Source organism: Dendrobates tinctorius, unplaced genomic scaffold (assembly GCF_039654945.1).
Source record: "Dendrobates tinctorius isolate UK_male_01 unplaced genomic scaffold, ASM3965494v1 ptg000152l, whole genome shotgun sequence".
NCBI lineage: Eukaryota > Metazoa > Chordata > Amphibia > Anura > Dendrobatidae > Dendrobates > Dendrobates tinctorius.
Window position 1 is genome coordinate 5,535,134 of NW_027361819.1, and position 135,479 is coordinate 5,670,612.

At 44.2% G+C, this 135,479-nt stretch overlaps 5 protein-coding genes and 1 long non-coding RNA gene across 8 annotated transcripts; 4 read left to right on the forward strand and 2 right to left on the reverse strand.

The window, feature by feature from the left end:
* Positions 1 to 14,376: 14,376 nt before the first annotated feature.
* On the reverse strand, positions 14,377 to 26,511 carry FUS (FUS RNA binding protein). Of its 2 annotated transcripts, XM_073547486.1 has the most exons (15): positions 26,370 to 26,511; positions 21,459 to 21,483; positions 20,816 to 20,973; positions 20,567 to 20,729; positions 20,219 to 20,487; positions 19,956 to 20,136; positions 18,996 to 19,030; positions 18,209 to 18,244; positions 18,014 to 18,120; positions 17,150 to 17,279; positions 16,962 to 17,066; positions 15,177 to 15,330; positions 15,000 to 15,097; positions 14,762 to 14,918; positions 14,377 to 14,582 (listed from the first exon to the last, which is right to left on the reverse strand). In XM_073547486.1, exons 1-15 carry the CDS (start codon positions 26,380 to 26,382, stop codon positions 14,543 to 14,545), a joined length of 1,671 nt encoding a protein of 556 aa, XP_073403587.1. In that variant the 5' UTR covers positions 26,383 to 26,511; the 3' UTR covers positions 14,377 to 14,542. The 2 variants fall into 2 exon arrangements, with proteins under 2 accessions (XP_073403587.1, XP_073403588.1); XM_073547487.1 differs by lacking the exons at positions 18,996 to 19,030; positions 20,816 to 20,973; positions 21,459 to 21,483; positions 26,370 to 26,511.
* On the reverse strand, positions 15,487 to 16,955 carry LOC141050819 (uncharacterized). The gene is made up of 2 exons (XR_012220532.1): positions 15,863 to 16,955; positions 15,487 to 15,562 (listed from the first exon to the last, which is right to left on the reverse strand). It is a non-coding gene; the product is annotated as an uncharacterized lncRNA (long non-coding RNA).
* Position 26,512: 1 nt separating the features above from the next.
* LOC141050818 (uncharacterized) lies at positions 26,513 to 31,144 on the forward strand. The gene is made up of 6 exons (XM_073547488.1): positions 26,513 to 26,697; positions 29,348 to 29,541; positions 29,640 to 29,723; positions 29,806 to 30,016; positions 30,093 to 30,249; positions 30,373 to 31,144. Exons 2-6 carry the CDS (start codon positions 29,518 to 29,520, stop codon positions 30,758 to 30,760), a joined length of 864 nt encoding a protein of 287 aa, XP_073403589.1. The 5' UTR covers positions 26,513 to 26,697; positions 29,348 to 29,517; the 3' UTR covers positions 30,761 to 31,144.
* Positions 31,145 to 47,120: 15,976 nt separating this feature from the next.
* Positions 47,121 to 72,656, forward strand: LOC141050820 (up-regulator of cell proliferation-like). 2 transcript variants are annotated; one of them, XM_073547489.1, is made up of 3 exons: positions 47,152 to 47,225; positions 61,086 to 61,163; positions 62,681 to 72,656. In XM_073547489.1, the coding sequence occupies exon 3, from the start codon at positions 62,694 to 62,696 to the stop codon at positions 67,389 to 67,391; it is 4,698 nt and encodes a 1,565-aa protein (XP_073403590.1). In that variant the 5' UTR covers positions 47,152 to 47,225; positions 61,086 to 61,163; positions 62,681 to 62,693; the 3' UTR covers positions 67,392 to 72,656. The 2 variants fall into 2 exon arrangements, with proteins under 2 accessions (XP_073403591.1, XP_073403590.1); XM_073547490.1 differs by lacking the exon at positions 61,086 to 61,163 and having other exon boundaries at positions 47,121 to 47,225.
* A 757-nt stretch (positions 72,657 to 73,413) lies between these two features.
* Positions 73,414 to 83,285, forward strand: LOC141050821 (up-regulator of cell proliferation-like). Its single transcript, XM_073547491.1, has 2 exons — positions 73,414 to 73,494; positions 75,012 to 83,285. Exon 2 carries the CDS (start codon positions 75,025 to 75,027, stop codon positions 79,720 to 79,722), a length of 4,698 nt encoding a protein of 1,565 aa, XP_073403592.1. The 5' UTR covers positions 73,414 to 73,494; positions 75,012 to 75,024; the 3' UTR covers positions 79,723 to 83,285.
* A 2,452-nt stretch (positions 83,286 to 85,737) lies between these two features.
* LOC141050823 (up-regulator of cell proliferation-like) lies at positions 85,738 to 94,445 on the forward strand. Its single transcript, XM_073547493.1, has 2 exons — positions 85,738 to 85,818; positions 87,336 to 94,445. Exon 2 carries the CDS (start codon positions 87,349 to 87,351, stop codon positions 92,044 to 92,046), a length of 4,698 nt encoding a protein of 1,565 aa, XP_073403594.1. The 5' UTR covers positions 85,738 to 85,818; positions 87,336 to 87,348; the 3' UTR covers positions 92,047 to 94,445.
* The last annotated feature ends 41,034 nt before the right edge of the window (positions 94,446 to 135,479 follow it).

A 135,479-nucleotide genomic window follows, 5' to 3' on the forward strand; every position in this document is an offset into this window, starting at 1 on the left:
CACATAGATCACCGACCAGCCACATAGATCACTGACCAGCCACATAGATCACCGACCAGCCACATAGATCACCGACCAGCCAAAGAGACTACCGACCAACCAGAGATCACCGACCAGCCAAAGAGATCACCGACCAGCCAAAGAGACCACCGACCAACCACAGAGATCACTGACTAGCCAGAGATCACGACCTACCACAGAGATCACCGACCAGCCACGTATATCACCGACCAGCCAAAGAGATCACCGACCAGCCACATAGATCACCGTCCAGCCAAAGAGACCACCGACCAACCACAGAGATCACTGACTAGCCAGAGATCACCGACCAGCCAAAGAGATCACTGACCAGCAACATAGATCACCGACCAGCCATAGATCACCGACCAGCCAAAGAGATCACCGACCAGCCACATAGATCACCGACCAGCCAAAGAGACCACCAACCAACCACAGAGATCACTGATTAGCCAGAGATCACTGACCAGCCACATAGATCACTGACCAGCCAAAGAGACCATCGACCAACCAGAGATCACTGACTAGCCAGAGATCACGACCTACCACAGAGATCACCGACCAGCCACGTATATCACCGACCAGCCAAAGAGATCACCGACCAGCCACATAGATCACCGTCCAGCCAAAGAGACCACCGACCAACCACAGAGATCACTGACTAGCCAGAGATCACCGACCAGCCAAAGAGATCACTGACCAGCAACATAGATCACCGACCAGCCATAGATCACCGACCAGCCAAAGAGATCACCGACCAGCCACATAGATCACCGACCAGCCAAAGAGACCACCAACCAACCACAGAGATCACTGACTAGCCAGAGATCACTGACCAGCCACATAGATCACCGACCAGCCAAAGAGATCACCGACCAACCACGTCATCTAAATGTTATCATCTGGAATCAAAAACGCTGCTGATGCAACTTCCATCTAATTACCGAAAAAAGTCCAATTTAATATTACGTGTCCCACAATGCACTGCTGCAGCCTCTGATCTGTAGAACTGTTCATTCTGAGCCTCCTGGTTCATGAAGAGAAAACCTAAACGCCAGTGAAGCCTGACAGCGATACAGAAAAATGCATGAGCATCAAGAGGTTTTGCAGATTTTCTTGCCATTTTGTACGTGTGGCAGTGAGACCCTCTGTAGACGATGTACTTGGTGGTTGTTATCCAGCGTCACATAGCAGACCAGTATAACCCATGCATCACTCATGGGCTCCTGGATGTTGTGACATTGGTTTCGCCAACATCACATAGTAGACCAGGATCACTCATGGAGGCTTCAGGAGCTGTTGTGACATTAGTTTGTCCCAGACAGAATGAGACCATCTGTAGGTGATGCACTTGGTGGTTATATTCCAGCATCACATAGAAAACTTGTAGAATTATCTCGGGGGCTTCTGGTTGTCTTACACCTGGTTGGTTTGTTCCAGGCAGTGTGAGACCATCTGTGGATTATGTACTTGGTGGTTGTTTTCCAGAATCACACAGCAGACTGGTATCACTCTAGGAAGATTCCAGGGGCTACTGGATGTTGTGGCATTGGTTTTCCCCAGGCAGGGTGAGACCCTTTGCGGGCAACATACTTGGTAGTTGTTTTCCAGCATCACATAGCAGACCAATATAACTCATGGATAACTTAGGGGCTGTTTTAACATCGGTTTGAACCAGACATTGGTTTGACCCTTCTGTGGGCGATGTACTTGATGGTTGTTTTCTCGCATCACGTAGCACACCAGTATAACTCATGCACAACATGGGGGTTGCTGGATGTTGTGACACTAGTTTGTTCCAGGCTGGTAGTTGGGGCACCCGCTGATGCATGCATCCAGGGCCCATCCCATGTCATTGGAGAAGTATCACCATCATCCAAGTACGACTTTTCCATGTCATTTCAACAGTCAGAGTTGTCAGGCCAGAAACCGCCACACCTAGGTTACACAACAGCTGGCAGCTAAGTAGATTCCTGAGATCTGACAAATTCTGGGAAAGGAGGTGACCTGATGACATCACTGATCCAGAATCCCGTCTTCTGCGTCCATCACCAGCAGAGTCATAGACGTTTCTGTAGTATGTGTATAAGTGGTGACATAATAACTGAGACATGACATAGTTTGCCTTCAATGGATACAAACTCGATATCCTATAACCAAAATCGGCCCCCAAAGAGCCAACAGGAGCAAACGGAAGTGATACAAGACTTTCCCTGTTTCTTATGATCTCAGATGAAGGAAGTCCTGTGCCCACCATCTCCGTTCCAAGGTATCGCCCACATGGCTGTCTAGTTTTTATGGCCGTGCCACTAGTGACGAAATACTGTGAAAAGCACTGATGTCAATGTGTCAGATCATGCGAAACCTTCTTGCCAGTTCCAACCATTTTCTAGGTGACTTGTCTTTGTTGATGTGTCTTTAGGATTCGTGCTTTAGAAGACGATGCCATAAGTTAAAATGACAAATTGCAGATTGATTGTTCCCCGTTCTGGTCTGAGCGTCTACTGATGGGATGCAGACGTTTGTACTCAAATGCAAATCCAACATCATGGATGGACCTTTCGACAGATCTACTGTTAACAACCATCACACTTGCTGGTGTCACAGAAAAGTGCCGAATGTTGGCAGAAAATGGTCAAAATTGGACATTCAAAATCTGTAGTGCACGGGCAGGTTTAGACCACGCTGATGTCCATCTGGTGAGATCTACGGACGCGTCACTTGCAGTCTCACTGGATACAGGTCTTACAGTAGAATAGCAGCCGCTGTTTGAGGGCTATGATTAAATACACCATCTTTTCACCCTCCTGGATTTTTGTTTTCCTAGGAGTAAGTGGAGGAGCAGCCACATCCCTATTCACGCACGAGCTACACGCTTACTGTAGAACTGTGCCTGATCCCATGCATAACCTCATTCGGTGACCATCCGTCTATCCTGTGGGATGTACGGTTACTTGCAGTCCTCCACCATGGAGCGCTTTTCCTTGGTGGAACACGATGGCGGTGTGAGGGTAATCTTCTCCTAGGGAAATGAGGCGCCCATTACCTGTGAAGAGATGGATATAGCATTTCACTCTCCACATCATGACATTTAGATATGATAGGTGGTCACTGGGGTTGAATATTTTGGCCTCCGTAAGGCTGGGGCTGTCACGTTGTTTTGGTATCCTATGGCGTAGTGTTGTAAGACAGAGCGACAAACGTATCCAGATTTGCTCCAGTCAAAAATAGCTGCGCATCAGCAGTTTGCACAAATGTTTCTGGTCGTGTGAGTAATCTGGTAATTGCTGTCGCGTGACAAGTGTAGACCTAGCCTAAACGTCGAGAACAATAGGTCCTAGTTCTTGGTGAACACTGAAAATAATTGCGTAATATTGAAACAGCTAAATGTCCTCATAAGCGGCCCCTTATATCCACCATGAGCAGGGGTCAGGATCACCATAAAAGGTGTTTACATGGACAACCTACCAGTAAGTGATATGTGGGTTTAGTCTACTGAGCAGAACGAGACTCATCACATATCAGTGACGATCTGCAGGGTTATCGGAACACGATCCTCTTTTGAATGGGAATGTCCTCAAAATGTCTTCATTCTGTCTCTTTTTCAGCTGCAATCCATTAGCTTGATAAAAAAAAAACGTAGTCTGCTCGACTAAAAAAACCCCGAATAATCTCTAACCTCTAATCTTATTAATATTCCCTGCCTGCCATCTGTCTCTCTTAATTGTGCCCTTTGGAATTCTCGCTCAGTGTGTAACAAACTCTCCTTCACTCATGACTTCTTCCTTTCTAATTCTCTTAACCTCCTGGCTCTTACTGAAACCTGGATCCAGCAGACACTACCGCTGATGCTGCTCTTTCATACGGGGGACTACACTTCTCTCATACCCCAAGATCAGACAATAGAGCAGGTGGAGGAGACGTTGGTCTGCTCCTATCACCAAAATGAACCTTTCAGGTTATCCCTCAACTACCCTCACTAGTCTTCCCTTCTTTTGAGGTCCATGCCGTCAGACTCTACACCCCCTCCATGCGAGTGGTGGTGGTGTATCGTCCTCCCATCAGTTCCTGGATCATTTTGCCACTTGGCTTCCACATTTTTCTCTCCTGACATCCCTACCCTCATCATGGGAGATTTCAACATCCCCATTGCTCTTCCCCTCTCCCCATCTGCTACTCACCTTTTATCTCTAACCTCCTCGTTTGGCCTTTCGCAGCTTACTAATTCTCCAACGCATGAAGGCGGAAACTCCCTCGACTTCGTCTTCTCTCGGCTTTGTACAGTGGATGATTTTGCAAACTCCCCTCTCCCGCTCTCTGACCACAACCTTCTTTCATTCTCTATCAAGAACTGCCAGGCTGCTCAGGTCACCCCCACTGTCCAGACTTATAGAAACATACAGGCCATTAACACCCAGAAACTTACAAAGAACTTGCAGTCTTCAATGGCCCCTATCTCCTCCCTCTCATGTCCTGATTCTGCATTGAATCAACCCGAGTACAGGCCCCAACCACGGAGCTCCGAGTTGACAATCTGGCCAATTACTTAAAAAAAAAAAAATGACCAGATCTGACAGGAAATTATCTCCCAATCCCCTCATACCATGCACTGTCCTCCCTCCCCACTGCATCTAGCTCACCCTCTGATTTTGAACCAGTCACAGAAGTGATCAGGCTCCTTGCATCTTCTCGCCCAACCACTTGCACCAGTGACCCATTTCTGTCACATCTCCTCCAGTCCCTTTCCCCTGCTGTCACCCCTCACCTAACTAAAATATTTAACCTCTCTCTCTCTTCTGGTATCTTTCCCTCCTCATTTAAGCATGCCATCATACATCCACTACTTAAAAAACCATCCCTCGACCAAAACTGTGCCGCTAACTATAGACCTGTCTGTAATCTTCTCTTCATCTCTAAACTCCTGGAACGCCTGGTCCACTCCCGTCTTATCCGCTATCTCTCAGATAATTCTCTTCTCGACCCTCTCCAATCCGGTTTCCGCTCTTTACACTCTACTGAAACTGCACTCGCTAAAGTCTCTAATGATCTACTAACAGCTAAATCTAATGGTCATTACTCCATGCTAATTCTCTTGGATCTCTCTGCAGCATTCGACACTGTGGATCATCAGCTCCTCCTCACTATGCTCCGTTCCATTGGCCTCAAGGACACCGTTCTCTCCTGGTTCTCCTCCAATCTGACCGCTCCTTTACTGTATCTTTTACTGTTCCTCCTCCGCTCACCTTCCCCTTACTATTGGGGTTCCTCAAGGATCGGTTCTAGGCCCCCTGCTCTTCTCCTTGTACACTGCCCCTATTGGTCAAACAATCAGTAGATTTGGTTTCCAGTACCATCTCTATGCTGATGACACCCAACTATACGCTTCTTCTCCTGACATCACGCCAGCCTTTCTAGAAAACACCGGCGATTGTCTAAACGCTGTGTCTAATATCATGTCCTCACTATATCTGAAACTGAACCTCTCAAAGACTGAACTCCTGGTGTTTCCTCCCTCTACTAATGTACCTATACCCGACATTGCCATTTCCGTGTGTGGTTCCACTATTACTCCCCAGCAACAGGCCCGCTGTCTTGGGGTCATACTTGACTCTGAGCTTTCCTTTGCCCCCCACATTCGATCACTGGCTCGCTCTTGTTATCTGCGCCTCAAAAACATTTCTAGAATTCGACCTTTTCTTACTTTTGACTCCGCAAAAACTCTTACTGTTTCTCTTATTCATTCTCGTCTCGACTATTGTAACTCTCTTCTAATCGGTCTCCCTCTTACCAAACTCTCCCCCCTCCAATCTGTCTTGAATGCTGCAGCCAGGATCATATTCCTCACCAATCGTTACACCGATGCCTCTACCTTGTGCCAGTCATTACACTGGCTACCCATCCACTCCAGAATTCAGTATAAACTTATTACCCTCACCCACAAAGCCCTCCATGGCTCAGCACCACCCTACATCTCCTCCCTTGTTTCAGTATACCACCCTACCCGTGCCCTCCGTTCTGCTGATGACCTGAGGTTAACATCCTCAATAATCAGAACCTCCCGTCTCCAAGACTTTACACATGCTGCGCCAATTCTTTGGAATGCACTTCCCAGGTCAATACGATTAGTCCCCAATCCCCACAGTTTTATAAGTGCCCTGAAAACTTTATTCAGACTGGCCTACCGCCTAAACACATTAACCTAACTATCCCGGTGTGGCACAGCCAAAAGTTTTACCATAACCAGGTTCCCCGTATCATGTTCCCACATGCTTTATGCATCCATTAGTTCTCTGCGTCTGTACTGTTACACACTTAACATTATGGCTGGTCCATACAATCAGGGCCACTGTTACCACCCACCTTTCGTGTCTCCCTCTTTCCTCATAGATTGTAAGCTTGCGAGCAGGGCCCTCAATCCTCTTGGTATCTGTAATGATCTATGTGATTATTGTTATGCTGTAATGTCTATTGTCTGTACAAATCCCCTCTGAAATGTAAAGTGCTGCGGAATATGTCAGCGCTATAGAAATAAAATTTATTATTTATTATTAGCATTATGGATGACCATCAGATGTCATTCATTAATGGGTCTTTTCAGCACTGCACACGCCTAGAATAATAGAGGTGACAGAGACACATCTGGTAAAAACAAAACCGTTACAGAGAGAACAAAAATGTTTGCTTTCTGTCTTGTGTGGACTCAGACAATTGATTTGCTTGGCCGCATGACTTACTGTCGTTTTAATTTTTAAATGTTTATTTTACCTTTTGCGGCACTTGAACGCTTTCACTTTTTGGTTTCCTGTGCGCAGCACAGTTAGCATTCCTCCTTTCTTGGGGAAGAAATAAGTGTTTGCTCTGGGAAGAAAGTATCTGACACTTTGTGCTTGAAGTGAAGCTTCGCCTCTTCTTGGTTTTGGTCCTCACCACGCAGCCTGGGATTAATGCCGCTCTCCCTCTTTGTGCTCAGTTTTTTATTATTTACTTGGTTTCAGTTTCGAGATCATGTTTTTCTTTCTAACTATTTAGCAGGTTTCAGCCGAAGAGGTTCAGGAGGAAGGAACAACCTCAGTCATAGAGAAAAATTAAAATCCAAAAAGACATCTCCAGAGACGGGACATATCACCCTGACATAGAACATATAGGATTAATTATAGCTGGGAAAGAAACTAATAACTAGGGAAGTGAGAAAGAACCAACACTTCAACCTCAGCTGAAGTAGGTGCCTTCTGCAGTGAACAGGTAACGGAGACAGATTTGCTCTGGGAAAGAGACACCCAGACTGAGAATAGTTTACGCAGAGGTGGGGAAGTACGCTTAACCAGACACAAGCTTCCTCTGATCAAAGCATGGCTCTGAGACTTTTTGGAGCCAGTGATGAATATTGGGGTTTGCATCGATCCAATATTTATGGGAGATATAATTTCGGCACCAAGGGATGAACATAACGCATTCACTGCCATCACCCCTTCAACTTGATATTAGTCCAATGGATGATGTATCCATGCCATATTTCATCCCTATAGACAGGTAAAATCATAAGAAACATGACAAGAACATCTACCGTCTGGGACCTCATAAAGTTCTAACTGACCCCTAGCACATCCCACATGTAGACGTAACCTTGATCTAATAAAAAGAAGAAATTGGGTATTTGTATTTTGACAGTCCTGTAAGGTACAGCTTGATGTGAGTTCTGTCCTTTTTCCCAACAAGTACCTCCCTCTGCTAAGCATTGAGCCATTGTTGTGACATCAGGTTTAGTCATTTTCTTTGATGATCCCTTTTATTTTATGTAATTGTACATGCTGTATTGTTTTGTTCCCATTTTGTATCATCTTTTTATATTTTTTATAAACACTGCCTACTTTTCAGATTAAATAAAATATAATAGCTCTGTTCCTCTTGTTCTGCAAACCGCACCCCTGAAGCCATATGCTGCCTGTAACGGGTGTTCAATTGGCCTGTATAAATAATCGGTGGTGGCAGCGAGTAGTTCTTTTGTTATTGTGGAGTTGGTTATGACCGTACCGAGATATATATATTGCTCAAAAAAATAAAGGGAACACATCCTAGTACATTGTGTTGGTTAAGTGTTCCCTTTATTTTTTTGAGCAGTATATATTCCATATGTTGGAATCGGAGGTGTATATACCATAATAGGAAAAAAAAAAAAAGTTCCAGCGCCAGGAATGGAAAATTAAAAATCCATTTTATTGTGCCATTGCATATTAAAATTCCAGCAGGTACAGCATATCTGTCGGATGACTACAGAACAACGCGTTTCATGTCTTGAACATGATTAAGACCTGAGGCGTCGAAACGCGTTGTTCTGTAGTCATCCGACAGATATGCTGTACCTGCTGGAATTTTAATATGCAATGGCACAATAAAATGGATTTTTAATTTTCCATTCCTGGCGCTGGAACTTTTTTTTTTTTTTTTCCTATTATTGATTGACTGCCTAGTCAAATCCGTGCGCAGGATCTGGATCCTACCAGCAAGGCAGTGCGGTGAGCTGGATTAATTTCTCTTTTTTTATGTATATACCATACGCTCACTGTGAGGTTCCCAATAACCGGCCTTGTAGTGGAAGCAGCTGCAGCCTCATCCATCATTCGTCAAGTCAATTGCGTACTTGTCCTGACGATTGGAGGCAGCGAAATTGCATCATCTAACAAACTGGTGGGCTCTGCGTGCCCCCCGGCCGTTCTCCTTGACAACCACCATATAACCTGCAGGGATTATGGTAAACCCGTCTGACAGCTATGTATACCTAAGTGCCAAGACTGCCACCCTCATAAACTTGCTGATAATCTTTGGGTTTCTTCTACCAAAAAAGTCTGAGCATTGCCGGGGGAAAATTCCATTATTATTTCTTCTGAGGATTTAAGATTTTGGAGAACCTCCAGTCATAACATCACAATCACAAAGCAACACCCACAAGGCAAACACTGATTGCACCATGGCTGCAGCCGTTGTCCAGTTCTATTCTTCCACATCCAGAATCAAAACACAAGGAAGACAACCTAGAGACTTCTAATCTCTGCATATACTTTATTAGGCAATTGCTATCATTAACCCCTTGCTGACATACAGTGAGGAGTCCTGTCTGCAGTCCATCTTTACTTCTGGCCTAGATGGCAGTTGTGTCCTCCTTGCATCGATGTTGATTGATCCTATCATTTTGTCACAGGTCTCACCAAAATCACCGAGCCCTGAGGGGTAGATTATGAGGGTCCGACCTCTGCAGTCCATTAATCTGATACAGACAGCGGTGATTGCTCTGTGGCTGATCTTGCCTACATCCGTGCAGGGGATGTCGCCCTGGTATCCGATCGCTGCCGGTGTCACCGAGAGATACTTTGGCCATGGAGCTTTTCCTTGCCATTCTTATGCTATTATAAACAGACTCCGGAACCTTCTGATTAACTCCTTCTGCGCTGCTCTGTAGTAATGCCTCCTAGCCATGAGATTTCCAGGGGTCCGACATATAGTGCAGTTATGACCGAGCTCCATTTCTGGACCCTGCCTCTCTGCTAACGCCTTGGATTTGTCTGTGACCTGCGATTCTACATCTTGGCAAACTCCTGATTTGCCCCTGGGTACCATGCCTGGGACCTGTAGTTCTACTTTCTCAGCTTTGACTCCTGACTCTGACCACGCTCCTGCCCCATGTGCTGTCATCACTGCATTGATGGTGGTGACCGTGGGCAGCGGACGTTTAGGTTCGACCATAGCAGAATTAGCTGTACATAGTGCAATTTTTCCAGTTTTAGAGCACCGTCAGTCATTTTTTACATTCCAGGTTTTCTTGTAATAAAGTGCCAGATGATGTTTGTTGGCGTCAGTCAGGTAGAGACGTTCTGCTCTTTTATTGCCGTTTGTTTAGGGACAAAAAAAAACCCTTTATAGTTTTTATTGGTGTAAAGTTCATCCAGTAAATGTTAGATACAGTAATCACAGGTGGATTTATTACAGGACACAGTCCAGTACATTTATTGTATTCCTTTATTGTAATTCTGAATGTTCTTTATTTCTACACTATATACACACATAAAAGTAATGCAGATTATCATGATTGATTATTAGTAGTAATGCTCCTTTCCTGATAACCTCGCAGAGGAAAATAAAAGCTGCCAATCACTCGATGAATGAGCAAAACATTTGCTTAAAAATCACTGCTCTTGGCAGAACAAAGTCCTATGTAAACAGGGCAAGTGCTGCAGAGGATAAGGCCATCCAACGCACACAAAATAATCTATAGCCTGCATAGCAAGTATGTTCGGCCTGTTTACACAGGCTATTACACAGCCGCTGACAGGCTTCAAAGTGTATCGGAGGTCTTTTACAGCCTGGGGCCGCAGAGTGTAAACAAGTCTCCACACCTGTGCAAAAAAACCCCCCCAAAGTTATGTTGATCCCAGGAGACGTACGCCCTCGACAGATCCATTTGCTTTTCACCACCTGAGATTCCTGATTTTTTGGGAGGTAGATGAGGAATACTTTGAGACTGACTTCCTTAAGGTTTGCAGACAGTATGAGGATACTTTGAGCTATAAAACCGGATTCTTGCAGCACGGTTATGACTTCGACGAGTTTTGAAGCACTTCTGACGTTTTTAGGCGGGAGACCACAAGCCGTGAGTAGATGATGGGAGGTACCATCTGGGCGGCTTCTTGTGATGAAGCTTTTAGGGATTGTCTCTTCGGCCCAGTCAGTTGTTACACTTGATCGCCTGTGTGTTCTTGGACTCTGCCCATTTACTAGGAACATGGATTTGTCTCTGACCTGCAATTCTACATCTGACGTTCCTCCTGCATTGCCCTATGGATATCACTTCTGGAACTTGTAGTGCTCCTCTACTGGAACTGCCCTTTCAGTCTGACCACACTCTGTTCCTGTCAGCGATGGTGCATGATGGTTTGCATTTTTGCTGGTTTTGTGTCGGTCAGGTTGTCTGATGTTTGTTCAATGAAAAATAAACGTTCTAGTTTTTATTGGTGTCAAGTTTATTCAGTAAATCTTATGGACTTTTTGTAGTTTGATTACAGAACAGTATTATAGGCAGTGGCGTCCTTATACTGACCACAACACGGCAACGACTGCCCCCCATCCCATGCACAGGAGGATCAGGTCTTTTGGATCCAGGGCTGAAGCTGCCCAGTGCCGAGCAGAAAATACATCATCAGGTCGGCGCTGGACAGGAACAGACCTTCATTTGTAAGAGGTGGAGAACGAGGAGAGGAGGTAAAGATGTCCGTATTGTACTGAACAACAATTTCCTAGTGATGTCCCCAAAAAAGTTGTAGATAGGGTTCCAAATAAGGGAGAAACAGTGATCAGCAAGATGTCACAAAATACTTGAACCATACATATGGGATTTCTTTAAGCGATAACACAATACATTTACAACATGGATTAACATTTAGGACCCCCGCACATTACTCTACAGGTTTATTCACCTCCCATTTTAATTCCCCCTCATTACAGATATAACGGTTGTCGTTCTGGGAAGGATTTCTACAAGAATTTTTGCCCCTTCATCCAGAAGAGCATTTATGAAGGCAGACTCATGTTGGGGGAGGCCGGGCTCAGTCTCTGTTCTCGTTCATTCCCATGGTGGTGGATGATGAGACACCCCTCCATGTCTGTATGGACCTCGTGCACTGGGCAGTCATGGAGGACAGATAAGGGTCTTCTCCAAACTGTTCGCAAAAAGATGAAGCTACAATTGTCCACAAGGTCTTGTGCTGAACATTAAGATCACTGGAGATGAGGGTCCAAGGTCACCCCGATAACAGCCCATAGCATTATCCCCCTCCACCACCTGTACAAGCGAGCACAATGCCATCAGGGGGCAACGTCTTCCTGCAATCACCAAACCCAGACTCCTCCATCAGACGCCGATAGATTAGTGCCATCCGCCTCTGCACAGAACACGTCTCCTCCAGAATCCAGTGGTGGCGGCTTTACACCACTCCATCCGACACTCAGCATTGTGCTGGGTGATGTACGGCTGCATGCAGCTGCTCAGCCATGATGCTTCTGGCACAGTTTTTGTATTGATGCTATAACCAGGTGGTCTAAACTCTACAGTTATGGGGGTCAACAGAGTGGTGACTTTTCTGCCCCCCCCTCTAAAAAACCATAACAGGGTCTCTACTTTGCGGCAGAGTTGCTGTGGTTCCTTCTACTTCTCAGTAATGTCACTCGCAGGTGATGGGGGAAGATAGCTCATGGATGATCTTGTTACTCTACTGGCTATTACAGGACCACGCTGGTATCAGGAGCTCTGCACTACCAGCTGATCACATGGTAGTAATGACAGACAGCATGGCGGGGGGCCGGAGGTTACACACTGGGGTGGGGGTATTGCTGAGGACCTGGAGGTTATACACTAAGGGCAGAAGTAACACAGCAAGGTGAGGAGTCAGAGTTTGCAAATTGGGTGATAATGGGGCTGGAAATTATAAACTGCCTCAAAAAAAAAAAAATGCAACGATTAAACGGAAGTAACGCTAAAAAAAACCCCAGTCTCGTTTCTCATCATTTTTACATAGTGACTGTAAAGTTGTATTGATAAATTTGGTGTAACAAGGCATTGTCATTGTAGGAGCATTGATACACGATCTATGCTTTTCCTTCCCATCTCCACAATGACTTCGGCTGACCTGTGATCAGGTGCAGATCGCGGACATCACATTCATGCACTTGGCTTTGTATTCTTTACCAAATTAGATCATTTGTCCCATGTTGTAGCCATCTACAACCCAAACCTCTGTAGGATAGGGGGGGGCAATCTGTCAGATGACTGATTTCTCCAGAATAAAGCCACACCAATAGAGCAGAACAATCTGGCTGCTTTGCCAGTGAGTTGGCCAACATTTACTCTCTATACTAATTAGGGACATAGGACGGGGTCATTACATGTGCAGACGCAGGATCAGCCGCCGAGGAAGCAATAGATCCTGGGTCTGGGCGTGAAGCCTGAACGGCACTGGTTATGTCCTGGTAGAGCGCCATCTCCAGTTCACATTCAGATTTGCACTTACTGACGTCCACAATTAATCCTTCATTGCTGAGGCCGTGTTGGGAGGTAAAGATTACGCCTGAGTTGTGTTATTCCATACTTACTCGCTGGGTTACAGACATTAACTAATGTGAGCCAAGCTTTTAGAAGAAAAGTTCATATTTTCAAAAATGCCAATTTAGCTTTTTCCTCTGGTAAAATGATTAATGGTTTACAATTTACAACCAAATACAATGTGTCAGGAAAACAACAAGTGAATCAGTCAGATGAGTAATTTCATTACTGAAGTTCTTCCCACGTAATGGGACACGTCACATTTGTCCCAATGGTCCCAGATCCGTCACATTCTCACTACCGCACCTGAATGCTTCACACTGCTGCAAGTCATCACTGGGTGCCATCGTCCTGACCCTGCCTGACTGGTAACTCCGGCTATACAATCCTTCCTGCCGCTGCTCATCTACTGGCAGAAAATAGAGAAAATAGCATTAACTCACACACAGGACAGGGGTGCCGAGTACCAACAATTCAGAGCCATTGATCGGCCAGTCCTATCCTCAGCACTCCCAGCTCCATTTGTTTGCATAGTTAGCAGACAACCTGAATGAAGTTTAACAGTGGACCTCTGCTCTCCACAGCCGACCGCTGGCCCCATGTACACCCCCCTCCCACAGCCTGTGTACACACCCTTTCCCACGACCGACCGCAGGCCACCATGTACACCCCACCTCCCACAGCTGACCATGGACCCCATGTACACCCCCCCACAGCCAACCATGGACCCCATGTACACACACCCCCTTTCCCACAGCCAGTCCTATCCTCAGCACCCCCAGATTCATTGCTCGTCTGCAGTTAACGCACAACCTGAATGAAGTGTAACCATGGGCCCCTGTATGTGCACCCCACAGCCGACCGCAGGCCCCATGTACGTACACATTCTCCCCCCCACATGGCTGACTGTGGGCCCCATATATGCACCCTTCCTCCCCACTGCAGGTTTTATGAACACTCCCCCCCCCCCCCCCCAGCAGGTCTGATGTACGCACCCCCATGCTTTATATTCCCACTACCCCCTCCATGGCCGACCACGCAACGCCCTACCCCACTGCAGATCCCATGTACACACCCCCCACGGCCAACTGCAGGTCCCTGTATTGAGGTACCCTTACATCAAAATAAAGGCCCCTATAGCCACCCCACAGCCAACTATAGACCCTTGTACCCAGGTACATAGCTTACATCCATCCAACAGGCCCCATGTACGCACCTCCTGTTGACCATGGGCTACACAACTGCTGAATACAACTTATTCAGAGACGAGATGCTTACACACAAGTTTAATGGGTGAGGACTTTACAAAGACTGATAAAATACACTGCGGGGGTCATACAAAGTATACAGAAATTTTGAACTGTTCAGCAAGAATCCATAGGATACATCATATGTATAAAATAAAAACAGTAGAACGGTAGAAATGGAGCGTCACTGTCAGTATGGCCGATCACGTCTGTCTTGTCTGTGATCCCCCCTGAAACACAAGAACATCGTGGTTACTGGATCTGACCGTACAGCTTAGGTGACCATCAGTCACCGTCCACCTGTGGCAGTCATATGGCGACTTTCATAAACCTAAACGCACAAAAACGCAACTGCAGAAAGTGAACGATCATAAAGTGCTTCTGTCACTAATACTCCTCTTCGACTCACCTGGAGTCCATTTTGCCTGGTCCGTATCCACCACGATCTCCACCTCTTCCACCCCGGAAACCTCCCCTGTCACCACCTCTCCCTCTGAAGCCACCACGGTCGAAGCCACCACGGCCTCCACCTCTTCGCTCCTCACCAAAACCACCACCTCCTCCACCTGAAAGTACCAGAAAGTTCAGTGCAGTAGTCTGAAGTAACAGGACTTCATTACCGGACAGGGTTAAATACAAATCCTTACCCATGTGGGCACCGCCCGGCCCTCCGGGTCCGTCAGGCTTTGGAGCCTTGCACTGATTGCACTCATTTCTCCAGGAGAAGTTCATGTTCTCACACGTCCTAGAAGAAGGAATCAGAACATGAGGGAACGAGCTGCCGGGGGTTCACAAGGTGGCAGGGTCAAGGCTCCTCCACTTACGGGTTTGGACACTTCCAGTCTCCAGCTCTCTGCTGTCCTCCTCCTCCTCCTCCACCACCACCACTGGGGTATCCACCGCCGCCACCACCACCTCCACCTCCTCCTCCCCGGCCATTATTGCTGGGACCACCAAATCCTCCACGCCCCATAGATACTGAAGGAAAATCAATAAAGTAGCAACTGAGCAAAGCAGCACAAAGCAAGGAAATCTGCAGCCAATCTAGAGGCTCAACCAGTGCCACTCACTAAATGGTGAGATCATCAGCTAAACCAGGGGTCTCAAACTCGGCAGAGTAAATGGGCTGCACACAAAAAAAAAAACAAAAAAAAAAAACAAACAAAACAATTTGAGCTGGGGGGCCGCATTCCTCTCAAACTTAATACACCTCTTACACACGCGGCTCCGCTCCATACACCTCTTACACACGCGGCTCCGCTCCATACACCTCTTACACACGCGGCTCCGCTCCATACACCTCTTACACACGCGGCTCCGCTCCATACACCTCTTACACACGCGGCTCCGCTCCATACACCTCTTACACACGCGGCTCCGCTCCATACACCTCTTACACACGCGGCTCCGCTCCATACACCTCTTACACACGCGGCTCCGCTCCATACACCTCTTACACACGCGGCTCCGCTCCATACACCTCTTACACACGCGGCTCCGCTCCATACACCTCTTACACACGCGGCTCCGCTCCATACACCTCTTACACACGCGGCTCCGCTCCATACACCTCTTACACACAGGGCTCCGCTCCATACACCTCTTACACACAGGGCTCCGCTCCATACACCTCTTACACACAGGGCTCCGCTCCATACACCTCTTACACACAGGGCTCCGCTCCATACACCTCTTACACACAGGGCTCCGCTCCATACACCTCTTACACACAGGGCTCCGCTCCATACACCTCTTACACACAGGGCTCCGCTCCATACACCTCTTACACACAGGGCTCCGCTCCATACACCTCTTACACACAGGGCTCCGCTCCATACACCTCTTACACACAGGGCTCCGCTCCATACACCTCTTACACACAGGGCTCCGCTCCATACACCTCTTACACACAGGGCTCCGCTCCATACACCTCTTACACACAGGGCTCCGCTCCATACACCTCTTACACACAGGGCTCCGCTCCATACACCTCTTACACACAGGGCTCCGCTCCATACACCTCTTACACACAGGGCTCCGCTCCATACACCTCTTACACACAGGGCTCCGCTCCATACACCTCTTACACACAGGGCTCCGCTCCATACACCTCTTACACACACGGCTCTTCTCCATCCACCCCGTAACCTCTCCTGACCACACAAACTTCCCTTCATCCAGCACCATGAAAACACGCACAGACAGCAGCGTCCAGCACACACCGAGGCCCCTGATCATGTGACCCCTGACTCCTCCCCTCCTGTGACCTCATCACAGGTCCTGTGTGCACACAGAACAGCCAATGCCATCGCTGCTCCTGAATGCGTGCCTTCCCCCTGCCTCAGGGAGTCGACATGTGGTGCACTGCAGGCGTGTTGACCTCTGAGCTAAACCAAAGGCTCATCCAGTGCCGCTCACTAAACAGGGAGATCAGCAGCCAAACTAGACACTCCTCCAATGCTGCTCACATGTACAGAGCCCCTGGGGGAACATGTGTGACATCGGCCGCTCATCATGGCAGCCAAGACGCTTATCAGCAGCACTCTACTCTAGATTAAGAATTGGGAGAAGCTGGACAATCCCTTGAACACCTCACACCATGCACTCACCTCCTCCACGCCCTCTCCCTCGCCCATTTCCACCTCCGCGGCTGTTGAAGTCTGCTCTCCGTGTGGCAAAGGAGACTTTAATCTGGTTACCAGAGAATTCTTTCCCTGTGGAGAAAGATCACAGAGATTTATCAGATCACAGGTCATAGGGGAAACGAGGACAACGCGCTAATCCTACAGCCACTCACCATCAAACCAGTCAATGGCGGCCTTTGCAGAGGGGGGATCATCGAAGGACACGGTGGCCTCTCCCTTCAGCTTGCCAGTCTCACGGTCGGTGTACAGATTGATCATGGGCTGTCCAGTCTTTTTGTTTGTCTGTGGAGGAAACGCAACATTTAGGGCTACAAGCTTTAAAACGCATTTTCCCCTGCCTTGGATGCGTGCTCACACACTGAGCCTGCATCTTTCCCTGCACCTGATGGCTTATTTAATCAGCCATTGGTGCCCCACAATCACATGACGGGTGTCAATGGGTTGTCACGACGCCCGGTGGTCTGCTGAAAAACCTCCCCACACTGCCCTTCATTACAATCATCCTGTGAGACCTGCTGTCCATAGCAGGAAACCCGACAATACGTCAAGTCTTCAGGGGATTATTAGAGTAAAAAAAAACATGGAAAATACAAAAGTGCAACTCCCCCTCTTGTCCCAATGAAAATAAAGTTAAAAGATATTTATTTGGTATTGCAGCAATCCCTGCATGTGTTGCAGTTGTTGCAAGGCACACACATTGACCCAAGATTATTTTTCTAGCGTGCCGAAATATTCGATCAGGACACGATCACACTCACTCATCACTAGTAGGGAGTGAAGGGCTTGTATTAAGCTTCTACATTCTCCTTTGAGGGGTAACCTTGATCTCAGGGCCCTGGCGCCGCTGTGCTTTTTCACTGGCATAAGGAATGAGTGGGGCGGAGGTTGGGTGTGCACCTCTCGTGCCCCACGTACAGACCCTTTATGACGAAGATGGCACCACCAGTATATAGGAGACAGATGCAGAAGGTAATCTAACCAGGTGGTCACATCATCTGACTACTCCATGCACTCACCTTGATAATTCCAATCTGCTTGAAGTAGTCAGCGACTGACTCCACGGTCACGTCCTCTCCAAGGCCTTGAACAAAGATGGTGTTGTTGTCTGAGTTATCCTGCTCCGCTGTGAGGAGGAAAGCAGCGGTTAGCGATCGGTCGTACATGGCGAGGGCAGTATGTTATCAGGGTATATTGAGGGGGTAGGCACTCACGCATCTCGTGTCTGGGGGGTCCGCCTTCACGTGGTCCTTTGAAGAGCAGAGAACAGGAGGTATTACAGGTCTGGCGGCAGATGGCGGTCACATCCCCCCCACCACACACAGAGCAGCGGTATATGATCGCTCAGACTAGCCATTCTTAGATCTTTACACACCAGTCTATCCTGGGGTTACGCCGGGACCCCATGTCTGACACAGACGTCCAATATTACACTTAGTGTTGTACCCTTCTAAATGCACAATATGGGATCCATCATGAATGAGCACCTTCCTATTACACCAGATTTTTCCACTTTTGCTGTGGTTTTATGACCAATAAACCTTTATTTTACGTGTTTTTTTAATACCTCTGTTAGTAAACCTTAATTATTGCATGTTACCAGCACCGTATTTTTTTTATCACACCTTTAACCATTTCATCACTGGAGGTCATTTAGCCTATAACCATTTTTACACTTGTAATACTTGATTTTTTTTTTTTTTTTAACAGGTTTCTAGGGTTAATGGATCCTTGACCTCTTGACACATGCATTGACCAATTTCCTGCCTCCCAGACATTAACCAGACGCCCCAAGCAGCTTCTGCTGCGACTGAACAAACATCACCTTGCAAAATGTGTTCAACTAAACCAAAATATTATAATATAGACTGAACATAAAAATAAAGTGCACTGGCACCGACACGTGGGATGAGCCCTCCCCGACCTGCTCATGAATGAACCCAAAGAAAATGAACAGTAACAAGAATTCGTGTTGCAGATTTGACAACTCTTTTCACTTACCACCAAATTTACTGAATCCTCCCCGTTCACCACCGCTGAGAAGACAATTAGGAGACATTGAGGTGTTTGTACCGAGATTCCCACGGCTACAGAAGTCCTGCTCCGGCACGCACACGCCTAGGCGTGCACACTCACTAACACACTTGCGTCTTGTTGCTCTACATCTAGTGACCATTAGCGTTTAGCAGCGCAGACACCATTATTTGTTTTTCTATGAGATCTGTGGTTTTTAGACCAAAGGTTTTGCTTAGAAATTCACCATAAGCCGGTGCTTTGTGCACTCGGGCAGTGACCGTCCTGTAATGCTAGGCTTATATACGGCTATACTCTGCTGATATAAAGCTAGTGTGAAAGCTGACGACACCTTGAAAACCTGTAGCACATAAAATGCAGAATGTGTTAACAAAGCAGAGCAACACAGCAAACATGGCAGTTGTATTCCTGACCCTGCACCGGGCGCCTCCATACTCACCTCGTGTGCCCCCGTCCAGTGTCCCAGCTCAGCCCCCCAACCCCACCAATGGCAGTGAATCCCCCATGTAACCATCACACAATCCCAGCACATTGGCTGTAGACATAGACACACAGACCTAGGGTGACGCTTCTTACGTCTAGGACACTTGTACCGTGAAGTAAGACCTGATACCCGGGTATCATGTAAACACATCTAGATGTTTTATAACCAATCATTGACCATTTTGCATATTTTTTTTTTGCTTAGCTTGGTACACATGGAGCTGTCCCCCTGCCTGCACCGTGCTCTGACCAGTTTGTGGTACATTTACACCCTTTCCTGTGATAATTTGACACCAGATTCAGAGTTGTCAGTACTTGGTTGTCCGTTCACAAGTGGTAAACGCATCTGTAACACCACCCTGGTTAACGCCTCACAACGACAGCCAATCAGCATCCAGACATCCATGCTCCGCCCACACACACTGCCCATGGTCAGATACCTACCCCATGCCGCCTCTTCCGCCACGGCTTCCTCTGCCGCCCCGGTCGAAGCCTCCACGCCCACCGAAGCCTCCGCGGCCCCGGCCTCTGCTATCAGGTCCGCCAAAGCCTCCCTGGTCAGAGCCACCGTAGCCTCCGCCTCCACCTCCACCCATGGATGGAGAGTCCTGGTTGTATCCACCAGCTAAGAAAAAGAAAACACATCAGATTTCCAAACCGAGTGGGGAATATAGAAGCACATGTCCAGTCTGATCGTTTCCACGTACACCCGCTGCTGTACTGGGACTGCTGCTGGCCATAGCCCTGAGGAGGCGTGTAGCTCGACTGTTGCCCATAGGAGCTGGGCTGCTGACTGCCATAGCTGCTGCTGCTCTGCTGGCCTCCATAGCTGGACTGGTGCTGTCCTCCTCCATAGCTGCCCTGCTGGCTGCTGTAGCCACTGCCGCCGCCACCACCACCACCGCTCTGCTGACCATAGCTGCTGCCCCCCTGTGGTGGCTGCTGGTAGGAAGAGGACTGGGAGTTGCTGCCATAGCTGTGAGTAAAGCAGAAGGGCATGTTACACACTAGGGACAACAACCTCAGATCACACAGCGAGCAGAGCCATCACCCACCTTCCAGAATTGCTGCTGGCCGGCTGCTGGGAGTAGCTGGAGTACGATGACTGAGAAGACTGCTGCTGCTGCTGCCCCCCGCTATAAGGAGTCTGTGAGGTCTGCGAGCTGCCGTAGTTACCTGCCCCATATCCTTGTGGAGCAGACTGCGAGCTGTATCCGGCTGTATACAGAAAGCCGCGTATCAATGGGATAAGAACAATGAGCGACGGACAGAAAACACAAGACAGACTGATGAAGAGTACTCACAGCTCTGCTCCTGGCTGTAGGACGAGCCGTATCCTCCACCCTGACCGTAGGAAGAAGACCCGGCCGCCTGGCCGTAGCTGCCATAACCCTGCTGGCTGTACGACTGGCTGCCCTGCTGGGAATAGCTCTGTGCCGGCTGCGAGGGGTAGGCCCCATAGCTAGACGGGGAAAGCAAGAAAACCAGTCACAATGTGCAAGAGACCAGGAGCCTGAGCGATTCCTACAGGGCCGTGTGGCCGAGTCTGGATGTGCGATCCCTGCAGCCATTATCTGTCTACAGCGGGGGATCCGTCACTACAACGCTGAGAGGGGGCCTGACATTTAGAGAAGACCCAGTATGATGACCAGCATTTATGTATGGGGCAGTCTAATATCACAGGTCAGTACAGAGGTCACTACCATCATTGAATTCTACAGCATCTATAACATGGTCTCTACAGTGAGGGGGATTCTTTACTGTACGAGCATTGAAACGGCAGCCTTCTGCCAGGGGGAAAGCACTACAAGTGTTCAGACCGGTGATTATTGGAGGTGGTCTTATTCTGGGGATGAACAGACCAGATAGTACGCAGCCTGTCAGATCTGAGGGGTCTGCAGAGAGATCCCCCATAAGCGCCCCCGTCTGACCCCGGAGACATCTTACCCTTGGCTTGCTTGTTGGGTGTAATCTGCAAAGAAAGAAAAGCAGTAGATTAGTGACACTGCCGCACATCACCGTACACCAACGTCCCACAATGGTGACACCGAAACTGTATAACACCGCTCCGGGAGCGTACGAGAGGCTGCACACCCAATAACTGACAGCAGACCTCTGAATCCTGACAGTGAGCAGTGCACACGCCATCAGGACAGCATGGTATTACTGGTGAGAGCGGGCGGTCACATGACCACGTGCAGGCAGGTTGTCTAGTTGGCATGTGACTGCCAACTTACCAGCGATACTGGAGACTCCTGACAGTGTGCACACAGCATGGGAGTCAGGACACAAGTCCGCAGTCACGGGGAGCCTGTATGCTAATCTCTAGCTGTCCAAATCCCTCTAAGGCTCTGTGCACACGCTGCGGATTCGGCCCTACGTATACGCAGCAGAACTGCAGGTGATGTACAGTAGCATTAAAGCCTATGTGAAACAGAATCTGCTGTGCACATGCGGCTTTTTATTCCGTGCGGATTTTTGGCACAGAATGAAAAGTGCAGCATCTCACTTGTGCGCTTTGGGTGCAGTTTTCCACCTTCTCCATTCTAGAAATCCACAGGTGGAAAACCGCACAAGACATGCACTAAATCCGCAGGAAAAACGCAGGTCATTTGGCCGGTGGATTTAGTGAATTCTGTGCGGAAAATTCCTAAGCAGACTACGCACTGTGTGCACAGTGTCAATAATCTCTTGTGATACTTATCAATAGCAGCCATCTGATTACACTGGTTATGTGGCCTGAGAATCCCCATTATCAGCACCGTGTGCTCCCAACAGTGTACACCGGCTGTACAGGAGAGAGCAGTCACACACGTGATCGATTTGACAAAGTCTCTCATACAATCCTTATTGAAAAAATGACTAAGTATGGAATGGACAAGGCAACTGTTAGGTGGATTCATAACTGGCTTAGTGATCGGACCCAAAGAGTGGTCGTAAATGGCTGCACATCCAGTTGGAAGAATGTCTCAAGTGGGGTACCACAGGGCTCTGTCCTGGGCCCTGTATTGTTCAACATCTTTATCAACGATTTAGATGAAGGAATTGAGGGTAAACTGATTAAATTTGCTGATGACACAAAGCTAGGAGGGATAGCTAATACTAGAGAAGAGAGAGAGAGGATTCAAAAAGATTTAAATAAACTGGAGAAGTGGGCAGCAACTAACAGAATGGTTTTTAACAGGGAAAAATGCAAAGTACTACATCTGGGCAATAAAAATGAAAAAAGCATATACAGAATGGGAGGAATAGGGCTAAGCAACAGCACATGTGAAAAAGACTTGGGTATACTAATAGATCACAGACTGAATATGAGTCAACAGTGTGATGCAGCAGCAAAAAAGGCAAATGCAATTCTAGGATGTATTAACAGAAGCATACAGTCTAGATCACGTGAAGTCATTATTTCCCTCTACTCCTCTTTGGTCAGACCTCATCTGGAATATTGTGTCCAGTTTTGGGCACCACATTTTAAAAAAGACATCAACAAACTGGAGCAAGTTCAGAAAAGAGCGACCAGAATGGTGACCGGTCTGCAAACCCTGTCTTATGAGGAAAGGTTGCAGGATTTGGGAATGTTTAGTTTGCAAAAGAGAAGACTGAGAGGAGACTTAATAGCTGTCTACAAATATCTAAAGGGCTGTCACATTGTAGAAGGATCAACTTTATTCTCATTTGCACAAGGAAAGACTAGAAGCAATGGGATGAAACTGAATGGGAAGAGACACAGATTAGATATTAGAAAAAACTTTTTGACAGTTAGAGTGATCAATGAGTGGAACAGGCTGCCACGAGAAGTGGTGAGTTCTCCTTCAATGGAAGTCTTCAAACAGAGGCTGGACAGACATCTGACTGGGATGATTTAGCGAATCCTGCTTTGAGCAGGGGGTTGGACCAGATGGCCCAGGAGGTCCCTTCCAACTCTACGATTCTATGATTTCTCATTACGCAGGTTGTAGCGGCAGCGTAAGGGGCTGTCTGGGCTCAGGATACGGATGGCCTGTCCTCAGGACGGCTCATCACAGGCTGTAGCGGCCGTGTAAGGGGCTGTCTGGGCTCCGGATACGGATGGCCTGTCCTCAGGACGGCTCATCACGCAGGTTGTAGCGGCCGTGTAGGGGGCTGTCTGGGCTCAGGATACGGATGGCCTGTCCTCAGGACGGCTCATCACGCAGGCTGTAGCGGCCGTGTAGGGGGCTGTCTGGGCTCAGGATACGGATGGCCTGTCCTCAGGACGGCTCATCACGCAGGCTGTAGCGGCCGTGTAAGGGGCTGTCTGGGCTCAGGATACGGATGGCCTGTCCTCAGGACGGCTCATCACGCAGGCTGTAGCGGCAGTGTAAGGGGCTGTCTGGGCTCCAGATACGGATGGCCTGTCCTCAGGACGGCTCATCACACAGGCTGTAGCAGCCGTGTAAGGGGCTGTCTGGGCTCAGGATACGGATGGCCTGTTCTCAGGACGGCTCATCACGCAGGCTGTAGCGGCCGTGTAAGGGGCTGTCTGGGCTCCGGATACGGATGGCCTGTCCTCAGGACGGCTCATCACAGGCTGTAGCGGCCGTGTAGGGGGCTGTCTGGGCTCAGGATACGGATGGCCTGTCCTCAGGACGGCTCATCACGCAGGCTGTAGCGGCCGTGTAGGGGGCTGTCTGGGCTCAGGATACGGATGGCCTGTCCTCAGGACGGCTCATCACGCAGGCTGTAGCGGCCGTGTAGGGGGCTGTCTGGGCTCAGGATACGGATGGCCTGTCCTCAGGACGGCTCATCACGCAGGCTGTAGCGGCCGTGTAAGGGGCTGTCTGGGCTCAGGATACGGATGGCCTGTCCTCAGGACGGCTCATCACAGGCTGTAGCGGCCGTGTAAAGGGCTGTCTGGGCTCAGGATACGGATGGCCTGTCCTCAGGACGGCTCATCACACAGGCTGTAGCAGCCGTGTAAGGGGCTGTCTGGGCTCAGGATACGGATGGCCTGTCCTCAGGACGGCTCATCACACAGGCTGTAGCAGCCGTGTAAGGGGCTGTCTGGGCTCCGGATACGGATGGCCTGTCCTCAGGACGGCTCATCACGCAGGCTGTAGCGGCCGTGTAAGGGGCTGTCTGGGCTCCGGATACGGATGGCCTGTTCTCAGGACGGCTCATCACGCAGGCTGTAGCGGCCGTGTAAGGGGCTGTCTGGGCTCAGGATACTGATGGCCTGTCCTCAGGACGGCTCATCACGCAGGCTGTAGCGGCCGTGTAAGGGGCTGTCTGGGCTCAGGATACGGATGGCCTGTCCTCAGGACGGCTCATCACACAGGCTGTAGCAGCCGTGTAAGGGGCTGTCTGGGCTCAGGATACGGATGGCCTGTCCTCAGGACGGCTCATCACGCAGGCTGTAGCGGCCGTGTAAGGGGCTGTCTGGGCTCAGGATACGGATGGCCTGTCCTCAGGACGGCTCATCACGCAGGCTGTAGCGGCCGTGTAAGGGGCTGTCTGGGCTCCGGATGGCCTGTCCACAGGACGACTCATCACGCAGGCTGTAGCGGCCGTGTAAGGGGCTGTCTGGGCTCAGGATACGGATGGCCTGTCCTCAGGACGGCTCATCACGCAGGCTGTAGCGGCCGTGTAAGGGGCTGTCTGGGCTCAGGATGGCCTGTCCTCAGGACGGCTCATCACAGGCTGTAGCGGCCGTGTAAGGGGCTGTCTGGGCTCAGGATACGGATGGCCTGTCCTCAGGACGACTCATCACGCAGGCTGTAGCGGCCGTGTAAGGGGCTGTCTGGGCTCAGGATACGGATGGCCTGTCCTCAGGACGACTCATCACGCAGGTTGTAGCGGCCGTGTAAGGGGCTGTCTGGGCTCAGGATACGGATGGCCTGTCCTCAGGACGACTCATCACGCAGGCTGTAGCGGCCGTGTAAGGGGCTGTCTGGGCTCAGGATACGGATGGCATGTCCTCAGGACGACTCATCACGCAGGCTGTAGCGGCCGTGTAAGGGGCTGTCTGGGCTCAGGATACGGATGGCCTGTCCTCAGGATGGCTCATCAGTAGGGGGTACCACATCTGGCACCCCCCAATCAGCTGGATACAAATGCTGACTGGATTGGGGACCATCCAGCGATGCATAGTCCTAGTGAAGGGACTGATCCCAGCTGCAGTAGCGAGGACGGCCACTACATGGTGCACGGACCGGTGGCGGGAGGTCTCGGACCCCACCCATCTCCAACAATGGTCATCAATCAAGTTCTGGACAATCCGTCTAATCAGGCACCGATGGGGAATAGGATCGAAACGTACAGACTTGTGCCAGCGGCACACAGTCACTCTGGGAGCCGGCCTGGTCTCCCCAGTAATGGCACATTGTGGGTCCACTGCTCACAGCCGCCATTGCCCGCCCGCCCCCTCGTCATCAGCGCACAGGCCTCCATAACCGCACTATCAGGCGGGAGGCCGCGAGTGTAATGGCAACTTCCGGTCATAATCCCACGCGGGGGTTTATTTTCTGCCTAGTAACAACGGCGGCAGCCAATCATCGGCGAGAAGCGTCCGACGTAGGAGTCACCACAGCAACGGGCCACGCCCCCAGCCGCGCGAAATGGCGCCAAGTCACCGCGAGGAAAGAAAATGGCCGCAGGCCCCCAACAAAGACAATAGACCGACCGGCCGAGAAAGAAACCGGCGGCGGCCGCTACATCCCGGAGCCGTGACAGGGCGTGAGGCCATGGCCTCCCCGCCAGAGACAAAGCGCACAGAACCCCGGGGCTACCAGTAATAAACCCGGGGCTATCAGTAATAAAGCCGGTAATAACCACCGGTGTAATAACACTACGGGGAGCACAGTGCGCTGCCGCCCGCCCGCCGGGGGCTCCGGCTCTTACCGTTGGTCGCCATGATCACCGTCCTGGGCTGCTGCTGTGCCGCACTCCTTCTCCTCAGCCTCTCCGCGCCGCAGTGATGGGGGCGGGGTCCGTGCAGCCTCTTATATACACTCGGACCGAACCATCTGGCTGAGGGGAGGAGGGGTGCAGGGCTGGTGTCGTCCTGTCACGATATAGCGGCTTCGGTCGTAGCTCTGTGATGAATCCGCCGCTCTGAGTGATATCATAAGTTATAATGGCCACAACTTTCACTTTAGGTGATAAATAGTTTGTTTTTTTCTTAAATTGTGCAAAATATCGTAATGGAGACTCACATGGCTGCTCCCAGGTCAGTGCTGTGTGGTGATCGGTGCCGCCTCTGTGATCGTCGGCGATCGTTGCCGTAGCAGCAGTTTCTGCCTCCTCGGTGATCCGGCGGACTCCGTGTGTTACTGCTGAGCCTGCGCGGCAGGTTTCCCGCTCCTTTCAGACATCAGTTTTTCTGCATCAGGCGCGATGCGGCAAAAAGTGTAAAATCCGGATCCGGCGCCTGTTTCCACCACGTCCGGTTTTTCCCCATAGTTTCATTATTGCCGGATGCCTGTGCGGTGTATCCAGATTTGCCGGTTTTAGGACCCCTACTCTTCTCCATCTATACACTTGGTCTGGGGCAACTCATAAAGTCGCACGGATTCCACTACCACCTTTATGCCGATGACACTCAGATCTACCTCTCTGGCCCAGACGTCACCTCTCTGCTGTCCAGAATCCCAGAGTGTCTATCAGCCATATCCTCCTTCTTCTCCTCTCGCTTCCTCAAACTCAATGTAGACAAATCTGAACTCATCATCTTTCCTCCATCTCACAGATCTTCTTTACCCGACCTAGCCATAACAATTAATGACATCACACTTTCCCCCGTACCGGAAGTCCGCTGCCTCGGAGTAACCTTTGACTCTGCCCTGTCCTTCAAACCGCACATCCAAGCTCTTTCTACCTCCTGTCGCCTCCAGCTCAAAAATATTTCCAGAATCCATCCTTTCCTCAACCCTCAATCTACTAAAATTCTTGTGCATGCCCTCATCATCTCCCGCCTCGACTACTGCAACATCCTTTTCTGTGGCCTCCCTGCTAACACCCTCGCACCTCTCCTGTCCACCCTTAACTCTGCTGCCCGACTAATTGATCTCTCTCCTCGCTACTCCTCCGCTTCTCCCCTCTGCAAATCTCTTCACTGGCTCCCATTCCCTCAGCGTATCCAATTCAAATTGCTAATACTGACCTACAAGGCCATCTACAACCTGTCTCCCCCATATGTCTCTGAACTAATCTCCCGATACCTTCCCTCACGTAATCTCCGGTCCTCCCAAGACCTCCTTCTCTCCTCCACACTTATTCGCTCCTCACCCAACCGCCTCCAAGACTTCTCCCGAATAGCCCCCATCCTCTGGAATTCTTTGCCCCAACAAGTCCGACTATCAACCACACTTGGATCCTTCAGACGGAACCTGAAAACCCACCTCTTCAAGAAAGCCTACAGCCTGCAATGACCCCGCTACCTCCTCTCTCACCACTACCGGTGATATCACCTCAACCAACACCGGAACTGCTGCAACCCCCCAACCTACTGTCTCCTTCCCCACCATCCTGTAGCATGTAAGCCCGAAAGGGCAGGGTCCTCTCTCCCCTCTGTATCAGTCTGTGATTGTTAGTTACTGTAAGTGATATCTGTAATTTGTATGTAACCCCTTCTCATGTACAGCACCACGGAACCAATGGCTTCCCCCCGCCGCTGCCACTGATGGACAGGCAGCTGTTTACCCTCCCCGCTAGATCTGCCGATGCCTGCGCACCCATCCCCGTCACAGCCGGCAGGAAAGACTGTGGCTTGCGGCCTTTCCTGCTGACTTGTCACCACCATCACCCCCACAACCGCCACTGGACCCCCATCACTGCCGGCCACCACGCTGGAGTCCCATGCTGTACCTGCTGCTGCCTGCCCAGCATGTATATGTGTATATATACACACACACGTATGTTGTTCTTACATTGTACTATTGTTTTTGAAACGTTACAGCTGTGGTCATCAGTGTGGGGAGGGATTTTAGTTATGTAGGACAGTGCGATGTGTATTTATGTGTAAATACTGTAGGGGGAGGTACCGTATATACTCGTGTATACGCTGAGATGCTAAGCCCATGTTTGGGGCTTAAAGTCCCCCTCTTGGCTTATACACGGGTCATATACCTGTGGGTGTCACAGATCATACTTACCAGTCCTGCTGCCGTCCTTGCTCACTTCTCCACTGTCTCTTCCTGTCTTCTGCGGTAACGTGGTTCCGCTCATTACCTTTCCTGAATCTGTGCGACGTGACTATAGCGATATCCACCTCTCCTGGGTCCATTGCTGCTCACTGCGGTCTCTGCTGCATCCTCTGTGGCGTTTAGGCAGCAGGGGGTGCGTTGACGTGATAAGTGCGCGCCGCCCCTCTACTGGCTGAACAGTCACTGACACAAGTGGCAGACAGCGGAGATGGACCCACAAGAGGTTTTTTTTTTTGGGGGGGCATCATATGGGCCCATAGTCTATGGAGCAGCATATGGGCCCATAGTTTATGGATTCCACCCTGGGCTTATACAATAAGTGTTACCTTTTTTGGGGGCCTAAATTAGGGGGGGGGTCGGCTTATACATGGGGCGGCTTATACACGAGTATATACAGATTAAGTTGTTAGAATTGTTTGCGATGCTTTGTTGTCCAAGCTGCATTTTATAGGGTGGTGAGAGTGGAATTCAAAATATCTTATTTTTTATTATTTTTGTTCTTTTGTTGGATTGTAAAAACCATTGTTGCACACATCACAAATATTAGCTACATCGTGCTTGTTTCATGCAGGAAGTTTCCCAGGCCACCACTGCCAAAACCCTGCGAGAACCCATTGCAACCCATAATGTAAGTATTAAGGCCTGAAAGCTTTAATTATGGTTTGTGTCTTACAGATTTTCAGCCAGACATGTCTTCTTCTGGGAGCCCTCCCTCACATCGCCAGTGAAATGAGGCACATTTTTGTTTTGGCCATTCTTGGTACACACAACCCTATATATGCATTCTTGTGTAATAGGAAGCTGAACCAGAGGGTCTCTCAGAAGGAGAAGGACGTAGCGGAGAAATGCCTGGAGTGGGCTCCCCGAGTGTAAGTATCTTAGCAAAGATCTTCACATCACTGGACTCCAAAAACAGGTCACCATAACAGCATTTCATTTTCCTTTTCTTGTTGTTTTTTCATTAAAGGCTTCTGAATCTGATGCTCGTCCGAGAGTTCCTCAAAGCGCCTCCCAGAGTCGTCGACAACCACGCCGGGGCGGTCGCCATAGAGTAAGTCATTTTTTTTTGGACTTTTGTAAGGTTTGTACTTAATGCTGTGATTGTTATGTCTACCTTTTTTGTCTTTAAACAGTCTTCAGAGCGTGCTCACGATTCCGACAGTGAGGATGTGGCTATAGATGTGGACCTCCTCATTGACATGGTGAGAGGTCGTGAGCCGCTGTGGAATATGGCGGACCGCTTCCATGCGGATGCTTGTGTTACTAGACGACTCTGGGAGGAAGTGTGCCATGCTGTGGTGTCTAACTGGGAGGAACGCCATTCTCGGGCACAGAAAGAACAGCGTAAGTATTCACATTTCAGTAATGTTTCCGGATGTATTGGGCTTGATCCTAACCATTTTGTGTTCCCACTTTTCAGGGGAACGAGTTCAGTTGCGGTGGTGGTCAATGCGGGATCGCTTCAAGAAGGAGTTCAACAAAGAGATGCAGGCTCCCAGCGGATCAGGAGGACGCAGGAGCCGCTATAAATATGCCCAGGCCCTGGCGTTCCTCCGGTCAACTATGGTGACAAGAAGGTAAAGATTCCTACCAGAAGTCACTAAATAAAAAATGTTAAAATGTGTAACCTTTTTTTTGGCAGCCAGGGCTAATCAATATCATGATATTAATGTCTATTTTTTTTCTACATTTTTCAACAGCACCTTCAGCAGCACGCGGGAGCCTGCATTGAACCCTTCTGGAGCGATCCCCAAGGAGGCCGTCACCGGGGACCACGACATACCCAACCCCTCTGCACCCTCCCTGCCTTCCCTTGTGTGTGATCCCTCAGCCCCATCCACCTCTGCTGGAGCATCTGTGCAGGCTTCAGTACATGAAGCTGCTGTTGACGAGGTAGGCTTTCCTTTACCTCACCCCTCTGACGCAGCTGCCCTCCATAGAACACCTTTGAGTTCTGGGCGGCTGCGTCACCGGGGTCAGGAAAGGCAGTTAGCTGCAGAGTTTTTGCATCTACATGCATCCTTCCAAGTTCCAACACGCTATGAAAGTCATGACCCAGCAAATGTCTGCTGGGTTCAGTCTCGTTAGTAGAGAGGTGCTTGATTTAGGCATGCGTGTTGAAAGGATGCATCTAGATGCAAATAAAGCGCCGCATCATTCTTTTTTCAAAGCCGTAATTGAGCGGCTGGACAACCTAAAGGCCCCGTCTCACTAAGCAATCTCGGTAGCGAGATCGCTGCTGAGTCACAACTTTTGTGACGTAACAGCGATCTCACCAGCGAGATTGCTGTGTGTGACAGCGATCAGCGAGTGGCCCCCCTGCCGGTATCGCTGATCGCTGGAAGAAACCTCTGGACATTTCTTTGGTCGCTGGTCTCCCGCTGGCCAGCACGCAACGCTGTGTGTGACAGCGGGAGACCAGCGATCAGGTGTAAAAAAATAATAAAAAAAAATAAAAAATATAGTTATTCTCACCTTCAGATGTCCCGTTCAGCCATCCCGCCTCTCTCCACGCTCCGGTCCCAGTGATCATTTGCATGAATGACCGCGAGACTTTGTTATCCCGCAAGACCGTGACATCTCGCGGTCATTCGTGCAAAGGATCACTGGGACCGGAGCGTGGAGAGAGGCGGGATGGCTGAACGGGACATCGGATGGTGAGAATAACTATATTTTTTATTTTGATTCTATTTTTTACAGGATGGCCAGAGATGCCGGGCGCTCGGCATCGCTGTGCTGATCGCTGGTGAAGCTGTCTGTGTGACAGCTCACCAGCGATCACATAGCGACTTACTAGTGATCCTGATACCTTCATATCGGTGTCGGGATCGCTGGTGAGTCGCTTAGTGTGACGGGGCCTTAAGTCCTGAACAGCAGCTGCATGTAATGCAAGCCTGCCAGGTGGCCTTAGCACAGGTGACTTCAGCAGCCCCTCCAACCGGCCCAGTAGTTGCTCCAGGTCCGGTCCTTCCTACCCCTCCTGTACCATTTTACCCAGTACCAACCTCCTGCCCCTTTCCAGTCTCCTTCCCCGTACCAGTTCCCAACTTCATCCGTGCCTACACTCCCTTCCCAACCTACACTTCCTGCCCAATACATCCAGTCTCCTTCCACATCCCAAATTCAACCGTCCTTAATCAACACCCACAGTTTTGTTTCCCCCCCAGTCTATTGTTTTCTCCACCCCTTCACCTTCTTTCTCCATTCCTATACCTTGTCCTTTGGTCTCTGACCCCTCACAAACTCCATCCTCCCACACTAACATCGCTGTTGACGTGGTCCAAACTGAGAGCCCCTCCAATACTATTTCCGCTACACATTACACAAATCTTTAAGGTGTTTTGTTAGAAATAAAAGTTTTCTTAAAAAAATATTAAAGAAAAACTTTCAGCTAAAAGCTGCTAAAAAATAAAGTTTGCTTTTGAGTCAATAAAATGTATTTTGTTTCTTTTACTGTTGAATTTAAAATGTCTATTTATAAAACTGAATGAGTGTGTGAGAGTAGGTGAGTGTGTGAGAGTAGGTGAGTGTGTGTGAGCATGTGAATGTGTGTGAGTGTGTGAGTGATTGTGGGAGAGTAGGTGAGTGTGTGTGAGTAGGTGAGTGTGTGTGAGTAGGTGAGTGTGTGTGAGCATGTGAGTGTGTGTGAGCATGTGAGTGTGTGTGAGCATGTGAGTGTGTGAGAGTAGGTGAGTGTGTGAGAGTAGGTGAGTGTGTGAGTGATTGTGTGAGAGTAGGTGAGTGTGAGAGAGTAGGTGAGTGTGTGTGAGCATGTGAGTGTGTGAGAGTAGGTGAGTGTGTGAGAGTAGGTGAGTGTGTGTGAGCATGTGAGTGTGTGTGAGTGTGAGTGATTGTGTGAGTAGGTGAGTGTGTGTGAGTAGGTGAGTGTGTGTGAGCATGTGAGTGTGTGTGAGCATGTGAGTGTGTGAGAGTAGGTGAGTGAGAGTAGGTGAGTGTGTGAGTGATTGTGTGAGAGTAGGTGAGTGTGTGAGAGTAGGTGAGTGTGTGAGAGTAGGTGAGTGTGTGTGAGTAGGAGAGTGTGTGTGAGTAGGTGAGTGTGTGTGAGTAGGTGAGTATGTGAGTGTGTGTGTGAGTGATTGTGTGTGAGTAGGTGAGTGTGTGTGAGTAGGTGAGTGTGTGAGAGTAGGTGAGTGTGTGTGTGAGTGTGTGAGTGATTGTGTGAGAGTAGGTGAGTGTGTGTGTGAGTGTGTGTGAGTATGTGAGTGTGTGTGAGTATGTGAGTGTGTGTGTGAGTGATTGTGTGAGAGTAGGTGAGTGTGTGAGAGTAGGTGAGTGTGTGTGAGTAGGAGAGTGTGTGTGAGTAGGTGAGTGTGTGTGAGTAGGTGAGTATGTGAGTGTGTGTGTGAGTGATTGTGTGTGAGTAGGTGAGTGTGTGTGAGTAGGTGAGTGTGTGAGAGTAGGTGAGTGTGTGTGTGAGTGTGTGAGTGATTGTGTGAGAGTAGGTGTGTGTGTGAGTATGTGTGAGTATGTGAGTGTGTGTGCGTGAGTGATTGTGTGAGAGTAGGTGAGTGTGTGTGTGAGTATGTGAGTGTGTGTGTGAGTGAGTGTGTGTGTGAGTGATTGTGTGAGAGTTGGTGTGAGTATGTGTGTGTACAAGAACGTGTATGAGTAAACGTATGTGTGTGGCGGTGGAGGGAGGCCTGCTGGTGGGCAGTACTGTGGAAGGTCCTTGGGTCACCAGCGGGTGCCACATTGACACTCCCATCACTGGGGTATTTTAATATGGCGGTCGGCGTAGTGCCGGTCAGAATTGTTAAAAAACCGAGAAAATAATTGCTTTCATAAAGGGCCAAAGAGATCAATAATATAGTAGAAATCACCAACCCCATCCTCCCTCCATAATACCGCTGTATTATTTTCTACACCCCACACTACATGAATTTGTATCAAGTTTTTAAATAATTGATTCCTTATTAGCTGTTAAAGAGCCTTATTGTCAGGAATGTCATAATTTACAATACTTTGGGTAAACGAAAGTTAAAGAAGTTAGAATACTGTTACAAAGGTCCAATACTTTAACAAAATGTGAGGTAACAAGGTACAGTAACTTTACCCCCAAAAATTGTTAAGTACAACAAGGTAGAAAATAGGTTTTAACATCTCAACCCATGTCCTCCTGCCATTCAACTCTACCTCCAGGTGACATAAAGTGGCCAATGTGTCCCTCCTTCTGGACACTGCTAGAGCACTTCGCACATTACCAGTGCGATAATCTTGCAATGTGGCTTCCACATCATTGTCTTCTATGGCAATCTGTTCCTTAGGCTACTTTCACACATCAGGTTTTCGGCGTCAGGCGCGATCCGGCGTCGTCAGCGTCGGACTGGAACACCTTGGGCCCACCAGAGAAAATCATTCTTGGGGCCCACTATGTAGCTGCATAGAGTTAAATACCAGACCACCAATTATGCGGTAAAACACGCTAATATCCGGGTATAAGGTTGTACATGTCTTAATTATGTAGCAGGAGTTGGGGTAGCCCCCTCATAGAATATAAAGCAGCCCCCTCACATAGTATAATGCAGCCATCTCATAGAATATAATGCAGCCATCTCATAGAATATAATACTGCCCCCCTCATAGGGTATAATACTGCCCCCCTCATAGGGAATAATGCACCCCCTCATAGGGTATAATGCACCCCCTCATAGGGTATAATGCTGCCCCCCTCATAGGGTATAATACTGCCCCCCTCATAGGGTATAATACTGCCCCCCTCATAGGGAATAATGCACCCCCTCATAGGGAATAATGCACCCCCTCATAGGGTATAATGCTGCCTCCTCATAGGGTATAATGCTGCCTCCTCATAGGGTATAATGCTGCCCCCTCATAGGGTATAATACTGCCTCCTCATAGGGTATAATGCTGCCCCCTCATAGGGTATAATACTGCCTCCTCATAGGGTATAATGCTGCCTCCTCATAGGGTATAATGCTGCCTCATAGGGTATAATGCTGCCTCCTCATAGGGTATAATGCTGCCTCCTCATAGGGTATAATACTGCCCCCCTCATAGGGTATAATACTGCCCCCCTCATAGGGAATAATGCTGCCTCCTCATAGGGTATAATACTGCCCCCTCATAGGTTATAATAATGCCCCCCTCATAGGGTATAATAATGCCCCCCTCATAGGGAATAATGCTGCCTCCTCATAGGGTATAATGCTGCCCCCTCATAGGGTATAATACTGCCTCCTCATAGGGTATAATGCTGCCTCCTCATAGGGTATAATGCTGCCTCCTCATAGGGTATAATGCTGCCTCCTCATAGGGTATAATACTGCCCCCCTCATAGGGAATAATGCTGCCTCCTCATAGGGTATAATACTGCCCCCTCATAGGTTATAATAATGCCCCCCTCATAGGGTATAATAATGCCCCCCTCATAGGGAATAATGCTGCCTCATAGGGTATAATACTGCCCCCCTCATAGGGTATAATGCTGCCTCCTCATAGGGTATAATGCTGCCTCCTCATAGGGTATAATACTGCCCCCCTCATAGGGAATAATGCTGCCTCCTCATAGGGTATAATGCTGCCTCCTCATAGGGTATAATACTGCCCCCCTCATAGGGTATAATGCTGCCTCCTCATAGGGTATAATACTGCCCCCCTCATAGGGAATAATGCTGCCTCCTCATAGGGTATAATGCTGCCTCCTCATAGGGTATAATACTGCCCTCCTCATAGGGTATAATACTGCCCCCCTCATAGGGTATAATGCTGCCTCCTCATAGGGAATAATGCTGCCTCCTCATAGGGTATAATACTGCCCCCCTCATAGGGTATAATACTGCCCCCCTCATAGGGTATAATGCTGCCCCCTCATAGGTTATAATACTGCCCCCCTCATAGGGAATAATGCTGCCCCCCTCATAGGGTATAATACTGCCCCCCTCATAGGGTATAATACTGCCCCCTCATAGGGTATAATAATGCCCCCCTCATAGGGTATAATAATGCCCCCCTCATAGGGAATAATGCACCCCCTCATAGGGTATAATGCTGCCCCCTCATAGGGTATAATGCTGCCTCCTCATAGGGTATAATGCTATATAGATATATAGATATAGAGTTAGATAGATATAGATAGAAAGATAGATGTAGAAATAGATAGATATAGAGATAGAAAGTAGATAATGGATAGAAAGTAGATAATGGATAGATATAGATAGAAAGATTCATAGAGATAGATAGAGATAGATAGAGATAGATATAAAGATAGATATAGATAGAAATATAGATAGATAGATCGATAGGTAGATAGATATAGAGATAGATAGAAAATAGATAATGGATAGATATAGAGATAGATGGCTATAGATAGAAAGATATAGGGATAGATAGATATATATATAGAGATAGATAATAGATAGAGATAGATAATAGATAGAGATATACAGATATAATAATAATAATAATAATAATAATAATAATATAGACACATATAGATAGATATAGAGATAAATATATATAGATAGATGGCTATAAATAAAAATAGATATAGAGATATATAGAGATAGATAGATATAGAGATAATAGATATAGAGATAGATAGATAGATATAGAGATAGATATAGAGACAGATAGATATAGAGATAGATATAGAGATAATAGCTAGATATAGAGATATGTATAGAGATAGATATAGAGTTAGAAAGATAGATAAAGAGATAGATAGAGATAGATAGATAGATGGATAGATAGATATAGATAATAGAGATAATAGATAGATATAATAGATAGATATAGAGATAGATATAGAGATAGATGGATAGATCAATAGATAGATAGATAAAGAGCGAGAGATAGAGATAGAGATTGATAGATAATGAGATATAGAGATAGATATAGAGATATAGTGTTAGATAGAAAGATAGATATGGATATAGAGAACAGATATAGAGATAGATAGATATAGAGATAATATATAGATGGCTATAGAGAGAGAGAGATATAGAGATAGATATAGAGAGAAACAGATATATATATATATATATATATAGAGATAGATATAGAGATAGATAGGTAGATAGATATAGAGATAATAGAGATAGATAGAGATAGAGAGAGCGGTAGATAGAGAGAGAGATAGATATAGAGAGAGATAGATACAGAGATCGATAAATAGATAGAGATAGATATAGATAATAGATAGAGATAGATAGATAAAGATAGATCATAAATATAGAGATAACAGATAGATATAGAGAGAGTAAGATAGAAAGATATAGCGATAGGTAGATATAGATAATAGAGATAGCTAGATAGATAGACATAATAGATAGATATACGGTAGATATAGATAGATATAGATATAAAGATAGATATAGAGATAGATGTAGAGATAGAAAGATAGATATAGAGATAGAGCGATAGATATAGATAGATAGAGAAAGATAGATAGATATAGAGATAGATATAGAGATAGAAAGATAGATAGATATACAGAGTGATAGATATAGAGATAGAGATAAATAGATAGATATAGAGAGAGATATAGAGAGAAATAGATATAGATATAGAGATAATAGATATAGAGATAGATAGATATAGAGAGAGATAGATACAGAGAAAAGATATAGAGATAAATAGATAAAGATAGATAGATATATAGATATAGAGATAGAAAGACAGATAAAGAGAGCGATAGATAGATATACAGAGAGATAGATATAGAGATAGATAGAGATACAGTATATAGATAGATAGCTATAGAGATATAGAGATAGATATAGAGAGAAATAGAGATAGATATAGAGATAGATAGAGATAGATTTATAGATATAGATATAAAGATAGATATAGAGATAGATATAGAGATAGAGCGATAGATAGCGAGAGATATAGATATAGAGATAGATAGATACAGAGAAAAGATATAGAGATAGATAACAGATAGATAAATAGATAGATAGGTATAGAGATAGATAGATATAGATATTAGATAGAGATATATATAGATAAAGATAGATAGATATAGATGGTAGCTAGATAGATAATAAATATAGAGATAATAGATATAGAGATAGATAGATATAGAGATGAGATATATATATATAGATAGATATAGAGATAGATAGATATAGAGATAGATGTAGAGATAGAAAGATAGACATAAAGATAGAGTGATAGAGATAGATAATAGATAGATATAGATAATAGATAGAGATAGATAGATATAGATAATGAGATAGAAAGATAGATATAAGAGAGATAGAGAGATATATAGAGAAATAGAGATAGATAGATAGAGAGAGACAGATAGAGAGAGCGAGAGATATAAAAAAACAAAACAAACCACAATACTCACCTCTCCTCCTCGCTCCCACGCTGATCCCGGCTTCAGTGTCAGGAGCTGCCCCCTCTGCCAGACACACAGCGGGTGCGCGATGTAGTGACGTCATCGCCCACTGGCTGTGAGCCAGGAGCAGAGAGGACTGAGGGCAGCGCCGGCCCTGATGCAGAGCGGCTCACTGGGCTGGGGGCGGGGTCTTTGGGGGTGTGGGGGGCGGGGCCTCTGGGGGTGGAGACCTGAAATGATATGCTTCGCAGTGAATATTCATTTCTCTTTAGCAGCGGGGACAGGGGCCCCCATAGCAGCTGCATGGTGTGCGACACACCACTGGCTGGGGGCCCCTGGAGCAGCGGGGGCCCTAGGCAACTGCTGGCCCTGTATGCCAGCAGGTGCCAGGGCCCACCAGATGCCAGGGCCCACCGGAGAATCCTCCGGTTCCCCGGTGGGCCAGTCCGACGCTGGGCGTCGTGCCGGAATGCCGGATCCGGCAAATGTTTAGTAAAACCTGATGTGCTGGATCCGGTTTTCTGCCGGATCCGTCTTGTTCTTGACAGACAAAACCGGATCCGTCTCATCCGGTTCATCCGTTTTTCTATCCGTTTTTCGACGGATTACGCCGGATCCGTTTTTTAAAATTGACCCTTGTGGCCTTCCGAACGGGATTGGCTACTGGAAAACTAGATATAGCATGTTCCTACAGCCCTTCTTTGACAGGTTGTAGAGAAGAAAGTGCAGGTTGGAAAGAAGAGCAAGTTACTGGCGAAGATGGATGTTGTCATTGGAAATATTACCACTAGAAGTTCTGTGACGGTTTCAGTAATGAGGGACAATTTTGCACTATACTTTATGTCACCTCAAGGCAGAGTACACTGGCAGGATGACAGAGTGTGAGAGATTTGTGCCCTAAACTTGTGTACCTTCTGGACCAACAGTATATACCTTTGCCAACCAAAGTTGGCTATCTTGTCATGATCTTACTATTTTTAGCTTTAGGCCACAGGTGTGTACCTGGTTGTGTTTTATGCAAAGTATTTCACCTTTTAACAAAAGTTGTGTACATTGTTAGGAAATCACCAACAATAAACACAACTTTTTAGGTGAAATACTTTGCTTCAAACACAACCAGGAACACAACTGTGGCAAAAAGCTAAAATTTACCCACAGTTATATACCTGGTTTTGAATACCTTTTTACCTTTGAAATACCCTGTATTTAACCTTTTTTTTAAACATAGTTCGCCGCAGAAAGAAATGACAGACAACCATTGTGAAACGATAATTTAACTTTTATTTAAAATTTTTTTTTTTTTGTAAAATGTTTTTAAAGTGCAAAAAACTTTTTTAATAAAGGTTTTAAACCCAATGGGCATTTTTATTACAAAAAACACACATTACAAATCTGTGTAGTGTGGGGTGGAAATACTGCTGGAGGGGCTGTGGGACACTTCGACACTGGGTGTGTGGAGAGAGGACTGGGATCGTGGTGGGGAAGGAACAGTTAGAGGTGAAGGTGTGGAAAAAGCTACAGAATGGGTGGACATGTGGGAAGCAGAAGAGGTGGTGGGTGGTGGAGTGGAGGGTTGGGCAGGGACTGTAGGAGCAGATGATGTTGATGGAAAGTTGTATGGGGAAGGAGTTTGGTACGGGGAAGGAGTTTGGTACGGGGAAGGAGTTTGGTACGGGGAAGGAGTTTGGTACGGGGAAGGAGTTTGGTACGGGGCAGGTTGCTGGAAGAGGGGAGATGTCTGGTACTGGGGAGGTTGCTGGTACTGGGGAGGTTGCTGGTACTGGTGAGGTTGCTGGTATGTAATAGGAGGGGGAGGATGGAAAGTGGCTGGAGGGGGTGCAGATGTAATAGGAGGGGGAGGATGGAAAGTGGCTGGAGGGGGTGCAGATGTAATAGGAGGGGGAGGATGGAAAGTGGCTGGAGGGGGTGCAGATGTAATAGGAGGGGGAGGATGGAAAGTGGCTGGAGGGGGTGCAGATGTAATAGGAGGGGGAGGATGGAAAGTGGCTGGAGGGGGTGCAGGTGGAGGAACTACAGTGGTGGGAGGTGGAGGTTGGGAGGTAACCTGCTGTAGAGCACCGTGGCACGAATGCATTACATGCATCTGCTGGGCAGGAGAGAGCGTTTCCATGCGCTCCACAACAGACCTGAAAAAGGTGTGGTTTGGCGAAGATCTTGCTTCTGAATGCATGGTTTGCAGAAGTGTCTTCACCTCCAGACTGCTGGAGTTGATCTGCTGATAGCCTGCGGAGATTTGCTCTGACAAGACTTTTAGACAGTTCTGGAAAGATGCATTCAGATGCAAGAACTCTGGCGCATAACTCTTTTCCTGACCCCTCTGCCGCTGCCGCCCAGTACCCGCAGGTGTACTAGAGGTGGCAGGGGCAGAAGGGTGGGGTAAAGGGAAAGCGATCTCCTCACCAGCAGCTTCATGTAATGTAGGCGGCCACGATGCTCCTGTGCTGGTGGATGGGACAGATGGGTCGAATGTGTGGGAAGGCTGGGAAGGTGCAGATGTACCGGGGCGGTCAAAGTGTCCCTCGGTGCCGGTCTCCTCAGGGATCGCCTCAGAAGGGTCCAATCGTGCAGGCTCCCGAGTGCTGCTCACCGTGCTGTGGAATAAAGAGAAAAAAAAACAATTAAAATACTGACATGGTATGGCCCTGGCTGAAAATAAAAAGTTACATCTAACATTTTTTTCACATGTGGTGTGTAATATTTACCTTCTGGTGAGCATTGTTTCCCGGAGGAACGACAGGGCTCGTGAGTACTTGTACTTGCTCCTGCGTCCTCCAGATCCACTCGGGGCCCGCATCTCTTTATTGAACTCCTTCTTGAAACGATCCCTCACAGACCGCCACCGCTTCACAATTCTGTTCCCTGAAACGAGAAAGGAGTGGTTAGTATACAACATCAGTGTTTCACAAACTCCAGTCCTCATGGTCCCCAGGGGTCATGTTTTCAGGATTTCCATAGTAAATAGAAATCCTGAACACATGATCCGTGGGGACCACGAGGACTGGAGTTCGGGAAACACTGGTTTACATCAAGCAACCGGTACTGTATATACTTACGCTCTTTAATCTGGGCCCGAACATCGAGGTCCTCCCAGCGGCCCACAAGGAGCGAACAGATTTCCTCCCAGAGTCGTCGGGTAACGATAAGGTCAGCGTGGCGGCGGTCAGCCATATTCCAGAGCGGCTCCCTTTCTCTGACGAGATCGATGAGGTGGTCCACATCTCACCGTCAGAGTCGGGAGCACGCTGTGAAGGCTGTTAAAGAAAAAGACAAAAATAACATAATTAGCCTCCACAAAAGAAATGAAATAAAAAGTGCAAAAAAACAAAGCAAAAATATTTATACTTACACGCTGGTGACCGCCGCGTTGCTGTCGCCGACGACCCTGGGAGGCACTGCGAGGACCTCTTGGCCGAGCACCAGATTGGGAAGACTAGAGAAGAAAACAAAAAATGTTATGTCTTTGGATGTAGGCATTTGTTTGCTGTGTGTGGTCTGCAGAACATTGTTTTCTATGTGTTGTGTGTAGTGTGATGTTGTGTTTCTGCGTTTGATGCAAAAAACTTACCAATTGTGAGCCCACTCCAGGTGTCTGTCCACCCCTTCCTTCTTCTTCTGGGAGTTCCTCTTCATCTTGTGATTCCTGTTTTGAAATAAAAGGCAATGAATAGACATATATTACAGAGATGATGGATTTTGGAAATAAAAACTTACCGTCAAACGCTGACGATGCGAGGGAGGGCTCCCAGAAGAAGATGTGCTGTCCTGTTGATGGCCAGACTCCATGGCTGTGGGTATTGCTGCTGCTGTTGCCAGTGATGCCATTGCTGCTGCTGCTGCTGCATCTCTTTGGCGGCTGTTGAATAAAGAGAAACAAAGGGCCAATGAATATCTTGATATTCCATGGCCCTAGTTTGGAGGAATGGGGGATTTGATAATTACCGTCTCTCATCTGCTGCTGGACTCCCCTCCTCAGCATGTTCCATTTGCTGCTCCATTTGGGGTGGTGCTGATGGTGCTGCTGCTGCAGATGTCTGCTGCCTTCTCCTGCTCCTGGTTCTTGGCTTGGGTGGCATGTTGGGTGTGGCTGAGGGTCCCATTGTCTTGCTTTTATATATCTCCTGTGGGCAGAGCTACTGAGCATGCTCAGACCAAAAAACCGGATCCGGTGCATTGCGGCGCTCATAGGCTTTCATTGTGTGAAAAAGCCGGACGCGCCGGATCCGGCGTGTCCGGCTTTTTCGCCGGAGACAAAAAACGTTACAGTAGCCGTTTTTTCCAGACGCCGGATCGCGACACATTGCCGGATCCGGCGAAAACCGGATGAAACGCATGGCCATCCGGCGAGATCCGGCGCAAATGCAAGTCAATGGGGGGGAAACCGGATCCGGCATTGCATTTCGCCGGATCCGGTTTCCGTCAAAAGCGCCGGATCGCGCCTGACGGCGAAAACCTGATGTGTGAAAGAGGCCTTAGTAATAACCAAATTGTGTAGCCCACCATGCTTTCACCACCTCATCCATAGTGTCAGTTTTCAAGTTAATTGCGGTCCACAGAACTCTCCATTTTGCGGTAAGAATTCCAAAAGAACCCTCCGCCATCCTCCGTTCTCGCGTCAGGTGATAGTTGAACACTCTTTTTGTTGGTGTCAAGTCTCTGCTTGCGTACGGCTTGAGCCGGTGTTCCGACAGTTGAAACGCTTCATCACCTACGGAGACAAATGGCAGTGGTGGCCCCGAAGTCTCCATAATCTTTGAAAATTCTTGGAGAACAGGAGAAGTGCCAGAAGACTGGAGAAGAGCAAATGTTGTTCCTATCTTCAAAAAGGGGAAGAAGGTGGACCCAGGCAACTATAGGCCGGTGAGTCTGACTTCTATACCAGGAAAGATCTTTGAACAAATTATTAAACAACATGTATGTCAATACCTGGATAAGAATGAAGTGATTAAACAGAGTCAGCATGGGTTTGTAACTAATAAGTCATGTCAGACTAACTTAATTTCCTTCTATGATGGAATCACTGATTGGGTGGATCAAGGAAATGCTGTAGATATAGTATATCTTGACTTCAGCAAAGCATTTGACAAAGTCTCTCATACAATCCTTATTGAAAAAATGACTAAGTATGGAATGGACAAGGCAACTGTTAGGTGGATTCATAACTGGCTTAGTGATCGGACCCAAAGAGTGGTCGTAAATGGCTGCACATCCAGTTGGAAGAATGTCTCAAGTGGGGTACCACAGGGCTCTGTCCTGGGCCCTGTATTGTTCAACATCTTTATCAACGATTTAGATGAAGGAATTGAGGGTAAACTGATTAAATTTGCTGATGATACAAAGCTAGGAGGGATAGCTAATACTAGAGAAGAGAGAGAGAGGATTCAAAAAGATTTAAATAAACTGGAGAAGTGGGCAGCAACTAACAGAATGGTTTTTAACGGAGAAATGCAAAGTACTACATCTGGGCAATAAAAATGAAAAAAGCATATACAGAATGGGAGGAATAGGGCTAAGCGACAGCACATGTGAAAAAGACTTGGGTATACTAATAGATAACAGACTGAATATGAGTCAACAGTGTGATGCAGCAGCAAAAAAGGCAAATGCAATTCTAGGACGTATTAACAGAAGCATACAGTCTAGATCACGTGAAGTCATTATTTCCCTCTACTCCTCTTTGGTCAGACCTCATCTGGAATATTGTGTCCAGTTTTGGGCACCACATTTTAAAAAAGACATCAACAAACTGGAACAAGTTCAGAAAAGAGCGACCAGAATGGTGACCGGTCTGCAAACCCTGTCTTATGAGGAAAGGTTGCAGGATTTGGGAATGTTTAGTTTGCAAAAGAGAAGACTGAGAGGAGACTTAATAGCTGTCTACAAATATCTAAAGGGCTGTCACATTGTAGAAGGATCATCTTTATTCTCATTTGCACAAGGAAAGACTAGAAGCAATGGGATGAAACTGAATGGGAGGAGACACAGATTAGATATTAGAAAAAACTTTTTGACAGTTAGAGTGATCAATGAGTGGAACAGGCTGCCACGAGAAGTGGTGAGTTCTCCTTCAATGGAAGTCTTCAAACAGAGGCTGGACAGACATCTGACTGGGATGATTTAGCGAATCCTGCTTTGAGCAGGGGGTTGGACCAGATGGCCCAGGAGGTCCCTTCCAACTCTAAGATTCTATGATTCTATGATTCTAAGTTTGAGGACGCGGTCTTGGAGGTGGGAATTGGAATGTGTTTCCATACAAATTACGGACCATTGCTGAAACTTTAAGAACTTGTGAGTCATTGGAACGTCCATGGGCCCCAATATCCACCACAATGAATTTGTACTTGGCGTCTGCAATGGCCACCAGGACCGATCCCGATCCTGCTGGTTTAGTGATCCTGATGTGCTTGCCATCATTTGCACCCAGGCAATTTGGAAACGGACATGCTGTAAAATTGGTCAGCTATTTCGGGCCACCTCTCTGTTGTGGGCTGTGGGATAAACTCTTCCCGTAGACCGTCCCACAATGCGCGGCATGTGTATGTGATGAAACCTGATAAGGTTGAAATCCCAATCCCATACTGGTAATGGAGCGAGGAAAGGAATTCGTCTGTTGCAAGGAATCTGTGGGAAAAGTCAAAAACAATAATTAATGCAAAATAGCAGCAACAACAGGAGGAGGACACACATTTCCAGTAGAGTGAAGTCTGCTCTGGAGGAGAAGCAATAACAATTGGCTTACCGGAGAGTGACCGTCAAACGCTCCGGTGCTGAGATGGAGAAGCGGCAGTAGGTGTCACGTCTGCGTTCTCCAACCCTGTCCAGCAAAAAGTCAAAAGTTTCCACTTTCATCCGCGTATCAAGCAAAAACTTCTCTGGATTTCCTCGCAACGCCAGATATAATGCCGCAAAGACTCCCAGTGTCAGACTCAGTGCAGTTATAGGGTGAATCCAGAAACGGCGTCGGCGTAGAAGCAGGACACGCTGCCTTTGTTGCTCCTTCGCTGCCAAAGAATTGGCCTCAAAAGTGAAATCAATGTAAGCCTGCGCGATGCTCCCAATAATGGCTTCCATCTCGCTCCAAAGCAACAACCTCTCAGCAGGGTGTAAACCAAGGGAGGTATAGGGATTCCTGTGAACACCACGAGACAAGGGTGGCTTTTGGGTGTTTTTTAAAAACCGGATCCGGCAAAAAACGGACGAAACGGATGGAAAAACTGATGCAGCGGTTCCTTGCCGGATCCGGCCACCGGACTATGCCACAACAGGGAAAAAACCGGAAACGGTGCATCAGTTTTTTACATTTTATGCCGGATCCGGCAATGCAGCACAGCACCTGATGCGAGATAACTGAAGTGTGAAAGTCGCCTAATTTCACCCCAAAACCCATTCTGGCACAGAAAAGTCTCAAAAAAGCGGATCCGGTGCATTAATTGTTTGCCAATCTTCACTGGATACACGGCTCAGCAGTCAGTATCACACAGGAGAGGATTAGATACACGGCTCAGCAGTCAGTATCACACGGGATAGGATTAGATACACGGCTCAGCAGTCAGTATCACACAGGAGAGGATTAGATACACGGCTCAGCAGTCAGTATCACACGGGATAGGATTAGATACACGGCTCAGCAGTCAGTATCACACAGGAGAGGATTAGATACACGGCTCAGCAGTCAGTATCACACGGGATAGGATTAGATACACGGCTCAGCAGTCAGTATCACACGGGATAGGATTAGATACATGGCTCAGCAATCAGTGTCACACAGGAGAGGATTAGATACACGGCTCAGCAGTCAGTATCACACAGGAGAGGATTAGATACATGGCTCAGCAGTCAGTATCACACAGGGGAGGATTAGATACATGGCTCAGCAGTCAGTATCACACAGGATAGGATTAGATACACAGCTCAGCAGTCAGTATCACACAGGAGAGGATTAGATACACGGCTCAGCAGTCAGTATCACACAGGAGAGGATTAGATACATGGCTCAGCAGTCAGTATCACACAGGGGAGGATTAGATACACGGCTCAGCAGACAGTATCACACAGGATAGGATTAGATACACAGCTCAGCAGTCAGTATTAAACAGGATAGGATTAGATACACGGCTCAGCAGTCAGTATCACACAGGAGAGGATTAGATACACGGCTCAGCAATCAGTATCACACAGGACAGGATTAGATACACGGCTCAGCAGTCACTATCACACAGGAGAGGATTAGATACACGGCTCAGAAGTCAGTATCACACAGGAAAGGATTAGATACACGGCTCAGCAATCAGTATCACACAGGAGAGGATTAGATACACGGCTCAGCAGTCAGTATCACACAGGAGAGGATTAGATACACGGCTCAGCAGTCAGTATCACACAGGAGAGGATTAGATACACGGCTCAGCAGTCAGTATCACACAGGAGAGGATTAGATACACGGCTCAGCAGTCAGTATCACACAGGAGAGGATTAGATACACGGCTCAGCAGTCAGTATCACACAGGAGAGGATTAGATACATGGCTCAGCAGTCAGTATCACACAGGGGAGGATTAGATACACGGCTCAGCAGTCAGTATCACACAGGATAGGATTAGATACACGGCTCAGCAGTCAGTATCACACAGGAGAGGATTAGATACACGGCTCAGCAGTCAGTATCACACAGGAGAGGATTAGATACACGGCTCAGCAGTCAGTATCACACAGGAGAGGATTAGATACACGGCTCAGCAGTCAGTATCACAGGAGAGGATTAGATACACGGCTCAGCAGACAGTATCACACAGGATAGGATTAGATACACAGCTCAGCAGTCAGTATTAAACAGGATAGGATTAGATACACGGCTCAGCAGTCAGTATCACACAGGAGAGGATTAGATACACGGCTCAGCAGTCAGTATCACACAGGATAGGATTAGATACACGGCTCAGCAGTCAGTATCACACAGGAGAGGATTAGATACACGGCTCAGCAGTCAGTATCACACAGGAGAGGATTAGATACTGGGTTCGGTATCTACCACACACCTCCCAGTGTCTGGAGAATATAACACTCGTCTCCAGCAGAGGGCGCGCTCTTCCAGAGAGAACAGAAAGTGAAAATAACTTGTGTTCTCTGTAGACGGCGTCGGTGCAGCGGATGCACAGCGCAGAGATCACCGTCCGCCGTCTCGGGGGAACCTTCCATGCCAGTAGCCCAGGTAAGAAGTAAGGCCTCTTTCACACATCAATTTTCTGGTGTCAGTCGCAATCCTGCAGTTTTGGAAAAACACGGATCCGTCGCAGATTGTGGAAAAACTGATGCGACGGATCTGTTTTTTCGCTGAATCCGACTGCCGTACCTGGTAATAATAATTGGAGCATGCTCAGTTTATAAAAGCGGAATCCATCGCTGGATCCTGCGCCCATAGCCTTCCATTACAGCCAACGACGGACGGCGCTGGATCCGTCACTGTCCGACTTTTCGACAGAGACAAAAAACGTTACTTTGTCCATCATCTCCGCCCGACGGACACAAAATTTACGATGGATCCAGCGAACGACGGACGAAACGTGAGGCCATCCGTCGCTAATACAAGTCTATGAGAAAAAAACGGATTCAGCGGCAGGAGTCGCAGGATCCATTTTTTTAAAAAAATGACGGATTGTGACTGATGGCAAAAAAACTGATATGTGAAGGAGCCTAACGTCAAAGCTTCAGCTCAGCAATGTGCAGACGTTAGGAACTACAAGTCCCAGCACTGATAGGGAAAGGCTCCTGGTGCTTTCATGTCTGTTACTGAGCGATGCGAGTCCCATCATCTACACCTGCGTGTCTTCATTACAGAGGTGTGAAATGAATCAGAAAGCAGGAAAGGAAAGTTGGAACCCGAGCAGTGTGAATAGGAGGCTGCAGCCCCATGCGTTTTATCTAACCATCCCCTGAAAAGCTACAGGGACTATAGGGAGCTGCTGTCAATCACTGGAGAGGGGGAAGAGAAGCCGGACGGGGACTATGGGGAGCTGCCTGAAACCATGATTCTGATGGCAAGATGCAGTGGGCTTCTTGCTCCTGTATACTCAGGTGTTTTCACCATTTTCTTCTGATATACCACTAGGGGGAGCTCCCTGTATACAGAGATACATGATAAGATCCTGTCTGCAGTCACCACTAGGGGGAGCTCCCTGTATACAGAGATACATGGTAAGATCCTGTCTGCAGTCACCACTAGGGGGAGCTCCCTGTATACAGAGATACATGATAAGATCCTGTCTACAGCCACCACTAGGAGGAGCTCCCTGTATACAGAGATACATGATAAGATCCTGTCCTCTGCCACCACTAGGGGGAGCTCCCTGTATACAGAGATACATGATAAGATCCTGTCTGCAGCCACCACTAGGGGGAGCTCCCTGTATACAGAGATACATGATAAGATCCTGTCTACAGCCACCACTAGGGGGAGCTCCCTGTATACAGAGATACATGATAAGATCCTGTCTGCAGCCACCACTAGGGGGAGCTCCCTGTATACAGAGATACATGATAAGATCCTGTCTGCAGTCACCACTAGGGGGAGCTCCCTGTATACAGAGATACACTGTGTTCCAAATTATTATGCAAATGATATTTTTCTCTGATTTTCCTAAATAGTCGGTACAAATGACAGTCAGTCTAATAAAAGTCATCACCGGTTAGAGTATACATTGAATTTTATTGAAGAAACCTCCCAATGATAACAGTATAATCTCCAAAATGAATAAAAACTCCAATTGCACTGTTCCGAATTATTAGGCACAGTAGAATTTCTAAACATTTGATCTGTTTTAAAGAACTGAAAATGCTCATTTGTGGAATTTGCAGCATTAGGAGGTCACATTCACCGAACAAAAAAGCTATTTAACTCCAAAACATCCTAACAGGCCAAGTTACATGCTATCATAGGAACCCTTCTGTGACATCACCTTCACAATTCTTACATCCATTGAACTTGGGAGTTTTTGGAGAGTTTCTGCTTGTATTTCTTTGCATGAAGTCGGAATAGCCTCCCAGAGCTGCTGTTCTGATGTGAGCTGCCTCCCACCCTCATAGATCTTTTGCTTGATGATATTCCAAAGGTTCTCCATAGGGTTGAGGTCAGGGGAAGATGGTGGCCACACCATGAGTTTATCTCCTTTTATGCCTATAGCAGTCAATGACTCGGAGCTCTTCTTTGCAGCATGAGATGGTGCACTGTCATGCACGAAGAGGATTTTGCTCCTGAAGGCACGTTTCTGCTTCTTATACCATGGAAGACAGCTGTCAGTCAGAAACTCTATATACTGATCAGTGGTCATTTTCACACCTTCAGGAGCCTTAAAGGGCCCTACCAGCTGTTTCCCCATGATTCCGGCCCAAAACAGACTCCTCCTCCTCCTTGCTGACGTCGCAGCCTTGTTGGGACATAGTGGCCATCCCCCAACCATCCACCAACAATCCATCTGGACCATCCAGGGTTGCTGGACACTCATCATTATACAAGACTGAAAATTAGTCTTCATGTATGTCTGGACCCACTGCTACAATTTCTGCTTGTGAACACTTTTTAGGGGTGGCCGAATAGTAGGTTTATGCAGCACAGCAAGCCTTTGAAGGATCCTACACCATGAGGTTCGAGGGACTCCAGAGGCACCAGCAGCTTTAAATATCTGTTTGCTGGTTTGTAATGGCTTTTTAGCAGCTGCTCTCTTACTCCGATGAACTTGCCTGGCAGAAACCTTCCTCATTCTGCCTTTATCAGCACAAACATGTCTGTGCTCAGAATCAACCACAAATCTCTTAACAGTACGATGGTCACATTTAAATTTTTGGGAAATATCTAATGTTTTCATCTCTTGACCAAGGCATTGCACTATTTGATGCTTTTCAGCAGCAGAGAGGTCCTTTTTCTTTCCTAAATTCCTTGAAACCTGTGCCCTGCTTAATAATGTGGAACATCATTCTTAAATAGTTTTCCTTTAATTGAGCTCACCTGGTAAACTAATTATCACAGGCATTTGAGATTGATTTCTGTGATCCAAAGAGCCCTGATACACAATACCATCTATGAGTTTATTTGAAAAACAAAAAATTACATCTTTATGACACTTAAATCCAATTTGCATAATAATTTGGAACGCAGTGTACATGATAAAATCCTGTCTGCAGTCACCACTAGGGGGAGCTTCCTGTATACAGATACTTGATGAGATCCTGTCTGCAGCCACCACTAGGGGGAGCTCCCTGTATACAGAGATACTTAATAAGATCCTGTCTGCAGCCACCACTAGGGGGAGCTCCCTGTATACAGAGATACATGATAAGAGCCTGTCTGCAGCCAACACTAGGGGGAGCTCCCTGTATACAGAGATACATGATAAGATCCTGTCTGCAACCACCACTAGGGGGAGCTCCCTGTATACAGAGATACATGATAAGAGCCTGTCTGCAGCCAACACTAGGGGGAGCTCCCTGTATACAGAAATACATGATAAGATCCTGTCTGCAGTCACCAAAAGGGGGAGCTCCCTGTATACAGAGATACATTATAAGATCCAGTCTGCAGTCACCACTAGGGGGAGCTCCCTGTATACAGAGATACATGATAAGGTTCTCTCTGCAGCCACCACTAGGGGGAGCTCCCTGTATACAGAGATACATAATAAGATCCTGTCTGCAGCTACCACTAGGGGGAGCTCCCTGTATACAGAGATACATGATAAGATCCTGTCTGCAGCCACCACTAGGGGGAGCTCCCTGTATACAGAGATACATGATAAGGTCCTGTCTGCAGCCACCACTAGGGGGAGCTGTCTGCATACAGAGATACATGATAAGATCCTGTCTGCAGCCACCACTAGGGGGAGCTTTCTGTATACAGAGATACATGATAAGATCCTGTCTGCAGCCACCACTAGGGGGAGCTCCCTGTATACAGAGATACATTATAAGATCCAGTCTGCAGTCACCACTAGGGGGAGCTCCCTGTATACAGAGATACATGATAAGGTTCTCTCTGCAGCCACCACTAGGGGGAGCTCCCTGTATACAGAGATATATAATAAGATCCTGTCTGCAGCCACCACTAGGGGGAGCTCCCTGTATACAGAGATACATGATAAGATCCTGTCTGCAGCCACCACTAGGGGGAGCTCCCTGTATACAGAGATACATGATAAGGTCCTGTCTGCAGCCACCACTAGGGGGAGCTGTCTGTATACAGAGATACATGATAAGATCCTGTCTGCAGCCACCACTAGGGGGAGCTTTCTGTATACAGAGATACATGATAAGATCCTGTCTGCAGCCACCACTAGGGGGAGCTCCCTGTATACAGAGATACATGATAAGATCCTGTCTGCAGCTACCACTAGGGGGAGCTCCCTGTATTCAGAGATACATGATAAGATACTGTCTGCAGTCACCACTAGGGGGAGCTCTCTGTATACAGAGATACATGATAACATCCTGTCTGCGGTCTCCACTAGGGGGAGCTCTCTGTATGCAGAGATACATGATAAGGTTCTCTCTGCAGCCACCACTAGGGGGAGCTCCCTGTATACAGAGATACATGATAAGATCCTGTCTGCAGCCACCACTAGGGGGAGCTGTCTGTCTACAGAGATACATGATAAGATCCTGTCTGCAGCCACCACTAGGGGGAGCTCTCTGTATACAGAGATACATGATAAGATCCTGTCTGCAGCCACCACCAGGGGGAGCTCCCTGTATACAGAGATACATGATAAGATCCTGTCTGCAACCACCACCAGGGGGAGCTCCCTGTATTCAGAGATACATGATAAGATACTGTCTGCAGCCACCACTAGGGAGAGCTCCCTGTATACAGAGATACATGATAAGATCTTGTCTGCAGCCACCACTAGGGGGAGCTCCCTGTATTCAGAGATACATGATAAGATCCTGTCTGCAGCCACCACTAGGGGGAGCTCCCTGTATTCAGAGATACATGATAAGATCCTGTCTGCAGCCACCACTAGGGGGAGCTCCCTGTATACAGAGATACATGATAACATCCTGTCTGCAGCCACCACTAGGGGGAGCTCCCTGTATACAGAGATACATGATAACATCCTGTCTGCGGTCTCCACTAGGGGGAGCTCTCTGTATGCAGAGATACATGATAAGGTTCTCTCTGCAGCCACCACTAGGGGGTGCTCCTTGTTTAAGCTGGAGCCTTACACCATCTGACACTGTGTAGTGAATGTAGGGATCGGAGGTAAATAGTCCCTGAAAGTTCTTCACTTATTTATACATTTTCCCGATGAATAACTGAGGAACATTACAAAACAGAATATAAAGGTGTACGGTGTCGGACATATTCTCTTTACATAGTGATTTTTTTCCCATGCCTTCTGTTATTGTACAGAAGGGCAGACTGAGATTCTGGGGCCCATTAGGGCCACGGTGCTGGGGACATTGCAGCCGTACAGCTGAGTTGCTCCTGAGTTTGCGTTGAGGCTAATCGTCACCGTTCTTCATCTGCAGGAAGCTGCTCAGGTTGTTGGCATTCAGAATATACGAGATCTGCAGAACATGACAGCCGCATTCAGAAAGGAGCAATAGTCTGCAGCCCTCTACAGAGGCAAACGAAAAACCAGCTCAGCCAGTATAAACCAGAGTAAACCAGTTACATTTGAGAACTAAAAGTGAAACCTACAGGCTGAATCCAGAGATAATGTCGTCATTTTGCAAATGATTTTTTGTCACAATTTTTGTAATTTGTCAATTAATTTAGTTTTTTTTCTTTATTTGGACCCAGAGATGAGTGTTGTAGTGGGTGTAGGGATCATAGCGACAGTAAGGATCATAGTGATTGTAAGGATCATAGTGACAAGGATTATGGTGGCTGTAAAGGGCCCGTCACACTACGCGACATCGCTGTAACGTCACTGGTTTTTGTGACGTAGCAGCGATATCGCTGTGTCTGATACCTCCGGCCGCTCCCCTGCTGCTCATTGCTGGTCGCCCGTGAACGTCCAGGACTGTTTCTCATCATCCGCTTCCTGCGGCGCTTCCTGCTGTGACGACGAGTGACGCGTGGCGCCGGGGGGAGGACGTCAAGATCGCCTCGTCTGACAGGTAAGTAGTGACCCCCGACCCCTGCGATGTCGCTGGTGAGATCTTCCTGTGTGGCAGCTCACTAGCGACCACTTTGCGATGCACCAGCGATCCTGACCGGCTCGTATCACTGGTCGGAATCGCTGGTGCATCGCTAAGTGTGATGGAGCCTTAAGGATTGTGTTGACTCAGTAGTGTAGCTAGCAGGGGGGCAGAGGGGGCAGTCGACCCGGGCCCCTTGCTCTGACAGGGCCCACCCACACCCAGAGCTTCTACCACTGTTAACCATGTCAGCGTGTTCAGATCACCGATGTAATTAAGCTTCTCTGTATAGTGAAGGGACACTATTCCTTTAAGCTTCCTCCAGCAAACTGCAGACACTGCTCCCTGTGTGACTGCAGACACGCCCACACTGGTGCCTGTGTGACTGCAGACACGCCCACACTGCTCCCTGTGTGACTGCAGACACGCCCACACTGGTGCCTGTGTGACTGCAGACACGCCCACACTGCTCCCTGTGACTGCAGACACGCCCACACTGCTCCCTGTGTGACTGCAGACACGCCCACACTGCTCCCTGTGTGACTGCAGACACGCCCACACTGCTCCCTGTGTGACTGCAGACACTCCCACACTGCTCCCTGTGTGACTGCAGACACGCCCATACTGCTCCCTGTGTGACTGCAGACACGCCCACACTGCTCCCTGTGTGACTGCAGACACGCCCACACTGCTCCCTGTGAGACTGCAGACACGCCCACACTGCTCCCTGTGTGACTGCAGACACGCCCACACTGCTCCCTGCGTGACTGCAGACACGCCCACACTGCTCCCTGTGTGACTGCAGACACGCCGACACTGCTCCCTGTGTGACTGCAGACACGCCCACACTGCTCCCTGTGAGACTGCAGACACGCCCACACTGCTCCCTGTGTGACTGCAGACACGCCCACACTGCTCCCTGTGAGACTGCAGACACGCCCACACTGCTCCCTGTGTGACTGCAGACACGCCCACACTGCTCCCTGTCTGACTGCAGACACGCCCACACTGCTCCCTGTGTGACTGCAGACACGCCCACACTGCTCCCTGCGAGATTGCAGACACGCCCACACTGCTCCCTGCGTGACTGCAGACACGCCCACACTGCTCCCTGTGTGACTGCAGACACGCCCACACTGCTCCCTGTGTGACTGCAGACACGCCCACACTGCTCCCTGTGTGAGTGCAGACACGCCCACACTGCTCCCTGTGTGACTGCAGACACGCCCACACTGCTCCCTGTGTGACTGCAGACACGCCCACACTGCTCCCTGTGTGACTGCAGACACGCCCACACTGTTCCCTGTGTGACTGCAGACACGCCCACACTGCTCCCTGTGTGACTGCAGACACGCCCACACTGCTCCCTGTGTGAGTGCAGACACGCCCACACTGCTCCCTGTGTGACTGCAGACACGCCCACACTGCTCCCTGCGTGACTGCAGACACGCCCACACTGCTCCCTGTGTGAGTGCAGACACGCCCACACTGCTCCCTGTGTGAGTGCAGACACGCCCACACTGCTCCCTGTGTGACTGCAGACACGCCCACACTGCTCCCTGTGTGAGTGCAGACACGCCCACACTGCTCCCTGTGTGAGTGCAGACACGCCCACACTGCTCCCTGTGTGACTGCAGACACGCCCACACTGCTCCCTGCGTGACTGCAGACACGCCCACACTGCTCCCTGTGTGACTGCAGACACGCCCACACTGCTCCCTGTGTGAGTGCAGACACGCCCACACTGCTCCCTGTGTGAGTGCAGACACGCCCACACTGCTCCCTGTGTGAGTGCAGACACGCCCACACTGCTCCCTGTGTGAGTGCAGACACGCCCACACTGCTCCCTGTGTGAGTGCAGACACGCCCACACTGCTCCCTGTGTGACTGCAGACACGCCGACACTGCTCCCTGTGTGAGTGCAGACACGCCCACACTGCTCCCTGTGTGAGTGCAGACACGCCCACACTGCTCCCTGTGTGACTGCAGACACGCCCACACTGCTCCCTGTGTGAGTGCAGACACGCCCACACTGCTCCCTGTGTGAGTGCAGACACGCCCACACTGCTCCCTGTGTGAGTGCAGACACGCCCACACTGCTCCCTGCGTGACTGCAGACACGCCCACACTGCTCCCTGTGTGACTGCAGACACGCCCACACTGCTCCCTGTGTGACTGCAGACACGCCGACACTGCTCCCTGTGTGAGTGCAGACACGCCCACACTGCTCCCTGTGTGAGTGCAGACACGCCCACACTGCTCCCTGTGTGAGTGCAGACACGCCCACACTGCTCCCTGTGTGACTGCAGACACGCCCACACTGCTCCCTGTGTGAGTGCAGACACGCCCACACTGCTCCCTGTGTGACTGCAGACACGCCCACACTGCTCCCTGTGTGACTGCAGACACGCCCACACTGCTCCCTGTGTGACTGCAGAAACGCCCACACTGCTCCCTGTGTGACTGCAGACACGCCCACACTGCTCCCTGTGTGACTGCAGACACGCCGACACTGCTCCCTGTGTGACTGCAGACACGCCGACACTGCTCCCTGTGTGACTGCAGACACGCCCACACTGCTCCCTGTGTGACTGCAGACACGCCCACACTGCTCCCTGTGTGACTGCAGACACGCCCACACTGCTCCCTGTGAGACTGCAGACACGCCCACACTGCTCCCTGTGAGACTGCAGACACGCCCACACTGCTCCCTGTGTGACTGCAGACACGCCCACACTGCTCCCTGTGTGACTGCAGACACGCCCACACTGCTCCCTGTGTGACTGCAGACACGCCGACACTGCTCCCTGTGTGACTGCAGACACGCCGACACTGCTCCCTGTGAGACTGCAGACACGCCCACACTGCTCCCTGTGTGACTGCAGACACGCCGACACTGCTCCCTGTGTGACTGCAGACACGCCCACACTGCTCCCTGTGTGACTGCAGACACGCCCACACTGCTCCCCACAGACAGAGACATTAGAAGGAGCTGTGAGAACTCGGGGCCCTGAGGTGTCTGTGCAGTGATGAGGGGCAGGACGCTGCTCCTCTCCTGACAAGTCCTGGATGGTTTATTGTTTGCGGTCCTGTATCTGAGGCACAGTAGGTTTGTGGCGGCTACTTGAACTTTTATACAGCTCAGAAGGCGTCGCTGTCAGTGCAAATCAGCTGCCACAAATCTCACTGCGCCTCAGAGCCACTGACAGGAGAGGTCCGTATCATGCTCTTCCCTAATAGACGTCACAGCACAGAGAAGAGTATGTGACGTTCCCTCTTCATATATATATATATATATATATATAATATACACACAGGTAAATGTAAAAATCTATAGTAGCAAAAAAAGAAGGCAGAGCACCATGAACAACATAAAAAAATAGTGTTTCAATAGCTCATTGGGGCTCAGCAATGTTCCGGTTCTACTGAGAACCTTTCCCAGGAGAGCCAAAACTCATTTTTTTTCATTCTGTATAACTGGTGAGCCGCCTTCATTTTTTGCTGCTATATTGAAGATCGGTCAACGCCTGGAATGTTTGGCAGCCGTATATTTCATATCTCTCTACATATACAGTATATATACACACACACCCTGTGACTTGGTCCTGTAGCCGGTGAGGGTCCTATCATCTCATATTGTAAATCCAGGGTGGCCAGCATGAAAACCCAATTACAGTATATAACTTTTTATTAAAAAAAATAATCCCCACAAAGTTGATGATGAATATATATATATGATAAAGAGGCAAATAGAAGAAAATATAAACAGCCAGCAGGTACGTATAGCTGATCACATATAGACCCCTGAACATATACTCTGGACAAGACCCCCCCCAAAGGCAGAAAAGGGAATAACAGAGGAGACGTACCAGGGGGCACTTTCTTCTTTACATGAGTAATATTTTACCTCCCTCTCTTCTAATTCCCTCTTTCTTTCCATTTCCCTCTTTGGGGTCTTGTCCAGGCAAGAGTATTTCTTTTAGGGTCACCTGGACACATTCAGGGAGCTGTCCCCATACGCCGGCCTCTATACACACCCAATATCTGTTTCTAGTTTCTTCTACTTAGTTCTTTGCCTTATATATCAGGGCCGTGCAAGTTGTAGCCACAGACAGGGACCGACAGAGACCAGAGTCAGAAGAATGGGAGCTACAGTGGGGGGCATTAGACAGTGTTAGAGCTAATTCAGGGGTCATTGTACAATGGATGAGCGAATGCGACAGCCAATATTCAGCGTGAGAGCTAATGCAGGGGCCATTACACAGCCGATGAGCTAATGCGGGGGTCATTATAGAGTATAGGAGCTAAGGTGGGGCCAGTGTATGCAGGGGTCATTATACAGTATAGGAGCAAATGTAGGGGTCATTATACAGTCCAGTTTCAAGGCTACTGTGGGGGCCATCATACAGTATGGGGGCCTATATACAGTGTGGGAGCTATTGTGAGGGCACAAAAGAGACATTCTGCTATGTATAGGGCACAATGGTGGCATTATTATGTAACAGCAGTGGCTCAGTATTGGGGTATCAGGTGTAGTAATAGGGACACATACGGCAGCAGCGGCTCAGTATTGGGGTATCAGCTGCAGTAATAAGGACACATACGGCAGCAGCGGCTCAGTATTGGGGTATCAGGTGCAGTAATAGGGACACATACGACAGCAGAGGCTCAGTATTGGGGTATCAGGTGCAGTAATAGGGACACATACGGCAGCAGCGGCTCAGTATTGGGGTATCAGGTGTAGTAATAGGGACACATACGGCAGCAGCGGCTCAGTATTGGGGTATCAGATACAATAGTAGGGACACATATGGCAGCAGCTGCTCAGTATTGGGGTATCAGCTGCAGTAAAAAGGACACATACGGCAGCAGAGGCTCAGTATTGGGGTATCAGCTGCAGTAATAAGGACACATACGGCAGCAGAGGCTCAGTATTGGGGTATCAGCTGCAGTAAAAAGGACACATACGGCAGCAGAGGCTCAGTATTGGGGTATCAGGTGCAGTAATAAGGACACATACGGCAGCAGAGGCTCAGTATTGGGGTATCAGCTGCAGTAATAAGGACACATACGGCAGCAGAGGCTCAGTATTGGGGTATCAGGTGCAGTAATAAGGACACATACGGCAGCAGTGGCTCAGTATTGGGGTATCAGGTGCAGTGATAGGGACACATACGGCAGCAGTGGCTCAGTATTGGGGTATCAGGTGCAGTAATAAGGACACATACGGCAGCAGCGGCTCAGTATTGGGGTATCAGGTGCAGTAATAGGGACACATACGACAGCAGAGGCTCAGTATTGGGGTATCAGGTGCAGTAATAGGGACACATACGGCAGCAGCGGCTCAGTATTGGGGTATCAGGTGTAGTAATAGGGACACATACGGCAGCAGCGGCTCAGTATTGGGGTATCAGATACAATAGTAGGGACACATATGGCAGCAGCTGCTCAGTATTGGGGTATCAGCTGCAGTAAAAAGGACACATACGGCAGCAGAGGCTCAGTATTGGGGTATCAGCTGCAGTAATAAGGACACATACGGCAGCAGAGGCTCAGTATTGGGGTATCAGCTGCAGTAAAAAGGACACATACGGCAGCAGAGGCTCAGTATTGGGGTATCAGGTGCAGTAATAAGGACACATACGGCAGCAGAGGCTCAGTATTGGGGTATCAGCTGCAGTAATAAGGACACATACGGCAGCAGAGGCTCAGTATTGGGGTATCAGGTGCAGTAATAAGGACACATACGGCAGCAGTGGCTCAGTATTGGGGTATCAGGTGCAGTGATAGGGACACATACGGCAGCAGTGGCTCAGTATTGGGGTATCAGGTGCAGTAATAAGGACACATACGGCAGCAGTGGCTCAGTATTGGGGTATCAGGTGCAGTAATAAGGACACATGCGGCAGCAGAGGCTCAGTATTGGGGTATCAGCTGCAGTAATAAGGACACATACGGCAGCAGAGGCTCAGTATTGGGGTATCAGGTGCAGTAATAAGGACACATACGGCAGCAGCGGCTCAGTATTGGGGTATCAGGTGCAGTGATAGGGACACATACGGCAGCAGTGCCTCAGTATTGGGGTATCAGGTGCAGTAATAAGGACACATACGGCAGCAGTGGCTCAGTATTGGGGTATCAGGTGCAGTAATAAGGACACATACGGCAGCAGAGGCTCAGTATTGGGGTATCAGGTGCAGTAATAGGGACACATATGGCAGCAGCGGCTCAGTATTGGGGTATCAGGTGCAGTAATAGGGACACATAAGGCAGCAGCGGCTCAGTATTGGGGTATCAGGTGCAGTAATAGGGACACACGGCAGCAGCGGCTCAGTATTGGGGTATCAGCTGCAGTAATAAGGACACATACGGCAGCAGAGGCTCAGTATTGGGGTATCAGCTGCAGTAATAAGGACACATACGGCAGCAGAGGCTCAGTATTGGGGTATCAGGTGCAGTAATAAGGACACATACGGCAGCAGAGGCTCAGTATTGAGGTATCAGGTGCAGTAATAGGGACACATACGGCAGCAGCGGCTCAGTATTGGGGTATCAGGTGCAGTAATAGGGACACATAAGGCAGCAGCGGCTCAGTATTGGGGTATCAGGTGCAGTAATAGGGACACATACGGCAGCAGCGGCTCAGTATTGGGGTATCAGGTGCAGTAATAGGGACACATAAGGCAGCAGCGGCTCAGTATTGGGGTATCAGGTGCAGTAATAGGGACACATACGGCAGCAGTGGCTCAGTATTGGGGTATCAGGTGCAGTTATAGGGACACATGCGGCAGCAGCAGAGGCTCAGTATTGGGGTATCAGGTGCAGTAATAGGGACACATACGGCAGCAGCGGCTCAGTATTGGGGTGTCAGCTGCAGTAATAAGGACACATACGGCAGCAGAGGCTCAGTATTTGGGTATCAGGTGCAGTAATAAGGACACATACGGCAGCAGAGGCTCAGTATTGAGGTATCAGGTGCAGTAATAGGGACACATACGGCAGCAGCGGCTCAGTATTGGGGTATCAGGTGCAGTAATAGGGACACATAAGGCAGCAGCGGCTCAGTATTGGGGTATCAGGTGCAGTAATAGGGACACATACGGCAGCAGCGGCTCAGTATTGGGGTATCAGGTGCAGTAATAGGGACACATACGGCAGCAGCGGCTCAGTATTGGGGTATCAGGTGCAGTAATAGGGACACATAAGGCAGCAGCGGCTCAGTATTGGGGTATCAGGTGCAGTAATAGGGACACATACGGCAGCAGCGGCTCAGTATTGGGGTATCAGGTGCAGTTATAGGGACACATGCGGCAGCAGCAGAGGCTCAGTATTGGGGTATCAGGTGCAGTAATAGGGACACATACGGCAGCAGCGGCTCAGTATTGGGGTATCAGGTGCAGTAATAGGGACACATACAGCAGAGGCTCAGTATTGGGGTATCAGGTGCAGTAATAGGGACACATACATACGACAGAGGCTCAGTATTGGGGTATCAGATGCAGTAATAGGGACACATATGGCAGCAGCGGCTCAGTATTGGGGTATCAGGTGCAGTAATAGGGACACATATGGCAGCAGCGGCTCAGTATTGGGGTATCAGGTGCAGTAATAGGGACACATACGGCAGCAGAGGCTCAGTATTGGGGTATCAGGTGCAGTAATAGGGACACATACGGCAGCAGCGGCTGAGTATTGGGGTATCAGGTGCAGTAATAGGGACACATACGGTAGCAGCGGCTCAGTATTGGGGTATCAGGTGCAGTAATAGGGACACATACGGCAGCAGCGGCTCAGTATTGGGGTATCAGATACAATAGTAGGGACACATGTGGCAGCAGCGGCTCAGTATTGGGTTGAGTAGTTTGTGCATGCTGGAGATAGATGGGTAGTAATCTGGAAATGTGAGAAGTCAGATGTGTCTTTGTTGTATTGTCTGCAGATGAGTCCTGCTGGAGAAGTCGTCATGTCGGTCTGAGTAAGATGCAAAAGTGAACGATTATCAGAAAGAACGTCACCTGTAAGTTATCATCTGTAACTGTATAGTAAACTCTTGTATATTCTGCAGGACTGGCATCTACCACTATGAGGTCACCATATGGCGGTAATATCAGTATTGTTTTTTGTATAGAGATTTGTTTCAGTTACAGCGCGGTCATCTACTGAGGTTCCCCTATACTCATGACTACAGTGTGCCACCTGAGTTGTAATCAGGGTTACCGGTTAGGGGCCCACTCAAATTTTTCGCCCCCCCTAAGCTGAACCCCTAGCTACGCCTCTGTGTTGACTAGAGGGAGCATGGTGGCTGTTGGAATCATGGTGGCTGTACGGCGTGTATTGGCTTTATTTGTTCTAGTATTTATAGGGGCTGTAGTTTCTTTAGGAGTCTGAATGACTGTAGTGTCAGTGGGTGTTGTAGGAGCTTTAGTTTCTTGGTGGAGCTATATTGATTGTAGTGGCTGTACTAGACCTTGCCTTCTCCTGGATCTCCTCATATCTCACTAACCGCACATTTACCATCTCCCATTCTACCTCCTCATCCAGCCCTCTCTCTGTCAGTGTCCCTCAAGGCTCTGTCCTGCTACTGTTTGCCTGGGACAATTCAGAGTCTCATGGCTTCCAGAGTACCATCTGTACCCTGCTGACACTCAGATCTACCTCTCTGGTGCAGACATGCTGTGCAGAGTCCCAGAGTGTCTATCAGCCACATCCTTCTTCTCATCACTCTTTCTAAAGCTCGATGTGGACAAAGCCAAACCCATCATCTTTCCTCCATCTCACTCAGCCCACCACCAGACCTATCTAGCACAGTTAGTTACATCACGCTTTCCACTGTATGAGAAGTCCACCACCTCAGAGTAATCCTTCGCTCTGACTTGTCCTTCAAACCAAACATACACGTTTACTCTTTTTTCAACTCAAAATCAATTAAAATGTTAGTACATGTTCCCATCTTCTCCAGCCTTGACTATTGCAATACTCTCCTCTGTGTCCTCCCGATTAACACTCTTGCACCTCTCCAGTCCATCCTTAACCCTGTTGCCTGCTTAATCTTCCCTTGCCCTTGCAAATAATCCAACTTTGCCCTCTGCCAATCCCTTTACTGGCTTCCGATTCCCCAGCGAATCCAGTTTACATTACTAACAATGACTTTCAAGACCTTTTCTAATTTATCTCTACATACAAACATTTTGATACAGGAAAGATATACAGGAAAAATTTTCTTTGCTGTGTTGTGCGTAAATATGTGATTCTTCAGATGTTGTATTAGTCTTTGCCTGATGAAGAGACCAGAGTAGTCTCGAAAGCTGCAATGTGTTACCATCTTTTCAGTTAGCCACTAAAAGGTATCAACCACTGAGGACTCTCAATTCTGAATATTCTTCTTACATACATTCATTTGAGAGCATCAACCCTTGTTATGTAGAACTTTGACTTCTTTGTTTGTACGACCAGCATGCTTTATTAGTATAAATCCAGTAGACAATAGAAATGAAAATTTCAGTCTAAGATTTCTTCTTTCTTTTTTTTTTTTAGCCAGGAAATTCCAATGGAATGGCTACTGTCCAAGCTCCATCTGGAGAAGATCCAAGGCTCCAAAATCAGTCTGGAACATGTGATGTGTATCGAGAAAGAGATCAGGAATGATGACACTTCACTGCTATGGACGTTTCTCAGAAAACTTATAGCACTGGATGAAACTGCACGAAATACCATGATAGATGAGAATGAAGATACCAACATAAGTGGTTTATGTGCAGAAGATGATCTGTTTGTAAACCAGATGTCATCTAGAAATTCCTCAAATTCTCTCCATCCCCTAGATGTCCTATGTGCTCTTCTTCGTTCTTCTGACAGCTTTCTACAACAATTTATCTTCTCGAAAATGTCCATGTGTCAGTTTGCGGTTCCTTTTGTGCTCCCTGCAGATAAGAACAATCCATGTACCCTTTCACTATGGCCCTTGAGAGAAATTGTAAAGAAGTGGAGACCAACATCATTACTAAGCACTAAAGGCTTCAGAGAAGACAACCTGGTGAATATTTCCATGCCCATCTTTTCGTTTGTCAGATTTGGAAATTGTACTCTCTCAAAATCCAGAACCCTCAACAATGTTCTCAGTCCATCCTACACTCATCATGACTTCTTCGTGCACCAGGACATGGAATGTGGTTATCATCATAGAACAATCTCGGAAGGACTTCTCGAGCTCTTCTGGCATTTTCCTGGTGGGAGTCAAAACTCTAATGTTTTTCTTGAACCCGTAACTATCATGAATTTACGTGGCGACCTAGAATTTAATCAGAAGCAGTTCAGTTTGTTGACCAAAGTCTCTTCTGCTGTTTTTATTTTCTCGGAAGATCTCCAAGAAAAACATTGTAAAATATTGGAGAGCTATGCACCAGGCAATCCAAACTTCTACTTTATTATCTCTCTACCTGATGACAATCATTACAATGAGGAGACAGAAAATTATCTACACAAGTTAATAAGATCTCTAAATTTGACCAGTAAAAACATCTTGGTGAAAGATTCCGGGACAAATGAAGCCAAAATTGTAAAAGAGATACAAGGCTTCATAAGACGTTTGATCAATGCATCTCCGCAATCCATGACATTAGAGGAAGTTGGGAAAATTGCTAATGAGCTTGAAATCTATGTAGATGAGAATGCGGTGGAATGCCAAAGAGCCAAGACTATAGCTAAGAGGATCATCAGTCAAATAACAGACGTGTCACAATATAAGAAACAAACTATGACCCTGCAGGGGAATCTGTGGAAGAAGATTACTAAAAATGAGAAAGAACTCTGTAGGATGAAGAAACAGGTTGATGAAAGTGGGGAGACTTATAAGTCAGAGCTGAACAAGCAAATTATAGATCTGCGTAAGCAACAAAGCCAGCAAGAACTTCAGGCAGACATGAAGACGTTTTTGTTGGCACTTACTGACTTGCCTCATATGGAAAAAAAATATTTTTTGAAGTGGTTGAAGATATTTCTCGATGATATTGCTCGATCAAATCTAAAAGAGTTACAAACTGAGTATTTAAAAAATTCCACCAATATGTTAGTTCTGAGAGAAATAGATCAAAAGATGTCTGATGGCTCCCTTGGGTTAGAACATTTCTTACGTGAAGTCGGGCAGATGCATGAGTCTCAGTTTTTTAAACTTAATCATAAAGATCTAGGACAAAAACTCAGTGACCTCCCCGGATTAGCTGCTGATCTCATGCTGGATGGGTTTCCGTTTGAGTTGATGGATGGAGATGCCTCCAACATTCCCTTACAGTGGATAATGGATGTCCTGAGTGAACTGGATAAGAAGACTGGAGGACAATGCAGGATGAGGGTGATAACTGTGCTAGGAGTGCAGAGTACGGGAAAGTCCACCCTACTGAACACCATGTTTGGTCTACAGTTCCCTGTGGCCAGTGGTCGATGCACACGAGGAGCCTTCATGACTCTCATTAAAGTGAAGGAGAACTTCCAAGAAGAACTAGGCTGTGATTTCATTCTGGTGATCGACACTGAAGGGTTGAAAGCTCCTGAATTGGCTTCATTGGCAAAGAGTTATGAACATGACAATGAATTGGCCACATTAGTGGTTGGGTTGAGTGACATCACCATCATTAACATATCGATGGAAAACTCTTCAGAAATGAAAGATATTTTACAGATTGTGGTCCACGCATTTCTCCGTATGAGCAAAATAGGAGAAAAACCAAACTGTCACTTTGTTCATCAGAACGTGAGTGATGTGTCTGCTCATACTTTGGGAATGAGAGACAGGAACAAAATATTGGAGAACCTGAATCACATGACAAAAGCTGCAGCAAAAATGGAAAAATTGGAAGGGATAACTACTTTTAATGACATAATGAATTACAATCCTGATGAACACACATGGTACATTTCTGGCCTGTGGTATGGCATTCCACCCATGGCTCCTATAAACCCTGGGTACAGCGAGGGAGTTCTTTCACTTAAAAAATATTTGATTGAGTTCCTGAAAAATAAAGTGCAGAAGCCACGGACTATCCCAGTTTTTCTTCAGTGGTTAAAAAGTTTATGGAATGCAGTAAAATATGAAAAATTTATCTTTAGCTTTCGGAACAGCCTGATAGCGGACGCTTACGACCAGGTGTCCGTAAAATATTCACAACTGGAGTGGAGCTTCCGAAAAGAGATCTACAACTGGATGACCGAGGTGCTGATATCAATAAAGAATGAGGAAGCTGAAAATCTATCAATGGAAACATTGACTGATATAATAGAATCAACATCAGAAATGCTGAGCAAAGAGGAGAAGAAAATGCACAATTTACTCAATAATTATTTTGATTCTGAACTGGAAAATGCACATCTGGTAGAAAAATACAGAGAAGACTTTATGAAAAGTGTAAAAAGTCTTAGGAAGGGACTTAAAGAAAAAATAGTCAACAAATGCAAAGAAGCCATTCATATCCAAAAGACAAAGCATAAGATAGAAGGTCTGAAGGATAGTTACATATCACAAATGGAAGAAAAAGTGACAACTCTAATATGCCTGTGCAGGGACAGGACTCAGAAAATGGATGACGAAAAGCTTGAAGGAGAATTTAATGCCATGTGGAATGACACAATAAAAAGCCTTCAAGTCAAATCCATAGCAAGACAAGACATTGACCACATCATGCTCCAGCAGCTCCGGAAGGACATGAGTCACAAGTCAGGTGCTGTCAATGAGAAACTGCTGAACATCCAGACGCTTCTTGAATTTGCACATGTAACTTTCGAGGTGCGTGATGAACACATCGATCTAAAATGGTACGAAAAATGTCACGACAAAATCATGTACAAAGTTAAAAGTTTTAAAGACTTCTACAAAAACGACTACAGTTTTAAATCAAAGCAGATAGCAGAACACCTGGTGGACAAAGGCTCGAGATTTGTCGATCAATGCGTGAAGATGAACGAGAATTACCATGATATGTTTTGTTTAGAATTACTTAAAATGGTCAATGATAAGTTCCAACAGCCCGATGTGAAGAACCTGCACACCACAGACCATTTTGAGCTTGACCTCAAGCTTTTACTTTTAGGCAGAGCAGCTTCAGAATTTCAAAAGATGCACGATAATTTCTTGACCTTAAATGACCCATACTTATGCTTAGAAACATTAAAATCTGAATATCTTTCAGTTTTCAAAGTAGTATTCAAGGAAAAGGATGAATGTACAACTAGAGCGAAACGATTCTGTGACCTTTGTCTCAAACCAGCCATTGTGGACTACGTGAACCATCGTCTTGGACAGGAGATAGTCAACGAGATGCTGAGTGGGGAAGACAACATGAAATACATGAGTCGCACTTTCTTTCAGATGCGGGTGCTCTGTAAGCTTCTCGAAGAACATTCTTTTGAGCAATACGTGAAGTATATCAATAACTATGAGCGTTTTGTCAAGGAATGTATCTTAGAGTTCATTAAAGAGAAATATGAAGACCCAGAAGCTTTGCAATCATTGCAGTCAAATATAGTCTTGTCCATTCTTCAGAAATTAAGAGAAATCCTTAAAGACTCCCAAATACAGGAAAGTGCAGATATCTCAGAATTCCTAAGAAATATTTGTAAGATGCTGAAGAAGGACTTGGTCATATCACAAAAAGATGTCAAGGTGATAATTTTTCAGAATTCTGTGCCCGTTACTCAGTTCGCTGCTGATGTTGAGTTCTTCCTTTCTGACCTTGGAGGGGATATTATATCAGAAATGAGACGGTCAACCATTGAGTCTGTTCTTGACGCAGTTATTCTAAAACCAGAAGAAGAACTGTTCAAGAAAGTGATTGGATGTGGGAACCAGTGTCCATTCTGTAAAGTCCCCTGTGAAGCTGGATGTGCTGAGCACACAGAGCACTTTGCCACTGTCCATCGTCCTCAGGGCCTGGGCAGATACAGATCGGTGGACACTAATGTCCTATGTTCCTCACTATGTTCTACAGATGTCGTCACCGAGAAGTCATTCCGGAACGCTGACACTGATTGGAAGTTCCATCCTTATAAGGATTATCAGGACTTGTACCCAGACTGGATGATCCAACCAGATCCCAGCATCAGTGCCTCCGACTACTGGAAATTCATCTTTAAAGAGTTTAATGCCAAGTTTGCAAAGGAATATAATGCAAAGCCTGCAACTCTACCCAAAGACTGGTATGACATAAGCAAGGGACAAGCTCATGAAAGCTTGAAGGAATCATTCCGTGTAAAATAAGTTCTGCCCCATGAAAAAAAAACATGAACAACACCATAGATCTGTATCTAATACTTGTAGATGGTGCAGCTTCTCATAAGGTTGGATGAAGGACAAGGCAGTATTTAAAGTTTATGCTGCCCTAGGCACTTTTTGCGCTGCCTCCCCCACATTGGTGAGTAGGACTCATGCAGACAATGTACCCGTTTTTTGCTCATCCTCTATCTTCTCTAGAAAAAAAAATGGTAACATAAACCATGGACGTGTTTGAACTGCTTATTTTTGTGTTGTCATTAGGGGAGCCCTAGTGAACACTGTACATGGATTACTTTGCAGGTTACTGTCACTGCACCCCCTCAGCAGTTGCCTGAGATACTTGTGTGGTACAGACAATCACTACTGGACACCTTTCCATATGGGCAGCAGTGGGTCAGAGAGGTATCCTATATAAACCGGAGAGGCATAAGGAAATCATTATGGCTGGTGAGCTATGCATGGCACTTCCCCCCCCCTCCCAATCTTCAGAATCTCAGATGTTCCTTCTGAAAAGCAGACAGTATTGTTCCTCAATCTTATCCCTTTTATGTAGAAGACCATTTTGTGGCAATGGACTAGATCAGAGGTAACCAACCTTTCTGACCTAGAGAGCCACATTCAGCTATGAGAGAGGGTCATGAGCCACATCCAGCTCCCACCCCCTCACAATAGTGGCAACCAGAGCCCCCATTACAGGTATAATGGTAACCAAAGCTTTTCCACAGAAATCACTCCAAAGCAGTATATCAAGATCCAGGGCTTCTCACAATACCTCCATTCAGTTCTCCCTCATCAAGAACTCCAAACACACTGTCACATCCAGCTTCAGGCGCCTCCTCTAGCAGGTAGGACCATCCTCCAGCGTTCCATACTTAAACTATCACAAAACCCCTAAGACCACTAAATGTGCATCCAGATCTGCACTTCTGTGCAGGGCTGCTCACACAATTCACCATTTTGAGATGTGCTCTTCATACCCGCTTGCTAGACCTGGAGCTAATGCACCAAGCTGGCCGACAGTTGCGAGCCACAATTCATGGGACCACAAGCCACATGTGACTCCTGAGCTACAGGTTGGGGACCCCTGGACTAGATCAACAAATTACCCAAAAGTGGCGATAGTGTCCTGTGTGTTATACATGGTGGGAGGACATTGTTGACAAAATCCCTCAATGTCTGTTATTTAATCCTTCTTCTCCGCTAGATTTCTAAAACTTAATATGGACAAAACAGAATTAATTATCTTTCCCCCATCTCACGTGACCCCTCAACGGACCTATCCATTAAAGTAAACAGCTGCCCACACTCTCCAGTCCCGTACGCTCGCTGCCTCGGGGTAATCCTTGACAATGATCTCTCTTTCAAACCACATATCCAAGCCCTTTCCGCTTCCTGCCGACTTCAACTCAAAAATATTTCATGGATCCGTACATTCCTCAACCAAGAATTTGCAAAAACCCTAGTCCATGCCCTCATCATCTCCCGCCTTGACTACTGCAACCTCCTGCTCTGTGGCCTCCCCTCTAACACTCTCGCACCCCTCCAATCTATTCTAAACTCTGCTGCCCGACTAATCCACCTGTCCCCCCGCTATTCCCCAGCCTCTCCCCTCTGTCAATCCCTGCACTGGCTCCCCATTACCCAAAGACTCCAGTTCAAAACCCTAACCATTTGTGAGCTGTCTTCTTTTTCTGTGAGCCACTGATTCTTCACAGATAACCTTGCTTTTAACATGTACCTACAATTACAACAATTTTTTACTTGTATATCACGACCCTTTCCTTTTTTTTTTTATCTCCATTTCTATTTTAATATGCATATACAAAAAAAAATTTTTCAATGATAATTTTTATTAATAATCTTTTATTCATATCATGTGATCACATTTTTATATAAAACATTTTTATTATATTGAATAAATAAATCTTTTTTAACATATTTATACAAGTATATTCATCACCTCTCCCCCTTTTTTTCCTTCATTTTTTCGTCTGCTCAATTAGGATGATGGTCTGAGCTGTGATCTACTGCTCCTTCCAGCTTCTTTTATAGTTCCAACACAGGTCTATCCTCGTATATTATTTTTTTCTTGTTTTTTTCATTTAATCTTCTTTCTTTTTATATGATCTGCAAATAAATATTTTGAGTGAATTTATTAAGGTGGAAACAATATAGTTTTAAACAATTTTATGTACATTTTTTTTGTTTGTTACTGATGACCTTTGACATTTCTTCCCTGTAACATGTGACTTTTTGGCGCCAATATTTGAAATTTGTATGTATAAAACTGGGAACAATCCTGTCTGTTTGTACATATCATCCCCTGAGGAAGAAGTTTCAAACTTCGAAACGCGTTGGGAAAATAAAAGTATACAAGCACACAATCTGGAAAGGAGTCGTTTTGTCTAGCAGCGCACGTTTAATCCAAAAACCATTTCTTTGAAATCTGATGATCTATGGTCACGATGTGGCCATTTGGATGTGCAGCAGCTTGACCTCTATTTCCTTTATGCCTAAAACTCTCCTGCCTTTGGTGAGTATAATAGCTTAAATTATACACTTTTTTTCTTGGGTAAGACCCTATTGCGCTCTTTCTCTTTTAGTTTTAACCACTTACAATCCTCTGGCGGTGCCTGGAAAACATCGCCGGTGTTAGAGAATATCTGAGCAGCAGAGGGTCCGTTACTCTGTACAAGGATGGAATACTTTCTCAACAGACTCTCGTCAAGGGAACGTCTTATACTTCAAACCATCGGAAACATCGGTTTCCCTACATCTGAGGAAGAAACTAGTAACCCTTTCAGTGAGGATGAAACAAAGACTTTTCGAAAGATTTTTTATGGTTTTAAAGAAGCTATCAAGGAGGAACTCCACTACAGTCTGGACGCTCGTTTTCTATCTATCTATCTGGAAGAGAACATTTGTCCTCGTGGACTGAGGTTAGTTTTTGACTCACCCTTTATGAATGATCTGGACTTTACACAAGACTGGGACAAGAATTTAAATAATTGTATGCAAAAAATGATTTTATTACTATACAAGAAAAGATCTAAATTAGCAGAGCTAGCAGCAATTAAAGTAATGAATCTTTCAAAGGACCTTGTTCCTTTTCAGAAACATCCTGAATATAAAAAAATTAATTCTAATGTCATAACGCATGTTATGCAAGTAGAACACGAAACCATTTTAAAAAAAAATCAAAAAAGTTGCAGAGAGATAGAGAGGACTATAGAAATAAGAATAATAATAATAAAAAAATTGAAAATATATCTGGTACGGATAATAATGATATCTCGATTACTGAGACTCTGAATAAGACAGCTACTGGGAAAGTGTCCGAGATAACTGATGATAGACTTAATTTTGAGCAAATCTCTGTACCCCCAGAACCATTGAGTACACCCTCTATGCTGAATTTTAAAGGTCAAATAACTAAAAATAAAGATAATATTTTTTCTAAATCTCCAGTATTGATAACCACTAAAACTACTGCACCATTAATTGAAGCCCTGAAACACTTGGAAAGTATTAAGAAACAAATAATAATAATAATAATAATAATAATAACATTAAGAAAAATTTAATTGACACTATTAATCCGATTGTTAATCAAGATAACATTATCACACCCACCCCGGTGGAAGTTTCTTCACCTGCACTTATTGAGTTCCCTGACTGCATTCCTAATTCACTACTTGACCTTTCTATACATGAGGACACCGGTTTAATTTTACCCAAGGGTAACCTGATCCCTGAGGATAGCATTCCTATTACACTTAAAGATAACACGGTTTTAATTGATAATTCTAACACAGATAACACTGCTACGGTTCCTTTTTTACCTCAAATACTGAAAAATTCACAAATAGAAAATTATTTTCCACCAAGAACTGGAAAAAGAAAAGGCTTTATAGAGGATGCAGAGGGGGCAGATAAAAAAGAAAGGGAAAATACATGCAAATTAATGGACAGAAACAAAAATAATTCCTCCATTGTCGGGAGTAATATTTTTAATTTATCCTCGTATGTTCTCACTATTGATGAAACTAAAGTCCTTTCAAAAGGATTAAATTTTTGCCCCACCTATAAAACAAATGATTTCGATCTCTTTTTAGATCTTCAGTTATTCATTAGGAAACTCACACTAAAGAGACATTTCTTATTAAGAGAAATGAATAAAAATATAAATAATCGTACACAAATAAATGATGAAATTATTAATAAATCTGAGTTTCATTTGGATGTCCCAATTAAATCTAAATTTTATCCAGTTGAAGATAGGGGTCATCATTTAAAAGTTTTTAGCGATGTCGTCCAAAAGAAATTCAAAGAGATTACTAAAACTTCTTGTGGTCAAAAATACAATTTGACTAAGGATGAAAAAACTGCCTTGAAATCGCTTAAAACTAATACTGATATAGTGATCCGTTCAGCGGACAAAGGGGGTGGGATTGTCATTCAGAACAGAGAAGATTATTGCAAAGAAGCACTTAATATATTGTCTGATGAAAAATACTATAGAAGAGTTCCATTTGACGCTTTAACAAGATCCAAAGCGATCTATGATATATTAATTTTGGAGGGCAAGAATAACAATATACTTGATAAAAATGAATTTAAATTTCTGAATATTATGAACCCACGAATTCCCTTCTTTTACCATCTACCTAAAATTCATAAAAGTCTAGTCAACCCCCCAGGAAGACCAATTATTTCTGGTATTAATTCACTAACCAGTAATTTATCACATTTCATTGATAGAATAATGGTCTCAAATGTCCCTTTATTAAAAAGTTTTATTAAAGATTCTACACAACTAATCCAGCACTTGCAACAAATTGAATGGAAACCTCACTATATATTTGTAACTATGGATATATCTGCTTTATATTCAAATATCCCACATGATTTAGGTCTTGCCTGCTTCAACAAGATTCTACTGCAAGACATTAGATTAAGTAAGGAACAAAAGAAGTTTCTGTTAAAAGGCATGGATGTTATATTGAATAATAATTATTTTACTTTTAATGGAATTCTGTACCACCAGTGCCTTGGGACTGCAATGGGCTCAAAAGTAGCACCAACTTACGCTAATATTTTTATGGGGGTCTTTGAAGATTTTTATATTTTTAAATCCAAATGGCATAATAATTGTATTTTATATAAGAGATTCATAGATGATTTGTTTTTTTGTATGGGATAATACTGAGAATAATATTAATGATTTTATTTGTGATATTAATAATAATATTTGGGTGCAGTAATAGGGACACATAAGGCAGCAGCGGCTCAGTATTGGGGTATCAGGTGCAGTAATAGGGACACATACGGCAGCAGCGGCTCAGTATTGGGGTATCAGGTGCAGTTATAGGGACACATGCGGCAGCAGCAGAGGCTCAGTATTGGGGTATCAGGTGCAGTAATAGGGACACATACGGCAGCAGCGGCTCAGTATTGGGGTATCAGGTGCAGTAATAGGGACACATACGGCAGCAGCGGCTGAGTATTGGGGTATCAGGTGCAGTAATAGGGACACATACGACAGAGGCTCAGTATTGGGGTATCAGATGCAGTAATAGGGACACATATGGCAGCAGCGGCTCAGTATTGGGGTATCAGGTGCAGTAATAGGGACACATATGGCAGCAGCGGCTCAGTATTGGGGTATCAGGTGCAGTAATAGGGACACATACGGCAGCAGAGGCTCAGTATTGGGGTATCAGGTGCAGTAATAGGGACACATACGGCAGCAGCGGCTGAGTATTGGGGTATCAGGTGCAGTAATAGGGACACATACGGTAGCAGCGGCTCAGTATTGGGGTATCAGGTGCAGTAATAGGGACACATACGGCAGCAGCGGCTCAGTATTGGGGTATCAGATACAATAGTAGGGACACATGTGGCAGCAGCGGCTCAGTATTGGGTTGAGTAGTTTGTGCATGCTGGAGATAGATGGGTAGTAATCTGGAAATGTGAGAAGTCAGATGTGTCTTTGTTGTATTGTCTGCAGATGAGTCCTGCTGGAGAAGTCGTCATGTCGGTCTGAGTAAGATGCAAAAGTGAACGATTATCAGAAAGAACGTCACCTGTAAGTTATCATCTGTAACTGTATAGTAAACTCTTGTATATTCTGCAGGACTGGCATCTACCACTATGAGGTCACCATATGGCGGTAATATCAGTATTGTTTTTTGTATAGAGATTTGTTTCAGTTACAGCGCGGTCATCTACTGAGGTTCCCCTATACTCATGACTACAGTGTGCCACCTGAGTTGTAATCAGGGTTACCGGTTAGGGGCCCACTCAAATTTTTCGCCTCCCCTAAGCTGAACCCCTAGCTACGCCTCTGTGTTGACTAGAGGGAGCATGGTGGCTGTTGGAATCATGGTGGCTGTACGGCGTGTATTGGCTTTATTTGTTCTAGTATTTATAGGGGCTGTAGTTTCTTTAGGAGTCTGAATGACTGTAGTGTCAGTGGGTGTTGTAGGAGCTTTAGTTTCTTGGTGGAGCTATATTGATTGTAGTGGCTGTACTAGACCTTGCCTTCTCCTGGATCTCCTCATATCTCACTAACCGCACATTTACCATCTCCCATTCTACCTCCTCATCCAGCCCTCTCTCTGTCAGTGTCCCTCAAGGCTCTGTCCTGCTACTGTTTGCCTGGGACAATTCAGAGTCTCATGGCTTCCAGAGTACCATCTGTACCCTGCTGACACTCAGATCTACCTCTCTGGTGCAGACATGCTGTGCAGAGTCCCAGAGTGTCTATCAGCCACATCCTTCTTCTCATCACTCTTTCTAAAGCTCGATGTGGACAAAGCCAAACCCATCATCTTTCCTCCATCTCACTCAGCCCACCACCAGACCTATCTAGCACAGTTAGTTACATCACGCTTTCCACTGTATGAGAAGTCCACCACCTCAGAGTAATCCTTCGCTCTGACTTGTCCTTCAAACCAAACATACACGTTTACTCTTTTTTCAACTCCAAATCAATTAAAATGTTAGTACATGTTCCCATCTTCTCCAGCCTTGACTATTGCAATACTCTCCTCTGTGTCCTCCCGATTAACACTCTTGCACCTCTCCAGTCCATCCTTAACCCTGTTGCCTGCTTAATCTTCCCTTGCCCTTGCAAATAATCCAACTTTGCCCTCTGCCAATCCCTTTACTGGCTTCCGATTCCCCAGCGAATCCAGTTTACATTACTAACAATGACTTTCAAGACCTTTTCTAATTTATCTCTACATACAAACATTTTGATACAGGAAAGATATACAGGAAAAATTTTCTTTGCTGTGTTGTGCGTAAATATGTGATTCTTCAGATGTTGTATTAGTCTTTGCCTGATGAAGAGACCTGAGTAGTCTCGAAAGCTGCAATGTGTTACCATCTTTTCAGTTAGCCACTAAAAGGTATCAACCACTGAGGACTCTCAATTCTGAATATTCTTCTTACATACATTCATTTGAGAGCATCAACCCTTGTTATGTAGAACTTTGACTTCTTTGTTTGTACGACCAGCATGCTTTATTAGTATAAATCCAGTAGACAATAGAAATGAAAATTTCAGTCTAAGATTTCTTCTTTCTTTTTTTTTTTTAGCCAGGAAATTCCAATGGAATGGCTACTGTCCAAGCTCCATCTGGAGAAGATCCAAGGCTCCAAAATCAGTCTGGAACATGTGATGTGTATCGAGAAAGAGATCAGGAATGATGACACTTCACTGCTATGGACGTTTCTCAGAAAACTTATAGCACTGGATGAAACTGCACGAAATACCATGATAGATGAGAATGAAGATACCAACATAAGTGGTTTATGTGCAGAAGATGATCTGTTTGTAAACCAGATGTCATCTAGAAATTCCTCAAATTCTCTCCATCCCCTAGATGTCCTATGTGCTCTTCTTCGTTCTTCTGACAGCTTTCTACAACAATTTATCTTCTCGAAAATGTCCATGTGTCAGTTTGCGGTTCCTTTTGTGCTCCCTGCAGATAAGAACAATCCATGTACCCTTTCACTATGGCCCTTGAGAGAAATTGTAAAGAAGTGGAGACCAACATCATTACTAAGCACTAAAGGCTTCAGAGAAGACAACCTGGTGAATATTTCCATGCCCATCTTTTCGTTTGTCAGATTTGGAAATTGTACTCTCTCAAAATCCAGAACCCTCAACAATGTTCTCAGTCCATCCTACACTCATCATGACTTCTTCGTGCACCAGGACATGGAATGTGGTTATCATCATAGAACAATCTCGGAAGGACTTCTCGAGCTCTTCTGGCATTTTCCTGGTGGGAGTCAAAACTCTAATGTTTTTCTTGAACCCGTAACTATCATGAATTTACGTGGCGACCTAGAATTTAATCAGAAGCAGTTCAGTTTGTTGACCAAAGTCTCTTCTGCTGTTTTTATTTTCTCGGAAGATCTCCAAGAAAAACATTGTAAAATATTGGAGAGCTATGCACCAGGCAATCCAAACTACTACTTTATTATCTCTCTACCTGATGACAATCATTACAATGAGGAGACAGAAAATTATCTACACAAGTTAATAAGATCTCTAAATTTGACCAGTAAAAACATCTTGGTGAAAGATTCCGGGACAAATGAAGCCAAAATTGTAAAAGAGATACAAGGCTTCATAAGACGTTTGATCAATGCATCTCCGCAATCCATGACATTAGAGGAAGTTGGGAAAATTGCTAATGAGCTTGAAATCTATGTAGATGAGAATGCGGTGGAATGCCAAAGAGCCAAGACTATAGCTAAGAGGATCATCAGTCAAATAACAGACGTGTCACAATATAAGAAACAAACTATGACCCTGCAGGGGAATCTGTGGAAGAAGATTACTAAAAATGAGAAAGAACTCTGTAGGATGAAGAAACAGGTTGATGAAAGTGGGGAGACTTATAAGTCAGAGCTGAACAAGCAAATTATAGATCTGCGTAAGCAACAAAGCCAGCAAGAACTTCAGGCAGACATGAAGACGTTTTTGTTGGCACTTACTGACTTGCCTCATATGGAAAAAAAATATTTTTTGAAGTGGTTGAAGATATTTCTCGATGATATTGCTCGATCAAATCTAAAAGAGTTACAAACTGAGTATTTAAAAAATTCCACCAATATGTTAGTTCTGAGAGAAATAGATCAAAAGATGTCTGATGGCTCCCTTGGGTTAGAACATTTCTTACGTGAAGTCGGGCAGATGCATGAGTCTCAGTTTTTTAAACTTAATCATAAAGATCTAGGACAAAAACTCAGTGACCTCCCCGGATTAGCTGCTGATCTCATGCTGGATGGGTTTCCGTTTGAGTTGATGGATGGAGATGCCTCCAACATTCCCTTACAGTGGATAATGGATGTCCTGAGTGAACTGGATAAGAAGACTGGAGGACAATGCAGGATGAGGGTGATAACTGTGCTAGGAGTGCAGAGTACGGGAAAGTCCACCCTACTGAACACCATGTTTGGTCTACAGTTCCCTGTGGCCAGTGGTCGATGCACACGAGGAGCCTTCATGACTCTCATTAAAGTGAAGGAGAACTTCCAAGAAGAACTAGGCTGTGATTTCATTCTGGTGATCGACACTGAAGGGTTGAAAGCTCCTGAATTGGCTTCATTGGCAAAGAGTTATGAACATGACAATGAATTGGCCACATTAGTGGTTGGGTTGAGTGACATCACCATCATTAACATATCGATGGAAAACTCTTCAGAAATGAAAGATATTTTACAGATTGTGGTCCACGCATTTCTCCGTATGAGCAAAATAGGAGAAAAACCAAACTGTCACTTTGTTCATCAGAACGTGAGTGATGTGTCTGCTCATACTTTGGGAATGAGAGACAGGAACAAAATATTGGAGAACCTGAATCACATGACAAAAGCTGCAGCAAAAATGGAAAAATTGGAAGGGATAACTACTTTTAATGACATAATGAATTACAATCCTGATGAACACACATGGTACATTTCTGGCCTGTGGTATGGCATTCCACCCATGGATCCTATAAACCCTGGGTACAGCGAGGGAGTTCTTTCACTTAAAAAATATTTGATTGAGTTCCTGAAAAATAAAGTGCAGAAGCCACGGACTATCCCAGTTTTTCTTCAGTGGTTAAAAAGTTTATGGAATGCAGTAAAATATGAAAAATTTATCTTTAGCTTTCGGAACAGCCTGATAGCGGACGCTTACGACCAGGTGTCCGTAAAATATTCACAACTGGAGTGGAGCTTCCGAAAAGAGATCTACAACTGGATGACCGAGGTGCTGATATCAATAAAGAATGAGGAAGCTGAAAATCTATCAATGGAAACATTGACTGATATAATAGAATCAACATCAGAAATGCTGAGCAAAGAGGAGAAGAAAATGCACAATTTACTCAATAATTATTTTGATTCTGAACTGGAAAATGCACATCTGGTAGAAAAATACAGAGAAGACTTTATGAAAAGTGTAAAAAGTCTTAGGAAGGGACTTAAAGAAAAAATAGTCAACAAATGCAAAGAAGCCATTCATATCCAAAAGACAAAGCATAAGATAGAAGGTCTGAAGGATAGTTACATATCACAAATGGAAGAAAAAGTGACAACTCTAATATGCCTGTGCAGGGACAGGACTCAGAAAATGGATGACGAAAAGCTTGAAGGAGAATTTAATGCCATGTGGAATGACACAATAAAAAGCCTTCAAGTCAAATCCATAGCAAGACAAGACATTGACCACATCATGCTCCAGCAGCTCCGGAAGGACATGAGTCACAAGTCAGGTGCTGTCAATGAGAAACTGCTGAACATCCAGACGCTTCTTGAATTTGCACATGTAACTTTCGAGGTGCGTGATGAACACATCGATCTAAAATGGTACGAAAAATGTCACGACAAAATCATGTACAAAGTTAAAAGTTTTAAAGACTTCTACAAAAACGACTACAGTTTTAAATCAAAGCAGATAGCAGAACACCTGGTGGACAAAGGCTCGAGATTTGTCGATCAATGCGTGAAGATGAACGAGAATTACCATGATATGTTTTGTTTAGAATTACTTAAAATGGTCAATGATAAGTTCCAACAGCCCGATGTGAAGAACCTGCACACCACAGACCATTTTGAGCTTGACCTCAAGCTTTTACTTTTAGGCAGAGCAGCTTCAGAATTTCAAAAGATGCACGATAATTTCTTGACCTTAAATGACCCATACTTATGCTTAGAAACATTAAAATCTGAATATCTTTCAGTTTTCAAAGTAGTATTCAAGGAAAAGGATGAATGTACAACTAGAGCGAAACGATTCTGTGACCTTTGTCTCAAACCAGCCATTGTGGACTACGTGAACCATCGTCTTGGACAGGAGATAGTCAACGAGATGCTGAGTGGGGAAGACAACATGAAATACATGAGTCGCACTTTCTTTCAGATGCGGGTGCTCTGTAAGCTTCTCGAAGAACATTCTTTTGAGCAATACGTGAAGTATATCAATAACTATGAGCGTTTTGTCAAGGAATGTATCTTAGAGTTCATTAAAGAGAAATATGAAGACCCAGAAGCTTTGCAATCATTGCAGTCAAATATAGTCTTGTCCATTCTTCAGAAATTAAGAGAAATCCTTAAAGACTCCCAAATACAGGAAAGTGCAGATATCTCAGAATTCCTAAGAAATATTTGTAAGATGCTGAAGAAGGACTTGGTCATATCACAAAAAGATGTCAAGGTGATAATTTTTCAGAATTCTGTGCCCGTTACTCAGTTCGCTGCTGATGTTGAGTTCTTCCTTTCTGACCTTGGAGGGGATATTATATCAGAAATGAGACGGTCAACCATTGAGTCTGTTCTTGACGCAGTTATTCTAAAACCAGAAGAAGAACTGTTCAAGAAAGTGATTGGATGTGGGAACCAGTGTCCATTCTGTAAAGTCCCCTGTGAAGCTGGATGTGCTGAGCACACAGAGCACTTTGCCACTGTCCATCGTCCTCAGGGCCTGGGCAGATACAGATCGGTGGACACTAATGTCCTATGTTCCTCACTATGTTCTACAGATGTCGTCACCGAGAAGTCATTCCGGAACGCTGACACTGATTGGAAGTTCCATCCTTATAAGGATTATCAGGACTTGTACCCAGACTGGATGATCCAACCAGATCCCAGCATCAGTGCCTCCGACTACTGGAAATTCATCTTTAAAGAGTTTAATGCCAAGTTTGCAAAGGAATATAATGCAAAGCCTGCAACTCTACCCAAAGACTGGTATGACATAAGCAAGGGACAAGCTCATGAAAGCTTGAAGGAATCATTCCGTGTAAAATAAGTTCTGCCCCATGAAAAAAAAACATGAACAACACCATAGATCTGTATCTAATACTTGTAGATGGTGCAGCTTCTCATAAGGTTGGATGAAGGACAAGGCAGTATTTAAAGTTTATGCTGCCCTAGGCACTTTTTGCGCTGCCTCCCCCACATTGGTGAGTAGGACTCATGCAGACAATGTACCCGTTTTTTGCTCATCCTCTATCTTCTCTAGAAAAAAAAATGGTAACATAAACCATGGACGTGTTTGAACTGCTTATTTTTGTGTTGTCATTAGGGGAGCCCTAGTGAACACTGTACATGGATTACTTTGCAGGTTACTGTCACTGCACCCCCTCAGCAGTTGCCTGAGATACTTGTGTGGTACAGACAATCACTACTGGACACCTTTCCATATGGGCAGCAGTGGGTCAGAGAGGTATCCTATATAAACCGGAGAGGCATAAGGAAATCATTATGGCTGGTGAGCTATGCATGGCACTTCCCCCCCCCTCCCAATCTTCAGAATCTCAGATGTTCCTTCTGAAAAGCAGACAGTATTGTTCCTCAATCTTATCCCTTTTATGTAGAAGACCATTTTGTGGCAATGGACTAGATCAGAGGTAACCAACCTTTCTGACCTAGAGAGCCACATTCAGCTATGAGAGAGGGTCATGAGCCACATCCAGCTCCCACCCCCTCACAATAGTGGCAACCAGAGCCCCCATTACAGGTATAATGGTAACCAAAGCTTTTCCACAGAAATCACTCCAAAGCAGTATATCAAGATCCAGGGCTTCTCACAATACCTCCATTCAGTTCTCCCTCATCAAGAACTCCAAACACACTGTCACATCCAGCTTCAGGCGCCTCCTCTAGCAGGTAGGACCATCCTCCAGCGTTCCATACTTAAACTATCACAAAACCCCTAAGACCACTAAATGTGCATCCAGATCTGCACTTCTGTGCAGGGCTGCTCACACAATTCACCATTTTGAGATGTGCTCTTCATACCCGCTTGCTAGACCTGGAGCTAATGCACCAAGCTGGCCGACAGTTGCGAGCCACAATTCATGGGACCACAAGCCACATGTGACTCCTGAGCTACAGGTTGGGGACCCCTGGACTAGATCAACAAATTACCCAAAAGTGGCGATAGTGTCCTGTGTGTTATACATGGTGGGAGGACATTGTTGACAAAATCCCTCAATGTCTGTTATTTAATCCTTCTTCTCCGCTAGATTTCTAAAACTTAATATGGACAAAACAGAATTAATTATCTTTCCCCCATCTCACGTGACCCCTCAACGGACCTATCCATAAAAGTAAACAGCTGCCCACACTCTCCAGTCCCGTACACTCGCTGCCTCGGGGTAATCCTTGACAATGATCTCTCTTTCAAACCACATATCCAAGCCCTTTCCGCTTCCTGCCGACTTCAACTCAAAAATATTTCATGGATCCGTACATTCCTCAACCAAGAATTTGCAAAAACCCTAGTCCATGCCCTCATCATCTCCCGCCTTGACTACTGCAACCTCCTGCTCTGTGGCCTCCCCTCTAACACTCTCGCACCCCTCCAATCTATTCTAAACTCTGCTGCCCGACTAATCCACCTGTCCCCCCGCTATTCCCCAGCCTCTCCCCTCTGTCAATCCCTGCACTGGCTCCCCATTACCCAAAGACTCCAGTTCAAAACCCTAACCATTTGTGAGCTGTCTTCTTTTTCTGTGAGCCACTGATTCTTCACAGATAACCTTGCTTTTAACATGTACCTACAATTACAACAATTTTTTACTTGTATATCACGACCCTTTCCTTTTTTTTTTTATCTCCATTTCTATTTTAATATGCATATACAAAAAAAATTTTTTCAATGATAATTTTTATTAATAATCTTTTATTCATATCATGTGATCACATTTTTATATAAAACATTTTTATTATATTGACTAAATAAATCTTTTTTAACATATTTATACAAGTATATTCATCACCTCTCCCCCTTTTTTTCCTTCATTTTTTCGTCTGCTCAATTAGGATGATGGTCTGAGCTGTGATCTACTGCTCCTTCCAGCTTCTTTTATAGTTCCAACACAGGTCTATCCTCGTATATTATTTTTTTCTTGTTTTTTTCATTTAATCTTCTTTCTTTTTATATGATCTGCAAATAAATATTTTGAGTGAATTTATTAAGGTGGAAACAATATAGTTTTAAACAATTTTATGTACATTTTTTTTGTTTGTTACTGATGACCTTTGACATTTCTTCCCTGTAACATGTGACTTTTTGGCGCCAATATTTGAAATTTGTATGTATAAAACTGGGAACAATCCTGTCTGTTTGTACATATCATCCCCTGAGGAAGAAGTTTCAAACTTCGAAACGCGTTGGGAAAATAAAAGTATACAAGCACACAATCTGGAAAGGAGTCGTTTTGTCTAGCAGCGCACGTTTAATCCAAAAACCATTTCTTTGAAATCTGATGATCTATGGTCACGATGTGGCCATTTGGATGTGCAGCAGCTTGACCTCTATTTCCTTTATGCCTAAAACTCTCCTGCCTTTGGTGAGTATAATAGCTTAAATTATACACTTTTTTTCTTGGGTAAGACCCTATTGCGCTCTTTCTCTTTTAGTTTTAACCACTTACAATCCTCTGGCGGTGCCTGGAAAACATCGCCGGTGTTAGAGAATATCTGAGCAGCAGAGGGTCCGTTACTCTGTACAAGGATGGAATACTTTCTCAACAGACTCTCGTCAAGGGAACGTCTTATACTTCAAACCATCGGAAACATCGGTTTCCCTACATCTGAGGAAGAAACTAGTAACCCTTTCAGTGAGGATGAAACAAAGACTTTTCGAAAGATTTTTTATGGTTTTAAAGAAGCTATCAAGGAGGAACTCCACTACAGTCTGGACGCTCGTTTTCTATCTATCTATCTGGAAGAGAACATTTGTCCTCGTGGACTGAGGTTAGTTTTTGACTCACCCTTTATGAATGATCTGGACTTTACACAAGACTGGGACAAGAATTTAAATAATTGTATGCAAAAAATGATTTTATTACTATACAAGAAAAGATCTAAATTAGCAGAGCCAGCAGCAATTAAAGTAATGAATCTTTCAAAGGACCTTGTTCCTTTTCAGAAACATCCTGAATATAAAAAAATTAATTCTAATGTCATAACGCATGTTATGCAAGTAGAACACGAAACCATTTTAAAAAAAATCAAAAAAGTTGCAGAGAGATAGAGAGGACTATAGAAATAAGAATAATAATAATAATAAAAAAATTGAAAATATATCTGGTACGGATAATAATGATATCTCGATTACTGAGACTCTGAATAAGACAGCTACTGGGAAAGTGTCCGAGATAACTGATGATAGACTTAATTTTGAGCAAATCTCTGTACCCCCAGAACCATTGAGTACACCCTCTATGCTGAATTTTAAAGGTCAAATAACTAAAAATAAAGATAATATTTTTTCTAAATCTCCAGTATTGATAACCACTAAAACTACTGCACCATTAATTGAAGCCCTGAAACACTTGGAAAGTATTAAGAAACAAATAATAATAATAATAATAACATTAAGAAAAATTTAATTGACACTATTAATCCGATTGTTAATCAAGATAACATTATCACACCCACCCCGGTGGAAGTTTCTTCACCTGCACTTATTGAGTTCCCTGACTGCATTCCTAATTCACTACTTGACCTTTCTATACATGAGGACACCGGTTTAATTTTACCCAAGGGTAACCTGATCCCTGAGGATAGCATTCCTATTACACTTAAAGATAACACGGTTTTAATTGATAATTCTAACACAGATAACACTGCTACGGTTCCTTTTTTACCTCAAATACTGAAAAATTCACAAATAGAAAATTATTTTCCACCAAGAACTGGAAAAAGAAAAGGCTTTATAGAGGATGCAGAGGGGGCAGATAAAAAAGAAAGGGAAAATACATGCAAATTAATGGACAGAAACAAAAATAATTCCTCCATTGTCGGGAGTAATATTTTTAATTTATCCTCGTATGTTCTCACTATTGATGAAACTAAAGTCCTTTCAAAAGGATTAAATTTTTGCCCCACCTATAAAACAAATGATTTCGATCTCTTTTTAGATCTTCAGTTATTCATTAGGAAACTCACACTAAAGAGACATTTCTTATTAAGAGAAATGAATAAAAATATAAATAATCGTACACAAATAAATGATGAAATTATTAATAAATCTGAGTTTCATTTGGATGTCCCAATTAAATCTAAATTTTATCCAGTTGAAGATAGGGGTCATCATTTAAAAGTTTTTAGCGATGTCGTCCAAAAGAAATTCAAAGAGATTACTAAAACTTCTTGTGGTCAAAAATACAATTTGACTAAGGATGAAAAAACTGCCTTGAAATCGCTTAAAACTAATACTGATATAGTGATCCGTTCAGCGGACAAAGGGGGTGGGATTGTCATTCAGAACAGAGAAGATTATTGCAAAGAAGCACTTAATATATTGTCTGATGAAAAATACTATAGAAGAGTTCCATTTGACGCTTTAACAAGATCCAAAGCGATCTATGATATATTAATTTTGGAGGGCAAGAATAACAATATACTTGATAAAAATGAATTTAAATTTCTGAATATTATGAACCCACGAATTCCCTTCTTTTACCATCTACCTAAAATTCATAAAAGTCTAGTCAACCCCCCAGGAAGACCAATTATTTCTGGTATTAATTCACTAACCAGTAATTTATCACATTTCATTGATAGAATAATGGTCTCAAATGTCCCTTTATTAAAAAGTTTTATTAAAGATTCTACACAACTAATCCAGCACTTGCAACAAATTGAATGGAAACCTCACTATATATTTGTAACTATGGATATATCTGCTTTATATTCAAATATCCCACATGATTTAGGTCTTGCCTGCTTCAACAAGATTCTACTGCAAGACATTAGATTAAGTAAGGAACAAAAGAAGTTTCTGTTAAAAGGCATGGATGTTATATTGAATAATAATTATTTTACTTTTAATGGAATTCTGTACCACCAGTGCCTTGGGACTGCAATGGGCTCAAAAGTAGCACCAACTTACGCTAATATTTTTATGGGGGTCTTTGAAGATTTTTATATTTTTAAATCCAAATGGCATAATAATTGTATTTTATATAAGAGATTCATAGATGATTTGTTTTTTTGTATGGGATAATACTGAGAATAATATTAATGATTTTATTTGTGATATTAATAATAATATTTGGGTGCAGTAATAGGGACACATAAGGCAGCAGCGGCTCAGTATTGGGGTATCAGGTGCAGTAATAGGGACACATACGGCAGCAGCGGCTCAGTATTGGGGTATCAGGTGCAGTTATAGGGACACATGCGGCAGCAGCAGAGGCTCAGTATTGGGGTATCAGGTGCAGTAATAGGGACACATACGGCAGCAGCGGCTCAGTATTGGGGTATCAGGTGCAGTAATAGGGACACATACGGCAGCAGCGGCTGAGTATTGGGGTATCAGGTGCAGTAATAGGGACACATACGACAGAGGCTCAGTATTGGGGTATCAGATGCAGTAATAGGGACACATATGGCAGCAGCGGCTCAGTATTGGGGTATCAGGTGCAGTAATAGGGACACATATGGCAGCAGCGGCTCAGTATTGGGGTATCAGGTGCAGTAATAGGGACACATACGGCAGCAGAGGCTCAGTATTGGGGTATCAGGTGCAGTAATAGGGACACATACGGCAGCAGCGGCTGAGTATTGGGGTATCAGGTGCAGTAATAGGGACACATACGGTAGCAGCGGCTCAGTATTGGGGTATCAGGTGCAGTAATAGGGACACATACGGCAGCAGCGGCTCAGTATTGGGGTATCAGATACAATAGTAGGGACACATGTGGCAGCAGCGGCTCAGTATTGGGTTGAGTAGTTTGTGCATGCTGGAGATAGATGGGTAGTAATCTGGAAATGTGAGAAGTCAGATGTGTCTTTGTTGTATTGTCTGCAGATGAGTCCTGCTGGAGAAGTCGTCATGTCGGTCTGAGTAAGATGCAAAAGTGAACGATTATCAGAAAGAACGTCACCTGTAAGTTATCATCTGTAACTGTATAGTAAACTCTTGTATATTCTGCAGGACTGGCATCTACCACTATGAGGTCACCATATGGCGGTAATATCAGTATTGTTTTTTGTATAGAGATTTGTTTCAGTTACAGCGCGGTCATCTACTGAGGTTCCCCTATACTCATGACTACAGTGTGCCACCTGAGTTGTAATCAGGGTTACCGGTTAGGGGCCCACTCAAATTTTTCGCCTCCCCTAAGCTGAACCCCTAGCTACGCCTCTGTGTTGACTAGAGGGAGCATGGTGGCTGTTGGAATCATGGTGGCTGTACGGCGTGTATTGGCTTTATTTGTTCTAGTATTTATAGGGGCTGTAGTTTCTTTAGGAGTCTGAATGACTGTAGTGTCAGTGGGTGTTGTAGGAGCTTTAGTTTCTTGGTGGAGCTATATTGATTGTAGTGGCTGTACTAGACCTTGCCTTCTCCTGGATCTCCTCATATCTCACTAACCGCACATTTACCATCTCCCATTCTACCTCCTCATCCAGCCCTCTCTCTGTCAGTGTCCCTCAAGGCTCTGTCCTGCTACTGTTTGCCTGGGACAATTCAGAGTCTCATGGCTTCCAGAGTACCATCTGTACCCTGCTGACACTCAGATCTACCTCTCTGGTGCAGACATGCTGTGCAGAGTCCCAGAGTGTCTATCAGCCACATCCTTCTTCTCATCACTCTTTCTAAAGCTCGATGTGGACAAAGCCAAACCCATCATCTTTCCTCCATCTCACTCAGCCCACCACCAGACCTATCTAGCACAGTTAGTTACATCACGCTTTCCACTGTATGAGAAGTCCACCACCTCAGAGTAATCCTTCGCTCTGACTTGTCCTTCAAACCAAACATACACGTTTACTCTTTTTTCAACTCCAAATCAATTAAAATGTTAGTACATGTTCCCATCTTCTCCAGCCTTGACTATTGCAATACTCTCCTCTGTGTCCTCCCGATTAACACTCTTGCACCTCTCCAGTCCATCCTTAACCCTGTTGCCTGCTTAATCTTCCCTTGCCCTTGCAAATAATCCAACTTTGCCCTCTGCCAATCCCTTTACTGGCTTCCGATTCCCCAGCGAATCCAGTTTACATTACTAACAATGACTTTCAAGACCTTTTCTAATTTATCTCTACATACAAACATTTTGATACAGGAAAGATATACAGGAAAAATTTTCTTTGCTGTGTTGTGCGTAAATATGTGATTCTTCAGATGTTGTATTAGTCTTTGCCTGATGAAGAGACCTGAGTAGTCTCGAAAGCTGCAATGTGTTACCATCTTTTCAGTTAGCCACTAAAAGGTATCAACCACTGAGGACTCTCAATTCTGAATATTCTTCTTACATACATTCATTTGAGAGCATCAACCCTTGTTATGTAGAACTTTGACTTCTTTGTTTGTACGACCAGCATGCTTTATTAGTATAAATCCAGTAGACAATAGAAATGAAAATTTCAGTCTAAGATTTCTTCTTTCTTTTTTTTTTTTAGCCAGGAAATTCCAATGGAATGGCTACTGTCCAAGCTCCATCTGGAGAAGATCCAAGGCTCCAAAATCAGTCTGGAACATGTGATGTGTATCGAGAAAGAGATCAGGAATGATGACACTTCACTGCTATGGACGTTTCTCAGAAAACTTATAGCACTGGATGAAACTGCACGAAATACCATGATAGATGAGAATGAAGATACCAACATAAGTGGTTTATGTGCAGAAGATGATCTGTTTGTAAACCAGATGTCATCTAGAAATTCCTCAAATTCTCTCCATCCCCTAGATGTCCTATGTGCTCTTCTTCGTTCTTCTGACAGCTTTCTACAACAATTTATCTTCTCGAAAATGTCCATGTGTCAGTTTGCGGTTCCTTTTGTGCTCCCTGCAGATAAGAACAATCCATGTACCCTTTCACTATGGCCCTTGAGAGAAATTGTAAAGAAGTGGAGACCAACATCATTACTAAGCACTAAAGGCTTCAGAGAAGACAACCTGGTGAATATTTCCATGCCCATCTTTTCGTTTGTCAGATTTGGAAATTGTACTCTCTCAAAATCCAGAACCCTCAACAATGTTCTCAGTCCATCCTACACTCATCATGACTTCTTCGTGCACCAGGACATGGAATGTGGTTATCATCATAGAACAATCTCGGAAGGACTTCTCGAGCTCTTCTGGCATTTTCCTGGTGGGAGTCAAAACTCTAATGTTTTTCTTGAACCCGTAACTATCATGAATTTACGTGGCGACCTAGAATTTAATCAGAAGCAGTTCAGTTTGTTGACCAAAGTCTCTTCTGCTGTTTTTATTTTCTCGGAAGATCTCCAAGAAAAACATTGTAAAATATTGGAGAGCTATGCACCAGGCAATCCAAACTACTACTTTATTATCTCTCTACCTGATGACAATCATTACAATGAGGAGACAGAAAATTATCTACACAAGTTAATAAGATCTCTAAATTTGACCAGTAAAAACATCTTGGTGAAAGATTCCGGGACAAATGAAGCCAAAATTGTAAAAGAGATACAAGGCTTCATAAGACGTTTGATCAATGCATCTCCGCAATCCATGACATTAGAGGAAGTTGGGAAAATTGCTAATGAGCTTGAAATCTATGTAGATGAGAATGCGGTGGAATGCCAAAGAGCCAAGACTATAGCTAAGAGGATCATCAGTCAAATAACAGACGTGTCACAATATAAGAAACAAACTATGACCCTGCAGGGGAATCTGTGGAAGAAGATTACTAAAAATGAGAAAGAACTCTGTAGGATGAAGAAACAGGTTGATGAAAGTGGGGAGACTTATAAGTCAGAGCTGAACAAGCAAATTATAGATCTGCGTAAGCAACAAAGCCAGCAAGAACTTCAGGCAGACATGAAGACGTTTTTGTTGGCACTTACTGACTTGCCTCATATGGAAAAAAAATATTTTTTGAAGTGGTTGAAGATATTTCTCGATGATATTGCTCGATCAAATCTAAAAGAGTTACAAACTGAGTATTTAAAAAATTCCACCAATATGTTAGTTCTGAGAGAAATAGATCAAAAGATGTCTGATGGCTCCCTTGGGTTAGAACATTTCTTACGTGAAGTCGGGCAGATGCATGAGTCTCAGTTTTTTAAACTTAATCATAAAGATCTAGGACAAAAACTCAGTGACCTCCCCGGATTAGCTGCTGATCTCATGCTGGATGGGTTTCCGTTTGAGTTGATGGATGGAGATGCCTCCAACATTCCCTTACAGTGGATAATGGATGTCCTGAGTGAACTGGATAAGAAGACTGGAGGACAATGCAGGATGAGGGTGATAACTGTGCTAGGAGTGCAGAGTACGGGAAAGTCCACCCTACTGAACACCATGTTTGGTCTACAGTTCCCTGTGGCCAGTGGTCGATGCACACGAGGAGCCTTCATGACTCTCATTAAAGTGAAGGAGAACTTCCAAGAAGAACTAGGCTGTGATTTCATTCTGGTGATCGACACTGAAGGGTTGAAAGCTCCTGAATTGGCTTCATTGGCAAAGAGTTATGAACATGACAATGAATTGGCCACATTAGTGGTTGGGTTGAGTGACATCACCATCATTAACATATCGATGGAAAACTCTTCAGAAATGAAAGATATTTTACAGATTGTGGTCCACGCATTTCTCCGTATGAGCAAAATAGGAGAAAAACCAAACTGTCACTTTGTTCATCAGAACGTGAGTGATGTGTCTGCTCATACTTTGGGAATGAGAGACAGGAACAAAATATTGGAGAACCTGAATCACATGACAAAAGCTGCAGCAAAAATGGAAAAATTGGAAGGGATAACTACTTTTAATGACATAATGAATTACAATCCTGATGAACACACATGGTACATTTCTGGCCTGTGGTATGGCATTCCACCCATGGATCCTATAAACCCTGGGTACAGCGAGGGAGTTCTTTCACTTAAAAAATATTTGATTGAGTTCCTGAAAAATAAAGTGCAGAAGCCACGGACTATCCCAGTTTTTCTTCAGTGGTTAAAAAGTTTATGGAATGCAGTAAAATATGAAAAATTTATCTTTAGCTTTCGGAACAGCCTGATAGCGGACGCTTACGACCAGGTGTCCGTAAAATATTCACAACTGGAGTGGAGCTTCCGAAAAGAGATCTACAACTGGATGACCGAGGTGCTGATATCAATAAAGAATGAGGAAGCTGAAAATCTATCAATGGAAACATTGACTGATATAATAGAATCAACATCAGAAATGCTGAGCAAAGAGGAGAAGAAAATGCACAATTTACTCAATAATTATTTTGATTCTGAACTGGAAAATGCACATCTGGTAGAAAAATACAGAGAAGACTTTATGAAAAGTGTAAAAAGTCTTAGGAAGGGACTTAAAGAAAAAATAGTCAACAAATGCAAAGAAGCCTTTCATATCCAAAAGACAAAGCATAAGATAGAAGGTCTGAAGGATAGTTACATATCACAAATGGAAGAAAAAGTGACAACTCTAATATGCCTGTGCAGGGACAGGACTCAGAAAATGGATGACGAAAAGCTTGAAGGAGAATTTAATGCCATGTGGAATGACACAATAAAAAGCCTTCAAGTCAAATCCATAGCAAGACAAGACATTGACCACATCATGCTCCAGCAGCTCCGGAAGGACATGAGTCACAAGTCAGGTGCTGTCAATGAGAAACTGCTGAACATCCAGACGCTTCTTGAATTTGCACATGTAACTTTCGAGGTGCGTGATGAACACATCGATCTAAAATGGTACGAAAAATGTCACGATAAAATCATGTACAAAGTTAAAAGTTTTAAAGACTTCTACAAAAACGACTACAGTTTTAAATCAAAGCAGATAGCAGAACACCTGGTGGACAAAGGCTCGAGATTTGTCGATCAATGCGTGAAGATGAACGAGAATTACCATGATATGTTTTGTTTAGAATTACTTAAAATGGTCAATGATAAGTTCCAACAGCCCGATGTGAAGAACCTGCACACCACAGACCATTTTGAGCTTGACCTCAAGCTTTTACTTTTAGGCAGAGCAGCTTCAGAATTTCAAAAGATGCACGATAATTTCTTGACCTTAAATGACCCATACTTATGCTTAGAAACATTAAAATCTGAATATCTTTCAGTTTTCAAAGTAGTATTCAAGGAAAAGGATGAATGTACAACTAGAGCGAAACGATTCTGTGACCTTTGTCTCAAACCAGCCATTGTGGACTACGTGAACCATCGTCTTGGACAGGAGATAGTCAACGAGATGCTGAGTGGGGAAGACAACATGAAATACATGAGTCGCACTTTCTTTCAGATGCGGGTGCTCTGTAAGCTTCTCGAAGAACATTCTTTTGAGCAATACGTGAAGTATATCAATAACTATGAGCGTTTTGTCAAGGAATGTATCTTAGAGTTCATTAAAGAGAAATATGAAGACCCAGAAGCTTTGCAATCATTGCAGTCAAATATAGTCTTGTCCATTCTTCAGAAATTAAGAGAAATCCTTAAAGACTCCCAAATACAGGAAAGTGCAGATATCTCAGAATTCCTAAGAAATATTTGTAAGATGCTGAAGAAGGACTTGGTCATATCACAAAAAGATGTCAAGGTGATAATTTTTCAGAATTCTGTGCCCGTTACTCAGTTCGCTGCTGATGTTGAGTTCTTCCTTTCTGACCTTGGAGGGGATATTATATCAGAAATGAGACGGTCAACCATTGAGTCTGTTCTTGACGCAGTTATTCTAAAACCAGAAGAAGAACTGTTCAAGAAAGTGATTGGATGTGGGAACCAGTGTCCATTCTGTAAAGTCCCCTGTGAAGCTGGATGTGCTGAGCACACAGAGCACTTTGCCACTGTCCATCGTCCTCAGGGCCTGGGCAGATACAGATCGGTGGACACTAATGTCCTATGTTCCTCACTATGTTCTACAGATGTCGTCACCGAGAAGTCATTCCGGAACGCTGACACTGATTGGAAGTTCCATCCTTATAAGGATTATCAGGACTTGTACCCAGACTGGATGATCCAACCAGATCCCAGCATCAGTGCCTCCGACTACTGGAAATTCATCTTTAAAGAGTTTAATGCCAAGTTTGCAAAGGAATATAATGCAAAGCCTGCAACTCTACCCAAAGACTGGTATGACATAAGCAAGGGACAAGCTCATGAAAGCTTGAAGGAATCATTCCGTGTAAAATAAGTTCTGCCCCATGAAAAAAAAACATGAACAACACCATAGATCTGTATCTAATACTTGTAGATGGTGCAGCTTCTCATAAGGTTGGATGAAGGACAAGGCAGTATTTAAAGTTTATGCTGCCCTAGGCACTTTTTGCGCTGCCTCCCCCACATTGGTGAGTAGGACTCATGCAGACAATGTACCCGTTTTTTGCTCATCCTCTATCTTCTCTAGAAAAAAAAATGGTAACATAAACCATGGACGTGTTTGAACTGCTTATTTTTGTGTTGTCATTAGGGGAGCCCTAGTGAACACTGTACATGGATTACTTTGCAGGTTACTGTCACTGCACCCCCTCAGCAGTTGCCTGAGATACTTGTGTGGTACAGACAATCACTACTGGACACCTTTCCATATGGGCAGCAGTGGGTCAGAGAGGTATCCTATATAAACCGGAGAGGCATAAGGAAATCATTATGGCTGGTGAGCTATGCATGGCACTTCCCCCCCCCTCCCAATCTTCAGAATCTCAGATGTTCCTTCTGAAAAGCAGACAGTATTGTTCCTCAATCTTATCCCTTTTATGTAGAAGACCATTTTGTGGCAATGGACTAGATCAGAGGTAACCAACCTTTCTGACCTAGAGAGCCACATTCAGCTATGAGAGAGGGTCATGAGCCACATCCAGCTCCCACCCCCTCACAATAGTGGCAACCAGAGCCCCCATTACAGGTATAATGGTAACCAAAGCTTTTCCACAGAAATCACTCCAAAGCAGTATATCAAGATCCAGGGCTTCTCACAATACCTCCATTCAGTTCTCCCTCATCAAGAACTCCAAACACACTGTCACATCCAGCTTCAGGCGCCTCCTCTAGCAGGTAGGACCATCCTCCAGCGTTCCATACTTAAACTATCACAAAACCCCTAAGACCACTAAATGTGCATCCAGATCTGCACTTCTGTGCAGGGCTGCTCACACAATTCACCATTTTGAGATGTGCTCTTCATACCCGCTTGCTAGACCTGGAGCTAATGCACCAAGCTGGCCGACAGTTGCGAGCCACAATTCATGGGACCACAAGCCACATGTGACTCCTGAGCTACAGGTTGGGGACCCCTGGACTAGATCAACAAATTACCCAAAAGTGGCGATAGTGTCCTGTGTGTTATACATGGTGGGAGGACATTGTTGACAAAATCCCTCAATGTCTGTTATTTAATCCTTCTTCTCCGCTAGATTTCTAAAACTTAATATGGACAAAACAGAATTAATTATCTTTCCCCCATCTCACGTGACCCCTCAACGGACCTATCCATTAAAGTAAACAGCTGCCCACACTCTCCAGTCCCGTACGCTCGCTGCCTCGGGGTAATCCTTGACAATGATCTCTCTTTCAAACCACATATCCAAGCCCTTTCCGCTTCCTGCCGACTTCAACTCAAAAATATTTCATGGATCCGTACATTCCTCAACCAAGAATTTGCAAAAACCCTAGTCCATGCCCTCATCATCTCCCGCCTTGACTACTGCAACCTCCTGCTCTGTGGCCTCCCCTCTAACACTCTCGCACCCCTCCAATCTATTCTAAACTCTGCTGCCCGACTAATCCACCTGTCCCCCCGCTATTCCCCAGCCTCTCCCCTCTGTCAATCCCTGCACTGGCTCCCCATTACCCAAAGACTCCAGTTCAAAACCCTAACCATTTGTGAGCTGTCTTCTTTTTCTGTGAGCCACTGATTCTTCACAGATAACCTTGCTTTTAACATGTACCTACAATTACAACAATTTTTTACTTGTATATCACGACCCTTTCCTTTTTTTTTTTATCTCCATTTCTATTTTAATATGCATATACAAAAAAAAATTTTTCAATGATAATTTTTATTAATAATCTTTTATTCATATCATGTGATCACATTTTTATATAAAACATTTTTATTATATTGAATAAATAAATCTTTTTTAACATATTTATACAAGTATATTCATCACCTCTCCCCCTTTTTTTCCTTCATTTTTTCGTCTGCTCAATTAGGATGATGGTCTGAGCTGTGATCTACTGCTCCTTCCAGCTTCTTTTATAGTTCCAACACAGGTCTATCCTCGTATATTATTTTTTTCTTGTTTTTTTCATTTAATCTTCTTTCTTTTTATATGATCTGCAAATAAATATTTTGAGTGAATTTATTAAGGTGGAAACAATATAGTTTTAAACAATTTTATGTACATTTTTTTTGTTTGTTACTGATGACCTTTGACATTTCTTCCCTGTAACATGTGACTTTTTGGCGCCAATATTTGAAATTTGTATGTATAAAACTGGGAACAATCCTGTCTGTTTGTACATATCATCCCCTGAGGAAGACGTTTCAAACTTCGAAACGCGTTGGGAAAATAAAAGTATACAAGCACACAATCTGGAAAGGAGTCGTTTTGTCTAGCAGCGCACGTTTAATCCAAAAACCATTTCTTTGAAATCTGATGATCTATGGTCACGATGTGGCCATTTGGATGTGCAGCAGCTTGACCTCTATTTCCTTTATGCCTAAAACTCTCCTGCCTTTGGTGAGTATAATAGCTTAAATTATACACTTTTTTTCTTGGGTAAGACCCTATTGCGCTCTTTCTCTTTTAGTTTTAACCACTTACAATCCTCTGGCGGTGCCTGGAAAACATCGCCGGTGTTAGAGAATATCTGAGCAGCAGAGGGTCCGTTACTCTGTACAAGGATGGAATACTTTCTCAACAGACTCTCGTCAAGGGAACGTCTTATACTTCAAACCATCGGAAACATCGGTTTCCCTACATCTGAGGAAGAAACTAGTAACCCTTTCAGTGAGGATGAAACAAAGACTTTTCGAAAGATTTTTTATGGTTTTAAAGAAGCTATCAAGGAGGAACTCCACTACAGTCTGGACGCTCGTTTTCTATCTATCTATCTGGAAGAGAACATTTGTCCTCGTGGACTGAGGTTAGTTTTTGACTCACCCTTTATGAATGATCTGGACTTTACACAAGACTGGGACAAGAATTTAAATAATTGTATGCAAAAAATGATTTTATTACTATACAAGAAAAGATCTAAATTAGCAGAGCTAGCAGCAATTAAAGTAATGAATCTTTCAAAGGACCTTGTTCCTTTTCAGAAACATCCTGAATATAAAAAAATTAATTCTAATGTCATAACGCATGTTATGCAAGTAGAACACGAAACCATTTTAAAAAAAATCAAAAAAGTTGCAGAGAGATAGAGAGGACTATAGAAATAAGAATAATAATAATAAAAAAATTGAAAATATATCTGGTACGGATAATAATGATATCTCGATTACTGAGACTCTGAATAAGACAGCTACTGGGAAAGTGTCCGAGATAACTGATGATAGACTTAATTTTGAGCAAATCTCTGTACCCCCAGAACCATTGAGTACACCCTCTATGCTGAATTTTAAAGGTCAAATAACTAAAAATAAAGATAATATTTTTTCTAAATCTCCAGTATTGATAACCACTAAAACTACTGCACCATTAATTGAAGCCCTGAAACACTTGGAAAGTATTAAGAAACAAATAATAATAATAATAATAATAATAATAATAATAACATTAAGAAAAATTTAATTGACACTATTAATCCGATTGTTAATCAAGATAACATTATCACACCCACCCCGGTGGAAGTTTCTTCACCTGCACTTATTGAGTTCCCTGACTGCATTCCTAATTCACTACTTGACCTTTCTATACATGAGGACACCGGTTTAATTTTACCCAAGGGTAACCTGATCCCTGAGGATAGCATTCCTATTACACTTAAAGATAACACGGTTTTAATTGATAATTCTAACACAGATAACACTGCTACGGTTCCTTTTTTACCTCAAATACTGAAAAATTCACAAATAGAAAATTATTTTCCACCAAGAACTGGAAAAAGAAAAGGCTTTATAGAGGATGCCGAGGGGGCAGATAAAAAAGAAAGGGAAAATACATGCAAATTAATGGACAGAAACAAAAATAATTCCTCCATTGTCGGGAGTAATATTTTTAATTTATCCTCGTATGTTCTCACTATTGATGAAACTAAAGTCCTTTCAAAAGGATTAAATTTTTGCCCCACCTATAAAACAAATGATTTCGATCTCTTTTTAGATCTTCAGTTATTCATTAGGAAACTCACACTAAAGAGACATTTCTTATTAAGAGAAATGAATAAAAATATAAATAATCGTACACAAATAAATGATGAAATTATTAATAAATCTGAGTTTCATTTGGATGTCCCAATTAAATCTAAATTTTATCCAGTTGAAGATAGGGGTCATCATTTAAAAGTTTTTAGCGATGTCGTCCAAAAGAAATTCAAAGAGATTACTAAAACTTCTTGTGGTCAAAAATACAATTTGACTAAGGATGAAAAAACTGCCTTGAAATCGCTTAAAACTAATACTGATATAGTGATCCGTTCAGCGGACAAAGGGGGTGGGATTGTCATTCAGAACAGAGAAGATTATTGCAAAGAAGCACTTAATATATTGTCTGATGAAAAATACTATAGAAGAGTTCCATTTGACGCTTTAACAAGATCCAAAGCGATCTATGATATATTAATTTTGGAGGGCAAGAATAACAATATACTTGATAAAAATGAATTTAAATTTCTGAATATTATGAACCCACGAATTCCCTTCTTTTACCATCTACCTAAAATTCATAAAAGTCTAGTCAACCCCCCAGGAAGACCAATTATTTCTGGTATTAATTCACTAACCAGTAATTTATCACATTTCATTGATAGAATAATGGTCTCAAATGTCCCTTTATTAAAAAGTTTTATTAAAGATTCTACACAACTAATCCAGCACTTGCAACAAATTGAATGGAAACCTCACTATATATTTGTAACTATGGATATATCTGCTTTATATTCAAATATCCCACATGATTTAGGTCTTGCCTGCTTCAACAAGATTCTACTGCAAGACATTAGATTAAGTAAGGAACAAAAGAAGTTTCTGTTAAAAGGCATGGATGTTATATTGAATAATAATTATTTTACTTTTAATGGAATTCTGTACCACCAGTGCCTTGGGACTGCAATGGGCTCAAAAGTAGCACCAACTTACGCTAATATTTTTATGGGGGTCTTTGAAGATTTTTATATTTTTAAATCCAAATGGCATAATAATTGTATTTTATATAAGAGATTCATAGATGATTTGTTTTTTTGTATGGGATAATACTGAGAATAATATTAATGATTTTATTTGTGATATTAATAATAATATTTGGGGTTTAACTTTTTCCACTGTCTATGATGAGAACTCTATCAATTTTTTAGACATAACTATTTATATTGAGAATAATAATATTTTAACTAAAACCTTTTTTAAAAATGTTGATACAAACAGTTACATCCCGTTCAGCAGTGGTCATTTTAAAAACTGGTTAAGGAATATTCCTGAAAACCAGTACAGAAGAATAAGAAAAAATTGTACTGATATAAAAGTATTCAAGGATCAAGCTGGAATATTACATAATAGGTTTACTGATAAAAAATATCCGGACAATCTACTTAAGAACGCTTTTAATAAATGTATTAATTTATCCCAAGAAACCCTCATTAATGGAATCAAAACAGTTAAACCTGAAAACAATAAATTTATGACTAATTTCATCGCTCAATTTTGCTCTGATCATACTGAAATCAGGAGGATTCTGAGCAGTAACTGGCATATTTTACTCAATGACCCTATTTTGCGGAAATGTCTTCCAGACAACCCTGGTGTTACTTTTAGAAGGGCACCCACTATTAAAAGTGTAGTAGCCCCGAGCCGGTTAAAAAATGTTTCGAAAAATAATGTTTATAATAATGAATCTCATTCTATATTCAAATATCCCCCTAAAGGTATTTATAAATGCGGCAAGAAAAATTGTCTGTGTTGCTCCTGCATTACACATAGAGATAAATGTTTTAAATCCACCAGCACTAATGAGGTTTTTCCTATCAAGGATTTCCTTAATTGCGCCACTGACTTTGTAATATATTTAATTGAATGTGAGTGCGGCAAACAGTATGTGGGTAGAACAGTCCAACCATTGCACCTAAGACTGAGTTCCCACAGACATAATATTAGGAAAGGTTTCTTAAAACATGGTCTTTCTAAACATTGTACGATTGAACACAATAAAAATCCTAATGGGTTAAAAATCAGTCCTATTGAACATATCCCTGATAATGCGTCCGACAGAATAGGATTACTGAATAGGAAGGAGTTTTTTTTGGATCTATAGGCTAAATACCTTAAGACCAAATGGTTTAAACGAAATAACTGAGGTTTTTCTGTGAAAGCGCTTTAAATTGTTATTTTCCGCTCTGAATGATTTTTGTGGGTTTATCTACATCTTATTAATGTTTGCTCCTATTCACTTTCTATCATGATTGCGTTTTTTTCAGTGCGACTTTCTGCTGATCTAATCTGACTGATCAGTGCGATCTTTCTGCCGATCTTATTTGATTGATCTATCCTTTGTCAGGGCGATTTTTTTGCTGACTCCATTTATTGTATTTTATTCTAAATGTGTTTTCTATCTCTAAAAGAAACTTTTTCTTTTTGCTTTCTCTGTACCAATTTTATGCCGTCCCGCGGTCTGGACAAGTGTCTCCTCTTCTTGGATGCGATCCGTCTTCCCCGAGCGCTCCCCTCCTGTGTGAGCTGTCTTCTTTTTCTGTGAGCCACTGATTCTTCACAGATAACCTTGCTTTTAACATGTACCTACAATTACAACAATTTTTTACTTGTATATCACGACCCTTTCCTTTTTTTTTTTATCTCCATTTCTATTTTAATATGCATATACAAAAAAAATTTTTTCAACGATAATTTTTATTAATAATCTTTTATTCATATCATGTGATCACATTTTTATATAAAACATTTTTATTATATTGACTAAATAAATCTTTTTTAACATATTTATACAAGTATATTCATCACCTCTCCCCCTTTTTTTCCTTCATTTTTTCGTCTGCTCAATTAGGATGATGGTCTGAGCTGTGATCTACTGCTCCTTCCAGCTTCTTTTATAGTTCCAACACAGGTCTATCCTCGTATGTTATTTTTTTCTTGTTTTTTTCATTTAATCTTCTTTCTTTTTATATGATCTGCAAATAAATATTTTGAGTGAATTTATTAAGGTGGAAACAATATAGTTTTAAACAATTTTATGTACATTTTTTTTTGTTTGTTACTGATGACCTTTGACATTTCTTCCCTGTAACATGTGACTTTTTGGCGCCAATATTTGAAATTTGTATGTATAAAACTGGGAACAATCCTGTCTGTTTGTACATATCATCCCCTGAGGAAGAAGTTTCAAACTTCGAAACGCGTTGGGAAAATAAAAGTATACAAGCACACAATCTGGAAAGGAGTCGTTTTGTCTAGCAGCGCACGTTTAATCCAAAAACCATTTCTTTGAAATCTGAAAACCCTAACCATGACATACAAAGCCATCCACAACCTGAGTCCTCCATACATCTGTGACCTAGTCTCCCGGTAATTACCTGCACCAAACCTCCGATCCTCACAAGATCTCCTTCTCTACTCCCCTCTTATCTCCTCTTCCCACAATCGCATACATGATTTCTCCCGCGCATCCCCCCTACTCTGGAACTCTCTACCACAACATATCAGACTCTCACCTACCATCGAAACCTTCAAAAAGAGCCTGAAGACCCACCTCTTCCGACAAGCCTACAACCTGCAGTAACCACCGATCCACCAAACCGCTGCACGACCAGCTCTACCCTCGCCTACTGTATTATCACCCATCCCGTTGTAGACTGTGAGCCTTCGCGGGCAGGGTCCTCTCTCCTCCTGAACCAATCGTGACCTGTATTGTTTAAGATTCCTGTACTTGTATGTATTATGGATACTCCTCCTCACATGTAAAGCGCCATGGAATAAATGGCGCTATATTAATAAATAATTATAATAAAATGTATTATGTTTTTTGGTCATAGATCTAAGACAGGCTTCTTATCTTCTGTTTCACAGGGAATATGTTGTGAGCAGATAAAAAGTAACAGCCCAAAAAAAAAGCTACCAGAAAACAAGGACTACTCACATACACATGAAATGCATGTCATGATTAACCCTCGCAGGACCAAACATTACACTTTTCAGAAATCCTGCAATACACTAGTAGGCTCTTGGAGCAATAGATACACTTTTTGGAATAAAAAAAAAAAAAAATATATTGGGTACAGCAGTGTCTCCCGCCAAACCAATTTGTAACCCATCGTCTAGCAGGTTCTTTGACACTTTCCTATACAGGTGTAATTGATTCAGATGGGCAAATCTAATGTAAACCCCAATTTAAAGATTTATTTCTGGACTGATTCAGTAGATTATTCAATGGTCTGTAATTGGCAAATACTATACAGTCCACCTCCCCAGCCAAAAGTAAACCAAGCGACCTCCATTCAAGCAACACAAGTTATGTAGATCAGTAATTTAAGTGCCCTGCATCAACTGTAAAACCAGCTGCCCTCGCTATAGTGCTCACCTGTCTGCCAGTGCTCCTAGGCAGTGCACGCATCAGCGCCAGCGCTCCCAGACACAGTGAGCACCAGTGCTCCCATTCAGTGTACGTGTCATTGCCAGCGCTGCCAAGCAGTATACGTACCAGTACCAGAGCTCCCAGGCATTGTACGTGCCAGCTCTAACAGACGCTGTGCACGCTAATACAGTTGCAGTGGCGCAGCTCCGGGTGGGCCCCCTCAGAGCGCGGGGCCCGGGGCTATGGCCCCCTCTTCTCCCCCGGTAGCTACGCTACTGATCCTACTAGAATGGCCGTCCACAACAGCCCAGTTTCTCATATGGTCCCTTGACAAAATTCCCTCCCACCAGATCTAAATGTAGCCACTTATACAGGATGATCAGCAGCCATGTCTGAAATCTAGTATTACGCCGGGGTCAGACATGCAAGAAACTCTCACGAGTCTTGCATGTCAATACCCGACACTGCCGCCGACACTCGGACAGAAGTGTGCGGCTATCTACTACTATTACAAATAAGAATCAATTAATGGATGTACAGTATATCTAGACGATGACAGCACGGGGAAAATCCGACCAAACAGCAAAAAAAATCCTCCCATGTAAACTATTCTGCTGGTGCAGTCACTGTGTACATACATTACATTACTGATCCAGAGTTACATCCTGTATTATACCCCAGAGCTGCACTCACTATTCTGCTGGTGCAGTCACTGTGTACATACATTACATTACTGATCCTGAGTTACATCCTGTATTATACCCCAGAGCTGCACTCACTATTCTGCTGGTACAGTCACTGTGTACATACATTACATTACTGATCCTGAGTTACATCCTCTATTATACCCCAGAGCGGCACTCACTATTCTGCTGGTGCAGTCACTGTGTACATACATTACATTACTGATCCTGAGTTACATCCTGTATTATACCCCAGAGCTGCACTCACTATTCTGCTGGTGCAGTCACTGTGTACATACATTACATTACTGATCCTGAGTTACATCCTGTATTATACCCCAGAGCGGCACTCACTATTCTGCTGGTGCAGTCACTGTGTACATACATTACATTACTGATCCTGAGTTACATCCTGTATTATACCCCAGAGCTGCACTCACTATTCTGCTGGTGCAGTCACTGTGTACATACATTACATTACTGATCCTGAGTTACATCCTGTATTATACTCCAGAGCTGCACTCACTATTCTGCTGGTGCAGTCACTGTGTACATACAGTACATTACTGATCCTGAGTTACATCCTGTATTATACCCCAGAGCTGCACTCACTATTCTGCTGGTGCAGTCACTGTGTACATACATTACATTACTGATCCTGAGTTACATCCTGTATTATACTCCAGAGCTGCACTCACTATTCTGCTGGTGCAGTCACTGTGTACATACATTACATTACTGATCCTGAGTTACATCCTGTATTATACCCCAGAGCTGCACTCACTATTCTGCTGGTGCAGTCACTGTGTACATACATTACATTACTGATCCTGAGTTACATCCTGTATTATATCCCAGAGCTGCACTCACTATTCTGCTGGTACAGTCACTGTGTACATACATTACATTACTGATCCTGAGTTACATCCTGTATTATACCCCAGAGCGGCACTCACTATTCTGCTGGTGCAGTCACTGTGTACATACATTACATTACTGATCCTGAGTTACATCCTGTATTATAGCCCAGAGCTGCACTCACTATTCTGCTGGTGCAGTCACTGTGTACATACATTACATTACTGATCCTGAGTTACATCCTGTATTATACTCCAGAGCTGCACTCACTATTCTGCTGGTGCAGTCACTGTGTACATACATTACATTACTGATCCTGAGTTACATCCTGTATTATATCCCAGAGCTGCACTCACTATTCTGTTGCTGCAGTCACTGTGTACATACATTACATTACTGATCCTGAGTTACATCCTGTATTATATCCCAGAGCTGCACTCACTATTCTGCTGGTGCAGTCACTGTATACATACATTACATTACTGATCCTGAGTTACATCCTGTATTATACTCCAGAGCTGCACTCACTATTCTGCTGGTGCAGTCACTGTGTATATACATTACATTACTGATCCTGAGTTACATCCTGTATTATACTCCAGAGCTGCACTCACTATTCTGCTGGTGCAGTCACTGTGTACATACATTACATTACTGATCCAGAGTTACATCCTGTATTATACTCCAGAGCTGCACTCACTATTCTGCTGGTGCAGTCACTGTGTACATACATTACATTACTGATCCTGAGTTACATCCTGTATTATACCCCAGAGCTGCACTCACTAGTCTGCTGGTGCAGTCACTGTGTACATACATTACATTACTGATCCTGAGTTACCTCCTGTATTATACTCCAAAGCTGCACTCACTATTCTGCTGGTGCTGTCACTGTGTACATACATTACATTACTGATCCTAAGTTACCTCCTGTATTATACCCCAGAGCGGCACTCACTATTCTGCTGGTGCAGTCACTGTGTACATACATTACATTACTGATCCTGAGTTACATCCTGTATTATAGCCCAGAGCTGCACTCACTATTCTGCTGGTGCAGTCACTGTGTACATACATTACATTACTGATCCTGAGTTACATCCTGTATTATACTCCAGAGCTGCACTCACTATTCTGCTGGTGCAGTCACTGTGTACATACATTACATTACTGATCCTGAGTTACATCCTGTATTATATCCCAGAGCTGCACTCACTATTCTGTTGGTGCAGTCACTGTGTACATACATTACATTACTGATCCTGAGTTACATCCTGTATTATATCCCAGAGCTGCACTCAATATTCTGCTGGTGCAGTCACTGTATACATACATTACATTACTGATCCTGAGTTACATCCTGTATTATACTCCAGAGCTGCACTCACTATTCTGCTGGTGCAGTCACTGTGTATATACATTACATTACTGATCCTGAGTTACATCCTGTATTATACCCCAGAGCTGCACTCACTAGTCTGCTGGTGCAGTCACTGTGTACATACATTACATTACTGATCCTGAGTTACCTCCTGTATTATACTCCAAAGCTGCACTCACTATTCTGCTGGTGCTGTCACTGTGTACATACATTACATTACTGATCCTAAGTTACCTCCTGTATTATACCCCAGAGCGGCACTCACTATTCTGCTGGTGCAGTCACTGTGTACATACATTACATTACTGATCCTGAGTTACATCCTGTATTATACCCCAGAGCTGCACTCACTATTCTGGTGGTGCAGTCACTGTGTACATACATTAAATTACTGATCCTGAGTTACATCCTGTATTATACTCCAGAGCTGCACTCACTATTCTGCTGGTGCAGTCACTGTGTACATACATTACATTACTGATCCTGAGTTACATCCTGTATTATATCCCAGAGCTGCAATCACTATTCTGTTGGTGCAGTCACTGTGTACATACATTACATTACTGATCCTGAGTTACATCCTGTATTATATCCCAGAGCTGCACTCAATATTCTGCTGGTGCAGTCACTGTATACATACATTACATTACTGATCCTGAGTTACATCCTGTATTATACTCCAGAGCTGCACTCACTATTCTGCTGGTGCAGTCACTGTGTATATACATTACATTACTGATCCTGAGTTACATCCTGTATTATACTCCAGAGCTGCACTCACTATTCTGCTGGTGCAGTCACTGTGTACATACATTACATTACTGATCCAGAGTTACATCCTGTATTATACTCCAGAGCTGCACTCACTATTCTGCTGGTGCAGTCACTGTGTACATACATTACATTACTGATCCTGAGTTACATCCTGTATTATACCCCAGAGCTGCACTCACTATTCTGCTGGTGCAGTCACTGTGTATATACATTACATTACTGATCCTGAGTTACATCCTGTATTATACTCCAGAGCTGCACTCACTATTCTGCTGGTGCAGTCACTGTGTACATACATTACATTACTGATCCAGAGTTACATCCTGTATTATACTCCAGAGCTGCACTCACTATTCTGCTGGTGCAGTCACTGTGTACATACATTACATTACTGATCCTGAGTTACATCCTGTATTATACCCCAGAGCTGCACTCACTAGTCTGCTGGTGCAGTCACTGTGTACATACATTACATTACTGATCCTGAGTTACCTCCTGTATTATACTCCAAAGCTGCACTCACTATTCTGCTGGTGCTGTCACTGTGTACATACATTACATTACTGATCCTAAGTTACCTCCTGTATTATACCCCAGAGCGGCACTCACTATTCTGCTGGTGCAGTCACTGTGTACATACATTACATTACTGATCCTGAGTTACATCCTGTATTATAGCCCAGAGCTGCACTCACTATTCTGCTGGTGCAGTCACTGTGTACATACATTACATTACTGATCCTGAGTTACATCCTGTATTATACTCCAGAGCTGCACTCACTATTCTGCTGGTGCAGTCACTGTGTACATACATTACATTACTGATCCTGAGTTACATCCTGTATTATATCCCAGAGCTGCACTCACTATTCTGTTGGTGCAGTCACTGTGTACATACATTACATTACTGATCCTGAGTTACATCCTGTATTATATCCCAGAGCTGCACTCAATATTCTGCTGGTGCAGTCACTGTATACATACATTACATTACTGATCCTGAGTTACATCCTGTATTATACTCCAGAGCTGCACTCACTATTCTGCTGGTGCAGTCACTGTGTATATACATTACATTACTGATCCTGAGTTACATCCTGTATTATACCCCAGAGCTGCACTCACTAGTCTGCTGGTGCAGTCACTGTGTACATACATTACATTACTGATCCTGAGTTACCTCCTGTATTATACTCCAAAGCTGCACTCACTATTCTGCTGGTGCTGTCACTGTGTACATACATTACATTACTGATCCTAAGTTACCTCCTGTATTATACCCCAGAGCGGCACTCACTATTCTGCTGGTGCAGTCACTGTGTACATACATTACATTACTGATCCTGAGTTACATCCTGTATTATACCCCAGAGCTGCACTCACTATTCTGGTGGTGCAGTCACTGTGTACATACATTAAATTACTGATCCTGAGTTACATCCTGTATTATACTCCAGAGCTGCACTCACTATTCTGCTGGTGCAGTCACTGTGTACATACATTACATTACTGATCCTGAGTTACATCCTGTATTATATCCCAGAGCTGCAATCACTATTCTGTTGGTGCAGTCACTGTGTACATACATTACATTACTGATCCTGAGTTACATCCTGTATTATATCCCAGAGCTGCACTCAATATTCTGCTGGTGCAGTCACTGTATACATACATTACATTACTGATCCTGAGTTACATCCTGTATTATACTCCAGAGCTGCACTCACTATTCTGCTGGTGCAGTCACTGTGTATATACATTACATTACTGATCCTGAGTTACATCCTGTATTATACTCCAGAGCTGCACTCACTATTCTGCTGGTGCAGTCACTGTGTACATACATTACATTACTGATCCAGAGTTACATCCTGTATTATACTCCAGAGCTGCACTCACTATTCTGCTGGTGCAGTCACTGTGTACATACATTACATTACTGATCCTGAGTTACATCCTGTATTATACCCCAGAGCTGCACTCACTAGTCTGCTGGTGCAGTCACTGTGTACATACATTACATTACTGATCCTGAGTTACCTCCTGTATTATACTCCAAAGCTGCACTCACTATTCTGCTGGTGCTGTCACTGTGTACATACATTACATTACTGATCCTAAGTTACCTCCTGTATTATACCCCAGAGCTGCACTCACTAGTCTGCTGGTGCAGTCACTGTGTACATACATTACATTACTGATCCTGAGTTACATCCTGTATTATACCCCAGAGCTGCACTCACTATTCTGCTGGTGCAGTCACTGTGCACATACATTACATTACTGATCCTGAGTGGCATCCAGTATTATACCCCAGAGCTGCACTCACTATTCTGCTGGTGCAGTCACTGTATATATACATTACATTACTGATCCTGAGTTACATCCTGTATTATACCCAAGAGCTGCACTCACTATTCTGCTGGTGCAGTCACTGTGTACATACATTACATTACTGATCCTGAGTTACATCCTGTATTACACCCCAGAGCTGCACTCACTATTCTGCTGGTGTAGTCACTGTGTACACACATTACATTACTGATCGTGAGTTACATCCTGTATTATACCCCAGAGCTGCACTCACTATTCCACTGGTGCAGTCACTGTGTACATACATTACTGATCCTGAGTTACATCCTGTATTATACTCCAGAGCTGCACTCACTATTCTGCTGGTGCAGTCACTGTGTATATACATTACATTACTGATCCTGAGTTACATCCTGTATTATACCCAAGAGCTGCACTCACTATTCTGCTGGTGCAGTCACTGTGTACATACATTACATTACTGATCCTGAGTTACATCCTGTATTACACCCCAGAGCTGCACTCACTATTCTGCTGGTGTAGTCACTGTGTACATACATTACATTACTGATACTGAGTTACCTCCTGTATTATACCCCAGAGCTGCACTCACTATTCCACTGGTGCAGTCACTGTGTACATACATTACTGATCCTGAGTTACATCCTGTATTATACTCCAGAGCTGCACTCACTATTCTGCTGGTGCCGTCACTGTGTACATACATTACTGATCCTGAGTTACATCCTGTATTATACTCCAGAGCTGCACTCACTATTCTGCTGGTGCAGTCACTGTGTACATACATTACATTACTGATCCTGAGTTACATCCTGTATTATACCCCAGAGCTGCACTCACTATTCTGCTGGTGCAGTCACTGTGTATATACATTACATTACTGATCCTGAGTTACATCCTGTATTATACTCCAGAGCTGCACTCACTATTCTGCTGGTGCAGTCACTGTGCACATACATTACATTACTGATCCTGAGTGGCATCCAGTATTATACCCCAGAGCTGCACTCACTATTCTGCTGGTGCAGTCACTGTGTATATACATTACATTACTGATCCTGAGTTGCATCCTGTATTATACCCCACAGCTGCACTCACTATTCTGCTGGTGCAGTCACTGTGTATATACATTACATTACTGATCCTGAGTTACATCCTGTATTACACCCCAGAGCTGCACTCACTATTCTGCTGGTGTAGTCACTGTGTACACACATTACATTACTGATCCTGAGTTACATCCTGTATTATACCCCAGAGCTGCACTCACTATTCCACTGGTGCAGTCACTGTGTACATACATTACTGATCCTGAGTTACATCCTGTATTATACTCCAGAGCTGCACTCACTATTCTGCTGGTGCAGTCACTGTGTATATACATTACATTACTGATCCTGAGTTACATCCTGTATTATACACAAGAGCTGCACTCACTATTCTGCTGGTGCAGTCACTGTGTACATACATTACATTACTGATCCTGAATTACATCCTGTATTACACCCCAGAGCTGCACTCACTATTCTGCTGGTGTAGTCACTGTGTACATACATTACATTACTGATACTGAGTTACCTCCTGTATTATACCCCAGAGCTGCACTCACTATTCCACTGGTGCAGTCACTGTGTACATACATTACTGATCCTGAGTTACATCCTGTATTATACTCCAGAGCTGCACTCACTATTCTGCTGGTGCCGTCACTGTGTACATACATTACTGATCCTGAGTTACATCCTGTATTATACTCCAGAGCTGCACTCACTATTCTGCTGGTGCAGTCACTGTGTACATACATTACATTACTGATCCTGAGTTACATCCTGTATTATACCCCAGAGCTGCACTCACTATTCTGCTGGTGCAGTCACTGTGTATATACATTACATTACTGATCCTGAGTTACATCCTGTATTATACCCAAGAGCTGCACTTACTATTCTGCTGGTGCAGTCACTGTGTATATACAGTACATTACATTACTGATCCTGAGTTACCTCCTGTATTATACCCCAGAGCTGCACTCACTATTCTGCTGGTGCAGTCACTGTGTATATACATTACATTACTGATCCTGAGTTACATCCTGTATTATACTCCAGAGCTGCACTCACTATTCTGCTGGTGCAGTCACTGTGCACATACATTACATTACTGATCCTGAGTGGCATCCAGTATTATACCCCAGAGCTGCACTCACTATTCTGCTGGTGCAGTCACTGTGTATATACATTACATTACTGATCCTGAGTTACCTCCTGTATTATACCCCAGAGCTGCACTCACTATTCTGCTGGTGCAGTCACTGTGTATATACATTACATTACTGATCCTGAGTTACATCCTGTATTATACTCCAGAGCTGCACTCACTATTCTGCAGGTGCAGTCACTGTGCACATACATTACATTACTGATCCTGAGTTACATCCTGTATTATACTCCAGAGCTGCGCTCACTATTCTGCTGGTGCAGTCACTGTGTATATACATTACATTACTGATCCTGAGTTACATCCTGTATTATACCCAAGAGCTGCACTCACTATTCTGCTGGTGAAGTCACTGTGTACATACATTACATTACTGATCCTGAGTTACATCCTGTATTACACCCCAGAGCTGCACTCACTATTCTGCTGGTGTAGTCACTGTGTACACACATTACATTACTGATCCTGAGTTACATCCTGTATTATACTCCAGAGCTGCACTCACTATTCCACTGGTGCAGTCACTGTGTACATACATTACTGATCCTGAGTTACATCCTGTATTATACTCCAGAGCTGCACTCACTATTCTGCTGGTGCAGTCACTGTGTATATACATTACATTACTGATCCTGAGTTACATCCTGTATTATACCCAATAGCTGCACTCACTATTCTGCTAGTGCAGTCACTGTCTACATACATTACATTACTGATCCTGAGTTACATCCTGTATTACACCCCAGAGCTGCACTCACTATTCTGCTGGTGTAGTCACTGTGTACATACATTACATTACTGATACTGAGTTACCTCCTGTATTATACCCCAGAGCTGCACTCACTATTCCACTGGTGCAGTCACTGTGTACATACATTACTGATCCTGAGTTACATCCTGTATTATACTCCAGAGCTGCACTCACTATTCTGCTGGTGCAGTCACTGTGTACATACATTACTGATCCTGAGTTACATCCTGTATTATACTCCAGAGCTGCACTCACTATTCTGCTGGTGCGGTCACTGTGTACATACATTACATTACTGATCCTGAGTTACATCCTGTATTATACTCCAGAGCTGCACTCACTATTCTGCTGGTGCAGTCACTGTGTACATACATTACATTACTGATCCTGAGTTACATCCTGTATTATATCCCAGAGCTGCACTCACTATTCTGCTGGTGCAGTCACTGTATACATACATTACATTACTGATCCTGAGTTACATCCTGTATTATATCCCAGAGCTGCACTCACTATTCTGCTGGTGCAGTCACTGTGTACATACATTACATTACTGATCCAGAGTTACATCCTGTATTATACCGCGAAGCTGCACTCACTATTCTGCTGGTGCAGTCACTGTGTACATACATTACATTACTGATCCTGAGTTACATCCTGTATTATACCCCAGAGCTGCACTCACTATTCTGCTGGTGCAGTCACTGTGTACATACATTACATTACTGATCCTGAGTTACATCCTGTATTATACCCAAGAGCTGCACTCACTATTCTGCTGGTGTAGTCACTGTGTACATACATTACATTACTGATACTGAGTTACATACTGTATTATACCCCAGAGCTGCACTCACTATTCTGCTGGTGCAGTCACTGTGTACATACATTACATTACTGATCCTGAGTTACATCCTGTATTATACCCCAGAGCTGCACTCACTATTCTGCTGGTGCAGTCACTGTGTACATACATTACATTACTGATCCTGAGTTACATCCTGTATTATACTCCAGAGCTGCACTCACTATTCTGCTGGTGCAGTCACTGTGTATATACATTACATTACTGATCCTGAGTTACATCCTGTATTATACCCAATAGCTGCACTCACTATTCTGCTAGTGCAGTCACTGTGTACATACATTACATTACTGATCCTGAGTTACATCCTGTATTACACCCCAGAGCTGCACTCACTATTCTGCTGGTGTAGTCACTGTGTACATACATTACATTACTGATACTGAGTTACCTCCTGTATTATACCCCAGAGCTGCACTCACTATTCCACTGGTGCAGTCACTGTGTACATACATTACTGATCCTGAGTTACATCCTGTATTATACTCCAGAGCTGCACTCACTATTCTGCTGGTGCAGTCACTGTGTACATACATTACTGATCCTGAGTTACATCCTGTATTATACTCCAGAGCTGCACTCACTATTCTGCTGGTGCGGTCACTGTGTACATACATTACATTACTGATCCTGAGTTACATCCTGTATTATACTCCAGAGCTGCACTCACTATTCTGCTGGTGCAGTCACTGTGTACATACATTACATTACTGATCCTGAGTTACATCCTGTATTATATCCCAGAGCTGCACTCACTATTCTGCTGGTGCAGTCACTGTATACATACATTACATTACTGATCCTGAGTTACATTCTGTATTATATCCCAGAGCTGCACTCACTATTCTGCTAGTGCAGTCACTGTGTACATACATTACATTACTGATCCAGAGTTACATCCTGTATTATACCGCGAAGCTGCACTCACTATTCTGCTGGTGCAGTCACTGTGTACATACATTACATTACTGATCCTGAGTTACATCCTGTATTATACCCCAGAGCTGCACTCACTATTCTGCTGGTGCAGTCACTGTGTACATACATTACATTACTGATCCTGAGTTACATCCTGTATTATACCCAAGAGCTGCACTCACTATTCTGCTGGTGTAGTCACTGTGTACATACATTACATTACTGATACTGAGTTACATACTGTATTATACCCCAGAGCTGCACTCACTATTCTGCTGGTGCAGTCACTGTGTACATACATTACATTACTGATCCTGAGTTACATCCTGTATTATATCCCAGAGCTGCACTCACTATTCTGCTGGTGCAGTCACTGTATACATACATTACATTACTGATCCTGAGTTACATCCTGTATTATATCCCAGAGCTGCACTCACTATTCTGCTGGTGCAGTCACTGTGTACATACATTACATTACTGATCCAGAGTTACATCCTGTATTATACCGCGAAGCTGCACTCACTATTCTGCTGGTGCAGTCACTGTGTACATACATTACATTACTGATCCTGAGTTACATCCTGTATTATACCCCAGAGCTGCACTCACTATTTTGCTGGTGCAGTCACTGTGTACATACATTACATTACTGATCCTGAGTTACATCCTGTAATATACCCAAGAGCTGCACTCACTATTCTGCTGGTGTAGTCACTGTGTACATACATTACATTACTGATACTGAGTTACATACTGTATTATACCCCAGAGCTGCACTCACTATTCTGCTGGTGCAGTCACTGTGTACATACATTACATTACTGATCCTGAGTTACATCCTGTATTATACCCAAGAGCTGCACTCACTATTCTGCTGGTGTAGTCACTGTGTACATACATTACTGATCCTGAGTTACATCCTGTATTATACTCCAGAGCTGCACTCACTATTCTGCTGGTGCAGTCACTGTGTACATACATTACATTACTGATCCTGAGTTACATCCTGTATTATACCCCAGAGCTGCACTCACTATTCTGCTGGTGCAGTCACTGTGTACATACATTACATTACTGATCCTGAGTTACATCCTGTATTATACCCCAGAGCTGCACTCACTATTCTGCTGGTGCAGTCACTGTGTACATATATTACATTACTGATCCTGAGTTACATCCTGTATTACACCCCAGAGCTGCACTCACTATTCTGCTGGTGTAGTCACTGTGTACATACATTACATTACTGATACTGAGTTACCTCCTGTATTATACCCCAGAGCTGCACTCACTATTCCACTGGTGCAGTCACTGTGTACATACATTACTGATCCTGAGTTACATCCTGTATTATACTCCAGAGCTGCACTCACTATTCTGCTGGTGCAGTCACTGTGTACATACATTACTGATCATGAGTTACATCCTGTATTATACTCCAGAGCTGCACTCACTATTCTGCTGGTGCGGTCACTGTGTACATACATTACATTACTGATCCTGAGTTACATCCTGTATTATACTCCAGAGCTGCACTCACTATTCTGCTGGTGCAGTCACTGTGTATATACATTACATTACTGATCCTGAGTTACATCCTGTATTATACTCCAGAGCTGCACTCACTATTCTGCTGGTGCAGTCACTGTGTACATACATTACATTACTGATCCAGAGTTACATCCTGTATTATACTCCAGAGCTGCACTCACTATTCTGCTGGTGCAGTCACTGTGTACATACATTACATTACTGATCCTGAGTTACATCCTGTATTATACCCCAGAGCTGCACTCACTAGTCTGCTGGTGCAGTCACTGTGTACATACATTACATTACTGATCCTGAGTTACCTCCTGTATTATACTCCAGAGCTGCACTCACTATTCTGCTGGTGCTGTCACTGTGTACATACATTATATTACTGATCCTAAGTTACCTCCTGTATTATACCCCAGAGCTGCACTCACTAGTCTGCTGGTGCAGTCACTGTGTACATACATTACATTATTGATCCTGAGTTACATCCTGTATTATACCCAAGAGCTGCACTCACTATTCTGCTGGTGCAGTCACTGTGTATATACATTACATTACTGATCCTGAGTTACATACTGTATTATACCCCAGAGCTGCACTCACTATTCTGCTGGTGCAGTCACTGTGCACATACATTACATTACTGATCCTGAGTGGCATCCAGTATTATACCCCAGAGCTGCACTCACTATTCTGCTGGTGCAGTCACTGTGTATATACATTACATTACTGATCCTGAGTTACATCCTGTATTATATCCAAGAGCTGCACTCACTATTCTGCTGGTGCAGTCACTGTGTACATACATTACATTACTGATCCTGAGTTACATCCTGTATTACACCCCAGAGCTGCACTCACTATTCTGCTGGTGTAGTCACTGTGTACACACATTACATTACTGATCCTGAGTTACATCCTGTATTATACCCCAGAGCTGCACTCACTATTCCACTGGTGCAGTCACTGTGTACATACATTACTGATCCTGAGTTACATCCTGTATTATACTCCAGAGCTGCACTCACTATTCTGCTGGTGCAGTCACTGTGTATATACATTACATTACTGATCCTGAGTTACATCCTGTATTATACCCAAGAGCTGCACTCACTATTCTGCTGGTGCAGTCACTGTGTACATACATTACATTACTGATCCTGAGTTACATCCTGTATTACACCCCAGAGCTGCACTCACTATTCTGCTGGTGTAGTCACTGTGTACATACATTACATTACTGATACTAAGTTACCTCCTGTATTATACCCCAGAGCTGCACTCACTATTCCACTGGTGCAGTCAGTGTGTACATACATTACTGATCCTGAGTTACATCCTGTATTATACTCCAGAGCTGCACTCACTATTCTGCTGGTGCCGTCACTGTGTACATACATTACTGATCCTGAGTTACATCCTGTATTATACTCCAGAGCTGCACTCACTATTCTGCTGGTGCAGTCACTGTGTACATACATTACATTACTGATCCTGAGTTACATCCTGTATTATACCCCAGAGCTGCACTCACTATTCTGCTGGTGCAGTCACTGTGTATATACATTACATTACTGATCCTGAGTTACATCCTGTATTATACCCAAGAGCTGCACTCACTATTCTGCTGGTGCAGTCACTGTGTATATACAGTTAATTACATTACTGATCCTGAGTTACCTCCTGTATTATACCCCAGAGCTGCACTCACTATTCTGCTGGTGCAGTCACTGTGTATATACATTACATTACTGATCCTGAGTTACATCCTGTATTATACTCCAGAGCTGCACTCACTATTCTGCTGGTGCAGTCACTGTGCACATACATTACATTACTGATCCTGAGTGGCATCCAGTATTATACCCCAGAGCTGCACTCACTATTCTGCTGGTGCAGTCACTGTGCACATACATTACGTTACTGATCCTGAGTGGCATCCAGTATTATACCCCAGAGCTGCACTCACTATTCTGCTGGTGCAGTCACTGTGTACATACATTACATTACTGATCCTGAGTTACATCCTGTATTATACCCCAGAGCTGCACTCACTATTCTGCTGGTGCAGTCACTGTGTATATACATTACATTACTGATCCTGAGTTACATCCTGTATTATACCCAAGAGCTGCACTCACTATTCTGCTGGTGCAGTTACTGTGTACATACATTACATTACTGATCCTGAGTTACATCCTGTATTACAACCCAGAGCTGCACTCACTATTCTGCTGGTGTAGTCACTGTGTACACACATTACATTACTGATCCTGAGTTACATCCTGTATTATACTCCAGAGCTGCACTCACTATTCCACTGGTGCAGTCACTGTGTACATACATTACTGATCCTGAGTTACATCCTGTATTATACTCCAGGGCTGCACTCACTATTCTGCTGGTGCAGTCACTGTGTATATACATTACATTACTGATCCTGAGTTACATCCTGTATTATACCCAAGAGCTGCACTCACTATTCTGCTAGTGCAGTCACTGTGTACATACATTACATTACTGATCCTGAGTTACATCCTGTATTACACCCCAGAGCTGCACTCACTATTCTGCTGGTGTAGTCACTGTGTACATACATTAAATTACTGATACTGAGTTACCTCCTGTATTATACCCCAGAGCTGCACTCACTATTCCACTGGTGCAGTCACTGTGTACATACATTACTGATCCTGAGTTACATCCTGTATTATACTCCAGAGCTGCACTCACTATTCTGCTGGTGCAGTCACTGTGTACATACATTACTGATCCTGAGTTACATCCTGTATTATACTCCAGAGCTGCACTCACTATTCTGCTGGTGCAGTCACTGTGTACATACATTACATTACTGATCCTGAGTTACATCCTGTATTATACTCCAGAGCTGCACTCACTATTCTGCTGGTGCAGTCACTGTGTACATACATTACATTACTGATCCTGAGTTACATCCTGTATTATACCCCAGAGCTGCACTCACTAGTCTGCTGGTGCAGTCACTGTGTACATACATTACTGATCCTAAGTTACATCCTGTATTATATCCCAGAGCTGCACTCACTATTCTGCTGGTGCAGTCACTGTGTACATACATTACATTACTGATCCTGAGTTACATCCTGTATTATAACCCAGAGCTGCACTCACTATTCTGCTGGTGCAGTCACTGTCTCCATACATTACATTACTGATCCTGAGTTACATCCTGTATTATATCCCAGAGCTGCACTCACTATTCTGCTGGTGCAGTCACTGTGTACATACATTACATTACTGATCCTGAGTTACATCCTGTATTATACTCCAGAGCTGCACTCGCTATTCTGCTGGTGCAGTCACTGTGTACATACATTACATTACTGATCCTGAGTTACATCCTGTATTATACTCCAGAGCTGCACTCACTATTCTGCTGGTGCAGTCACTGTGTATATACATTACATTACTGATCCTGAGTTACATCCTGTATTATACTCCAGAGCTGCACTCACTATTCTGCTGGTGCAGTCACTGTGTACATACATTACATTACTGATCCAGAGTTACATCCTGTATTATACTGCAGAGCTGCACTCACTATTCTGCTGGTGCAGTCACTGTGTACATACATTACATTACTGATCCTGAGTTACATCCTGTATTATACCCCAGAGCTGCACTCACTAGTCTGCTGGTGCAGTCACTGTGTACATACATTACATTACTGATCCAGAGTTACATCCTGTATTATACTCCAGAGCTGCAGTCACTATTCTGCTGGTGCTGTCACTGTGTACATACATTACATTACTGATCCTAAGTTACCTCCTGTATTATACCCCAGAGCTGCACTCACTAGTCTGCTGGTGCAGTCACTGTGTACATACATTACATTATTGATCCTGAGTTACATCCTGTATTATACCCAAGAGCTGCACTCACTATTCTGCTGGTGCAGTCACTGTGTATATACATTACATTACTGATCCTGAGTTACATCCTGTATTATACCCCAGAGCTGCACTCACTATTCTGCTGGTGCAGTCACTGTGCACATACATTACATTACTGATCCTGAGTGGCATCCAGTATTATACCCCAGAGCTGCACTCACTATTCTGCTGGTGCAGTCACTGTGTATATACATTACATTACTGATCCTGAGTTACATCCTGTATTATACCCAAGAGCTGCACTCACTATTCTGCTGGTGCAGTCACTGTGTACATACATTACATTACTGATCCTGAGTTACATCCTGTATTACACCCCAGAGCTGCACTCACTATTCTGCTGGTGTAGTCACTGTGTACACACATTACATTACTGATCCTGAGTTACATCCTGTATTATACCCCAGAGCTGCACTCACTATTCCACTGGTGCAGTCACTGTGTACATACATTACTGATCCTGAGTTACATCCTGTATTATACTCTAGAGCTGCACTCACTATTCTGCTGGTGCAGTCACTGTGTATATACATTACATTACTGATCCTGAGTTACATCCTGTATTATACCCAAGAGCTGCACTCACTATTCTGCTGGTGCAGTCACTGTGTACATACATTACATTACTGATCCTGAGTTACATCCTGTATTACACCCCAGAGCTGCACTCACTATTCTGCTGGTGTAGTCACTGCGTACATACATTACATTACTGATACTGAGTTACCTCCTGTATTATACCCCAGAGCTGCACTCACTGTTCCACTGGTGCAGTCACTGTGTACATACATTACTGATCCTGAGTTACATCCTGTATTATACTCCAGAGCTGCACTCACTATTCTGCTGGTGCCGTCACTGTGTACATACATTACTGATCCTGAGTTACATCCTGTATTATACCCCAGAGCTGCACTCACTATTCTGCTGGTGCAGTCACTGTGTATATACATTACATTACTGATCCTGAGTTACATCCTGTATTATACCCACGAGCTGCACTCACTATTCTGCTGGTGCAGTCACTGTGTATATACAGTACATTACATTACTGATCCTGAGTTACCTCCTGTATTATACCCCAGAGCTGCACTCACTATTCTGCTGGTGCAGTCACTGTGTATATACATTACATTACTGATCCTGAGTTACATCCTGTATTATACTCCAGAGCTGCACTCACTATTCTGCTGGTGCAGTCACTGTGCACATACATTACATTACTGATCCTGAGTGGCATCCAGTATTATACCCCAGAGCTGCACTCACTATTCTGCTGGTGCAGTCACTGTGTATATACATTACATTACTGATCCTGAGTTACATCCTGTATTATACCCCAGAGCTGCTCTCACTATTCTGCTGGTGCAGTCACTGTGTACATACATTACATTACTGATCCTGAGTTACACCCTGTATTATACCCCAGAGCTGCTCTCACTATTCTGCTGGTGCAGTCACTGTGTACATACATTACATTACTGATCCTGAGTTACATCCTGTATTGTACTCCAGAGCTGCACTCACTATTCTGCTGGTGCAGTCACTGTGTACATACATTACATTACTGATCCTGAGTTACATCCTGTATTATACCCCAGAGCTGCACTCACTATTCTGCTGGTGCAGTCACTGTATATATACATTACATTACTGATCCTGAGTTACATCCTGTATTATACCCAAGAGCTGCACTCACTATTCTGCTGGTGCAGTCACTGTGTACATACATTACATTACTGATCCTGAGTTACATCCTGTATTACACCCCAGAGCTGCACTCACTATTCTGCTGGTGTAGTCACTGTGTACACACATTACATTACTGATCCTGAGTTACATCCTGTATTATACTCCAGAGCTGCACTCACTATTCCACTGGTGCAGTCACTGTGTACATACATTACTGATCCTGAGTTACATCCTGTATTATACTCCAGAGCTGCACTCACTATTCTGCTGGTGCAGTCACTGTGTATATACATTACATTACTGATCCTGAGTTACATCCTGTATTATACCCCAGAGCTGCACTCACTATTCTGCTGGTGCAGTCACCGTGTACATACATTACATTACTGATCCTGAGTTACATCCTGTATTACACCCCAGAGCTGCACTCACTATTCTGCTGGTGTAGTCACTGTGTACATACATTACATTACTGATACTGAGTTACCTCCTGTATTATACCCCAGAGCTGCACTCACTATTCTACTGGTGCAGTCACTGTGTACATACATTACTGATCCTGAGTTACATCCTGTATTATACTCCAGAGCTGCACTCACTATTCTGCTGGTGCAGTCACTGTGTACATACATTACTGATCCTGAGTTACATCCTGTATTATACTCCAGAGCTGCACTCACTATTCTGCTGGTGCAGTCACTGTGTACATACATTACTGATCCTGAGTTACATCCTGTATTATACTCCAGAGCTGCACTCACTATTCTGCTGGTGCAGTCACTGTGTACACACATTACATTACTGATCCTGAGTTACATCCTGTATTATACCCCAGAGCTGCACTCACTATTCTGCTGGTGCAGTCACTGTGTATATACATTACATTACTGATCCTGAGTTACATCCTGTATTATACTCCAGAGCTGCACTCACTATTCTGCTGGTGCAGTCACTGTGTACATACATTACATTACTGATCCTGAGTTACATCCTGTATTATACCCCACAGCTGCACTCACTATTCTGCTGGTGCAGTCACTGTGTACATACATTACTGATCCTGAGTTACATCCTGTATTATACTCCAGAGCTGCACTCACTATTCTGCTGGTGTAGTCACTGTGTACATACATTACATTACTGATACTGAGTTACCTCCTGTATTATACCCCAGAGCTGCACTCACTATTCCACTGGTGCAGTCACTGTGTACATACATTACTGATCCTGAGTTACATCCTGTATTATACTCCAGAGCTGCACTCACTATTCTGCTGGTGCAGTCACTGTGTACATACATTACTGATCCTGAGTTACATCCTGTATTATACTCCAGAGCTGCACTCACTATTCTGCTGGTGCAGTCACTGTGTACACACATTACATTACTGATCCTGAGTTACATCCTGTATTATACTCCAGAGCTGCACTCACTATTCTGCTGGTGCAGTCACTGTGTACATACATTACATTACTGATCCTGAGTTACATCCTGTATTATACCCCTGAGCTGCACTCACTATTCTGCTGGTGCAGTCACTGTGTACATACATTACTGATCCTGAGTTACATCCTGTATTATACTCCAGAGCTGCACTCACTATTCTGCTGGTGCAGTCACTGTGTACATACATTACTGATCCTGAGTTACATCCTGTATTATACTCCAGAGCCGCACTCACTATTCTGCTGGTGCAGTCACTGTGTACACACATTACATTACTGATCCTGAGTTACATCCTGTATTATACCCCAGAGCTGCACTCACTATTCTGCTGGTGCAGTCACTGTGTACACACATTACATTACTAATCCTGAGTTACATCCTGTATTATACTCCAGAGCTGCACTCACTATTCTGCTGGTGCAGTCACTGTGTACATACATTACATTACTGATCCTGAGTTACATCCTGTATTATACCCCAGAGCTGCACTCACTATTCTGCTGGTGCAGTCACTGTGTACATACATTACTGATCCTGAGTTACATCCTGTATTATACTCCAGAGCTGCACTCACTATTCTGCTGGTGCAGTCACTGTGTACATACATTACATTACTGATCCTGAGTTACATCCTGTATTATACTCCAGAGCTGCACTCACTATTCTGCTGGTGCAGTCACTGTGTACATACATTACATTACTGATCCTGAGTTACATCCTGTATTATACTCCAGAGCTGCACTCACTATTCTGCTTGTGCAGTCACTGTGTACATACATTACATTACTGATCCTGATTTACATCCTGTATTATACTCCAGAGCTGCACTCACTATTCTCCTGGTGCAGTCACTGTATACATACATTACATTACTGATCCTGAGTTACATCCTGTATTATACTCCAGAGCTGCACTCACTATTCTGCTGGTGCAGTCACTGTGTACACACATTACATTACTGATCCTGCGTTACATCCTGTATTATACTCCAGAGCTGCACTCACTATTCTGCTGGTGCAGTCACTGTGTACATACATTACATTACTGATCCTGAGTTACATCCTGTATTGTACTCCAGAGCTGCACTCACTATTCTGCTGGTGCAGTCACTGTGTACATACATTACATTACTGATCCTGCGTTACATCCTGTATTATACTCCAGAGCTGCACTCACTATTCTGCTGGTGCAGTCACTGTGTACATACATTACATTACTGATCCTGAGTTACATCATGTATTGTACTCCAGAGCTGCACTCACTATTCTGCTGGTGCAGTCACTGTGTACATACATTACATTACTGATCCTGAGTTACATCCTGTATTATACCCCAGAGCTGCACTCACTATTCTCCTTGTGCAGTCACTGTATACATACATTACATTACTGATCCTGAGTTACATCCTGTATTGTACTCCAGAGCTGCACTCACTATTCTGCTGGTGCAGTCACTGTGTACATACATTACATTACTGATCCTGCGTTACATCCTGTATTATACTCCAGAGCTGCACTCACTATTCTGCTGGTGCAGTCACTGTGTACATACATTACATTAGTGATCCTGAGTTACATCCTGTATTGTACTCCAGAGCTGAACTCACTATTCTGCTGGTGCAGTCACTGTGTACATACATTACATTACTGATCCTGAGTTACATCCTGTATTATACTCCAGAGCTGCACTCACTATTCTGCTGGTGCAGTCACTGTGCACATACATTACATTACTGATCCTGAGTTACATCGTGCATTATACCCCAGAGCTGCACTCACTATTCTGCTGGTGCAGTCACTGTGTACATACATTACATTATTGATCCTGAGTTACATCCTGTATTATACTCCAGAGCTGCACTCACTATTCTGCTGGTGCAGTCACTGTGTACATACTTTACATTACTGATCCTGAGTTACATCCTGTATTGTACTCCAGAGCTGCACTCACTATTCTGCTGGTGCAGTCACTGTGTACATACATTACTTTACTGATCCTGCGTTACATCCTGTATTATACTCCAGAGCTGCACTCACTATTCTGCTGGTGCAGTCACTGTGTACATACATTACATTACTGATCCTGAGTTACATCCTGTATTGTACTCCAGAGCTGCACTCACTATTCTGCTGGTGCAGTCACTGTGTACATACATTACATTACTGATCCTGAGTTACATCCTGTATTATACCCCAGAGCTGCACTCACTATTCTCCTGGTGCAGTCACTGTATACATACATTACATTACTGATCCTGAGTTACATCCTGTATTATACTCCAGAGCTGCACTCACTATTCTGCGGGTGCAGTCACTGTGTACATACATTACATTACTGATCCTGAGTTAAATCCTGTATTGTACTCCAGAGCTGCACTCACTATTCTGCTGGTGCAGTCACTGTGTACATACATTACATTACTGATCCTGAGTTACATCGTGCATTATACCCCAGAGCTGCACTCACTATTCTGCTGGTGCAGTCACTGTGTACATACATTACATTATTGATCCTGAGTTACATCCTGTATTATACTCCAGAGCTGCACTCACTATTCTGCTGGTGCAGTTACTGTGTACATACATTACATTACTGATCCTGAGTTACATCCTGTATTATACTCCAGAGCTGCACTCACTATTCTGCTGGTGCAGTCACTATGTACATACATTACATTACTGATCCTGAGTTACATCCTGTATTATGCTCCAGAGCTGCACTCACTATTCTGCTGGTGCAGTCACTGTGTACATACATTACATTACTGATCCTGAGTTACATCCTGTATTATGCTCCAGAGCTGCACTCACTATTCTGCTTGTGCAGTCACTGTGTACATACATTACATTATTGATCCTGAGTTACATCCTGTATTATACCCCAGAGCAGCACTCACTATTCTGCTGGTGCAGTCACTGTGTACATACATTACATTACTGATCCTGAGTTACATCCTGTATTATGCTCCAGAGCTGCACTCACTATTCTGCTGGTGCAGTCACTGTGTACATACATTACATTACTGATCCTGAGTTACATCCTGTATTATACCCCAGAGCTGCACTCACTATTCTGCTGGTGCAGTCACTGTGTATATACATTACATTACTGATCCTGAGTTACATCCTGTATTATACTCCAGAGCTGCACTCACTATTCTGCTGGTGCAGTCACTGTGTACATACATTACATTACTGATCCTGAGTTACATCCTGTATTATACCCCAGAGCAGCACTCACTATTCTGCTGGTGCAGTCACTGTGTACATACATTACATTACTGATCCTGAGTTACATCCTGTATTATGCTCCAGAGCTGCACTCACTATTCTGCTGGTGCAGTCACTGTGTACATACATTACATTACTGATCCTGAGTTACATCCTGTATTATGCTCCAGAGCTGCACTCACTATTCTGCTGGTGCAGTCACTGTGTACATACATTACATTACTGATCCTGAGTTACATCCTGTATTATGCTCCAGAGCTGCACTCACTATTCTGCTGGTGCAGTCACTGTGTACATATATTACATTACTGATCCTGAGTTACATCCTGTATTATACTTCAGAGCTGCACTCACTATTCTGCTGGTGCAGTCACTGTGTATATACATTACATTACTGATCCTGAGTTACATCCTGTATTATACCCCAGAGCTGCACTCACTATTCTGCTGGTGCAGTCACTGTGTACATACATTACATTACTGATCCTGAGTTACATCCTGTATTACACCCCAGAGCTGCACTCACTATTCTGCTGGTGTAGTCACTGTGTACATACATTACATTACTGATACTGAGTTACCTCCTGTATTATACCCCAGACCTGCACTCACTATTCCACTGGTGCAGTCACTGGGTACATACATTACTGATCCTGAGTTACATCCTGTATTATACTCCAGAGCTGCACTCACTATTCTGCTGGTGCAGTCACTGTGTACATACATTACTGATCCTGAGTTACATCCTGTATTATACTCCAGAGCTGCACTCACTATTCTGCTGGTGCAGTCACTGTGTACATACATTACTGATCCTGAGTTATATCCTGTATTATACTCCAGAGCTGCACTCACTATTCTGCTGGTGCAGTCACTGTGTACACACATTACATTACTGATCCTGAGTTACATCCTGTATTATACCCCAGAGCTGCACTCACTATTCTGCTGGTGCAGTCACTGTGTATATACATTACATTACTGATCCTGAGTTACATCCTGTATTATACTCCAGAGCTGCACTGACTATTCTGCTGGTGCAGTCACTGTGTACATACATTACATTACTGATACTGAGTTACCTCCTGTATTATACCCCAGAGCTGCACTCACTATTCCACTGGTGCAGTCACTGTGTACATACATTACTGATCCTGAGTTACATCCTGTATTATACTCCAGAGCTGCACTCACTATTCTGCTGGTGCAGTCAGTGTGTACATACATTACTGATCCTGAGTTACATCCTGTATTATACTCCAGAGCTGCACTCACTATTCTGCTGGTGCAGTCACTGTGTACACACATTACATTACTGATCCTGAGTTACATCCTGTATTATACTCCAGAGCTGCACTCACTATTCTGCTGGTGCAGTTACTGTGTACATACATTACATTACTGATCCTGAGTTACATCCTGTATTATACCCCTGAGCTGCACTCACTATTCTGCTGGTGCAGTCACTGTGTACATACATTACTGATCCTGAGTTACATCCTGTATTATACTCCAGAGCTGCACTCACTATTCTGCTGGTGCAGTCACTGTGTACATACATTACTGATCCTGAGTTACATCCTGTATTATACTCCAGAGCTGCACTCACTATTCTGCTGGTGCAGTCACTGTGTACACACATTACATTACTGATCCTGAGTTACATCCTGTATTATACCCCAGAGCTGCACTCACTATTCTGCTGGTGCAGTCACTGTGTACACACATTACATTACTGATCCTGCGTTACATCCTGTATTATACCCCAGAGCTGCACTCACTATTCTGCTGGTGCAGTCACGGTGTACATACATTACTGATCCTGAGTTACATCCTGTATTATACTCCAGAGCTGCACTCACTATTCTGCTGGTGCAGTCACTGTGTACATACATTACTGATCCTGAGTTACATCCTGTATTATACTCCAGAGCTGCACTCACTATTCTGCTGGTGCAGTCACTGTGTACACACATTACATTACTGATCCTGAGTTACATCCTGTATTATACTCCAGAGCTGCACTCACTATTCTGCTGGTGCAGTCACTGTGTATATACATTACATTACTGATCCTGAGTTACGTCCTGTATTATACTCCAGAGCTGCACTCACTATTCTGCTGGTGCAGTCACTTTGTACATACATTACATTACTGATCCTGAGTTACATCCTGTATTATACTCCAGAGCTGCACTCACTATTCTGCTGGTGCAGTCACTGTGTACATACATTACATTACTGATCCTGAGTTACATCCTGTATTATACTCCAGAGCTGCACTCACTATTCTCCTGGTGCAGTCACTGTATACATACATTACATTACTGATCCTGAGTTACATCCTGTATTATACTCCAGAGCTGCACTCACTATTCTGCTGGTGCAGTCACTGTGTACACACATTACATTACTGATCCTGCGTTACATCCTGTATTATACTCCAGAGCTGCACTCACTATTCTGCTGGTGCAGTCACTGTGTACATACATTACATTACTGATCCTGAGTTACATCCTGTATTGTACTCCAGAGCTGCACTCACTATTCTGCTGGTGCAGTCACTGTGTACATACATTACATTACTGATCCTGCGTTACATCCTGTATTATACTCCAGAGCTGCACTCACTATTCTGCTGGTGCAGTCACTGTGTACATACATTACATTACTGATCCTGAGTTACATCCTGTATTGTACTCCAGAGCTGCACTCACTATTCTGCTGGTGCAGTCACTGTGTACATACATTACATTACTGATCCTGAGTTACATCCTGTATTATACCCCAGAGCTGCACTCACTATTCTCCTTGTGCAGTCACTGTATACATACATTACATTACTGATCCTGAGTTATATCCTGTATTGTACTCCAGAGCTGCACTCACTATTCTGCTGGTGCAGTCACTGTGTACATACATTACATTACTGATCCTGCGTTACATCCTGTATTATACTCCAGAGCTGCACTCACTATTCTGCTGGTGCAGTCACTGTGTACATACATTACATTAGTGATCCTGAGTTACATCCTGTATTGTACTCCAGAGCTGCACTCACTATTCTGCTGGTGCAGTCACTGTGTACATACATTACATTACTGATCCTGAGTTACATCCTGTATTATACTCCAGAGCTGCACTCACTATTCTGCTGGTGCAGTCACTGTGCACATACATTACATTACTGATCCTGAGTTACATCGTGCATTATACCCCAGAGCTGCACTCACTATTCTGCTGGTGCAGTCACTGTGTACATACATTACATTATTGATCCTGAGTTACATCCTGTATTATACTCCAGAGCTGCACTCACTATTCTGCTGGTGCAGTCACTGTGTACATACATTACATTAGTGATCCTGAGTTACATCCTGTATTGTACTCCAGAGCTGCACTCACTAGTCTGCTGGTGCAGTCACTGTGTACATACATTACATTACTGATCCTGCGTTACATCCTGTATTATACTCCAGAGCTGCACTCACTATTCTGCTGGTGCAGTCACTGTGTACATACATTACATTACTGATCCTGAGTTACATCCTGTATTGTACTCCAGAGCTGCACTCACTATTCTGCTGGTGCAGTCACTGTGTACATACATTACATTACTGATCCTGAGTTACATCCTGTATTATACCCCAGAGCTGCACTCACTATTCTCCTGGTGCAGTCACTGTATACATACATTACATTACTGATCCTGAGTTACATCCTGTATTATACTCCAGAGCTGCACTCACTATTCTGCTGGTGCAGTCACTGTGTACATACATTACATTACTGATCCTGAGTTACATCCTGTATTGTACTCCAGAGCTGCACTCACTATTCTGCTGGTGCAGTCACTGTGTACATACATTACATTACTGATCCTGAGTTACATCGTGCATTATACCCCAGAGCTGAACTCACTATTCTGCTGGTGCAGTCACTGTGTACATACATTACATTATTGATCCTGAGTTACATCCTGTATTATACTCCAGAGCTGCACTCACTATTCTGCTGGTGCAGTTACTGTGTACATACATTACATTACTGATCCTGAGTTACATCCTGTATTATACTCCAGAGCTGCACTCACTATTCTGCTGGTGCAGTCACTGTGTACATACATTACATTACTGATCCTGAGTTACATCCTGTATTATGCTCCAGAGCTGCACTCACTATTCTGCTGGTGCAGTCACTGTGTACATACATTACATTACTGATCCTGAGTTACATCCTGTATTATGCTCCAGAGCTGCACTCACTATTCTGCTGGTGCAGTCACTGTGTACATACATTACATTATTGATCCTGAGTTACATCCTGTATTATACCCCAGAGCAGCACTCACTATTCTGCTGGTGCAGTCACTGTGTACATACATTACATTACTGATCCTGAGTTACATCCTGTATTATGCTCCAGAGCTGCACTCACTATTCTGCTGGTGCAGTCACTGTGTACATACATTACATTACTGATCCTGAGTTACATCCTGTATTATACCCCAGAGCTGCACTCACTATTCTGCTGGTGCAGTCACTGTGTACATACATTACATTACTGATCCTGAGTTACATCCTGTATTATACCCCAGAGCTGCACTCACTATTCTGCTGATGCAGTCACTGTGTACATACATTACTGATCCTGAGTTACATCCTGTATTATACTCCAGAGTTGCACTCACTATTCTGCTGGTGCAGTCACTGTGTACATACATTACTGATCCTGAGTTACATCCTGTATTATACTCCAGAGCTGCACTCACTATTCTGCTGGTGTAGTCACTGTGTACATACATTACATTACTGATACTGAGTTACCTCCTGTATTATACCCCAGAGCTGCACTCACTATTCCACTGGTGCAGTCACTGTGTACATACATTACTGATCCTGAGTTACATCCTGTATTATACTCCAGAGCTGCACTCACTATTCTGCTGGTGTAGTCACTGTGTACATACATTACATTACTGATACTGAGTTACCTCCTGTATTATACCCCAGAGCTGCACTCACTATTCTGCTGGAGCAGTCACTGTGTACATACATTACTGATCCTGAGTTACATCCTGTATTATACTCCAGAGCTGCACTCACTATTCTGCTGGTGCAGTCACTGTGTACATACATTACTGATCCTGAGTTACATCCTGTATTATACTCCAGAGCTGCACTCACTATTCTGCTGGTGCAGTCACTGTGTACATACATTACATTACTGATCCTGAGTTACATCCTGTATTATACTCCAGAGCTGCACTCACTATTCTGCTGGTGCAGTCACTGTGTACATACATTACATTACTGATCCTGAGTTACATCCTGTATTATACCCCAGAGCTGCACTCACTATTCTGCTGGAGCAGTCACTGTGTACATACATTACTGATCCTTAGTTACATCCTGTATTATACCCCAGAGCTGCACTCACTATTCTGCTGGTGTAGTCACTGTGTACATACATTACATTACTGATCCTGAGTTACCTCCTGTATTATACCCCAGAGCTGCACTCACTATTCTGCTGGTGCAGTCACTGTGTACATACATTACATTACTGATCCTGAGTTACATCCTGTATTATACTCCAGAGCTGCACTCACTATTCTGCTGGTGCAGTCACTGTGTACATACATTACATTACTGATCCTGAGTTACATCCTGTATTATACCCCAGAGCTGCACTCACTATTCTGCTGGAGCAGTCACTGTGTACATACATTACTGATCCTGAGTTACATCCTGTATTATACCCCAGAGCTGCACTCACTATTCTGCTGGTGCAGTCACTGTGTACATACATTACATTACTGATCCTGAGTTACCTCCTGTATTATACCCCAGAGCTGCACTCACTATTCTGCTGGTGCAGTCACTGTGTACATACATTACATTACTGATCCTGAGTTACATCCTGTATTATACCCCAGAGCTGCACTCACTATTCTGCTGGTGCAGTCACTGTGTACATACATTACTGATCCTGAGTTACATCCTGTATTATACCCCAGAGCTGCACTCACTATTCTGCTGGTGCAGTCACTGTGTACATACATTACTGATCCTGAGTTACCTCCTGTATTATACCCCAGAGCTGCACTCATTATTCTGCTGGTGCAGTCACTGTGTACATACATTACTGATCCTGAGTTACCTCCTGTATTATACCCCAGAGCTGCACTCACTATTCTGCTGGTGCAGTCACTGTGTACATACATTACATTACTGATCCTGAGTTACATCCTGTATTATACCCCAGAGCTGCACTCACTATTCTGCTGGTGCAGTCACTGTGTACATACATTACATTACTGATCCTGAGTTACATCCTGTATTATACCCCAGAGCTGCACTCACTATTCTGCTGGTGCAGTCACTGTGTACATACATTACTGATCCTGAGTTACCTCCTGTATTATACCCCAGAGCTGCACTCACTATTCTGCTGGTGCAGTCACTGTGTACATACATTACATTACTGATCCTGAGTTACATCCTGTATTATACCCCAGAGCTGCACTCACTATTCTGCTGGAGCAGTCACTGTGTACATACATTACTGATCCTGAGTTACATCCTGTATTATACCCCAGAGCTGCACTCACTATTCTGCTGGTGCAGTCACTGTGTACATACATTACATTACTGATCCTGAGTTACATCCTGTATTATACTCCAGAGCTGCACTCACTATTCTGCTGGTGCAGTCACTGTGTACATACATTACATTACTGATCCTGAGTTACATCCTGTATTATACTCCAGAGCTGCACTCACTATTCTGCTGGTGTAGTCACTGTGTATATACATTACATTACTGATCCTGAGTTACATCCTGTATTGTACTCCAGAGCTGCACTCACTATTCTGCTGGTGCAGTCACTGTGTACATACATTACATTACTGATCCAGAGTTACATCCTGTATTATACTCCAGAGCTGCACTCACTATTCTGCTGGTGCAGTCACTGTGTACATACATTACATTACTGATCCTGAGTTACATCCTGTATTATACCCCAGAGCTGCACTCACTAGTCTGCTGGTGCAGTCACTGTGTACATACATTACTGATCCTGAGTTACCTCCTGTATTATACTCCAGAGCTGCACTCACTATTCTGCTGGTGCTGTCACTGTGTACATACATTATATTACTGATCCTAAGTTACCTCCTGTATTATACCCCAGAGCTGCACTCACTAGTCTGCTGGTGCAGTCACTGTGTACATACATTACATTATTGATCCTGAGTTACATCCTGTATTATACCCAAGAGCTGCACTCACTATTCTGCTGGTGCAGTCACTGTGTATATACATTACATTACTGATCCTGAGTTACATACTGTATTATACCCCAGAGCTGCACTCACTATTCTGCTGGTGCAGTCACTGTGCACATACATTACATTACTGATCCTGAGTGGCATCCAGTATTATACCCCAGAGCTGCACTCACTATTCTGCTGGTGCAGTCACTGTGTATATACATTACATTACTGATCCTGAGTTACATCCTGTATTATACCCAAGAGCTGCACTCACTATGCTGCTGGTGCAGTCACTGTGTACATACATTACATTACTGATCCTGAGTTACATCCTGTATTACACCCCAGAGCTGCACTCACTATTCTGCTGGTGTAGTCACTGTGTACACACATTACATTACTGATCCTGAGTTACATCCTGTATTATACCCCAGAGCTGCACTCACTATTCCACTGGTGCAGTCACTGTGTACATACATTACTGATCCTGAGTTACATCCTGTATTATACTCCAGAGCTGCACTCACTATTCTGCTGGTGCAGTCACTGTGTATATACGTTACATTACTGATCCTGAGTTACATCCTGTATTATACCCAAGAGCTGCACTCACTATTCTGCTGGTGCAGTCACTGTGTACATACATTACATTACTGATCCTGAGTTACATCCTGTATTACACCCCAGAGCTGCACTCACTATTCTGCTGGTGTAGTCACTGTGTACATACATTACATTACTGATACTGAGTTACCTCCTGTATTATACCCCAGAGCTGCACTCACTATTCCACTGGTGCAGTCACTGTGTACATACATTACTGATCCTGAGTTACATCCTGTATTATACTCCAGAGCTGCACTCACTATTCGGCTGGTGCCGTCACTGTGTACATACATTACTGATCCTGAGTTACATCCTGTATTATACTCCAGAGCTGCACTCACTATTCTGCTGGTGCAGTCACTGTGTACATACATTACATTACTGATCCTGAGTTACATCCTGTATTATACCCCAGAGCTGCACTCACTATTCTGCTGGTGCAGTCACTGTGTATATACATTACATTACTGTTCCTGAGTTACATCCTGTATTATACCCAAGAGCTGCACTCACTATTCTGCTGGTGCAGTCACTGTGTATATACAGTTCATTACATTACTGATCCTGAGTTACCTCCTGTATTATACCCCAGAGCTGCACTCACTATTCTGCTGGTGCAGTCACTGTGTATATACATTACATTACTGATCCTGAGTTACATCCTGTATTATACTCCAGAGCTGCACTCACTATTCTGCTGGTGCAGTCACTGTGCACATACATTACATTACTGATCCTGAGTGGCATCCAGTATTATACCCCAGAGCTGCACTCACTATTCTGCTGGTGCAGTCACTGTGTATATACATTACATTACTGATCCTGAGTTACATCCTGTATTATACCCCAGAGCTGCACTCACTATTCTGCTGGTGCAGTCACTGTGTATATACATTACATTACTGATCCTGAGTTACATCCTGTATTATACCCCAGAGCTGCACTCACTATTCTGCTGGTGCAGTCACTGTGTATATACATTACATTACTGATCCTGAGTTATATCCTGTATTATACCCAAGAGCTGCACTCACTATTCTGCTGGTGCAGTCACTTTGTACATACATTACATTACTGATCCTGAGTTACATCCTGTATTACACCCCAGAGCTACACTCACTATTCTCCTGGTGTAGTCACTGTGTACACACATTACATTACTGATCCTGAGTTACATCCTGTATTATACTCCAGAGCTGCACTCACTATTCCACTGGTGCAGTCACTGTGTACATACATTACTGATCCTGAGTTACATCCTGTATTATACTCCAGAGCTGCACTCACTATTCTGCTGGTGCAGTCACTGTGTATATACATTACATTACTGATCCTGAGTTACATCCTGTATTATACCCAAGAGCTGCACTCACTATTCTGCTAGTGCAGTCACTGTGTACATACATTACATTACTGATCCTGAGTTACATCCTGTATTACACCCCACAGCTGCACTCACTATTCTGCTGGTGTAGTCACTGTGTACATACATTACATTACTGATACTGAGTTACATCCTGTATTATACCCCAGAGCTGCACTCACTATTCTACTGGTGCAGTCACTGTGTACATACATTACTGATCCTGAGTTACATCCTGTATTATACTCCAGAGCTGCACTCACTATTCTGCTGGTGCAGTCACTGTGTACATACATTACTGATCCTGAGTTACATCCTGTATTATACTCCAGAGCTGCACTCACTATTCTGCTGGTGCAGTCACTGTGTACATACATTACATTACTGATCCTGAGTTACATCCTGTATTATACTCCAGAGCTGCACTCACTATTCTGCTGGTGCAGTCACTGTGTATATACATTACATTACTGATCCTGAGTTACATCCTGTATTATACTCCAGAGCTGCACTCACTATTCTGCTGGTGCAGTCACTGTGTACATACATTACATTACTGATCCAGAGTTACATCCTGTATTATACTCCAGAGCTGCACTCACTATTCTGCTGGTGCAGTCACTGTGTACATACATTACATTACTGATCCTGAGTTACATCCTGTATTATACCCCAGAGCTGCACTCACTAGTCTGCTGGTGCAGTCACTGTGTACATACATTACATTACTGATCCTGAGTTACCTCCTGTATTATACTCCACAGCTGCACGCACTATTCTGCTGGTGCTGTCACTGTGTACATACATTACATTACTGATCCTGAGTAACATCCTGTATTATACTCCAGAGCTGCACTCACTATTCTGCTGGTGCAGTCACTGTATACATACATTACATTACTGATCCTAAGTTACATCCTGTATTATATCCCAGAGCTGCACTCACTATTCTGCTGGTGCAGTCACTGTATACATACATTATATTACTGATCCTAAGTTACATCCTGTATTATATCCCAGAGATGCACTCACTATTCTGCTGGTGCAGTTACTGTGTACATACATTACATTACTGATCCTGAGTTACATCCTGTATTATACCCCAGAGCTGCACTCACTATTCTGCTGGTGCAGTCACTGTCTCCATACATTACATTACTGATCCTGAGTTACATCCTGTATTATATCCCAGAGCTGCACTCACTATTCTGCTGGTGCAGTCACTGTGTACATACATTACATTACTGATCCTGAGTTACATCCTGTATTATACTCCAGAGCTGCACTCACTATTCTGCTGGTGCAGTCACTGTGTACATACATTACATTACTGATCCTGAGTTACATCCTGTATTATACTCCAGAGCTGCACTCACTATTCTGCTGGTGCAGTCACTGTGTATATACATTACATTACTGATCCTGAGTTACATCCTGTATTATACTCCAGAGCTGCACTCACTATTCTGCTGGTGCAGTCACTGTGTACATACATTACATTACTGATCCAGAGTTACATCCTGTATTATACTGCAGAGCTGCACTCACTATTCTGCTGGTGCAGTCACTGTGTACATACATTACATTACTGATCCTGAGTTACATCCTGTATTATACCCCAGAGCTGCACTCACTAGTCTGCTGGTGCAGTCACTGTGTACATACATTACATTACTGATCCTGAGTTACATCCTGTATTATACTCCAGAGCTGCACTCACTATTCTGCTGGTGCTGTCACTGTGTACATACATTACATTACTGATCCTAAGTTACCTCCTGTATTATACCCCAGAGCTGCACTCACTATTCTGCTGGTGCAGTCACTGTGTACATACATTACATTATTGATACTGAGTTACATCCTGTATTATACCCCAGAGCTGCACTCACTATTCTGCTGGTGCAGTCACTGTGCACATAAATTACATTACTGATCCTGAGTGGCAACCAGTATTATACCCCAGAGCTGAACTCACTATTCTGCTGGTGCAGTCACTGTGTATATACATTACATTACTGATGCTGAGTTACATCCTGTATTATACCCAAGAGCTGCACTCACTATTCTGCTGGTGCAGTCACTGTGTACATACATTACATTACTGATCCTGAGTTACATCCTGTTATACACCCCAGAGCTGCACTCACTATTCTGCTGGTGTAGTCACTGTGTACACACATTACATTACTGATCCTGAGTTACATCCTGTATTATACCCCAGAGCTGCACTCACTATTCCACTGGTGCAGTCACTGTGTACATACATTACTGATCCTGAGTTACATCCTGTATTATACTCTAGAGCTGCACTCACTATTCTGCTGGTGCAGTCACTGTGTATATACATTACATTACTGATCCTGAGTTACATCCTGTATTATACCCAAGAGCTGCACTCACTATTCTGCTGGTGCAGTCACTGTGTACATACATTACATTACTGATCCTGAGTTACATCCTGTATTACACCCCAGAGCTGCACTCACTATTCTGCTGGTGTAGTCACTGTGTACATACATTACATTACTGATACTGAGTTACCTCCTGTATTATACCCCAGAGCTGCACTCACTATTCCACTGGTGCAGTCACTGTGTACATACATTACTGATCCTGAGTTACATCCTGTATTATACTCCAGAGCTGCACTCACTATTCTGCTGGTGCCGTCACTGTGTACATACATTACTGATCCTGAGTTACATCCTGTATTATACTCCAGAGCTGCACTCACTATTCTGCTGGTGCAGTCACTGTGTACATACATTACATTACTGATCCTGAGTTACATCCTGTATTATACCCCAGAGCTGCACTCACTATTCTGCTGGTGCAGTCACTGTGTATATACATTACATTCCTGATCCTGAGTTACATCCTGTATTATACCCAAGAGCTGCACTCACTATTCTGCTGGTGCAGTCACTGTGTATATACAGTACATTACATTACTGATCCTGAGTTACCTCCTGTATTATACCCCAGAGCTGCACTCACTATTCT

Bases quoted from the DNA above. Each gene is read 5' to 3' on its own strand.
- FUS (XM_073547486.1), bottom strand. The intron at 20,730-20,815 runs GTGAGTACTCTT...TTCTGTATACAG, and splicing joins CTACAGCCAGGAGCAGAGCT to CCGGATACAGCTCGCAGTCT. The intron at 20,488-20,566 runs GTGGGTGATGGC...CTTTACTCACAG, and splicing joins GCCAGCAGCAATTCTGGAAG to CTATGGCAGCAACTCCCAGT.
- LOC141050818 (XM_073547488.1), top strand. From the start codon at position 29,518: ATGCCTGGAGTGGGCTCCCCGAGT. The intron at 29,724-29,805 runs GTAAGTCATTTT...GTCTTTAAACAG, and splicing joins GCCGGGGCGGTCGCCATAGA to TCTTCAGAGCGTGCTCACGA. The intron at 30,250-30,372 runs GTAAAGATTCCT...ATTTTTCAACAG, and splicing joins TCAACTATGGTGACAAGAAG to CACCTTCAGCAGCACGCGGG.
- LOC141050820 (XM_073547490.1), top strand. From the start codon at position 62,694: ATGGAATGGCTACTGTCCAAGCTCCATCTGGAGAAGATCCAAGGCTCC.
- LOC141050821 (XM_073547491.1), top strand. From the start codon at position 75,025: ATGGAATGGCTACTGTCCAAGCTCCATCTGGAGAAGATCCAAGGCTCC.
- LOC141050823 (XM_073547493.1), top strand. From the start codon at position 87,349: ATGGAATGGCTACTGTCCAAGCTCCATCTGGAGAAGATCCAAGGCTCC.